Below are 144,179 nucleotides of genomic sequence, written 5' to 3' on the forward strand. Positions count from 1 at the left end.
CCTCCCTCCCTTGTGCCACTTTTCTTTGGGGCTCTTTTATATTCAAAGTTATTTTGAAAACGCAATTTAGTTTTTAAGGCAAATCTGCTTTGTAGAGTGTTTTAAAAAACTTTGTAAGAATGCTTTCTGATTTTTTTAAAATAAATCTACTGGAGCTTTATTTTGTATGAGCAAAGTTGGAACTGTATATTTAGGATCACTTTGGCATTCTGTAAGGATGTTGACAAGTCTTTGGGGCCAAGTCTGAGACTTCAGTACCAAGTCTTGAGTCCCAAGCCCCAAGTCTGAGTCCCTATTAAAAACAGAAAAAGAGAGGGGTAGGTGGGTTCTGAGTCTCAAGTCCAAGTCAAGGGGGGGGGACATGAGTCGAGTCACAGGTACAACTTGTCTGACTTGACAATGAGTCCAGCAACTTGAGACCCCATCCTTGGCATTCTGTAATCTAGCAATGACGAATCTGGTGTGGGTCTCTGTGGTTGTACAACCAATCTCCATTTGGTCTCAAATGGTTGTACAATGGATCTTGAAAGCAACACAAGACCAATCATACAAATGGAAGTCTGCCAAAGTGTAGAGAATACTTACCAGGCTGCCTTTCTGTCTTACAGAACCAGATACTGGTTTATAAAATTACCCTTGATTCTGTTATAATTCTTGTAGAATGTTTTTCAATTTGACATTAGCTTAGCAGGGACCACTGTAACCAGACCATCCATGTGCAGGAATTCTCATACCTGCTGAGCCAGATGGAAATGGTAAAAGCACTCATCCTTAGTGAGGCCACCTAAAACTCAGGTAGCAATGCTTATTCAGGAAGTATTTCCAAACTACACATGCATATAACAGCCCTTGGGGAGAAAAGGAAAGATTCTGTCCTATGGAGATTGTTAACAAGTGAGGCTTCTCCCCAAAACGTTATTGAGGGACTTCTCTTTTCCCCTAGAGAAATTAGGTGAAATGTTTCCCCAGTTTCTGGGGTGGAGAACTTGGAAAGCCCATTAACACACAAATTTAGATTTAATTCAGTGCTGTTTACTCCACTGTGATAGACTACCGCTCACAATAGTGTCAAGCTAAGGCTTTCTCCATTTGTTGTAAAAATACAGAATCGATTTACTTTCACAGGAACCAACTATTTTGGGTACCTGGAGAGAGAGAATTAATCACAACTCAATGCAGAAATGTGGATTTTCTAATATATAGGGTTTATTGAAAGATTTCTGCAGAAAAGGAGGTGACAGGAGTCTTTTTTTGACTCTAATCATGTCGGCTCAAAAATAGAAAAGGCTTACCTTTATAGGGTGTAAATCATAACAAACTTGAGAAATAAGATTGAGAGGTTTCTGTTTAAGGGATACTTTGACCAGCAATACTGTCCTGATGCAGTTTTGGCTAGGTTACAATAACATGTGATCTGCAGAGACACGTACATGTGTTAAAGTTACTGGTGGCACTTTCTCATAACCTTGTTAATACAATGTGTACTGTAGAAATATGAAAACAAGTTTGTTGCCAGAACATGGTTCATGCTAAATGTTACAGTTCTAGTTGTTATCATGTCATGTCCTTTGTTTCCCATTATCTGATCTCTAGACTACTAAAAACATCTGTGATTCTGACCTTGCATTTCCTGAGAAAGCTTTTATTGTTCTCATATCTAGCAGGTGTGTGTGGGGGGGAGGGGACTTCTTAAGTTAGCTATTTCACTTGAATGAAGCCTTGTTACACTAATATCTTGTAGCTTAAAGATTTAAAGAAAATAGTATATATAGAGTATAATGAGATATGTATATTAAAGGAAAAGAAGGGGAAATTTGATTTTACCCAGACAGTCATGCTACCTGAAAGAGTTTCTGATGGAATTGCTGAGGAATGACTCTAGAATATTTCTATTCAGGCTTCTCAGTGCCATTTGTCATTAATTGACAAATTGATAGAAAACGTATTTATTCCAGAAATTTTACAGCAGTTCTATTTAAGCTGGAGATTCTTTTAGTAGTGCATTTATTTATTTATTTTTCTGTGGGCTTCTAATATTTGTGTTCTGAACCTTTGGGACTAGAGGGCACCAAACCCTGGATCTATCAATGAAATCATGTCATCTTTTTAAAGAAGAAAAATCTGTTTTTCACAGTTTAAATGCCAAATCATCTAGTGGTTAGTTTTTCTGAGCTGAAAAATCCCACCATCGTCATCACCAAAATATAAAAAAGCACTCATTCCTTAAATATTGATGATTTTACCTCAGGAAATACATTAAGATGGTATTACTTTGATTTATGCAAGATATGCTATGACAAGGCATGTGATGGGATAAAGTGAGAGGAGGAAATAGAATCAAATTGTGGAACGCATAAATGAGGAAAGATAAATGGCTTTTTATGGGATTCAGAAAATGAGCTTTACATTCCTGGTTTGCTTGCTGCTGCAAGAGCCAGCTGTTTCTTTCAATGATAAAGCTTTATCACTCTCTAGATAGTTTATGTGTTGGGGTTCCCTGTGTTAGATGTGTGTCTGTGTTTTGAATTGTTCTAAGCTGAGAGACTGACATCTAAAAATCAGTAACTCAAAGCAAGAATGAATTTGTGCACTTTTCTTGGTTTTGGTTAGAGATGGGGACGAATATAAAAATGGATCAGTTTCCTGATGAATATAGCCGATTCGTCATATATTCATTGATCCATATTTGTAAAATTTTAAATGATTTCCTTTAAATTTGATTTCCTTCAAAATGGAGAGGTTTGTTCTCCTTGCAGTCCAGGGGACTCTCAAGAGCCTCCTCCAGCACCACAATTCAAAGGCATCAATTCTTCGGCGGTCAGCATCCCCTGTGCCAAAGAGGGCCTGTCTCAGGCCCACCCAAAACTGGCAGACTGTTCATTCCAGCTTCCTAGCTATTCTACAGCTTCAGTAGGTAGGCAGAACTTGGAACAAACTACAGGAGCTCAGCTCATCAGCGGCCCCATGGATTAACCACCTTTACATTAGTAGCTTCTTGGACCCTATTGATCTGTTGTTGCTGCTGCAGTTGTGCAACCTCAGTTGCTTCCTGGGGGCAAACTGAACTACCTTTGCGCTGAAGAAGACAAGAATCTTCTTTCCTTTTCCTTCCTTCCTTTTTCCTCTGCCTCCCCCCAAGCCTGTCCGGGCATTCCTGTGCCAAGAGGGCCACGCTGTGCCCCACCCAATGCCTGTCCTGCCATCCCATACCAACACGGTGCTCCAAGGTCTACTCAGGCTACTCCAAATGTGGCAAGAGGGCCATCTAACCCTTTTGGCTGGCACACCCAGAGCCAGTCCTGGCACCCCTGAACAAGCGAAGAGGACTGTCCAGCTCTCTTACTGAACAGTAAGAAAAATGAATAAATAGTTGTTCTTGTAAAACTAAAGTGTACTAAGTGTACTACAACAAAAGTGTAAAGTGTTGGGTGACACCCATAATGTGCCAATACAGAGGGTTGTCCGGCCATGTTGGCACACTCAAAGCCAGGCTCTGCCCCATCCAAGCCTGTCCAGGCATCACCCCATCTCCCGGCTTCAGACGGCAGAGCTTGTCCAGTTTTCCACCCGAGCATCTTTCTTTCTTTGAAGGTTGTCAGCAAATCTAGTTAGATGTTGGTTGAGAGGTGATTCTCCTAGGCCAGGTTCTGCCCCATCCAAAGCTTGTCCATGTCCGGGCATCCCCGGTGCCAAAGAGGGCCTGTCTCAGCCCCACCCAAAGTCTGTCCAGGCGTCATCCCATCGCCCCATTGCCCGGCTTCAGACGGCAGAGCTCATCTGGTTTTCAATGTGTACCAAGGGGGGTGGCCTGTCTAAGTCCCCCCAAACTTCCAAGGGCTATCTTTATCATATCCGGGTGGTCTCAGCATCCAAGTTGCAAGAAATCCCCAGCTTTCCAGTTCTAAATGAGCATCTTTGTATGAACAGATCGATTTGTCGATTCATCAAAGAATATTTGTATATTCGTATTCATTGATTTGTTAACCTTGACGAATAACAGATCAAAACAAATCACAATTTTTAAAATTCATCCCCATCTCTAGTTTTGGTCCATAAAGGTTCTCCTATAAGTTTTTTTAAAAAAAGAATTGGTTTGTTTATTATACAAGCATATACATCATTCCAGAGAAGACCTAGAAGTTATGTAGGACTTGTGTAATTTTTTTGTTTTGTTTTGTTTTTGGTCCTTAACTCTAAGGATTGGGTGGTATGAAAATTCTTCACCATACTGGAAACACTAGGTTAAACCTAAGAAGGTATAGTTACCAATTTTGGCTTGTTCATATTGGGACATTCAGAATGTAGAAGTGTTTGTGGTATGTGTTTTTTTTTAAGTAGTAAGGTTGAGTTTATATTAAGAAAACAAACAAGTAAACATATTTACAGAAATATGTAAAGTGAAATCAACAGATCTTTTTCAATCAAATAGAGAACTTTGATTGCTTAGTTTTTAAAAGTGTGGCTTTTAAACACCTATGTATTCAAATACCTATATGTTATGTTAAATTTTGGTTGTCACTTCACCTTTTCTGACAATTGCGTCATCTTTAACAGTTGCATGACAAGTAGGCAGGTACTGCACCTCCCTTTTCATCTCTTTTCACACTCCACTGTACATAACAGTAAAAACATGTACAATTGTTATGTGAAGTTGGTATATTAAAAAAGACAAATTCACAGAAAATGAGACAGAATATATTTACGAATGAAATATATGGCAAGAAGACACAGATCAAAATGAAACTAACCCATCTTTCCATAACTATCTACCCCTGTATGTCTCTATCATATATAGAAAGAGACAAGAAAGCATAACAATTTTGCTAGTAGGAATGCTTGAAGAACATGGCAGATTCCATTTCCTAAACAAACATACCTGGTTTGTCTATCCTGGATTTCATTTTGTCCTTCTATTTTCTTGGAGATGATGGTCCTTTTTTGAAGCTTGCAGTAAAATCCATAAAGTAGTAATATGAAGTGACACCTGACATACATATGAATGTGTGATGTATCAATGGCAACAGACAATAGCTGTTTGAAAAAGCAGCTAGAAAGTATAGCTCCTTCCAGGCAGAATATAAATAAACCCATACATGGCTACCCAAAGGGACACAATGGTACTCCATTCCTCCCAGGGACATTGTATCGTCAAGAAAATATGTTCGCCCTCGTGGGCTTAAAAGCGAAGTAAAGACAAGTCTGCCTATGAAGCCCTGTGCATGAACATGCAAGCTGACAGGAAACCTCTCCAGAAGTTTTGGTACAGTTCACATTCAGTTGATGACTGAACCATTTGGCTGAATAGCAAAGTAATAAAACCAGAAGTTTATGTGTGAGAAAATTTCAGACTTCACAGGCTGTCCATCTTTGTGATGCTTTGATCAACATTAAAAGGAGTAGATGTCAGATATGATTCAACTCCTGTACAGCATATAGTTTGACCTGTACTAAATTACTTTTTTCTTTCTCTGGTATGTTTTGGATCAAAGGCATGACCTGATCTTAACACTAAATGCTACATCCAAGCTCAACTACATAAAAACAGGATGATACATGAAAATTGTGCTGACTTTGCAGTAGTACTGGAGCGTATAGGTTCTTGGCAAGTATTTATGGTCATACTGTAAAGCAAAAGGGACCGAGGCGCGATAATCCAAGCCATGGCAATTATAAGAAAAATGATACTAGGAATTCATCATTAACAGGAATCAATAACAGCTTGCACAATTAGAGATTGAGCTCTTACTGAAACAATTACTCCATTTCTGAGAAATTTCTTAGGATATAATGGGAACCAGAAGCTCTATAAGTTTCACATTATCACCACTTAGAATGTATCACTATTTTAGAATGACTCTAATGAATTTGCATTTTGGATAACACGCTGGTAGTTAACAAGTTAGCTTTATGGAAATGTGGAGTGCAGCTCTGAACATGGGACATTGTAAGGCATTTTTAAACTATGTACTTTTTCTATCTTCCATTTGAAATTATAAAAGAAACACTACTGCCAAGGTCATTCTCTCTCTCTCACACACACACACACACACACACACACACACACACACACACACACACACACACACACACACACACACACACACACACACACACACACACACACACAGAGTGACTGAAGTGTTTAATGAACAAAGAGGTAGCTCTACCTTTTGTGTGCATTCTTTAAACTCCCTGCATTTTCAGCATTTTGAAGTTTACTGCTGGTTTCAGTGACAAACTTTTATAACTATTATCAGCTCCACCATAAAACACAATTTATGTACTCTTCTTTATTGGATCTATAAAAATACTTAGGAGATATGGGCAGAACTATCTTTCTGGTGTACTGTTTGGAACAGAACTTGAAAAAACATACTTTACAACACTTACTCAGACAAATAAAATGGGGAGATCCATGTTTCTGAGGGGCAAACTAGAAGTGAAAACTGAGCTATTGTAGATAGTTCTCTGCTCTCTTTAAAGTTTTTCAGATAGCATCTGGAAATGCACTGTATAGTGTTTGTGTGAGAAAATTAACCTTACTCAGTACTACTTGCTTCATTGGAAAATGTAGGAGTGCTGCTAAGAAATTAATTTGGAACACAGGTCCAAAGGATACATATGTGCACATCCTAATCTGTATGTACAAATAAAAAAATAAAAAACAATACAGTAATTTAAAAAGAAATAAAAAGCTAGAAGTGTTAGAGTAGAGCCATACAGATATTTGCCACAAGTATCAGAAACCTATCTTGCATATTATTCATATTTTCTCTCCAATCTACAGACTTCTGCTGTCTTTGAAAAACAGGAGTGGTTGGGCAACATTAATGCTGTTGCTTGCTCATATAATATAATTGTTAGATTTGTTCGGTTCCTAGACTGGCCAAATAACTATCCAGTCCTGAAAACTGGTTTGAAGCTGGACATTAGCAGTCACAAGTGTAGAATCTCTAGCCAACATGGTCTCACAAGTCCAGGTTTCTGCCTTTATCACAGTATAGCAAACAAGGATGATGCAATCATATGTGAAAAGCCCTACCTACTTCTTATTTTCTGCAACAGGAAGAAAAAGCAAGTGGGTTCTGGTGAACACAGAAAATTCCAGGATGCCAAAAGGCTGTCAAAACATCAACATAAGTCCTTTAAATATGCTTTCCACAACATTGCCCTGGGCAGAGGGGAGAATGTGTATTGTATCTGAGACCCACTTAATTCTTTTTGAAGCCTCAGCACTGGAATTCAACTTTGCACTGGGGTTATTTGATTTGTTTTCATTTCTAAAGCCTTCAGTCTGTAAGCTTGTAATCAAATATAATCAAATACCTCCATTCGTAAATGTATTAACCATTGCATGTGAAATATGCTTTCTAATAATCAGAAACCCAGAGACATTGCAGTGTTGATGGCTTAATGCTATCTACTGGTTTGACACCATTTATGGATTATTTTTCTTCTATAAAATATACCTGATAGAAAAATAAGAACCAAATTGCTGCTGTAAATAGATCTAATGAAACTATACTAGTACCAAGAGACACAAGATATGAGGCGGGGGGGGGGGAATGTAACTGGACTTCTTCGTTTCATTAATGCATCACATTGCTCTTCTACACTCTTAGGTCTAAGATACAGAGCATACAGGTGAGAGAATTCTTCAGCCGGCGGACGGGCGTTTTGTGCCCTGGAACGGCGTGGCTGGCTTTTGCCCCAACATCCCCGGATGACGCGAGAACATTTGGGGGCACGAGGGCATGTTGGGAGGGGGAGCTCGCTTATATATGGGAGCTCTCCCCGATGTTTGCCCTCTTTTCGTTGCGGGCACCCACCCGCCCTCCCTTGTGTTAGTGTGGCTTTAGTGGTCGCCTTTTGAGGGGCCGGATAGGAATTTTTGACCTTCAGCCTGATTGGCTTTTGGCTGAGGGGATTTTTCGCCTATCCCACACTACTGAAAGGGTTGTTGGCTTTTAGGTGGTTTTATTTGGTCACACTGGCGGGTAGTGCGGAAAAACAGGTGGTCTCGGCGAATCCCGTTTGTAAGTCAAACTAGCCAACAGCGTATCTGACCTCTCTGCTCTGCGGATTGTGCGATCACAGGGCCGGTGTGGGAAGATGTGTTGGGCCACTCCTGGATCAACAGTCATCAATTAAAGATGGCTCGAGGTCTAGGGGTGTTTGTTAGCGGCCGGCCAGGTTCTTGCTGTCATTACGGCAGCGGGAGCATGGGGGCCGGGGGCTCGCCCAATGGCAATCTTATGGGGTATTTTGATACCCCTGTTTCCTGTTTCCGCACTACAGCAGCCCCCCCCAACAGTTTTAAGAATTTGAATTTGGTTGAATTAATTAAATAAAGTATGGCCCGTTTAAATCCAAGCTGTTGTCTCGCGTATTTATTCCGGGGCTGGGGGGCAATTGGAAATATGCATCATAGGACTCAGTACACCATAATCAACATACTATCATTTTATGAATCAGCAGTTGTTCTGGCTTAAATCATGAAAACTGTTCAACATGTCTAGTTACAAAATTAGTCATTTACTTGGAAACACACATGGCACTCATAATGATAAGCTAAAGAACATAATGTATAATTTGATACACAGGCTGTCAGGAATGACTTGAAGCAATTTCCATTGAATTCAACATGGTTTTCTTCTCAGTAGACAGAGACATAAATTATGTATTGACTGATTTGGCAGAAGCTGATGGATAGTTCATATTTATGTAAACCCACAAGAAGTTTGAGGTTTAGAGGGTTCTTTTTAGCTTGTTTTGACTTTAAATAAATATTGTACAAATATCTTGTGCAATATTTAGAACGGATGTACTGTTTACTGCTAGCACTTCTGAAATTAACTTTGATTTAGTTTTATGTATTTTTGTGCTTTAACTGTCTTTTTTCTGGATAGTGATCACACCATATTTTAAAATATAAAAATTTGATTCAGGATCTAGCTTCAGTTGGACAATTTAACAATCTTGTATGACTTTTTAAAAGATTATTCGCTCTGACATGGTATCCGATCGCCATGTTGGGGACGCTTTGCCCTCCCGCTCGGAGGCTAGTGTCACATGTTGTGATACTGCTTTCTGAGGGAAGAGGACTAGGAGCTTTTAAGAAGGCTTAGTTGCTTCAGCAGTGCCCCTTTGCCTTTTGTTGGGCAACCCCTCCCACCCACCCTGGGTTTAAGAGTGAGATTAGCTGGCTGCCTTTTGAAGCTGGATGGGAATTTTTGGTCTGCATCCTGGTTGCAGGTGCATTTTTGCCCATCCCATTCTTAAGCAATGGGTGTGGTTTTTTTATGAATGTCCTTAATTTAATGTTAATTAAAGTCTTTACCAGTTGCAGCTGCGGGGAGTGCGATGGAAAAGTGGGGTGAGTTCATGACTGACATGTGGTAAAAATTTTAGGCCATCTCTCTGTCAGGTCAAGACAATTGACTATCAGGTGAGAGGTGGTTTTACATGTGATAACCTCCCCGCCAGCTGATCACTTAGGGTCACGAGGCTCAGTGGGTTTAGTTGATTGGGGGGTATCATATCAAAAAGCACCTGAATGTGTGCTGTACAGTGGACAGCATGATTCCGATTTAGGAGCTCACACTGCTCTAGGAAGCGTCTGGAGATCTAGGTGTATCCAAACAGTTAGGAATATCACACTACGCTAGCCCCCCTTGTATTTTGGGGGGATTTAACTTTAAATAGTCAATAAAAGTTGTGACCCAAGTTTTACCCAACAACTTGTGCCTCATCTCGTTATTTCTGGGCTGGGGGGGCAAGGTGTCAGTCTAATGTGTCAGTTCTTTGTTACCAACCAATTAACAGAGTTCTTTTTCATGCCTCTGGCTTTTCAGGCAAACCCTGCACTTCTGCCCCACCTCTACCTGTTTGCCTGCTTCCATTGTCAGCACTGACCTAGAGCAATTGCCATTGAATTCTTTTTAGTTCCAGCTAAGCTTGTGACCATAATGAATGCAGTCAGGATGGATATCTCCTAGCCCTGTGGTTAAAAAAAAATCAGCCCCTTTCCTTTTTCCCTTTTATACTTCTGTGCATAACTGAACATCATAAATGTAAGAAATACATCTTAATGTGCTTCTAGAGGTTTTCTTGCACTTTTTTTAAATTCTAGCTAGTGAAGGGGGTGGATTCTGAGAACTTATTCTGTTCTCCTACACTTTCTCTGATGCTTGTGGCTAATTTATACCTTGTGATCTGCTAATTAGAGAAGAGATTAAGGAAAATTCCAGTGTGTGTGTGTGTGTGTGTGTGTGTGTGTGTGTGTGTGTACACACACACACACACACACACACACACACACACTGGGGGGGTCTGATAGTCAGATAGACAGCTGGGGTATTGGACATCTTGGCCTCTTTTGGTTTCTTGTCAATGGCAACTTTATAATTTATTGACTTTAGATAACTTCCAGCTTAAGTCACTCTCTCCTTCTGTAAGGACATAGTTTATCTCTCTTCTGTTTTCTTCTGAAATGTATGGCTGACTCGAGGGTGATTCCATGCTGATTTTTAGCACACCTGGAGACACAGAAACCAGCTTCTGTACTCAAGTCTCTATTTTATCCTATTTGATTCTTCAAACAATGGACTTAATTGGTTGAGTGTGTTCAGTGATCTGTGCTAATGTTCTCCCTCTTGCCACCTTTGGAAAGAGAGGCAGCAGTGTCCCGCCCCATCAACTCTCTTCCCTGCACAGAGACATTCATGGGGGAGTAGAGAGAAAGAAGAGGGGAGGGTGACAGCATTGATAGCTTTGCCTTCTTTCTTACAATTGATGCCTACCTATCTATGTAGTGACTTTTGTCTAGTGATTTAGTTAACTTGGATAATGCTTGGCTAAACAATCTGCTGACCGCCAAAGAATTGATGCTTTTGAATTGTGGTGCTGGAGGAGACTGTTGAGAGTCTCCTAGACTGCAAAGAGAACAAACCTATCTATTTTGATGGAAATCAACTCTGAGTGCTCACTGGAAGGACAGATCCTGAGGCTGAGGCTCCAATATTTTGTCCATCTCATGAGAAGAGAAGACTCCCTGGAAAAGACGTTGATGCTGGGGAAGTGTGAAGGCAAGAGGAGAAAGGGACGTCAGAGGACGAGATAGTTGGACAGTGTCAGCAAAGCTACCAACATGAATTTGACCCAACTCCAGAAGGCAGTTGAAGACAGGAGGCCCTGGCGTGTTCTGGCCCATGGAGTCACAAAGAGTCAGACACGATTTAATGACTAAACAACAACAAAATCTTTGGTTTCCTGCTAGCCTACAAAAATGATGGTATAAAAATTGGTTTTGAATATCTAGCAAATTTTATATGCTTTAGTCAAATTAGCCCAAGTAATAAAATTGTATTTGATATATTTATTACATTTTTGCAGGAAAGCAGAGCTTTGAACATTGTAAAATGAAGCCATGACAAAATCAATTTCACAGTAATGAAAAAGGGGGGAAATGGTTACTGACATTTGATAAGTGTGTTAATTGATATCTGGCTTCCTGTAGCTAAAGTATCAAATGTCAATTAAAGGCACTTGTTTCAACAAACAAGATTTATTAATAAATAATTTCAAATTATTGTTGCACATCACATGTATATTATTATCAGAAATTGGATTAATTGTGCACTATGTTCCAAGAGCGAAAGCAAAAGTTCAGTGCAGAACAATGCAGGTCTAGTGTATCACACATTTACCTATTATTACAATTAGGTTTGAAATCAAAAACTTCAGACTGACATGCCTGCCAAGTTGCCTTCTTTGGATACTGAAATTTAGCGAAAAGGGATAAATGATAGTCCTTCAAACTGGGATGGGGATGTATTTGCTTACCCTGCTTCACTCAGGAAGGAAGATATGTAGTGCTGGAATCGTATATTGAGTGTCCCATTTGTGAATCCATTCTACAAATATAAGACAGCCGGTGTAGTGAAGTGATTAGAATGATGCATTAGAACTTAGAGGAGCTGGGTCAGTATGAAGGGATACAAACCCTGCTCAGACACAAATCTCGCAGGGTGCCCTTGGGTCAAGTACACCCTGTCAGCTTGACCTACCTCATAAGATTGTTTCTGAGGGGGAAAGGATAACTGTGTACACTGACTTGTGATTATAGGAGAAAAGGCAAAACAGACATTAAATAGATACAGCTAGCTCTACCAATAATAGCATTACTACTAATAATAAAGATATAGGTTGGAAAGTCTTCTAACCAGGACAGGATGGGTCAGACCCAATCTGTATATGCAGATATAGAGAATATATTGAGGTTGGGGCATCTTTCATACATCCCTAGTTTATAAGTAATTGCTGCTGGCACCTTGAAATCTACACTCAAATGAAAGCATCATGGGTATCTGTGGCTATGTCATCATCTTGGCCACCAACAGAGATTTCCAAAGACTCTTCAAAGACAGCCTTTATGTAGCACATTGCAGTACTCCAGGCTTGTTGCACTTGCACATGCCATCAAGAGATAGCCTGGTCTTCTCACAAATGTGTGAAGTTGTTGCTGATGCCTAAGATCTCCAAGTGATGGATACATTTAACAAATGTATTTCCAACTGCTGACAGTATATTTGTTTTCACATATCCCACACTAGAATGGCAAGCCACCATGATCTTGGGTGCATCATCTAACAATAACTCTTAGCATGACAAAAGATGGCATGTAGCTCTGTCCTTTGGCAGCTGAAAGCTCATTTGTTTTTCAAGTTATTCTTTCTCACAACTTCTATCTGTAAATGTGAAGAGTTGGGGCTTTAGCTATTTTTTGTTTTCTCTTCAGTGCTAATTGAGTGGTTCAGAGTGCATCATTAATTTTGACTCTTCGCTGTTTTTCCTCCATGGATTTTGAGACAATGATTTGAATGCTTACATGACTATCTTCCTTTTTGACCTATTGCTTGACAACAGCAGATGTGAAAAATGTGATTCTTAGCTTTCACTTCCCTGTACCATGGAATGTTTTAATCCATAGGAAAAAAAGAACTAGTTTCTATGTTACTTGTTGCTATAGGTGCCAATTCCGTGAAAAGTAAAGATTTAAAGTTTAATACATGCTTATTAATGCATGTGAGATAATGAATTTCCTGTGCCATTATCCAACTTAGTTTGATCGCTTCACTTATTATACTAACTAGACAGACAGCTACTTAAAAAAAGATGGTGTGATATTAATTTAAATTGTTTCAGACAAGGGTGAGATTGACAGTACATGAAGATAAATCCACTGGACATAAGGACAGCATATGCATGAAAAGAGTAACTAAATAATAAGATAACTTCATGAAGTGGCCCTCTTGAGTGGCATGCCACAAAGAGAGCTCCATGTCATCCTCCTCTCATGCACTCCCTTGGTGGCCCAAAACAGGTACAGTGGACCCTCTACTTACGGAATTAATCCGTATTGGAACAGTGGCTGCAGGTCAAAAAGTCTGTAGGTCGAGTCTCCATTGACCTACAATGCATTGAAAACCAATTAATCCTGTAACTGGCCGTTTTTGTTCCATTTTTGTTCCATTTTGGGTTTTTTCTGGTCTGTAGGTCAATTCTCAGGCTGCAAGTCGAACCTAAATTTTGCGGCCAGAGAAGTCTGTAACTCGAAAAGTCTGAAAGTCGAGCCGTCTGTAAGTCGAGGGTCCACTGTACATGATACTCTGGTGTTATGATCCTTGCAATAACCCAATAAAGCAGGAGGAAGTAACTTCAATTGTCTTGTATCCATTCCTCCCCAGCACTTACAATATGAGTAACAATCTAAAGAACTGGAAAACTGACAAATCAGGCTTGTTTGTGCCTAAGCAAGAACCACAATGAACTCCTAGAAAAACAAATCAATTTGTAATTTGTTTTTCTGGTTCATGCCTGGGGGGGGGACCTACCTGCTCCTGCCCCCTGCTGATAGGCAGACATATGCACAGGGGCATCAGGCCAGGTCCAGGAAAGGAAGTAGGACCTGCAGCTTCTGAGGATAGTGGCAGTGGTGGTGGAGAAGGGAGTGGTAGTGGCAGGACCAGGTAAGGAGGCAACAGGAGCAAAGGGGAGGTGGTTGGTAGCCATCACCTTTTGCTGAACAAAATGAAGTACCAAGAGGAAAATGTTTGGCACTTCATTTTGCTTCTGTGAAATAGGATCCTCAAACTGGATCCCAAAACAAACTACAAAACAGCCTGATTTTTTCTGGTTCATGGTTCAGTCCATGCTCATCTCTAACCTAAAGTCATTCATCCTCTGAGTATCAGCTGATAGTTCATTGCTTCATGCTTTTAGTTGAAGTGCTTTGGAGGTATAGAAGCAAGTTAATGCAGAATATAACATGGTTTAGAAGGATCTCTGTTTTAGACACAAATTAAACAAACATTAGTAATGTGTCTCTTCTCAAATCCCCTTGTATTTCTCCCTGTTATATCTCTTCAGGAATGGAGCACATCATAACATAAAACACTTTCTATTATTTTAATCTATTTTTGAAACTGTTTAAAGTGTACCCCTTTTCTTTCCCTCAAAGCCTCTTAATCAGAGTCTATATACACACTCCCATGGAGTGGCTCATTCTTGTCTGCAGTATCTCAATTCATTCTCTGATACGAGCAATGACTACCTGCAGGTCTAGAGATTGCTCTCTGTTGACAGCTTTCTCCTCCTCCTCCTCCTCCTCCCTTTGCAATGACCAGGAAAACCTCCAGTCAGTTGGAAAATTCTTGTCATTCTCAGAAGATATCATGTCAAGTGAATTTTTTCTGACTTGGGGCTGAAACCTGTGCAATGTTAAATAGGGCATAAGAAATTATAGAAGGCAATTGTGCTTTAGAATTGAATTAGCAGGTGCAGAAAGCCACTCTGAATTCTTCTCATGCGTATGAATGAGGGCCCCAGTCAGGAATAGGAAATAAAGCAAAACAAATGATGAATATTAATCATATATGCAAATCCCAATGTTATTTTTAACATGCATTTTAACATACTAAATGCTCTTCTACAGCTCAAATCCTGTGCGGATTTGTGTTGCTCAGTCACACACCTACGAATGAGACAGAGGTAAACCAGTTAGCAGGATAGTTATATCTAGAAAAACACAGCTTTTCTCCTCCATGGTATCAAAAGTATTTATAGTTACACCAATTTGTTGGAACTTTTGAGTTCAGTAGCTCTGGGGGCCCTTCTGATATCATACCAAATACATTCACCATCATCTCAGCATTATACCACTGAACTCACTTGGAATAACTGAACTCTAAAATGCTTGGATGTGGGCAATAGTTGCTATGGTAAGAGAGAATGATCTTTCTAGTTCATTTAGTGCCCTAGGCCCACTGCTGGCCAGCTGGAAAGTTGAATTGTCCCCCCACCTCAAAAATCCCACCTCCCTTCTTCATGGATTCTGATTCTGCTTGAATATTCAGTTCATCCATGTTAGTTCAACTGAAGCCTAAGGATAAGAAGAAAATTTGCCACTGCTGAGGGCTGTCTCAGGAATTCTCTATCCCATTTTCATCCCTGCTTGCTTCAAGATCTCAGCCCAAGACTATATCTCCAATAGTTTATTCATGGCATGTTTTCTTAATAATTTCATTAGGTTTTTTTTAAAAACAAACAAACAAACTCCTGTATGTTTGCAAAAGTAGATTTTTTTTTGCATGTGAAGCTGTGTGTACACGCATAGCAAGCACAACAGGACAAGATGATTGGTCCAAGATCCAAGCTGCCTATCCAGAGCTATTATCTATCTATATCTATCTATCTATCTATCTATCTATCTATCTATCTATCTATCTATCTATCTATCTATCTATCTATCTATCTATCTATCTATCTATCTATTTATTTATTTATTTATTTATTTAAACTGATAGGCACAACAATGTATCAGTTACCTCATTTTCCAATACTGCGTATTTTACAGGAATGTGCCAAAACTATGAGGAGAAATGTATCTATTTATTTTGAGAATAAGAATTAGTCCACCACCATGTGTTCGCTTGTGTCAAGAAGAATCTTTTTAAAGATTCTCATTTACTGAACAAGTATATCTCAAGTCAACATTTCTATTTTCAACAAAGATCAAAAACAACATTTTCCTACAGAAACAGCATGTTTATTAAAATGTGTACCATAGTTGTTTAACATGCAGCCCAGCATGCTGTTCAATATCTATATACTCAGGGAGCTGCAACTGCAACCTGACAAGACACATGACTTGACTCGCAACGGGCACCGTGTGACGTTACAATCATAGCAGATGCCACCAGAGTTCTCTTTGTGTAAATGATGAATAAGATAATGGCCGTAGGCATATAGCAATATCATTTATACGTTTTTCTTCACATTATTTTGAATTCACATTCCATATTTTGATACTGCTATACTCTTTGCCATCATTTCTGTCATACATCAGTGCAAAAAGAAAGCAATCCTTGTTCATTATGTATACATTGTGCCTAATATTGTCTGCTATGACTTGCTGTGAAACTCAAATAAATGTTTCCACACCACTTACTCTGAGATTCTTTTATCTGGACATTGGACCTGGAACTTTTGTAAGTACGACAAATGTCCAGTTATCTCAGTGAATTCCTCCTCCTTTGTCTCATAATTGCATAGCCAGGAAGAGGTTCACCTGTCTGGCTACACCTAAGTAAAACAAGGCCATGTCCACAAAGTCCCCAGATGCCACTGCCTGCAACACAGAGTTGGATTGACAACTGACCCATCACTTTGACAGTTTCTAGTCCTACACATTTGTGTGTAATCCACTTTAATAATCTTTCAGAAAATTAGAAAGGCATAGAGAGAAATTAGCAACCATACAGTATTAGGCGATAACCAAGGCTCAGTTAAAATGGACTCTCAGTTTGTAACCGTTAAACTCAGGTTCTTGGGTTGATTTGTTTGCCTTCCTAATCTCAATGACAGTTAAAATGTTAAAATAGGAAGTCCAAATAGATGTGTTTCTCCTCTAACAAATAAAATCATTTTAGCTCCTAAGTATGTTTCAGAAGCTGTAATATCAAATAAAATGAAGTTCCAAAGCCACACCTTTAAAGTTCAGCTTGAACTGTGATGAAACAGTTGGGGGAATCAGGGCTTTCAAAAGTAAATCTTTAGCTTCTCTTATTTAATGTTGGCGATGTGTCGACACTGTTCTTAGTGCGGTGCAAGATGCATAATGCAGTCAGCTGCTGCCCAAAGGCCTTTTTTCTTAACCTTCGGCACATTTCAGGATCCCTTTGGACACTGAATATATGAATAACATGTAGTAATGTTAGCTGGGATATAAGTAGAGAAAAGATACTGACCTACATTCTCTAGAGCAGTGGTCCCCAACCTTGGGCCTCCAGATGTTCTTGGACTTCAACTCCTAGAAATCCTGGTCAGCAGAGGTGCTGGTGAAGGCTTCTGGGAGTTGTAGTCCAAGAACATCTGGATGCCCAAGGTTGGGGACCACTGCTCTAGAGCATGAACAAACTGTCAGCTGCTTAAGGTTAGCAGCTGCCATACAGTTATGCACACTTGTCCATTAAAGAAGGTTTATGGGCTGGTTTTTTTTCCTAGAGCAGCTGTATGAGAAATCATTTTGGACTAAATCAAATACTAGCCTAATCAGGAGTGGGAAATTTCACATTCTTGTGCTTTTCTAAGCCAGAAGGCATGTTCTGTTGAGAGGAAGAGAAATATAGATTTCATTTTCCACTGCTGTCAAGGGCCATTGACGGGAACTGGATGCACTACAACAGCCAACCTCGATTCACTTAAAAGTAAACCAAATCCAAGGGCATAACTAAAATCAGATCAGCATACACATTGTAATTTTGCTGATATGTAATAAGGCATAACATACTATAAGTGCAGTAGATAGGTTAAATATAAATAAGTAAATATGACTAAATATGAATAAGGTTGAATGTATATATTCTTCAAATTATTTTGTTGAAATTATATTTAAAAAAAGAATAAAATATTTTTGTGGAAGGGATAAGAATGGCATACAATCTCTCCATCTCATGACACATTCATGAGCACATGAATAAAAGAGCACATATGAATGGTGTATCCTGAGGCTATGAGAGTGAAACCCAAAATACAGAATTGTCTGAGATTTCACATCAAAAATTCGAAATCTGGATAATGGGTCCCAAAGCCAGAGCCCTAACACCACAACCTGGCAGACCTAGACTTGTAGTATATCCACTGCTGCTAACTGGCTACTCTGATATGTCCTGATATTGTTATGCTGCAAATTTCTGCACATCTAGTAACGGGATGCAAAAATGCAGTGTCATAATATGAGAATATGTAGTAAAATGGACTGGGCATTTCAGAGATGAATACTGAAAAGAGACATGGGAAATGGGGGTTGGGATCTGCCCGAAACTTACTTAAGGGCCACAAAGTAGGATTAGCGTTTTCAAGCAAAGAACGTCTAGAAACAGCTTGATGATGCTGAAAATCACCAAGAAAAATCAATAAAGTAAAAGCTTTTCAAAGGATGATAATGACTGTGAACATACAAGTAAAATGGAAAGTTTGTGACAGAAGTGTCTTAGATTCATCTAAACGTTGAGTAGTTTCCAAACAGAGTAGGAAAAGAGTATGTTCAGCATTGCATTACTTAGACATAAGTAGATGAACATCCTTTTTTTCTGCTTCCTGACTCCTAACAGAGCACAGAAGAGATATAAAATTGAGACAAACCTCAGGGAGCAAGCAACTGATGAGAGCTAACAGGAGTTTGACATTGGAGAAATAGTAAGGAAAGGTAGTAATGAAAGGGATTACTGAGGAAGAAATGAAAGAAAAGGGAAAACAAGACAAAGGGAGAAAGTTATATATTAATCGACTTTCTCAGCATCCTGTGTTCAAGCTGAATTTCAAAAGAGAAGAGGCATTCGAGATCATATTGCAAATATATGCTGGCTCCTGGAGAGCACCAAAGAATTTCAGAAGAAATCAATCTATATTTGATATACTACAGCAAAACTTCTGAAGCTGAGTCTATCCTGCTTTGGGCACAGTGCAGTGAGACTGCAAAATTGTATTTTAGGCAGCATTAACAGAAGTACAGTATACACATTGACATCCTGGGTGTCAGTGAACTAAAATGGACAGGAATGGGTGAATTACATTCAGATGATTATCATATCTACTATTGTGGGCATGAATCCCGTAGAAGAAATGGAGTAGCCCTTATAGTCAACAAAAGAGTGGGAAAAGCTGTAATGGGATACCATCTCAAAAATGATAGAACAATTTCAATGCGAATCCAAGGTAGACCTTTCAACATCACAGTAATCCAAGTTTATGCAACAACTACCAATGCAGAAGAGGTTGAAATCGACCAATTATATGAAGACTTAAAACACCTTCTAGAACTGACACCAAAGAAAGATGTTCTTCTCATTATAGGGATTCCATTATATTGGAATGCTAAAGTAGGGAGTCAAGAGATAAAAGGAAAAACAGGGAAGTTTGGCTTTGGAGTTCAAAATGAAGCAGGGCAAAGGCTAATAGAGTTTTGTCAAGAGAACAAGTTGGTCATCACAAACGCTCTTTTCCAATAACACAAGAGGCCACTCTACACATGGACATCACCAGATGGGTGATATCGAACTCAGATTGATTATGTTCTCTGCAGCCGAAGATGGAGAAGCTCTATACAGTAAGCAAAAACAAGACCTGGAGCTGATTGTGGCTCTGATCATCAGCTTCTTATAGCAACATTCAAGCTTAAACTGAAGAGAGTAGGAAAAACCACTGGGCTAGTCAGGTATAATCTAAACCAAATCCCTTATGAATACACAGTGGAAGTGAAGAACAGATTGAAGGAACTAGATTTGGTGGACAGAGTGCCTGAAAAACATTGAATGGAGGCTGGTAACACTGTATAGGAGGCAGCAATGAAAACCATCCCAAAGAAAAGGAAATGCAAGAAGCAGAGAAGAAAAGGGAAACAAAATGCAAGGGAGTTAGGGAAAGCACAGAAAATGGAATGCAGACTTCCAAAGAATAGCAAGGAGAGACAAGAGGGCCTTGTTAAATGAGCAGTGCAAAGATATAGAGGAGAATAATAGAAAGGGGAAAAACCAGAGATCTGTTCAAGAAAACTGGAGATATTAAAGGAACCTTTTGTGCAAAGATGGACATGATAAAGGTGAAAAATGGTAGGGACCTCACAGAAACAGAAATCAAGAAGAGATGGCAAGACTACACAGAGGAATTATACCAGAAACATCTGGATATCCTGGACAACCCAGATAGTGTGGTTGCTGACCTTGAGCATCTATCAGATATACTTCAATTTGGATCCCTGCATTGAGCATTTGGTTGGATTCAATGGCCTTATAGGCCCCTTAAATCCATATTATCCTATGAGACTATGTGTCCATGAGTTTCAGTGTCATCTGTAGATTTCCTTTTTTTTTTTCTTTTTGGTAATGACATGGGACTTCAATGTTGTTTGAACTATTCCAATTTACTTGTTGTCTGATTATGTGCAAAACTGAGCATCTCAGCAGCAAGGTTTCTCTCAGTGTCACAAATCACTTTATTCCTGAAGATCATCCTTGTTGTCCCCCGAACTTTCTCCAGTTTGTTGGAATCCTTCATTAAGTGCAGTCTTCAGTTTTTCATGTACCCTGGTGGTAGAGATAACTAGTATTTTAAGCACCTATTGGCATAGTAAGCATAAATAAATAAATAAATAAATAAATAAATAAATAAATAAATAAATAAATAAATAAATAAATAAATAGACAGACAGACAGACAGACAGACAGACAGACAGACAGACAGACAGACAGATAGATAGATAGATAGATAGATAGATAGATAGATAGATAGATAGATAGATAGATAGATAGATAGATAGATAGATAGATAGATAGATAGATAGATAGATAGATAGATAGATAGATAGATAGATAGATAGATAGATTTTCTTACATCTGTCCTTGGAGATTGCACATGGAATTCCAACAGGAAGGTGAGGCCTAATCAGTACCAAACAAAGGGAGACAAGTACCTCATGAGCCTAAAATACCATTTTTACATTATCATTGCACTGTGCCCAAAGTAGGAGAGCCACTTTTATGGGGAAATAAAACTTTTGGGGAAGGTGGGAGACAAATTACTACCCCAGATGGGCTATTTCATGAAAGGATGATAAAAGGGTCAGCCCTGAAAGGATGGTTAAGTAATTTATTATGAGCAGAATCTCTACGTACAGAAAGGATCTTAGGGCCTAATCACACCTGCCAAAAGAACCCTTGACATACTGATTGCCCCCCCAGCCCCGGAATAAATACGCGAGACAACAGCTTGGATTTAAACGGGCCACACTTTATTTAATTAATTCAACCAAAATTCAAATTCTTAAAAACTGTTAGGGGGCCTGCTGTAGTGCGGAAACAGGAAACCAGGGGTATCAAAATACCCCAAAAGATTGCCATTGGGCGAGCCCCCGGCCCCCATGCTCCCGCTGTCTTACAGACAGCCAGAACCTGGTCGGCCGCTAACAAACACCCCTAGACCTCGAGCCATCTTTAATTGATGACTGTTGATCCAGGAATGGCCCAACGCGTCTTCCCACACCGGCCCCGTGATTGCACAATCGGCAGAGCCGAGAGGTCAGACACGCTGTTGGCTAGGTTGACTTACAAACAGGACTCACCGAGACCACCTGTTTTCCCGCACTACCCGCCAGTGTGACCAAATAAAACCACCTAAAAGCCAACAACCCTTTCAGTAGTGCGGGATAGGCGAAAAATCCCCTCAGCCAAAAGCCAATCAGGCTGAAGGTCAAAAATTCCTATCCGGCCCCTCAAAAGGCGACCACTATAGCCACACTAACATAAGGGAGGGCGGGCGGGTGCCCGAAACGGGAAGAGGGCGAACAACGGGGAGAGCTCGCTTAAATAGGCGAGCTCCCCCTCCCAACATGCCCACGTGTCCCCAATGTTCTCGCTTCATCCGGGGACGTTGGGGCAAAAGCCAGCCACGCCGTTCCGGGGCGCAAAATGCCCGTCCGGCGGCTGCTGAATTCTTTCTGTACCTCTGTTGTACTTACACATTTATTTTTGTGGTCATATGGTATATATTCTGGCACGAATATTCACATTGTATTCATGAAGGCTTTCATGGCCGGGATCTAATGGTTTTTGTGGGTTTTTCGGGCTCTTTGGCTGTGTTCTGAAGGTTGTTCTTCCTAACGTTTTGTCAGTCTCTGTGGCAACTTTCAGAACATGGCCAAAGAGCCTGAAAAACCCACAACAACCAATATTCACATTGTTTTTAACTGTATCAATTCATTTCTTTCTATTTGAACTGTTATAGCAGGCTACACTGCACTTTAATTTGTATCAATTCATTTTCTCTACTGTTTCTTGGGACAATCACCCCCCAAAGCTGGTATATCAATACAGTAATACAACACCATGTGGCTTCTTTCCTCCTCCTCCCCTTTTCCCTTCCCTCCTTCTTGCATATCTTTTCCCTTTTGCATCAGGAGGAAAAAGTGTGTTCTGAAAGACTTGCAAAGCATTGTGAAGAGCAGGGTTAAAGAAATGTAACACTCCTTCAAAGCAGGAAATCTGAAGCCCTCTTTCACCTGCAGGGGAAGGGGGAAGGCTGACTCCTTCTGAGCAATGTACCCTTTCTTTCTTTCTTTCTTTCTTTTCTTTTCTTTTTTGCCACAGCTGTAGCAGCAGCACCACTAGCACCAGCCAATCCTAATATTGATTCATCAACATACCTATTTAAAATAATAATAATAAAAATAATAGAAGCACATTGGCCATGAAGTAGCCACAGTGCTCAGAAACCTGAATCCTTTGTAAAGGAAATTAATCAACAACAGATTTAAAAGGCTGAAACTACAGTGGTGCCTCGCAAGACGAATGTAATTTGTTCTGCGAGTAGAGCTGTCTTGCGAAAAAATCATCTTGCGAAAAGCAATACATTCCTATGGGAACCTCGCAAGACAAATGAATTTTTTTTATCTTGCGAGGCATTGGTCTCGGAAAAAAAAAATCATCTTGCGAAGCACGGCCATAGAAGAGGCCATCTTGTGAGGCACCATAGCAATAAAAAAAACAGTCGTGTTGCAGTTTTTTCATCCTGCGAGGCGTTCATCTTGCGAGGCACACTGTATAAGGAATGAAATGATTCTTCTTTGGCACAAAATAAAACCATCCCAGTGAGAGGGAAATCACCTTGAAATAAACCACTACTCAGGAAAATGAGTTGATCTTGGCTGTGTGTTGTGTGCTTAGAAGTTTATGAAACATTCTAAAAATGACCATAATTTAATGTAACTGTGATTCTTTTGCCAGGTGTGATCAGGCCCTCAGTCTGTTAATTTGGAGATTTGGGGAGGTGCAAACCCAAAACAACTTTTTCCATACTCTAGGTATTTCCCAACAATAAACATCTCTGATCTGCCTCTCATTTCACAAATACAATACACAGATGGCACTCTGTGTTTTTCACTAAATTTAGATTTGTATTTTTGATTTCCATTTTCTTTTTGAAAATATGCTTATAACCTACACATGATTCAACATTAGGACTAGATTCCAGCCCAAATAAACTTTATAATTCCACTGTTTTCAATTAAAAATGTTTGCCTGCATGTTTAGTTCTCTTGCCAACATCTATTAAAACAAGTAACTGGCTTTGATTTTTACCGTTAGTAATTAAATCTAGAGCAATTCACATGAAAAGTGATGATCCATTTTCTTTTTCTGTGAAGCATTCATGAACTAACCTTACATGTGATGACAAGCAGAAATTTAACTGGTGCCTTTCTCAGGAAGTACATTCAGTTATCAGAATTTTGGTGTTCAATGTCTGCTTGAATGAAAATTTTAAAAGCTCAGGATTGGAGAGATTGCTGGTGAATGAGAATCTGAGCTATAACCAGAACTTTACTTGAATGCTAATGTCGTTCATTCTTCCTTATATCTGTCAGTTTGTTTCACCCAGATCTTGAGAGTAGGAATAAATAAATCTCTACACATGTGATTATTATTATTATTATTTATTTAATTTATATCCCGCCTATCTAGTCGTGGTGGACTACTCTAGGCTGCACACTACCCATTATTCAGATTTTATACAGAAAATTGCTAATATTCTTTCATTCTGAATACAAAATGGAAAGAAAAGAAAAAAATTCATAGATAATATTTCTTTCTTTTTCTTTCTTTCTTTTCTTTTTTTGTTCAGACCGATTCCTCCTGCCTTTTCACTTGGCAATATGTTGACATTTTCTTGAAAAGAAGGAAGTTAAGCCTCCTGGTTCATGACTTATTAGTCTGCTGGCTATGGCTTAGTAGTGTCAGTTAGAGCCAGGGATGACTTTTCTTCCCCCTTTTCTTTTCTAAGGAACCACGGGATGGAAGAAAACTGCATGATAAGACACACTGCAAAGAAAGAAAGAACACGTCTATTCAGAAAGGTCACTTCTTAGTTGTGAAAGCTGAACTGGGGTCATTGTGCTGGTGATCTGTCTCAGCAGGTGATCCCTGACGTACTGTGTTTGAAGGGCATGTAGCACCTTTGAGGGCACAAAGGGAAGACACTGGCTGTAATATTTTTTCTTAGTGTCTGTCAGCTCTGTCCATGGGGTGTGGTTAAGAGTAGAGACCTTAGACATGTCTTCCCTAATTCTTGAAGTCCCTTCAAAAAACGTCCTTCAGCTTGGATTCCAAGTGATGTGTGATGTGTGTCTCTTTGCCCTACAGTGGTGCCCTACAGCACCATTATTTTATATGATAAAATAAGAGGACAAGGGGCCTTCTCAGTTCAGAGACCATTAAAGCTTCAATTAAAATGGCTATGAAGAGGTCTTATTGAAAAGGAAGGACATGGCATATATTTGAAAATCATGGAAGGTGACAGTAACATAATTTGCATGTAAAAAAAATATCCACAGCATCTCTGAAACTGTGGACCATAGTTACCTGCCAGAATGTATACAGTACTAAGTAGATGGACAAATGGTTTGCCTTGCTGTGTGGCAATATTCCTACTTTAACTCAAAGTGTAAGCGCCAGCTGCATTTTGATAACAGAAACTGAAACAATGAACTGAAGTGACATCCAGAATGAAGACTAATATTGTGTTAACTGCCACCAAGTCACATCTTCTGGGTTCTAGTCTAATGATCAATCCACTGCACAGCCTTGGTTTCCAAATTGTAATGACTAAAGTTATGTTATCTGTATACATCATCTGCTGTCAAGGCACATGCAACTTATAGTTATTCTAATAGGGATTTTGAAATAAGATATTTAAACAGTGGTTTTACTACCCTGCATACTATCCCCTGAAGCCTTTCCATGGCTGAGTGGGGATTTGAAGCCAAGCCTCCTGAGTCCTAGTCAATTGATTTGTCCAGGCAGCACACTGAGTATCCTCAAAATTGCATCATAATAAAGATTAAAACTAACGTGAGAAAATAGGAACACTGAAAATATTGGTCTCATGGTCCTGACAGCTCCTGGGGATTTTCCTGCTGTCTTGGCAGGTGATTCTGTCCAGGCTTTGGTTGAACTCTGGCATGGGGAAATGGTCAGGGCTATTGACACAATTGCTCCTATATGTCCTCTCCCACAAAATGCAGCCAAACTAGCTTCTTGGTTGATTGACGAATTGTGGATGAGCTACTACTCTGAGCAGCAAACACAACCAAACGTAATAATAACATCTGTTGCACAGATGGCCACAAGAGAAGGATGCTGGCCACTCAATGATCCATTATGAAGATGTTGCACGGCACTTTGCAGAGAAAGCCTCCCAAATCTGCTCCAACATAGCATCTTAGAGGTCAATGATTCTAAGTGAGTTCTGTGGTATAACACTGACATAATGCTGAATGTATTAGTATGGATGTAACTTTGTTCCCTGCTTCTCCCGCTATAATGGATAAATTTCAGTTGGTTCAACCTGATGACATGGACAGGATCTTTGGGGAGGTGAAAGCTACTACATGTATTCTGGAACCTTGCCCTTCCGGGATTATAAAAGCAGTCAGAGGAGAACTGATTGAGTGAGTTAGGGGAGTGGTCAATACCTCTTTGAGACAAAGCAAGGCACCATAATGCCTAAAGGAGAAAGTAGTAAGATATTTTTAAAACAGCCTTCATTGAAACCCAGTGTATTGGATAATTATCAGGTCGTTTATTATATTCTATTTTTGGTCTCTGCTCCAGAGGTTCTTGGATGAAGCTCATTATCTAGTTCCATCTCAGTCTGGCTTCAGGCCTAGATACAGAACAGAAACAGCTTTGGTCACCTTGGTGGATGAGTAATGTCTGAGCTGAACATGGAGAGTTCTGCTGGACCTCTTGGTGGTTTTTGATATCATTGACCATGATCTACTGCTAGGGTACCTTTCTGGAATGGGTCTTGGATGTACTTCTTACAGTGGTTCTGATCCTTCCTGTAAAGCTCAATGCAGAAAGTGGTATTGGGGGTATCATGGTTAACACCCTGGCTATTGGTTTGTCATGTCCCAGAGGGCTCAGTCCTGTCCCTTATGTTATTTAACAGCTACGTGAAACTATTTAGGAAGGTTGTCCAAAGTTTGGGGGTTTTGTGCCATCAGTATGCTGATGACATCCAACTCTATCTCTCTTTTCCATTTGATTCCAAGGAAGCTGTTCTGTGCTTAGACTAATGTCTGTTGTCAGTAATGGACAGGAGGAGGACTGAAAAACTGAATATTAATCTAGATAAGACAGAGGTGTTCCTCGTCGGTCATAAGGCAAATCAGGGAATAGGGATTCAGACTGTACTGGGGGAGGGGGTTACACTCCCCTTCAAACATCAGGTCCACAGCTTGGTCATGCTCCTGGACATAACCCTAAGTTTGAATGCACAGATGACAGCAGTGGCCAGGACCGCTTTTGCACAATTAAATCTGGTATGCAAGCTGTGCCCATTCCTTGAGATTTCTGAACTGGCTATAGTGATACATGCATGAATTACATTCCACTTGGATCATTGCTCTTAGCTAACTTTTTAACTTCTCAACTTTTCTCAGGTAACCAGACTCATCATAATCATCCTTGTGAGGGGATTCTGTGTCTGGTTGTAAAAATGGAGAGGCAAAGAGGAAGTCACAAAAGCAGCAAAACCAGGGAGCTGGACAGGGGACAGATTGGATTTGTCTTCAGTGTTGAAGAGATTGTCACTCTCGAATTGGCCTCTTCAGCCACACTAGATGCTGTTCCAAGTCCTCCATACAGATCATGTCACCATAGTCTTTCGAGACTGAAGGATGCCTAGCAGCTACTGTTAGCACCCAATTTTGGTTCCAATTCTCCTGCAGGAAATAACAGATAAAGACAGTGCATTGATTCAGTCTATATGTAAGTCAAATTTATTTAAAAACATATCGCTGGGCCTCGTTCCTAAAAAGGTGGATCGGGAACCCTCATCATGCATTAGTAAAGCATATTATAAATTTCTTACAAAGGACAATAAAGCACAGCATCCCCCTGTTGGTCTCCTGAACCCTATGGGCGCCTGTTGGGTCATCCTATTGGCTGTGATAGATGTAAGAAAAATATCCAAATTGTATCCCAAGCACCCCTTTGGTTCTGTGGGTTAGTGGCTGCCAAGTTTGTAAATTTGTGCAACCCATTGTGCAGCTTATCTTTAAATATGTTAATGACAGATTATGAGCCATCTGAGTTACAGTATGTTACAGTCTTTGCCTGAAGCGCTGTGAAAAGGAGTTATTCTGAGTGAGTTGCCCTTGAATGGGGGGGGGGGTTCTCACAAAGCTGTGTCAGTTTAAAGTTGTTTCAGTTTAACAGCGGTGTGATAATGTAGGAATGTTTCTGTGAACGCCAAGTGGGAGGGGTCAGGAATGAGGATACAAAATACATTTGATGGGGGGCAAATATGATTTCCTACTATTTCCTTACTATAATGATATTCTATATGCATTTTTGTATCTGTACTTTATATGCATTCTCTATAGTCAATGTATTTTGTATCCTCATTTCATCTCAAAGTATTGAATCTCCTGGCCCTTCCTGCTTGGTGCTCACAGAAACATTCCTACATTATCACACAGCTTTGTGAGAACCACCCCATTCAAGACCAACTCACAGCGCTTCAGGCAAAGACTGTAAGTCATTAACATATTTAAAGATAAGCTGCACAATGGTTCACACATTCACAAACTTGGCAGCCACTAACCTTGGGATGAAATTTGGATATTTTTCTTGCATCTACCATGGCCAATAGGATGATCTAACAGGCACCTATAAGGTTCAGGAGACCAATAAGGGGATGCTGTGCTTATCGTATTTTGTGTAAGAATCTTACAAAATGCTGTACCACATGCATGATGGGGCCCCGATCTGCCTTTTAAGATGAGATCCAGCTATATGTTTAATAAAATTGACTCACATATAGTCTGATTGATGCACTGTCTTTATCTGTTATTCCCTGCCGGAGAACTGAAACCAACTGAAACCTAAAATTGGGTGCTAACACATTGACTATAGAAAATGCATGCATATAGAATATCATTATAGTAAGGAAATAGTAAGAAATCATATTTCAATTACAGGTACAAAGCATGACCACTTGTGTAAAATGCTGATTATGACTGCTAAGTACATGTGAATCAAATGTGAATCAAATAGCATGTGTTGTCTTAAATTGTAAAGTTCAAAACCTCATCCTTGCCCCCTTTTAACTACTTACAAATTTCACCTTTTATACGCTGCCACCAGAGAATTTTCCTCAATCTACCACATTTTAATAATGAGTCACAGCTGGCAATATTAACAAGATTTATTTATAGGATAACAGTTCAATCATACATGGAAATCAAAACTGGTCTTATTTTATTAATTCAATATATGTTCTTTTGATTTGAGATATGCTCAATTATTAACCACCCAAACTTTCCAAGACTTGTCCTATTCCTATCTCTTTCAATCTATCTCTCTATTTCTCTTCTCTCTAACACAACCACGGCCCTAACTGCCTTAAACTGTCATTAACTGTCTTTTTGTCTCCTTTTTTTTTTTCTTGGTTCCGCCCCTCCTGTCATGTCATAGGCTCCCACACCAGAGCTCTGACTTGACTGACAGGAGTGATCTGAGAGCTGTCCGTCACAGTAAGTAACTCTGAATAAACTTATTCACTATGACTCTGTAGTATTAGTCTGTGTCCAGGTATCAAATTAAACATCTGTTAAACAAGATTTTGTACCCAATTAATAAGAATAAAACTCCACAGGGAAAATAATGTAGGTTTTAATTGTGTCAGATGCTTTTATTTTGAAGAGGAGGGGAGTAATCTCTGAAATGGATTAGAGCTCTTCTTTTGTTCTTTCTTTAAATGAAAATAATTGCTTTAAAGCATCCTTGAACTATTTCACTCTTATGGCTTTCTTTGATGTGGATGCCATGTGTCAAATATATGGGAAATTTCTCTTAAACACAGGTTTTGTTTTTAGTCATGATTCCCCACCGTGCACTCTAGAACTGTCAGAGGTTTCTCCTACAGTAGTTTTCTGAAGTGTGCATGTACAGTTCAAGTGAACTTTCTCTGTCCTATAATCCTTAGTGTTATTACTTGGCAGTATGTAAATATCTTAATCCCAGCTTTTTAGTAATGCTGTCATAACTCAGTATCACAGCATCTTATGTCGCTTCTTTTTAGGTGTCATAGCCACCTCTCCCCACTTAAGAATTATGTTTCTATTTCATACGTTCCCTCCTATAATAAGGACACCGCTCTCAGGCTCTTAATGTGCTTTGCTTATCATATTTTTAATTTTGACAGTTCCTCTACAACAGCCTTTTGTGACCCAGTTTGCTGGCCTACAGAATCGTCATGTGAATAATCTCAAGATAAAGTTAAGGAGTATGCCTCAGAAAATGGTGAGTCCCTGTAAAATAAATTTGAACCTGATGACAGGAATTGAGCTTTTCAGTCAGCTAATAGGAAAATAAGACTTTAGTTGTTCAGCTCTCATTTTAAAAAGCTAATTGTTTGTAAGACAGAAGTGAGTGTAAAATGAAACACACAGAGACAGAGGAAGCATTTAGAGTTGACACAGTAAGGATTCACTATCATAAAAAGAAACATGGCAGGAGATCTGTAGTGGCTTTGCACATAGTTAAGCAAACTGAACTGGACTAGACAATGACATTGTATTATTAATGCTAGGGATGCAATACTCTGCTTGTTTTGTCCCCACAGATGAGGATGTACAATGATCTTTTCCTTTCTGGTGAGGATACCAAGACATTTCCTGGGGATTTTGAGAGGAGTTGTCCCTGTGGAAAGAATAACATTTTAATTTGTGCAAAATATTATCAACTTCTCATATAAAAGGGCGCAATTTGTGAATCGTGTGAAGCCCATACATTGCTCAAAGCAAGCACAACAGTTGCTTTATTTAAGAATGTGAGGACTAATGATGTTGTTGGCATCTTTCTTAACAGTCAACTAAGCCTTTTGCACTTATCATATTTTCGTGCACTCAGCTTCTCGGAGAGAAATGCTTAGGAGATATTTTAAACTGATTTACATATGCTTTGAGAGGGTAAAAACATCTCTTTGTGTCATTCTGGGCTGGAGGTAAAAAATCTCCCAAGATTTAGAAAGTCTTCATTAACATGCTGTGTTACGTTGAGACATCCTAAACTAATAGAAAGGAGTTTAGTAATTACTCTTTCTATCTTAATTGATACAAAGGTCTTGATGGCTTGGTCCATTTCCAACCAGCATACGACCCCAACCATGACAAAGATGCAAACTTCAGGCAGAGAGAGTTAAGTTTACTCACGCCTTGAAAACACCAGTTAGTAGGCAAAACATAGAAATTAATCAGGACGCTAGAAAACAACTCAAGGAACTATGGGAGAACATATCCCATAGGAAAAGGCATCACATGCTTGTGAGACACCACTTCAGTAAAACCTTCCTAATCTTGGAATATCAAGGGGGAAAGAACAATGATAAGTGCATGAGAAATACAACCCAATTCACTTTTGACGGCAACTGTCCAATTCACAATTCTTGAAGCTGAACACAGACTTGCATCCAATTTCCAACTGGAAATCTATACATTTTAAAACTTGCAATCTAATTTGTCAACTGAAAATCAGACATTTATTAAATGTGTACATTTAGAAAATACACACATAAATCTATACAAACATGTTCTAGCCACTGACAGAAAAACACATTTCAAAAAAGGACACAAACATTCAGACATTCAAAAAGGTACATATAGAAGTATGAAGCTGGGAATATCAACACTTGATGTTGCTTATTCACACAGCCCTAATGAAGATGGCTTTTATGTTAGGAAATAAACTCTGCCAATCTGAAGTATTTCTGATTTCTTAATTTCCATCGTTGTCCTGTACTATTTGTAATAACATGTACACCCACTGCTCCATATACCTGTATCCCACAGATTACAAATAACTGAAAGGAATTTAAAAAACATAGTTATTCACCAAAATCCTACTGATTATTTATGATAGCATGTGCATTGGCATATATCACTAGAAATGTGATTTTTCTACTAAAAATACCATAATTCTCCATTCTGAGAGGTCTGTTTACTTTGCAGGCACCTTATAACCATCTAAATGAGTTGCACCTAAAAGTCAGGCCTAAATTAGAAAGCTTTGGGACTTAGCTAGTCTTAGATCCACCCAAACATCCTGTTTCTGCAACTTGTACTATTGGGGAGCTTGGGAGGAACAAGGCCTAGCTAAAATTGAAAGTAAAGATGGGCACAAACTGCTGGTTTGGCAGTTGGAAACCCTCTAGTGTACTGTTTCTTCCAGGGGCATCACATTTAGGTGGTTGTAACGTGTCTGCGAAGAAATTAGAATTCCCAAATGAAAAAATGTGAAATTTATAGTACGGAAATTGCAAAGAACTAGAGATGGGCATGAACCTGAAAAATTGTGGTTTGTGTTGGTTTGTGGTCCTGTCAGGAGCTGGGCCTGCTGCCTCTGTGTATGCAGCTACATATCAGCTGAGCAGTGGGCACATGCAGAGGCAGCATCTGGCTCCAAATCTGGGCCCAGTGCCTCTGCATGTGTGCCCACCTATCAGCTGGGTGGAGCGCAAATGGGCCTGGATTCCCAGAGCCAGCTGCTACCTCTGCACATGCATCCTTGTGTCAGCTGGATGGGAGGGGCATGAGCAGAGGCAGAGGAAGGGAAGGCTCCTGGAAGGGAAGCCAGGCCCACTGTCTTTAAGGGTGGCTGTAGTGGTGGTGGTGGTGGTGGAGGAGGAGTTATGACCAGATAGGGAGGAGACAGGTGCAGCAGGAAGGGAGCAGGAGGGCATCCCGTTTTGCCACAGCAAAATGAAGCATCAAGCAGAAAAAAATTCAGTGCTTCATTTTGCTTTCACAAAATGGGATGCCCAAACCGAACCATGAACCAGGCCAGTTCATTGGTTTTTCTGGTTCATGGTCTGGTTTGTGTCCATCTCTTCAAAGAACCTGCCAGTTAATAAGTCCATGCTTGTACTCCTCATTAAGCACCAGACATGTCACCTGACGTGTAACAAGAAATACAAATAGCAATTCATTAACAAGTGGCAATTTGCAGCTATGATTTATGCCAATGAAACTTATCAACAACTAGTAGGATTACTGGTTAAATAACCTATGGATTCTGACCATTATTTGGTTAGAGTATTTGCACACTACCCTTCTTTTAAATATATCACAGGGTTGTTACTTACAAATTACAATAAAACACAACTGCAAAGTTAAAATGCAACACATGACACAATTTTTCTCAATTTCTCACAACCTGAGACCTATTTCAGCAGCAGAACAGATGACTCTATTACAGTATTTAATACACAGTGTCCTTTCCCATGAGATCTAAAAAACAATAATTTAATTCATGCCTGAGAGAGCACAAATATATTAACCTGGCATCTAAAGGACAACAATGTATTGTTAACATGCTGTGTCTTATTTCAGTAGTTACTGCTACCTACTACAAAAATAATATGCATTAGTCTTGTTTCTCTTTTGTTGCTAAACAACCTACCAAAGACCTCTCCCCATTAACTGAAATAGAACAGTGCTACATCTGTTGTTGAGTAGCATCAACACTGTGTGACTCATATTCTGCTGCTCTCGCTTTAACTCACTCATTGCACATTGGAAACCTTTCTGACCTTGGAGTCCCTGCTTTCTCGTAATTACCCAGATTGCTAGGATGATATTTTTCAGGAGTATATCTGTTTAGGAGAATGAAAACCACTTATGCATTAGTTATAATTTCTCTTTTAAAAGGTTACGTGCACAGGAGGGGCACGGTTGTGCCCTCGATCTGCGCAGCTGGTTTGCTCCCCTGCCTCTGGAAGAGGCAAGCAAATGGGCCTTGTGATTTGGGGCATGGGCCGACGGCGATATAAGGAGGCACTGGCCCGTTGCTTGCACTCTTTCGCTTTTGGCACCCACCCGCCCACCCTCTTTCTAGTGTGTTTTTTGGGTCGCCTTTTTGGGACCGGTTAGGAATTTTTGACCTCTATCCTGATTGGCTTTTGGATGGGGGGATTTTTCGCCTATCCCACACTGGAAAAGGGTTGTTGGCATTTGATGATGGTTTCATCCTCAGTCACACTGGTGGGTAGTGTGGGAATAACTGGTTGTCTCGGTGTGTCCCTTTTATAATTATGATAAAGCCAAGAGCGCGCCGGTCCTTACAGCTCTGCGGATTGTGTGATTACAGGGCCAGAGGCGGCTGATGCGCTGGGCCACTTTTGGACCGACAGTCATCAAATACAGATGGCTCGAGGTCCAGGGTGTTTAATTGAGGCCTGACAGGTTTCTCCGGTCGTTAAGACAGCTGGAACCTGGGGCCTGGGACTCGCCCATTGACTGATAAGGAATTATTGGATGCCATGCAGTTATTTCCCCGCACCACTGCAGGCCCCCTCAATTTTGGAATTGGCTTATTGGTTGAATTGGAATTGGTTTAATAAAGTGTGGCCCATATTTAAATCCAAAGAATTGTTGTCTTCATTTCGGGGCATGGGGGAGCAAATGTTTTATAATACAGACAGATTATTTGCAGAACTAGAGAACATGATAAAATTTGTATTCCCTTTGGCAAATGTGGGGATGGAGAATTTACAACAGGTTAAAGCCACCAAAGTGAGTGACTGACTCACTGTCTGATTACCTACCTACCTACCTACCTACCTACCTACCTACCTACCTACCTACCTACCTACCTACCAACCAACCAACCAACCAACCAACCAACCAACCAACCAACCAACCAACCAACCATAATTTTTCTGATTAATTCAGTGAAATTTGGATGTATGCTTCAGGCTTTGTTCTTTTTTATGTTACCTTCACTGTTCTTCATTGGAAAGTCTACTAAATCCATTAAAAATGTGCAAACATCCTTAAGCTAGAGTCAAAAGTGTTTCAATTCATAAGGTATATCTGCATTGGACTTCTTAGGAGTTAATTATCTTTGGCCTCCACACTCTACAGCAGTCAGCTAGTTTGTGTTGGTTTCTGTTGTCCATTTGCACTGGAAACTGAAACAGATGGACCTCATCTCTACAATCAGTTGGATGAGATCACAGTGAAGCATGTGGCATTGAGCAGGATTAGTTTAACAATGCTTTTCTATCAATATGAAGTGAATTCTGGACTTTTTCTTTTTTAAAAAGTTTTGATAAAGCCAAACCACCTTTTGGACTGTTGTTTTGTAGAATCAGATTCCTGGCACTAATCTTCCTCCTTCAGTTCAATGTTTAACTTGTGACAAAGGGGGAACAGTGTTGTGACTGCTGTGTAAATCAATAACTAGCAATTATAACACCTATACAAGACAAGCAGCTGGTAGCTACTGAAGAGACATGTGTTGGCACAAGGGTTTGGCGCTGCCACTACTAATTAGATCCCATAGTGACTGCATGTGCTGATCTTGCCGATCCATTTGATCAGGGGAGACTAGCATGGAGAAAGCCAGTTGCAAGCCTACAATTCAATATCTTTGTAAGAGATTAAGATTATGACTGATTACTTAGCTTTGCTTGGGTATTCACAGCAACATAATAACAGAACTGTAGTTGTGCACAAATGGCCTCTTAAAATTGTCCACACTGCAGGGAGAGGAAATTATGGAGGAAATTTCACCAAAATTATCCAAGAGAAGGAAAAAGCCTTCTACACTTTCTCAAAGTTGGGGCATCCATTAGTAAAGCTTTATAGCACAGCTTTTTTCATTTAACGGCTAAGGATTTCAGACACCCCCCCTTTCTTTTACACCTCTGAGTTCCTCTGCAGCTTTCCACTCTTCCTGACTTGGAAAATAATGGTGTCTTCTGGTTGTTCTGGGTTTTTCGGGCTCTTTGGCCGTGTTCTGAAGGTTGTTTTTCCTGACGTTTCGCCAGTCTCTGTGGCCGGCATCTTCAGAGGACAGCAACCTGTTTTCTCTTGGGCTTTAATTGGTGTGAGTGAGATTGATGAGGCAGGAAAGCTACCACACAGATTGTTCTACAGCGAATGGCACGAGCCTGCCCTCCTTTGACAGGGGACTGCATTTTTGTGGAATGTCAAATAGACATTATAAACATCAGGGTAGTTTCTGCTGATCCAAGCACGCCTGTATGCTTATGACTATACTTACTTTCATGTTTTCTTGTGTGGATATTCAGTCCCTGAATCCTGTTGCTTAGTATGGTAAATAACAACTATAGTAGGCTCACCAACGTAGGTGATATGTTAATGACCCATGACAATGTGTGGAGAAGGACTGCAGAAGTGGAATTTTCACTCACCCCCATTCCTTTATCCATCTAATGAGCCTATTCAGACCAGGGAGAAGTGAAACCAACATGGAGAATATATCAGGGGTCTCCTACCAACTCTCCTCAGACTAAAGAAGCTACTTGGATGAGAAGCAAAACGTTTCAACCTAATAAGAATGAAGTCCAGTTGCCACAACTCAACTTCCAGAGAACTTCACCTGGATGATTGAGAATCTTCACAGATATCTCAGGATCTATAATTTTTTTGCTCTACAGTATCTGAGTCATTACAGGTTATTTGCACATACTATATGTGATTATTTTTACTCAGGTGCAATCTTGCATCATAGATCTTCCATACATCTCTGCATTTGTTCAATGTGCCATTATTCTATACCTTTGCATTTATACTCACAATTTCATCCTTACGGGGGTTTGCATAACTGTCTGTCTGTAGCTATAGAAATTCAGCATTTCAAAATTAAAAAAGAAATACATTCAGTTGTGTAAGGCAGAAGTCCTGGTGAAGAGAAGTACAATTAATTCTTCCAGGACAAACGACAAGGACAAAGAAAATGAGTAAAAACAGAAACAAAAAATATTGGGAAACAGCTATCCTGATAATGTCCTTTGCTTTATAGTTATTAGTAAAGAGAGGGAATTCTGTATCCCATTTGACAAAATAATATTCATTGCTTGAATAGACTTTCTTCATAAAATACCAGATCTGTTGTTGGAACTTCAGTGGATGAGAAAGGCAGATGCAATTCACACCCAAAGTTCAATCTTCATCTCTGAAAATTGTCAGATTAAAAACTAATGCCTCCTGAGAAGGAAGCAACTAAAGACAACAATATTGAAAGCAACATACAAAGTTAATGGCTGGTGTGGGGTTGCTTTTTGAAACAGATGTTGACAAAAGAGACAGATTATACACCTTGACAGTAAGTTAGATGTAGATTTTTGTGCACCACATTTATAAGATAATCACTTCAACTATAAAACTTCCTATTTGCATATTTACCTATTTAAGGAGGAGTAGGATGGCCTCTAGTGGTACATATCTGAATAGGAGAAAACACTGTAAAACATCTAGAGACATCTAGATTTCAGATATAGAAGGAGAGATATATGGCTCCTAACTGTAGTTATCTTTTTAAAAAGCAAAACTAGAAAACAATCTCACTTTATTTTGTGAAAAGCTTGTTAATTGATTTATGTTTATATGTATGATACTTTCATGGCCCAGGCTATTTATTCAACAAAGAATTCTAATGAATTCCATAATTCCCATTAATGTGTATTCAATGCCAGTGAACAATTTATTCATTTCAGTTCTATCTCTAGTTTGCATAGCAGCTGTCCTGTTTTTTTTAACAGCATGAGATGCTAAGAGATATAATTTTATATCGGCACAAATCCCTTTTAAACACAGACAAAGGTATTTCTCCATTCTCTATTTTTTCCTACTAGTTATATTGTGAAACTTCGAATTGGAAAGAGATACTAAACAAAGCATACTTATGTTACAGAGGCTCCCGGGAACCCCCATTTAGATTATATATGTGTAAGGGTAAACCTTTGCATGTATATCAATGACTAAAGTTTCAAAAGAAGGCAATGTGTGAGGGGAGGTAACTGCATATTATTTAGTGGCCCAATGATAAAGAAGTTGGGATGTGAAACCCAGCCAATGGTCAACAGAGGTAGAGTTTCAAACCTCACACTCAGTGTTGTTTGGCAGTTGCTTGTTGAACTTACCCTTGAGAATCAGATAGGTGCAGATAATGGCTAAGAATGTTTGTGACTGTCATGTAGTGTCCATAATATTTTGGTACACAGCCTGAGGAAGACAGATTTATATTCCATGTTGCAGTCATCTTATAAAGGTTATCACTAGAGATGGGGACGACTCACCATTTTGGCGAGTCATCCTGCATCATGAGTCGTCAAAAGTTGACGACTCATGCAGCACGAAGTTGCCCCCATGAAGCAACGAACAATGAAGTTATTCGTCAATTTGTGGGGAGTGGTTAAAAAAACCCTAAATGAAGCCACAGCCACCATCTTTGCAAAGGGTAGCCAGTCTCCCTTTTCACACTCTGTGGCTGTGGACGCCAGATGGAGACCTCGACTGTGGTGATTATGGTAAGGGGGTGTCAGGGGTGGCTAAGGTAGGGAGAGGAAGGGTTCTGGGGAGTAGGCTGTGTGGGTCGGTGGCTGTGGGGGTGCGTGGTTGCCTATTGGCCCACCAATCAACTTATCGGTGCCTGGTAGGCAAAATGTTTTTTTAAAAAAATGTACAAAGAGGAATGAAAATGGGAAATATTCATTGATCCGTATTCATTGGGACTTAAAATTTGACAAATATTTATTTATTTATTTATTTATTTATTTATTTATTTATTTATTTATTTATTTATTTATTCGATTTATATCCCGCCCATCTGGTATATTCTACCATTAGATATGGATGAATATTTAATGAATCAGATACTTTAGTTGAAAAAGCCAATCTGTTTTTATATTCATCCCCATCTCTAGTTATCACCTATCCTCACCTTTGATTGTTCAGGATTTTCCAGGCTTTGGAGGAGACAAATATTCACAGTCAGACTTGGATTAGACAGGAAGTATATGCCAATAGCAACACCAATTTTATTTCACATCTCATTTATTCATCATTCTATGTTTGCACATTTTGTTTTGTTTTTAATTAATTCTTGCCAAACAGAGAAGTGGACAATGCCACTTATACTGTCAATTCTGTCAAGGCATATTTCCTCATTAGAAGATGCATTAATTTCTTAAGTCTTAGGTCTACAGTGTAGTTTCCACACTGACATAAATCATGTCGACTGCAATGGGACCTTTCCCCAGGTAAAGGTATACTTTTTTAATTGACTTTTTAGGTGGAAACTAATTGCAGATTTGTAGAATTTGGTGAGAAATATGTCATCATATCTAGTACATTTGCTCATCTGGCCCATGTTTTGTATTAATGAAGCAGTGTGATCTGCCTCCTCCTTTGTAAGGTGTGACAGATGACCTTCAAACTCTAGGGAAAATTGCCATGAAGAAAACAAAAAGTATCTACATTAGGCTTGAAAGCATTATTTGAGGGATGCAAAAGAAGCTGGTATCATTCCTCACTGTTGAATAGTTCGCACAGGTGTACAAAACTTTTAGGAAGTTTGAGGTAGAGGGAAAATTGCATGATATAGTCATTAAAGTTCAGCCACTACAAAAATTAAAGCTGGAAACAATCATAAAGATGTGAGCTGAAAGACTGGCTTTTTATGAGGAAAAAGGGTGTGAGTGACAGCTAAGCATAGTTAGCAAAAGGTAAGCAATTGTCTGACATTTTTGGATTAAAAAATGACATTATTTAATGGAAGAGTTATTGTGCCAATGCAATTAAATATTGCATTTCTGTTATAATATTTCTGTTACAGAAAACAATGTTTGAGAAAATGAACTAAAGTGGTTTTGTACATGGAAAGTCTTTGCAATCTCAAAAGATGTACAGTGGGGTCTCGACTTACGAACGGCTCGACATACGAACGTTTCGACTTACGAACTGCTCTCATAGGAATATATGGACTCGACTTACGAACTTAGATTCGAGTTACGAACTCTTTTTTTCCCTTTTTTTAAAAGCTAAGTCATCTTAGGTTAAAAGGAAAAAAGAAAAAAATCCCCCTCTAGTGGCAGAAGGCGGAATAGCAGCTTCCCATTAGTTTCTATGGACGAAAAGAGCAGATACGATTAAATGGTTTTCAATGCATTCCTATGGGAAATGCAGATTCGACTTAAGAACTTTTCAACCTGAGAACTGCCTTCCAATACGGATTAAGTTCGTAAGTCGAGACCCCACTGTACTTGACATCTGTGCATTGGGAATTGATAGTCAAGGACCAACAGACTAATTTTTGCAGTGCTTATGCCTCTGCTCCCCCAATGCTGCCACCCAAATTGCTGGAGTGGCTTTACAAAACTAGCTTTCTAAGTGAGGTAAGCACATCATGCACACCTTGCTTCTGGATACAGATGTGATTCTGTGAGGCTTCCGGAAGTGCTAGTAGTTCCAGAAACAAGATGCAAATAGATGGACTGTATAAATTCCCCACACACTTTTAAAGTAAGTACTGTAGGTAAGAGAAAAGGCTTACCATTGCCACTCTGATGATTTCAGCAGCAGTGGAAAGGGACATTATCCTTAATGGGTTCTGGGGAAGGGGAGATTACCCTCCCCGATCCACTCAATTTGTTCTCATCAAGTCTATCTGAAGGTTTGTGCTACTCAAGTCCAGTTAAAAACTCAATAAGTATAAGACATTTAAGAAACGGAGGGTGAAGGTGCCTATCAACAGGTAACAGTATCCCTTTTTTCTTTTCACAACTTTGTTGGAGATTTAGAGCACTGGGATGTCCAGGCAGTTGTGGGGCAGCAGGTTTGCCTTGGACAATGGTGGGAATCACTCTGAGGGAGGTGGAGGCAGGGCAATGGACTAACCTAGCTTGGGGGTCAGGAGGACTCTGGCCATGCCCCTGGATCACAGGGAGCCACAGAGTGTGTGGCTGTGCGGCTTCCAAGGGACTGCCATTTCCACGGGTTATCTCCTGGCTCATGTCAAGGGAGATGGTAGTTTACATCAGGTGACATTCAGATCTCCTGATGAACTGAATGCTAGGCCAGGAAACTGTTTCTGTAATCAATAAAGTTGTGGCCTTTTCTTTCCAGTCTATGTGTGGTGTGTTCTATTCCAAGGACTGTGCCTTCTTAGCTGTAGGCCAATAAAGAAATAAGTGTGGATATGATTTCTTTAAGTGTGTTTAAGTAATGATTCCAAGCTTCGAAGGGCTGAATCCACAAGATACCATTACTCCAGTACTGGTATGTGTGTACTCTCCAATAAATTTGAGTGGATTCGCAAAGGCTTTCATGGCCGGGATCTAATGGTTGTTGTGGGTTTTTTGGGCTCTTTGGCCATGTTCTGAAGGTTGTTCTTCCTAATGTTTCACCAGTCTCTGTGGCTGGCATCTTCAGAGGACAGCACCGGCATCTTCAGAGGACAGCACATGGCCAAAGAGCCCAAAAAACCCCACAACAACCAAATTTGAGTGGCCCTGATTCAGCAGTCAGTGGGCCTGAAGCTGTTTTATTTAGTCTGTGTCCCCCATGCTTTCTTTAAAAAAAGACTCATCATATCCTAACTGGTAAAAAAAAATTCACCCAGCAATCTTCACACGTTTTCTCAGAGATTAATAATTATTTTTAAAATCCTCTCTCACAAAAGTAACATGAGAAGAACCCTCTGTGTTATCTCTCACTTGCAAGAGAGGCTTGGAAAAAAAACTGCACTCCAGTGAAGAGCAGAATAGGAGCCTGCAACAGTGCTCCGTGTGCTATAGGCAGGCAAGTCTCTGGATGGATCAGATGCAGTATAAATCCTAGCAGTGAGCCTTCTGCGTTGGACTGGTTAGTAGGCGGACAATACATGCCTCCTACCTTGCAGCTTGCTAAATTCAACCCTATCAACTTCAAATCCTTTGAAAGGAAAGAGTCATCTGGGCTAAGAAGAAGGTATGGGCCCTGACAGATGGTAAACTAGATGTAGCCGATAGAGCCATGACAGTAATGAAACAGTATAAGTAAAGCTTATTATCTTCATTAATTTTCACTCAATTTCCACCATACTGAGAAGATATTAGTTTGTTAATATTGTCTGTCTGATTTAGAAGGATATGCATCCCTTGAGTGAAAGAAACTGAACCAGAAACAAACAAAGCCCCCCACTGATAGAACGCTACTATCACATTTTCTTGTTTCATGATTTTCCAAGTGATAAAAAGTTAATACTGTGTTAATGCCGTTCTTAAATGTTTTATAATTGCTATCCTAGTGTAAATTATTTGTTTTTATTATTGCTGATTTCACAGGCTCCTTGGCCTGTCAATTTGGGATCTTATAAAATGGTCTCCTGGGTTGTGCCAGAAGGATCAGATTACTAGCAATAAGTATAGCATGGAAATTAAAATGCATTTTACTAAATTCATTTTCATATGCCATCCTCATCCTCAAATTGCTTGCATGTTTAAGGAGTAAATATGACATTTATATACATATGTAAAGACTCCGACTTTGCAACTTTCTTTTCTTGGAAAAAAACTTTAGAGTAGAGGTAAGTAAATGTATTCCAGATTTTTTTCTCCATTTTATTTTCCCATAATGCTTTGGAAATGGCAGCAGCCTCAGGACACTGTGGAGGATAAATAAGAGGGGTCTGGCAGACAATATTGCCAAGAAATATTAAGAAAATTTCTTTTTTCTGTACACAGATTGGGCAAACTAAGATCACTGGCCACTTTTTATTAGGATCTTGTAATAGCCGTCTTCTGAAGAGCAATGTGGACACAGTTTTCAACTGCAAAAACACACAACACATGTTTCTTTTTCTGGACAAAATAAAGGTCATAAACCTGGATCAAAAATTAGTCACTCAATTCTTAAATTCTGGCTCAGTATGTTTTGTTATTCTTCACAGCTCAGGATGTACTGCAGAATCTTCTAAATGTTATGTTTTGAGGGGTCTTTGTAGACTGCACTGTCTCTACAGTGCTTACAATATAGCACCTTTTCTGTCAGTCTCACAGCACGTATGAGGGAGCACATAGTCGTGTCTGGCTCCAGAACAAGATGAAGCTAGTGTTGTGGCATAATTTGCTCTTCAGTTTCTCTACAGTTTCATTTCTCCATGAAAGAGGCTTTCATTTCTCTGCCTTTTGGTGATAATTTTGAGCTTGCCATATCAGGGCAAAGTAGCTGAGGGTGTTCCCTTTGTTTTGTTTTGTTTTTTCTTTTATTAGCCATTTCTTCATCTCTCTGCAGCTTCCTGGGCTGCCCCCACTACCTGATTTGAAATAGCTCTATGGAAAGAATTGATTTATAATATATTCCCTTGAGTTTTAATTGAAGTCCAGGTAGGGGGTTGCTGACTGCCACTGAGATGAATGCGTAATGAAAGGCAAGGCATGGACACAAAGGAGAATTTCCTTCTCTGAAATTCTTTTAAAAGAGAATTTCTTTTCTATTAAACTGAATGAGAATGGCCAAAATTCTCACGGGAGAAATTTTCTACACAGCACTAATACTAATACTGAATTCATTCTCTGCATGTTTCCAGAGACAAGGTGTGTCAGTCATTGCTGTAGCAATTCATTGGCTATGGAAACAGGGGGGAGACAGTTGCTTGCAGAATAAATTCAAAGAATTACGGCTGCACATTTTATCTCATACCTTGGTTTCTATAAGGGCACCAGGCTTACTTTAAAGAAAAAAAGAAAGCTGGGGACCTGGGGGTGTGACTTATGAAGAGAACAACTGTTTCTCATCTCTTTCATGGACAATCAATGTGAATCACCTGCTGACTTACAAGGTTGCCCTCCAAATCAGTGCTGAGGCTTCAAGCTTGGAAGTCTCAAGAAAAAGAGGTCTTTATACATCACAGGTGGACAAAGTGTGGTCCAGAGGGCACTTGCATCCAACAGGGGCATTTTTATTGTGCCCAAAGGTCCCTAAAGGATCTTTGCAGAGAAAAATGATTCCCAGGGGTCTCCAGCAGTAATGGTTTTCCCACTTTATTGGTGGGATTAGGTTGCATAAGTCACTTCCAGCCCTCACAATAAAAAGGAAACAAAACTGTTTCCTTTTCTAAAGAAAGAAACTGCTTTGTGAAGCCCAGGGGTGGGGTGGGGGGTACAAATTTGATCTTCAAGCTATCTAGCATGGTGCACATTCAAACAAACAAATGAATACATAGTGAGATTTGAGGTGAAGTAGGGGACCCTGGGAAAGGAGTACGACAAGGCTGTATATTGTCCCCCGGCTTATTTAATTTATATGCGGAATACATCATGCGGAAGGCTGGACTGGAGGAATCCCAAGCAGGAATTAAGATTGCCGGAAGAAATATCAACAACCTCAGATATGCAGATGATACCACTCTGATGGCAGAAAGTGAGGAGTAACTAAAGAACCTTGTAATGAGGGTGAAAGAGGAGAGTGCAAAAAACGGTCTGAAACTCAACATCAAAAAAACTAAGATCATGGCCACTGGTCCCATCACCTCCTGGGAAATAGAAGGGGAAGATATGGAGGCAGTGACAGATTTTACTTTCTTGGGCTCCATAATCACTGCAGATGGAGACAGCAGCCACGAAATTAAAAGACGCCTGCTTCTTGTGAGGAAAGCAATGAAAAATCTTGACAGCATCTTAAAAAGCAGAGACATCACCTTGCCAACAAAAGTCCAAATATTCAAAGCTATGGTTTTTCCTGTAGTGATGTATGGAAGTGAGAGCTGGACCATAAAGAAAGCAGACCACCGAAGAATTGATGCCTTTGAATTGTGGTGCTGGAGGAGACTCTTGAGAGTCCCCTGGACTGCAAGGAGAACAAACCTATCAATTCTAAAGGAAATCAACCCTGAGTGCTCACTGGAAGGACAGATCCTGAAGCTGAGGCTCCAGTACTTTGGCATCTCATGAGAAGAGAGGACTCCCTGGAAAAGACCTTAATGTTGGGAAAGTGTGAAGGCAAGAGGAGAAGGGGACGACAGAGGATGAGATGGTTGGACAGTGTCACCGAAGCGACCAACATGAATCTGACCCAACTCCGGGAGGCAGTGGAAGATAGGAGGGCCTGGCGTGCTGTGGTCCATGGGGTCACGAAGAGTCGGACACGACTAAACGACTAAACGAAACGAAACGAGGGGACCCTGAGCCCCGCCCATTCCACAGACATAAATGAAGAAATATAACTATTCCCAGCACTGAAAGGACCACAACGAAGGCCATGTTGCATTTGCACTTTGCCCACCCAGCCCAGAATAACAAGATGAAACATAATATATATGGGTTAAACTAGGGCCACAATTTTATTAACTTATTAACACTTGAACTTCCTGTTTTTACAAGGGGGCCTGCTATAGAGCAAAACAGGTCTGGAACCAATGCCAATCTTATTTGAGTGGTCCATACCTTTCCCCAGTGAAATCCTGGGCTGAAAAGTCATTTTTCTACAATACAGCATCCTCTTGGCCATATGTGCCAGAGGCCAGTCTCAAGCCGATCCTGTGGGCCCTAAGTGAACTGTGTCCCCTGGGGTCCCCTATTTTCCCCTCCCCTCAGCTAAACCTCTTTTATTACAATTCTGAGAGGAGGGTTGGATTGCACCCACTTGGTGTCTCCCCTTGCAACCACTTTTCTAAAACTTGAACCTTAATTGGTTTGGGACCCTTTTGGAGGATTAGAGGATCTTGGAGGCAGCTTCCAGTTGCCTCCGCTCTCCCTTCCTCCAGCTCCCCCTGGTCTCCCTCTGGGGCAAGTGGACAATGGTGGCAAAACTTACAGGGTTGTCAGTTACAATATCCCTGGGTGTTGAATTCCTAGCACACCAAGTGGGGTTGAACCACCGGCCCGCCCAAGAGTGGGAAGAGCTAGGCTGCTCTCCTTTCTGCACTAAGTGGCTGCTGTCAAACCTCTCTCCCAAAATTTGGGCAGGCAGGGGTCATATAACAAAGCCAAAGCCCATCATGCAGCACATCCCAACACAACATTCTTCTTGCAAAGAGGAGCAGGGAGAGAGGATGATGCAGACACAGGCAACCTTCTTAAAGAGTAGACTATGTCTAGATGGGCGGCATATAAATGTAATAAACAAACAAATAAATAAATAAATAAATAAATAAATAAATAAATAAATAAATAAATAAATAAATAAATAAATAAAAGGCTTGCCTTTAGCACTGCCTTCCCATTCTTGATATGATTCCATGCTCTTGTCTCTGCCAGATGAAAAGGGAAAGAAGCCCCACCCTAGCAGCTTCACGATGGTCTGGAGGGACATATTTGTTAAAGGCACAGACTCTTGGGGTTGGGAAGTGGAGTAGTGGGGTTCCTAACATGGTTGAGCATACAGGGGGTCAAAGCCAGTCGTTTAACAGCTAAGGATGTAAAATGGACGAATCAGTCAGTTTTTCCTTCTCCCAGCTTAATTAAAAAAAAAAAATCTCTCCATTCAAAATGTGAAGAAATCTGTCAGTTTTGTAAAATTCTCATCAAAACCAAATGGAAACAAAATTATCACCTGCCTCAGCTTTCCAGGCCATGTTTCTTGGAATCAAGAAAGAATGTCAATGAATGAAGAACCAGATGTAGCATCATTTCCATCACTTCTTGTCCTGCCCTCAGGAAATGTGGTTGGAAGGGATGCTGTATGGAAAACCTTATCATCCAATATAAATGGAGGTGACGTGGGTTTGTTTACAGCAAGAATCTGTAGGGAATCTATAGTTCTCTGGATATTAATGGAATACTACTCCCAAAAGCCCTGCTCCATTACTAAAGTCAGAAAAAGCTGACAGGACTGGAAGTCTGGCAATACCTAAGCAGCAAGAATTTCTACAGTCCTTTTTAAAATTCCCAGTGTGGTGCAGTGGATAGAGCAACAGACTAGGACTCTGGAGAAAAAGGTTTGAATCCTCGCTTGCCACTGCGAGAGTGAACCTGGTAAAACCACTCCTTAAATATCTCAGTTACCTCAAAAGCCCTATTAGGATCACCATAAATTGCTTCTGATTTGAAGGCAAAATTCACACACTTATATAAGGTGCCAAAAGGAAGGAAATAAGAGATTGAATTTGGGAAGCAAATGCAGCCATAGCCTCTCTCGTACTTTTAAACTAGTTGGAGAAAAGACTAAGCCCATCATCTGTAGTAGAAATTGCTTGTTTTTGAAAGTCAGAAGGATCGCCTCCCACATCCTCCCAAAATGAGGGCAAGCTTCCACATCTGTCCTCTGGCAACTGTCTTAGGGAGTCACTTGAGGAAAAAAAATCTTGTTTATAAAGGTTCCAGCAAGGAAATGAAATCCCACGCCTGTCGTGTTTCAATCCAGATCCCTACATTCCCCCATTGATTATAGCATTAAGCGACAAGTCTTCTATTACAAATTGCACAAGAGACGAAAGCCTATTGTATAGACCCACTTAGAGGAAATTACTTAAAAAGATCTTTACACTAACCCTCAATGCATCAAAATGTGTTCCCATTCAGTTTTGTTCAAAGTGCTTCCTTCCAAAGAACGGTGTGTGTGTGTGTGTGTGTGTGTGTGTGTGTGTGTGTGTGTGTGTGTGTGTGTGTGTGTGTGTCTCAATTTGTAATAATTATCAACTGATTTAAAGGTATTATTCCAAATACCTTCAACATTTTTTAAATAAAAGAAAAAATCCCATAGGGCACAAGAATAATGTAAATGCACTATAACAATGTATTCACTGAAAATCGTGCAAACTTTAGTTTACACTACAGCTCTACCCAAGGATTACATTTCAACAGTATGTTCACTAGCAGCCAAAGCTTACTTAAGATAGAAGCTGCAATATGTTTAGTGTTGATTATCTAAACTTTGTGTGTATAGCATTGCAGCCTAAAATCTGTGTACGTTCAAAACATGGCTTTTGAATATTATTTTGTATGATTTTGAAAGATGTAATCTATAAGAGAAATTGCCTAAAACATCCAAACAGAAGTAATCCCTTCTGTACTTGTTTGCATGTTACAGTTTAAATTAGGCAGGGGTGTAGTTATGACCCTCTAGATGTTATTGAATGGCAGCTCCTATCATCCTTCAGCATTAGCTTTGCTGGCTAGGAGTGTTGTAGTCCAACAAAATCAAAGGGTCTCTGTCCCTCTCTCCTGCTTAAAATGAAAAAAAAAACACACATTAAAAATGCCATCTGCACCGTGGTGGTACCTATTTATCTACTCACATTTACATGCTTTCGAACTGCTAGGTTGGCAGGAGCTGGGACAAGCGACAGGAGGTCACTCCGTCGTGTGGATTTGATCTTATGGCTGCTGGTCTTCTGACCTTGCAGCACAGAGGCTTCTGCGGCTTAACCCGCAGTGCCACCATGTCCCCATTACTAACAGTAGGGGCATTAAATTATTTCAGCATCAAGTTAAATCCGAGTGTTTTTATTATTACAACAGTACTGAGGCCCAATTCTTCATTATACTCATGTCTGCTATCATGTTTCCTCACTGTTGATCCATTCCATAATATGAGTGTAGTTTTGGTTCATACATGTATTTTTCTGATATTATTCTCTCTCCTTTTGACTAAAAGGAAAGGAATGTTGGCATGCAAACATTTAAAACCATGTAAAACCTGAGGCCATTTTGAGCCTGGTACTTCAGTCAAATAAAGCTTTAAAATGTTTTGTTTACTGTTTTGTTTCCACCTAGATAAAAATTATATGAAGAGGAGAAAATGCAGGCTTCTCTTTAGGGAGAATGCACACTGCTTTTCTAGCTTTTTAATGGCTTTTGAGGGGAGTGTTATTATTATCTTTTAGTTGACTGGCTGCAATCTGTCAAGAGCTAGGAGAACAGAGAGGAGTAAAGTAGAGAGATAGACAGAGAGATACACAAAGATCATTTGTGTCTACTATTCAGAATGACACTTCTTTACTTCAAAAGGATATCAGGAGAGGAGAGGAGAAGAACATTCTCATATAAACCCAATGAACCTTAGCTAAACTATGGGAATGGTATGGAGTGAAATGTATAAAGTGATTTGGATGCTCTTGTTCTGTAGAGGTCAACAGCAACACTCTCAAGACCATAGCCTCTGTAATGGATAGAGAAGCTTTGGATAAATCAAACTCTTAACCACTGACTGAATTCCCATTGGTTTCCTTTGGCCTATTCTGGATAGGACCATGATCAGCTCCAGATGTTTGGGGTTTTAGTGGTCAGAAGTGTCTGTGATTTTCCCACTTCCGACATGTTGTAATGAATGCTTGGTTCAAGCCAGGTATTCAAATAAGTTTTGAAATGTTTTATTGGGAGAATATGGTCTAAAAACAATACAGTGGTGCCTCGCACAACGATGTTAATTGGTTCCAAAAAAAAAAACACAAAACCATTCTGTGAAACATCGTTCTGTGAAACACCATTTCCCATAGGAATGCATTGAAAACTGGTTAATCCATTCCAATTGGAACGGATTGCTGTCCTTAAGCGAAAATCCCCATAGGAAACATCGTTGAGGGAAACGCGGTTCCCCAATTGAAATGCATTGAAGCTGACTCAATGCATTTGAATGGGCTTGCAAAGTCCCTTTTCGCTCCTGCAAAAGTGCCTTAAACTGTTTGAAAATTGTTTTAAATGCTTGCAATCGTTAGCCCACCTCCTGAAACCTATGCAAACTTAATTTGGTGTTGTTCTGAGGCGTCCTTAATTTTTGGTGATTTTTTGTTTTTTCTCTCATTGAACTCTATTGAACTGTCCATCCAATGCATTTCAATGAGAGAAAAAACAAAAAATCACCAAAAATTAACAAAGACTCAGAAGAACACCAAATTAAGTTTGCATAAGTTTCAGGAGGTGGGCTAACGATAGCAAGCATTTAAAACAATTTTCAAACAGTTTAAGGCACTTTTACAGGAGCAAGAAGGGACATCGGAAAGGGCTGTTTGATCTCCGTTTCCCTGCTTTTGAAGCTCTTTCCGATGTCCCTTTTCTCTCCTGTAAAAGTGCCTTAAACTGTTTGAAAATTGTTTTAAATGCTTGCAATCGTTAGCCACCTCCTGAAACCTATGCAAACTTAATTTGGTGTTGTTCTGAGGCGTCCTTAATTTTTGGTGATTTTTTGTTTTTTCTCTCATTGAACTCTATTGAACTGTCCATCCAATGCATTTCAATGAGAGAAAAAACAAAAAATCACCAAAAATTAACAGAGACTCAGAAGAACACCAAATTAAGTTTGCATAAGTTTCAGGAGGTGGGCTAACGATAGCAAGCATTTAAAACAATTTTCAAACAGTTTAAGGCACTTTTACAGGAGCAAGAAGGGACATCGGAAAGGGCTCTTTGATCTCCGTTTCCCTGCTTTTGAAGCTCTTTCCGATGTCCCTTTTCTCTCCTGTAAAAGTGCCTTAAACTGTTTGAAACCTGTTTTAAATGCTTGGCATCGATAGTCCAGCTTGTGAAACGCATGCAAACTTAATTTGGTGTTGTTCTGAAGCGTGCTTAATTTTTGGTGATTTTTTTTTTCTCCATTGAAAGCCATTGGACGGTCTGTCCAATGGCTTTCAATGGAGAAAACAAAAAATCACCAAAAATTAAGGACGCCTCAGAACAACACCAAATTAAGTTTGCATAGGTTTCAGGAGGTGGGCTAACGATAGCAAGCATTTAAAACACTTTTCAAACAGTTTAAGGCACTTTTACAGGAGCGAAAAGGGACATCGTTGTGCGAAAATTCCCCACAGGAAACATCGTTGTGTGAGGCGGCAAATTTTTCATGAAAAGCCATCATTGTGTGAATTCATCATTGTGTGAGGCACTCGTTGTGCGAGGCACCTCTGTAATAGAATAATGGAGTTGAAAAGGACCTACAAGGCCCTTGAGTCCAAACCCTTGATCAATGCATGAATCCACATTAATGATAATCAGTTGAGGTAAGTTATGATGGGTTACACCACTAGGCAGAAGTAATTGTGCAAGCAACTGCAGAAAAGGTTGTGCAAGCAATTACACAAACCTTACTGGATTATATCATTGTACTAATTCTGAAAATGTGTAACCACCGATCTACTAGCACCGTGACCTAATGTAACAGGTTGATATGCTTAGAAATTGTATCTTCAAGTTTCAGTTCTTGATGAATGCATTCTTGCCTGGGTATGTAACACAAATACTACTAAAGTATGTATGTAACACAAATACTACTCGCGAAGGCTTTCATGGCCGGAATCTAATGGTTGTTGTGGGTTTTTCAGGCTCTTTGGCTGTGTTCTGAAGGTTGTTCTTCCTAATGTTTCCCCAGTCTCTGTGGCCGGCATCTTCAGAGGACAGCACTCCGTGCTCCCTCTGAAGTGCTGTCCTCTGAAGATGCCGGCCACAGAGACTGGTGAAACGTTAGGAAGAACAACTTTCAGAACATGGCTGAAGAGCCCGAAAAACCCACAACAACCAACTCAGAAAACGACCAGAATTCTTTTCCATCCTTATTTGGGATGGGGACAACAAGAACATATTCCATTATCAAAAGGTGAATTTTGCGGTTGCCAGAATTACACAGATTAGCACTTGACTGAGTCATACATTCCCTGTTGACATTTAAGCTGCAATATTTTATTAACACTGCATATACTGAGTACACCCAGTAGAAAATAGTAAGACAGAGAATATTTACATATTTTAGAAACATTTTCCAGAAGATTTATTATCATAGAATCATAGAACAAGGAATGGGCCTATAAGGCCATCAAGTCCAATCCCTTGCTCAATCCAAATCGAAATATATTTGACAGACAGCTGTCTAATTTGCTCTTGAATGCCTTGAGTGCAGCAGCCTTCAGCACTTCCTGAGGTATCTGGTTCCATTTTCATACAGTTCTCACAGTAAGCATTTTTTTTCTCCTGGTATTCAATCAAAATTTGGCTTCCTGTAATTTAAGCCGATCCTTACATGGTCTGCACTTTTGGATGGTTGAGAACAGATCCTGCCACTCTTCTGTAGGACAATCTTTCAAATATTTGAAATATCATATATCTCTTCAGTCTTCTTTTCTCAAGGCTGAACATGCCCCATTATTTCTGTCTTTCTTCATAGCATTTGGTTTCACATTCCCTAATCATCCTTCTTACTCTCTTCTGAACTTGTTTCAGTTTGTTGGCATCCGTCTTAAAGTGTGGTGTCCAGAACTGGATACAGTACTCAAGATGAGGCCTAACCAGTGCTGAACAGAGGTGAACTAGTAGTTCATGGGATTTGGAAACTATATTTCTGTTAACGCAGCTTAAAATAGCATTGGCCTTTTTTGCAGCCATATTGCACTATTGGCTAATATTTAGCTTCTGATCTACAGCAATCCCAAGATTCTTCTCAGTCATAGTTATACTGAGCCATAGTTATACTGATTACAAGAGCCATCTTGTAATCATATGTTTGGGTTTTTACCCCCACAGATATATAACTTTGTACTTACCCCTGTTAAACTTCATTTTGTTGTTTTCAGCCCAGTACTAAGCCTATCAAGATTCTTCTGAATTTTGTATCTGAGGTTTCCCAATCAAAAATGAGATAAAATTAATCTGGCAGAATTCATTCTTGACAAATCTGTGTTGGCTTCAAGTATTACTGCATTGTTTTCAAGGCACTTGGAGAGTGACTGCTTTATAATCTAATCTATTTGAAGAAAGGGAAATATTAGCCCTCCTTCAGTTATTAGGCACTTCACTCATCCTCCATGATTCGAAGAAAATAACAGGCAGTAATTTCTTCTGTCATTTCTTCAGCCATTTCCTCCATTATTCTTGGATGCAGTTCATCCAGCCTTGGAGGTCTGAACCTGTTTAGAGCAATTAAGGGTAGAGATGAACAGGAACTGCACTTCAGTAGTTTGGCTCAGTTTGGCATGGTGCCCACATAGGTAAACCTCAAGCATCATGTGCTTCCCTCCCCCACTTTCTCTGCATGATCACCCACTTACTACTGGCTGCAGCACACTGCCATTTACCTCTGCAATCAGCCACTCACTGGCTGCAGCATGCTTCCTTCCTCTGCCTTCTCTATGCTATTATCCACTTAGACGAGAAGGCAGGGCAGGGAAGCCTGTGGCACTGCCAGTGAGTGAACACTTCCTATATACATTCTGTGACTCCACCTCCTTTTCTATTTTTTTTCTGGGCTTAAGTGTTTTTTTTTTTAACAATTGATATTCTTCAGTTGCTGTACTACAGTCATGGGAGTTATCCCACCAAGTTTCAGTTAACCCTATCAAATCATATTTACCATCATGAACTAAGATTTCCAGTTCTTCTTGTTTGTTTCCCATACTCCTGATACCGAAGTTTCTGTGGTGTAAGATCTGCTTTTCGCTTTACATTTTTGTTAAGATTATTATTGGTCCCATTAGTGCTGCTCAGTCTATTATTCTGATTGTGCTTAAGTCTTTGTCCATGTTTACCTCTGATCTAGTGTCTCCTTCCCCCTTCCAATTCAGTTTAAACCCCTCCTAATGAAGTTCTTCATGCTGTGACCAAACACATTTTCCCAGTCCTGGCATTTCCCATCTTCCAGTAGCCCATCTTCCACAAAACATAACCCTTGGTCCCAAAATCCAAATTCCTCATATTGGCATCAACCTTTTAGCCAGTTTACCTGGAGTATTTTCCTTTTTTATTCTGATCCCCCTCTGAGTACTGGTGGGGTGAATAAAAAGATCAGCTGGGCTCTAAAGTCCTTGAATTTACTTCCCAGAGCTTCAGAGTCTGATGTGATTACTTTGTAGCTCCTCTTGGCTGTATCATTTATTCCCACATGGATGAGAAGAAAGGGATATGCATCCGTGAGTTTTATGCAGAACGGCAATCCTTCCATCATATCCCTAATCCGTCCTCGAGGGGGACAACATACCTGGCAAGTACATGGATCTTCCTGGCATATTTCAGTTTCAGTCCCTGGCAGTAGGAAGTCTCCTCCTACAACTACTCTTCTCTTCTTCTTTTTGTAGCAATAATTCCACATATGCTTTGAAAAAGATGCAGACAATGTGTCATAGGATACTGTATAAAGAGATACCCCTATGGAAATACATTGTTTTGTTTGAATCTTAATGTACTTTGAAAAAAGCAGTTTTCCCTTTTTGTGCACATGTGTCCTATGCTGTCATTTATACAGTCCACACCATCATGAAGGATTGGGAGAATCTGGCGAAAGAAACAATTTTTTTTTTCATTCAGGTATTTTTTTTGAGTTGTAAAAGTAAATTATAGTTCAAACTGGAGCTGCCACCTAATACAAAATTCACAATTGGTCAATATCTACCTTTTAAGTTATTAAGCAAGCAGGTTTTTAGGTTAGTAATCAATCTGTGTACTGTTAAGTTCTCAGCATAGGTTCTTTTTTTCTTCACATTCCAATAACTAGGTTTAAACTAACAGGGAGCTAAAATGCTTCTTTCAGCTGTATCTTTAATTGGATACACATCTGAGAAGCTGCAAATAGGACAAACATAATAATACTTTTTTTAAAAAAAATGCAAAGGTAGATGTATTGGCCAGAAAAAACCTGAAAATCTGTATCAACATAATCACCAAGATATGTTGTTATTTTCAGTGACAGATTACCACTGATGAAATACTTCTTTTTTCAGTTTTGGGCTGCACATGACTTTGTCTCATTGCATGTGAACTGGGTGCACCCTGAAACTGAAAAAGGAAGTCTTTAATCAGCAGCAATCTATCACTGACAATGCCATAATTAGTGTTGAGTAGGTGGAGCTGCACAAAGGACTGTGGCCAATATCAAATTTTATACAAATTCAAAATTGATGTGAATTACATCATTGTCCTGCTTGTTATAGCAATTGTACTCACTACTGCTAGAAATGACAGTTTTTTTAAAAAAAACAAACATGCAGCTCCAAAATGTATAAATTGAGAGAGAGAGAGAGAGAGAGAGAGAGAGAGAGAGAGAAAATAGAAATATCACCTCACCATTCCCAATTCCAAGCCAATGGTTTCAGAAACAAAGTTTAATTTCAGCTCTAAAAAAACAGAAATCCATCCATTGTCAGAATATCAATAACAAACATTGCAGTTAATATTTTATTTTTCATTCTCTGTTATACTGGCACACTACTATTACTAGTGGCATGAAACTAAGAGAGAAATAAATCATCCCAGACTCACTATGTTATCAATGAAAATTTGCTATTGCAATTGAATTTGTTTTCACCAATTCATCAACTAATGTTTTAGCTGATTCCTATAACAATTAAACAGATAAAGCTGAATCCGAATGAAAACAAATAAATACAACTTGAAGGCAGAGCACAGGCTTATTGTAAATTTGTATTGTTGCATGGAAGTCAAGGTTCATGAAAGTGTAAAAAAAACTTCTGCTGCTAGAAGGAAAGCAAAATGCTGCGTAAATTAGAGGATAGGATGGAACAAGAGAGCATCATTAGTGTCGTGTCTCTGCAGTACAATGTTTCAGGCTCCATTTAGCACAATAGAAACCAGGATCCAAACAATCTAAAAGGGACTTTTGGACTCTGTGGTGCCATTTTGCCTTCACTTACTTAGTCATATCTCTTATTTCAGTTATTTGGAAGAAAACATCTGAAAGAAGGGGTTGAACCGAGCAGGTAATACACAACACACACGTTGCAAATTCAAAAACCAAAAACGTCACTACAGACAGAATCACACAGTATAAGCTGAAAGGCCTGCAACAAAGAACAGATCTGAAAGCAGTCCTATGTTTTTATATGAATAAAATTATAGGTTGGATCTGGAACTAAAGTGCAATCCTAATAGGCCAAGATGTCTGAGTTGACATTAGGCCAGTTGAAGCTGTGATGAATCCAAATCCCTACCAGTCCATGGATGTTCATAATTCCTCAAGACTATCCTCACCTTGGCCTAACTTCATGGCAGCACTGTGACTGTGTCTCTGGGAAAGGTTAGGATCCAGCATTACCTATCTCCTCCGTGTTTCCACTCTTTTTATTTTTGGCTTTTCTGCTGCTAGCAAAAGTATGGGTGGGTTTCAGGCCCAGCGTTTAAGAAGATTGCTGTCAAGGAAGATGAGGCCAGTGTCATAATTCATATATGGATGGAAGAGGGGCAGAGGACTGTAAGTTCTCCATGGTACACCTCCATCCTTTTTGGAATTTCTGGCACCCTCCCACTCCCTGCATTTGGTATAATCTCAGCTGATAACTTCCAGATTGAGTAGGTCATTTCCATTTCATGATGTTTGGCAGAATTGCCTTAATTTTAGGTTAATTTGCCTCTCTCTCTCTTTTTTTTTTTGAATATTATTAAGTTTTGGTTCAGGTTAATCTGGCCACAATTGGAAACATTTGGTATCCAATGGCAGGATTGTGCAATACGTCTGTCAAGGAAGAGGGTTGAGAAGCACCTAGAGGCACTTTGGTTATTGATGGTTCCTGAGTCTCGCAACTCTTGACCCTAAGACCCAGAGGCAGAATAGGGATCAACTTTGGTATCTATTGTTACCAGTCACTAAGAGTTGTGTTCTGGATGAAGGTAATTTGGGAAAGCTCTCCCTCCACCAACAATACTGATGATCATGTGTGTGATGATTTAAGCGTGTTATTAAACGAGGGAGCTTTTGCTGGAAGTGAGTATTCAGGCTGATTACCTGATTTAGAGGATAATTACTATATTTCCTCTTCCACATCTGGTTATAATAAATATGGACCCAATTAAATCCTTTTCATGTATCTTTCTTCTCCATTTTCTTCTGTCTGCAGTGCATTGTTGCCATCTAAGTGCCAGCAGAAAGGGAGGGTCTCCCTCCAGAAAAAACTTGTGCCTAATGACACAGACATTGCAGCCTTGGTTTACAGGAGCAGTGTTTGTCATACCTAGGAGTATATTCATTTAAATCCATGAGATATCAAGTAGTCTTGGGAAATCTGTCACACTTATTTCAGCACATCTTTTCTAAGCAAGACCAGGACTGTTTCAATATAAAGTATCTCTGCTGGAACTGACACTCTTTCCGGATACTAATTCCAGAGCAATGGTGAGGAAGAAGTATTAACAATATACACTACTCAGTGTTTATCATAGGAAGAGTTCTTAATGTGCCATACCATTTATTCATCCATCTTGACATTATCTGCATTAGACATGGCTATCTGTGGCACTTCCCTGTACTTCCCAGAAGCACTGGCCACCATAGCCAATGGTGAACTCTTATGGGAGTATAAATCCCAAAATGTCAGGGAGGGGAGCACAGTTGCCCACACTTTTCCTAGATCTTTCTTACCTGAAGATTTTATCCTCAGCCTATGGCCCTTAACTGATATATCTTCAAATTTTATCCATCACAAGACTGCGACTAAAATCCATTCTGAATCTCCCCTTCCTCCATGTGTCATGTGTACTAAAGCCAAATGAGTAATGTGACATTGCCTCATTTATATATCCCCTCATCTAGCATATAATAAGTAGTAAAGTTCAGTGTAGGCAAGAAAGCTCAGAACATGATGGCATCACATCATACATTTTGATTTACTGTCTTCGTCTGAATTGAACTCACAAAGCTGTAGACTGTCCAAGAGAGGAATTACAAGTGTCTAAAGTTCTCAAGATTGAGCTATTGAGATGAATCTTTTCAAGACAGAGCTATTGAGATGAATCATCTGTGAATTTGGTGCAGTCTTCACAAACCAAACGAAACAGTTTTCTGTGCTACTTTGTGTAATGTTCTGGAAACCTTTAACCAATAGGCTTACAAAAACATTAGCATAAAAAGGATAAAAGTTACAGCTCTTTAAGTTTATGGTCCCTAGAAACCAAGTGATAAGAGAACAGTGTTTAAACTCTTTCCATAATTCCCTTTTTCCATCTTGTTAAATATATGCCCAGAGTCTGATTGTTACTTTAATCAGGATGTTTCTGTATTAAAAATAATTGGCTGGAACAATACTATAACATTAGCCTTCGTACAATAAATAAAACCAATTTACTGAGGTAAGCTAAAAAGAAAATCAGATTTCAGCACCACTGAAGCACAATTACTATAATATTTTAAATGTTCTCAATGAAGATTTCCCATCATCTTTATTAATATTTTCTCTCAGCCTAAAACTGATGAAGTGCTGTATTTCACACTGGTGTTAAAGCAACACTTTTAATAGCAACTTCAGTAACAACGTCACATAAGCATCATATGCTTAGATAATGCTGTCCTAACATCTATCAGACAATGCTGTTCTCTTACAATTGGAAAGTGTCAAAATCTCAGTCCCTTTTAATGGCCGCATGACATGGAAGTAAGGACTCAGTTGAGTTTCTGTCAAATCAACCACTCTTTTCCTAGAGATTTTTTTTCAGGCCCTCCTAATGTATAGCCCTCCCCTCATGTGCCAGTAACACCTCTACTGGCAATACATTTGTTGTGCAGGAATCATGCATTTGGCCCCATGACCCCCTCAAATAAAGAAAGGAAGTCTTTAAAAAAATCAAGGAAGTCAATCGTTCTTGTATCCCTAAATTATGGGCTAAATTCAACTGCTACTCCCAGTGAGGGTAGATGCATTGAATGAAAGTGAACACATAGATAAGCCCTGATGATTCAATAGGTGTACTGTACAGTGGTGCCTCAACTTACGAACGTACCTACTTACAACCATTTCGAGTTACGACCAGATCCGTCCGCAAAATTTTGCTGCTTCTTCCGACTGGAGCTTCCACTTACAAACAGAAAAAGGCAGGGGAAAAGGTGGGAAATTCAAATTGCTAACTGTAGGTGGCAACGAGGCTGCTTCTTTGTAGCTCTTTCACCCCAGCAGTGTGCGTCGAAGGAGGCTTGGGACTGCCTCGCTTCTGCTTCTGAGTGAGCATGTGTGTGTGTGTTTCAGGGAGGCCTCGGGCTGCCTGGTAAGGTAAGGTGCTATTTTCTGCTTTTAAAAAAAACTGTTCTGGGTGTTTTTGCAGCATGGTGTTGGGCTGGGCAGGTTATGTTTCTGTGCTGTGATGGGTCTTATAGGGTTTTTGTGTGTGTGTGTGTGTTTTCCCCATTTCCGATAGGTCTTGGGGGTTAATTTTTTTTTTTGCTTCCCCCCCATTTCTGATGGGTCTTGGGGGGTTTGGTTGCTTTTTGGTTTTTTTGTTTCATTTCTGATGGATCTTGGGGGGGGTTGTTTTTTGGGTTTCCCCCACTTCCAATGGGTCTTGGGGGTTTGGTTGCCTTTTGGGGGTTATTTCCCAATTTCCAATGGGTCCTGCATGCTTCCCTTGTTTTTTCCTTTGTTTTCTTTGCATTTCCAACCTGCCCCCTTAGTTCTCTGTGCATTTCCGATCTGCTCTGTTTGTTTTTTGCGCATTTCCAATGGGTCTTCCATGCTTGATTGCCTTTCTCCCCCCCCCCTTCTGCTGGAAGGGATTAATCATGTTTCCAATGAGTCTTACAGTGATTTTTTGGGGGTGATTTTTTTTCTTTGGCCGGAATGGATTAATTGCATTTCAGTGCATTCCTATGGGAAATGGTGCTTTGACTTATGGCCATTTCAAGTTAGATCCATCTTCTGGAATGGATTATGGTTGATAAATCAAGGCACCACTGTATTTGGGACTAACAACTGAATTTAGTCCTGTGCACTTGATGTCTAAATTATCCTTTTATTTTAATGTTCTGCTTTTAATAAATTCCTTATATCTTGCTGTTTATGACCAGTATAATACATTTTTTCTCTGTGTGTATACAAAAGAATCATTGCCATTTTTTTCTTTTATTCAATCAAAAAGTAACTTGCATTATGTGGGAAGAGTGCAAAATCAACAATCTAAAGCCAGTGGTTGTTGTGGGTTTTTCGGGCTCTTTGGCCATGTTCTGAAGGTTGTTCTTCCTAACGTTTTGCCAGTCTCTCTGGCCAGCATCTTCAGAGGACAGCACTCTAAAGCTAGATCTCTACATGGGCAGATCCTCTAATATTCGACAAATGCAGATGTGCTCAAGAAGCATTTATAAAGCTGGCAACTTGATTGGCACACATATATTATAAGCAACTTAGTCATAGATGGAAACTATTTAAAGGATAATTAGAAATGCTACTTGAGAGACTGTGCTGTTTATCTACTAAGGTGTGGAGATTTTTAAAGATGTGTCACATTCTTAGCTCCATTTGATGATTACCTCTTGCTGGAAACATTTGAAGGGTTTATTTTATCTGCTTTCAATGTACTTTAGGTGTATCTTACAGGCTTGGTTTCAGCTATGATTTATGCTTACTGAAAACCACATATTTCAATGCACATAGTGTGTGTTAGGGCTATAGAAATATCATACTCTTCAACTTGATTTGAAGTATTTGTCTTACAAATCATAACCAATTCATTTTGAGATGACTTGTTGTTCATCTAATTTGATTTGTATCCAAATATTTTAAAGTGTTTGTGTTTCCAATTGTCTGAGCAGTGAAAAAATATGAAAATGTAGAAAATAAAGACTTCTGCCCTGGAATGGAGGGTGAAACTTGGTTCCATCAACTACTACTTAACTCTTAGTGTTCCCAACAGTTTTCTAGTTTTCTTCTTTCCTCCTTCTCTCTCCCCTTAATCCACAACATCCCCCAGGGAGTTGTGTCATGTACTCCTTGCCAAGCTCTCACCCTTCCATGAATCTATCCCACCAGTTTCCTCTGGATCCTCTGAAACAAAAACAGTGGTTTTGGATTTTTCACCTCCAAAGTACTGAAGTAAAATGGTGTTTGGGCAATCCCTTGTTTGATTTAAATTTTGCCTTAGGCTTCCCTGCTCAGATATGGATAGGTTTAGAGATGGGAAAATAATCCCTCCTTGAAACTATGTTTTTTTCAAGTAAGTTCCAAATCTGAGGCAATCTTCCCTGTGGTCATTTGATGCTGATTAGAGGGAGTGGGGAGAAAATGAGAGCAGACTTTTTAAATAGGATAATCTAAAAGTCTCTTAAAACACCTCAAGTACAATTTCAAATTGCTCTATCACCATTTTGTACTCTGCACAAACACAATTTATGACACCAACAAAGAGGGTTCAAGGACATACTTCAAACAAGGGAGGAGCCAAGAACAGTGTGTAGCCTTTATAATTAAAATTGTAAACCGCCCGGAGAGTGCTTGTAGCGCTATGGGGCGGTATATAAGTCCAATAAATAAATAAATAAAAAATAAATAAATAAACAGTTCAAGAATTTCAAACAGCAATCTAGGCATCGAGGGTACAGGAATTAGTAGACTCATTGTCTCCAATGACATGCCCTCCCAGCTGGGCTACTCAATGCTCACACAGCACTCAACTACAAATTTTTAGGCAGCAAAGGAAAGAGCTATGGGATTTGGCCCTGAGGTATTCCTGGAATGAAAGGCCTCCTCCACACAAGAAGACCCACACACACTCCTAAAGAGTCTCTTTCTGTTGATGAATCCTTCCGTGCAGCCAAGTACTTTACCTTGGAGGTTCAAACCAGATTCATGCCTTCAGCTTTCTGTGTTTCCATAGATTGTTTCCATGAGAGAGTCCCACTTCCTCCTGTGATTCAGCCCCTTCATCTTTATTATCCACAGGATCATGTTTTGGCTCCCCAAACATCCAGGGTCTGTGGGGTTGAGCGGTTCTTTTTCCCTGCTGGGTTCTGGAGTGCCAGAAAGACTTCTGGAAAAGGATATGATGCAAACTGAGTCTGGGAACTTGTGCACTTGTAGTGAAAGATTACAAGATTTATTCAAAACCAGAAACGCTTGATCCATTCCTTCTTCCCAAAATGAATAATCAATAGTATGATGATTATTTGTGTAATGTCTACAGAAGAGAGGGCAACTTGTGGTCCACTGAAGGTTGGTGGATTAGGGCCAACACAATCAATTATGAAATCATGCCATCAGCCTTAGCTAGCTTATCCACCGGTGAGGAATAATAGGAGTTGCAGTATAATAGCATCTACAGAGTCACATAATGGTTCATGCTCAGGAGTAGAAAACTCCTTAATGAAATGCAGTGACATCTGGATTACCCAAGATAAGCAGCAAATGACACCCTAATATGTAATTTGGGAAGCCTTGGTTCTCCAAAAAGTAGAACTGAGACATAAATGCAAAAATATGCTCAAGGAGAATTAAAAAGCATTTGAAGCATTAGGTGCCAGCCTAAAACTAGGGAGAAGTTCAGATCTTGTTTAAGGTGCTGCACTGGTTTTAATCAAGGACAGTGGAGACAAATCTAGGTGCCCAACTGAAATTGTAATTTTTACTGCTTCTATCTTTTCTCTTTCAAATAAGCAGCAATATAGATGGGAAAATAGTCTCTAAGGGAAGTTGGAGATTAAATGCAGGCCCAAACTTTTACAGAGGTGAACTTCAGGTGATTTATCTCAAAACCACAAAAGCAGTGGAGCTGAAGCATTCCCTCATTAGCTGTCCTATTATATTTGCAGCAGTGAACATCTGAACTGAAACATGTTGACTAAGAACCATGTTAGTTTCCTGCTTCACTGATTTTTAATATTGAGTGTGCCAGTTTAAAAATAATTTGAAGTAAAATATATAATAGGCCAAAGTGATAGCAACTGGCTTAAGCCCATCTTCCAGGAAGAAATATTTCAAAATGATATGTGCCACTTCAGAGCAAATTGCATTCTTATCTAAATCTCGTCATTTTAAGAGGGCCAACACAATCAATTATGAAATCAGTGAAGGGAACATTCAAACACAGAAAGAAAAGGAAGAAGTCCTGTGGCTTAGCAGGCAGTTAAATCAGTTTGAAAAAGACCATAATCTTTTTCAGGGATACTATATTTAGTCTGTTACTGAAACAATTTACCACCGACCGACCGACCGACCGACTGACTGACCGACCTATTAGTATGACTACTTACCTACATATTTACCCACCTCAATTGCATGTGCCCATGCATTACAATCCCCTGAATATCCAGGTAAAACTAGAAAATTATCTTCCCTAAGACCCTGGGCAGCCTCTGCAAGTCAGAGCTGACAATTCTGGGCTAGGTGGATCTATATTCTGTCTAAGTGGCTGAAAACCTCTTCAGTATATTTAAACCACACATGTAGGATGGAATCATCAACCACAATAGTAATATTTAATTTAATTTAAAGTTTTCTATGCCCCACTACTGGTTCTGAGGCTCCCTAGTGCTTCCTTTTGACCTGGGGAAGCCTTTGAGAGCCTAGGGAAAGGATAATGAAAGTTTGTAATATCCCAAATCCACTGCTGGATCATTGCAAGTGGTTCTAATCCCAATGATAGTGATTTAGCCAGGATCGTTTTTGGAACTTACAGGGAATGGGACAGGAAACTTTAAATTAAATTAAATGACATTATTATTTAATTGCTGGATAGCTCAATGGTTTAGGTATCTGGCTGTGGAGCCAAATTTTGGGAGTTCAATTCCCCACTGTGCCTCCTTGATATGGCCTGGACTCAATGATCCATAGAGTCCCTTCCTGCTCTGCAGTTCTAAGTTTATTGTTGTTGTATTGTTGTTGTTGCATGATTATGACATCATCCTAGTTGTGTGATATAAAGTTACACAAGAGGATTTCAGCCAGTATAAAGTAGCTTCCTGCCTGCTTTGTCCCTGCTTTTTTCAGAGTGGTTTGAGAAGGGTTCTTTGTTGTTGTTTAGTTGTTAAGTTGTGTCCAACTCTTCATGACTCCATGGACCAGAGCACGCCAGGCCCTCCTGTCTTCCACTGCCTCCCAGAGTTGGGTCAAATTCATGTTCGAAACTTTGATGACACCGTCCCACCATCTCATCCTCTGTCATCCCCTTCTCCTCTTGGTTTCACTCTTTCCCAACAGGGTCTTTTCCAGGGAGATTTCTCTTCTCATGAGATGGCCAAAGTATTGGAGCTCAGCTTCAGGATATGTCCTTCGGGTTCTTTAGGGCTTTCCAATGAATGTTGGACAGAATCAAAATTGGGAAACCTCCTGAGGACTGAGGAAACTAAATGTATGTGGTTCCAGAGGGTAAGATCCGAAGCTATTAATTCAAACTACTAGAAATGATACTGCAACTGAATATTAGGAAAAAAATCTGTGACAGTAAAAGCTCTGTGACAATGGAGTGGACTATCCTGGAAGGTGGTGAACTCCCCTGAATTAGAGATGTTTAAACAGAAGTTGGATGACCATCTGTCAAGGATTCTTTATTTATGCTTCATTAGGAAGTTAGATTCAATGGCTGAAATCCAGTAGCAAGTCACAACTAGAGAAGGTCCATCAAATGATAATACCAATATAAGCTCCAGTGGAATATGCCAGTTTTGAGTTACTAGTGGACTTCAAGCACTGACCTTTAGAGTTCCCTTCAATTATCCAGTTCAGTGACCCTGTGATTCTACTGTCAAAAATGTTTAATGAGATCTGATACAGTACTTACTGTACTAATCAATGGGTGACTTAACTCATTCTGTATGCAAACTGACTTTTGAAACAGAATTTAAACTGCAGCCATTCTGGCCACAACACCTGACTTAATTCTTCAATTTTGGACCTGTTGCTTTTTTGTACCACCAAACCTCAAATTCTGAACAACTCAAACACTGGAATAATCTTTATAGCATTTTGATTGGTTCCAGTAAAAGTACTGCACATGTAAATGTTAAATCCTGCCCCTTTTAAAAACTTTCATTACTGAAACAATCTACACAAGAGGTACATTTAATAAGGACGTGAAAAACCATAATTCCAATAATGGGCAATGAATCTTATAATCTGCGCTTCAGACTTAAATTTCTTTAAAAATCTTTAAACCTCTTTAAAAAATCATCATCATCATAAGCACCATCATCTTCATTATGGCTCTGGTGTGAAAACAGAAGCTCAAGCTTCTGGTGCAATAACTGTATTTTGTGAGGTAAAAAACTGTAATGAGTTATAATTTTCCCCCTCCTGAATATTGGTTGATTTGCAATCATCCTGTGAAAACGTAATAGCATTGGGTTTTTTAAAAGAACATTGAAAGTCTAAGAATGTTATGCTGTAATGCCTAAGGGAAAAGAAAAAAAATGCCACTGAAGACCCCATCTCCTTATCATAAACCCAGAGCAGAACAGATCCTATGGGAATGACAGTGTATTGAAAGAAATAAAAGCCAGTCGAGGTTCCCTTTTTCCCCCACAAGGCAGAAACATGTATAAAAACATGTCAATAATCAGGTGACAGTCTCAGGATAAACAAATCATTTGGTTTCCTTGTTGGACTGAAAATCACAGATCCAGTATTCTAAAGACAACATTGGCTTACTGTCAGCTCACACACGTGGTAATTATAAAAAAAAATCTATGCATATAAATTAGAGTATAGCCCTGAACACAATTGACTTTCTATTGGCTCAGGCTAACTGATATGATTTAAAGTGCTGCAACTATTTTGTACCCCAAATGAAATATAGAGGTTAAATGATCCAAAAATTATCTAAGATGAAAATGTGGTTTTTCTAAAGTTGAAAATAAACTCCCAATGTAGGTGAATAGTTGAACAAGCAATGGTTGGCATGATAAAATTATTTTCATCTCTGCCAATGCACCAATTTCAACATGATTTCCCTCTATAGAAAAGAAAGATAAGGATGAGAAAAATGTGCAGGTTAATTTTTCTTTCTCCTAGAAAATGTATCTGGTCCACCATTCTGTTCCCAAAATGTTCAAGTAGATCCTTACAGAAAGTCCATAGATGGGACATAAAGCAATAGCACCTGCCTTTTAATGTGTCCCATCACTGATATTTGGAGACAAACAGCTTCTGGCATGGAGGTAATATAGAAAGAGCTATAGCTACTAGGAATCATTACTAACCTTCTCCTTCATGGATTTTTCTAGTCACATTTTAAAGCTGTCCAAGTTGAAGCTAGTACTACTTACTGTGGTAACTACAGATGGGAATGACTCACAATTTTGGCAAGTTGTCCTGCTTCATGAGTCTTCAAAAGCTGACGACTTATGAAGCACGAAGCTGCCCCCATGAACCAAGTACAAACTTATTCATCGATTCATGGGGGGAGGTTACTTTAAAAAACCCTGACCTCCCACTGTGCTGCCATGCACTGTGCCCCCATACAGGTGCTGCCGCCCACCCCCCACCGTGCCATAAGGCAGGCTAAGGGAATCCAGGCTACCCTTTGTAAAGATGGTAGCTGCAGCTTCCCTATCCTAAATGAAGCCATAGCCACCATCTTTGCAAAGGGCAGCTAGTGTCCCTTTCTACAGGCCATGGCTGCAGAGGCCTGCTAGAGAAGGCGGTGGCTGCAATTATGGTGGGGGGCATCAGCAGGGGTGGTGGTGATGGCAGGGGTGTGGTGGCAGGGGGGCGGGGGAGCGGCTAAGGTAGAGAGAGGAAGGGGTGGGGGATAGGCTGTGGGGGTGGGTGGTTGTCTATCGGCCCGCCAATCAGGTGACTGGCAGACCGGTAGGCATAATGGGAAAGCAATAGGAAGAAAGTGATAGGGAATAGCCTTCTCTTAGAAACAAAGAGATAAGTAACAAGCTTATCTACAGTTGGCCAGCCGTTCCCTCTTTTATTATGAAAGACAAACAAATGGGGCAATATTTGTCCCTTCATATTTGTTGGGGTGTCTGGAACCCACAAATATGAAGGGATGAATAATTAGCAAATCAGCAATTTCTGACGAATATCACAATCCATTTTTTTTATTAGTCGCCATGTCTAATGTTAATCCAAAGCTTAGAAACAAAGAGGTAAGTAACAAGCTTATCTACAGTTGGTTACTTTTTCGATTGTAAGAGGGTTTATATAAGTAGCAAGAGTCTACCCATTGAATAAGAACACAAATCACTTTATTGGTTTAATGAGCAATGTTTTCTAGTTAATTTCCCCATTTATTTTTGAAAGGCATTTTAAAGTACTTTTAGAGGAATTCTGATAGAAATTCTGAACTTTTAAGCCCTTCTCTTACCAATACTAAGGGTTTCTTTTTCTTTTTCATTAAACAAGATAATGAGAAACACGGATAATGTAAACATGTCACATCTGGGATTCTAAGACATACCAAAAGTGATTTTTTTTCAAATACTTCAGCAAGTAATGTGGGTAAGTTCTTCTTCTTTAAAGGAACTTTACAAGAGCTGGTGGTAGCTGATTCCATAGTTTGGCCATAAGCCATGTGAAATAAATGTTTCCTTTTCCCTCCTATGAATCTGATTACATACACAAAATCCTGTAAACTGATCTTCTAGTACATGCCTTGAATTCATTGTATGGCCAGTACTCATGAACATTCTTGCTCCATGGATTTATATGTAGGACAGGGGTAAGTGAATAGGGAAGGGGCTCATCAGAAGAAAGAGTATAAAGGGAGTGGCTGTATGAGATTCAGCAAGTCCTTTTGGATTTCAACTCCTCTGGTGCTCAAAAATCCTACTGGCAAAAGCAGAGTGTATGGACTCCATGGGCTAAGTGTTATACTCCCAGAATGCAGTTACATAAGCTGGAGATTGCCCCACAGAAACCTTTGAACTTTCCTGCTGTTCAAAGGGTTTATAAATTCCCCCTTGTGTAACTGGCCGAAAAAAAAGCTCTCTGGATATTGGCCAGAAACCCTAACAGTATAATCAGTCATAAAAGCTATTGGGACTAGAAATCTAGAATTTCTGGAGGGTCAAAGAGTTCTCATCCATGAACTATAGGGAGAACAAAAGTTGTGCCATTTTAATCTTTTTTTTCCTAACCAACATTTGCAACTGACATTTATTACTAAGTCATAAGAAAATGTTTACTGGAAGATAAGAAGAGTCTCTGTAGTAGCCAAGATTAGGGTGAGGCTGAACATGACAGGAAGAAAAGGCAGTGCAAAGTGAGCTAAGGGAGAGAGAAAATATTTCAAAGAAGAGGAGATGAAATTGCAAAATAAAAGCATAGCTATGGACTACTGAACAAGAGTGATAATCTCCACAGGAGCTAAAGGATAAAGACTAGAATATAGAACATTTCACTTAAAAGAACAGGAGCTCAAATGCTTTAGTCCTAAATTCTCAATATACAATGAACCCATAAATGCACACATCTTGAAAACAGACATATGCAATTTAAATGTATATTATCTCCCCATCCTCTACCCAAGATGCTGTGATTTGTACATGCAAGTGAGAGACGCCACATAAAATACCTAATATTCATAATGGAAAACTGGCTAAATTACCTCCTAGGGATTTCATTCCCTGTTGTTGAAGGGAACAGAACAAGAATAAGAACAAAAAAGGAGTCAGTAGTCTTCTAGTTTTTAAAAAAACTCAAACTTTTTAATGATTGCCAATACCCTCAGCAAAAAGCCCCCAAATATATAAAAAAATCATAGACACTAGAACACAATCCACATTTTTCCTTTAAAACTATAAGAACTCTAATAATCATGAGAACACTGCCACTTAATATATATCATCAGCCCAATAATATATCATCTAGTGCAACTGCCAAAGAAATGTGGTTACAAAGCCCTTGATCCTCAGATGTGACAGCACTGACAATGATTTTTTTAAAAAAGAGAGAGAGAGAAGAACTAGAGAATGGTGATGTTCTCACAGTGCACCTGACAACGGAGCTGTCAGAGATGGAGCAGCACAGATCGGAGAAAAAGAGCAAAGGAGATACAGAAAAACGCTCCCATGATAGGCATTTCTATTGCACAGCAAATTGCTAAGCCTGACAGTGGCCACTACATTTCAACTCCTTGCTCCTCCAGTATAGCAGAGAGCAATTCAGAGAAGGCAGTCGTTTTGATAGGCCAAGACAAGTTCAATGTTGAGTGTAGCAGATCAGAATGCAAGGCTGGAGTGATAGTTGTGTAATGCTTTAAGAGTTTAGCTCTAAAGGTTTTGTGTACATCTTCTATCTTCCAGCATCAGAGTAACCCAGAGAAATGAGTAGTCCATTGACTAACCCTTTAAAAAGCCAATGGGTATACAAGTTTTTCATAGAAGTTAAGGCCACCCTTCATTCACCTACCTCTAATCACTTATTTCTGTCTACATCCCATGCTATGTAATGGTACCCTCCTAAAGCTTTCCGGATTCCTGACATCCATTTTCATACCATCTGGAAATCAGCCTTTTCACCAGAAGCAGGCAAGAAAGAGATAAGATTCATACAGTTAATGAACTTGAAGGATTATGTTTAATTTTTAAATGAAAGATAATATTTGCTTTAAAATTATTAACATTTGCTAATAGAGTTTTAATATTTTCCCTAATTTTTTGCTTCTTTTCCTACTTTTATACACTTTTATGAAACAGTGTACTTAATTTCAGTGGATATTACAAAATATGCAATTTTTACCCTATTTCCTTTGAGTGAGGTGTAATACTTGTCTACTCAAAAGCAGGCCTCACAGAGTTCAATAGGGATTATATCTAGTTAAGTCTATAAAAGACTTTATTTTCTTTACTCAAAACATTCAAAGGTCTTCCAGTATCTTCAAACTTCCACCAGCCTCATGATGCCTTTTCCAGAAATACTGCCCAATATGGGAACATTTTTTTCTTTGAATATGGTGAACATTCATCTACATTCATTTTAGGAAACAAACTGCATGTTAAATGCAATTCTAGACAGAATAAAATTGTAGAGAAACTACCAATTGGTGTATCAGCCTCTATTCATATTGTATAATGAAATATCTATTGTTCTTTTGTTCAAGAAATGAAATTACATTTGTTAAGTTTCTTCTATATGATGGCCAAGGTTTTGCCTTTTCTGCTCAGTTAAGGAAACTCAATGGGGGTAGGGTGACCACCCACACATCACCAAAAAGAAGAACATGCAACAGCAAAATGGAGGACAGCTCTTCAAATGGAGAACCTTACTCCCAAAAGCAGGACATATAACCACCCTAGGTCTCTCTCTCTGCGAATATTTCTCTCAGCAAATAATATGAAACATAGCTTACTTCTGTTTCCAACTCTACCTTTTTTTTCATATTTCTAATGCTGTCCTCTAAAAGTTTTGTTGTCCTCCAGTAACTACCTCAATATTTCATTCATGATGAATCTCACAGACCTAGGAATGCTGGATAATGCATAAAGACATAAACCAAAAGCAAATCAATGACAGAAAGGACAAACTGAAGAGAAGGCAAGGATCTGAATAAGGAAAAGGAAAGTAGAGATGACACTGAACATTTGATATTATAGTATTAAAATATTCTAAAAATGAACTTCAGAGTTCTGGAGAAAATAAGTGTTTCCTCCACTAATAAGGAAAATACAAACCTGGCATGGAAATAGCCTTAGGATTTTCCCAGAAATACTGAAACAGCATGGTAAAAATGGTAGTAGTCATTAGAAGCTTTGTAAGATAGGGGGAAAAAACCACTGTAGAATCACAAAACTTTTAAAGAGCATTGCATATACTGATGTGTGTGTGTGTGTGTGAGAGAGAGAGAGAGATAGAGAAAGAGAGAGACAGAGACAGAGACAGAGACAGAGAGAAAGAGTATATGAGTCTGATATGTGCATTTAAGAATGCCAAAGGCAGGTCCCTTATAAGCGGCAGCTCCATTATAAGTTTTCTGATCATTCACTTGCACGAAAGTAGTTTTAAAATAAATGTTAGTAAACAAAATGGTTTCCAGGGAATGGAGAATTCTATAAGATGCTCTTATTTCTGAGATTGGGCTCAGTGTTGTCTGTCCTTACAATCAACAAGATTTTACATTTCAGTATGTTGCTTCGGTGGACAAAATTGCTATTTATTGTTATGCTGCTTCAGAAAAGTTTGACTTTACCCAGGCAAACCTATATAAATCATAGTTCTTATGGAAACAATCTCACTTCCTTTGATGAATACGAAAGCATTAATAATTTTCTTTTACAGATGACCCAAGGTAAAAATATACCAGGTTCCACCAAGCAGTAATATCTGCAGAATAAAGCCTGAAGGTCTTAGATCATTGTTTGAAAGCTTTTCCTCTGAGTTTCTAAAAGCCTTTTTACAAATAGTTCCAAAAATTGATTCTGAATGATAGATTGGTTTAACAAAGGTGACACACTGCTTCTGAAGATGTATGAATTCACAGTACCGTGGGGGGGGGGGGGTGTTTATGTGGCTACTCTTCACTTTTTAAGTTGGCTTTATGTCTGAATAATATAAATGATCATAAAAAGAGGTAATCCAGATCAAACCAAAGGCCTATGTAGTCCAACATTCTGTTCACACGGAAACTTACCAGTTGCCTGTAGGAAGCCCACGAGCAGATGAGTGCAACTATACTCTTCATCCCAAATTCCCCAGTATTTGATAACATTAAAGAATAACATGTCTGACACTTGAGGTGATGTATATACTCAGCTCATCTCCTCCATGAATTTATTTAAATTCTTTTTAAAGGTGATCAGGTTGGTAGCCATCATTACGTGTTGAGGTAATGAATTCCACAGAATAATTAATGAGCTGTGTGAAATACTTTGTTTTATCTGCCCGGACTCTTCCACCATTCAACTTCAGTGGATAACCCTGTGGTTGTCATATGAATGAGGAAGGAAATTTTCTTCAAGATCAACTTTCTCCACACTATACATAAGTGGATATATTTTTTATCATTTCAGAAGGCTTTATTAAAAGCCTTTTGGAAATGCAAGTAAACAGTGCCTGTTGGAACTCCCCTGGCCACATGTACATTGATACTTTAGAAAGGACTATACATCTTAATGAGAATAGACTTACTTTTGCAGAATCCATGTTGACTTTTCTTCAGTCAGGCTTGTCCTCCTATATGCTTGACAGTTTTATCCTTAATCACACTTTCCACAGATTTGTCCCGAACAGATGTTAAACTAGCAGGCTTGTAGCTTTCTGGACCTCTTTTTAGTCATTAGCCCTTTATTTCACCTTGGGATGTTATGGGTAGCTCTTTTTCCACTTCAGGACTCTTACAGGTATCATGCCTTTCAGTAAACCTATAAGGACCTGATTCATTGGGGTTTCTTCCATTTTGGTATTACCATTCTGGCTTCTGATGTTGGAGGCAATTAATGCTTAGGCAAGGTGGCAAGGAAGCAATGAAAGTAGGTGAGAGAAAGATGGGGCTAGCAATGGCATTGGTTGACAGGGAAGAATTCAAGTAAGAGGTGGCAGTGAGGAGGGAAGGAAGGAGGCAGAGAGCTCATGGCTGGCAATGGCAAAGAAGGAGATAAGCAAGTGGTGGCAACAGGAATCAAGGAAAGGAAGAGAGCAAGAAAGATCAGGGTTGACAGAGATTATATTTTTACCAAAAAATAAGTATGTGAAATCTGTAGGACTAGGTAACCAGTCTTCCAGATCAATGATTCTCACTGATTTAAAGGGCTCCCCTATGGGAAGTCATAGAAGATTCCAAAAATGTAAAAACAAGTGACCAACCAATTTCACAATGTTACAATTTCATATTTAGAACACTCTGAAAATCCAATCTCCAGTAATCCTCATGGCTACTCTGTAAGGGTACCAGGATAATGTGCCACCAGTATAGTGCAGTGCAACCAAACTTCATAGATAAGAGACATTGATATTAACCAGAGCAGCATGTGGGGAGCACGGCTGGTGCCAGGCTTTTTTGCGCCCTAGGCAAGACTAACTACTTGCAGCCCCCCCACCAATTTTCAAAAACGGACAAATTGTAGGAAAAATAGAAAGTACAAAAGTTGAAATTGTGAAAATTGTATTTTAAAAAACTGAGAGAACAAGTAATAGAACAGTCTTCAATTTTCTTTCTCAAATACAAAACAGTTTTAGCACACAAATCATTTTGAATAATCCTAGGAATAGTAATGTCTCTTAAATGTTTCTATTTTTGCCACATCAAAATCTCATTTTGCATGCCTTTTCTTTTGCAAATTGTGTCACTGATTCCTTCAGGTCAATGGCTGATGCTTCGGCATATTCAATTGATATAGTTGCCAAACCAGCTAGTCTACTTTGCAGCATTGTTGAGCATAAATATGTGTTTATAAGCTTGAGCTTTGAGAAACTGCCTTCATCACTAGCCACTGACACTGGAAGTGTGAGAAGGATTCTTAGAGTAACAGAAACATTAGGCACATTATCCAGGAGTTTTTGTTGGACTATGAAGAGAAGTACTTCTTGTGGTGGCATAGACTTTGGAAGTCTTCGAGCTATTGCTATAAATTCACAGCACAGATCTTCAGCATCTCTCTTCAACAGATTGTATGGCCATGTCTAAGACAGCATAATAGAAACTAATTTTGAATTTCTGCTTTGGATCTTGTGATCCTCTTGTGCTTCATACTCAAACTGCCTTTTTGTTCTCCTTCTTCTAACTAGTTCTGTCTCAAAGTATTTCTAGTCCCTTTGTCATCTCAGTAGCATCCATCAAAACTTGTTGAAAACCTGCATCACACCTACAGCTCACAAGGTAATTCTTAGTCACTTGCAGTTGGCTTGTAGCTAAATTTAAATCATTTTCCTTATTTTGTAACATCTTGCTTGTAAGATTAATTTCAAAAAGAATGTTGTATCATGTAACAAGGGATACCACAAATTTGAACTTACAAATTGCATCAACAAGCGCCTTAGCTTCAATTTGAGAAGTATTTCCAGATAAATATTTTAGGCTTGTGTCATCAAAGATCTCTATTAAAGCATCATATATACTACCAAGATGATATATCAGGGGTTTTAAAGCATCAATCCAACTCTCCCATCTTGTTTGACTCAGTGGCTTAATAGTTATGCCTGATACACGGCTAGTTAGAATTTGCCAAGTCAATAATTATAGATGTGTTGAATCAAACTGAAGAAACCTGTTGCTTCCAGACAACAGTTAATGACATCATTGACTACCAAGTTTAAAGAGTATGCATTGCAGGGCATGAAAAAGGCACGTGGATTTACTTCTAGGACTTTCTTTTGTATGCCATTTTCTTTGCCGCCCATGTTACTCCCATTATCATAACTTTGATCACGCAGATCCTCAGTTGGTAATCCCATTTGCTCAAGCTGTCCAAGAAGAGTTTCTGTCATAAAGGCACCTGTAGTGTCCTTTAGTGGAACAAATCCCAAAAATTTTTCTTTTTTCATAACCTCAGGTTTGGATATCTCAGTATCTGATAGTGATCAAAAAGGGCTAAATATTCTACAAACTTCAAAAAAAATTCCATTTTTAGCACTATACAAATTTTCAGGAGTACCACAGAATGCCAAGTTTGGCATGCCAAGAAGTCTGACCAAAGCAATCAAGCATTCCAAGATTTTTTGTCAATATTGTTCTTCTTGCCTGATTTTCTGCTGGTTAATATCATCAACTGTTTTCCTTTATATAAGCACAATTCAAGTTCTCTCCAGGTCTGACAGTTTTCTAAATGGAGAGGATTTCTCTCATGTGAAGACAGAATTGCTCCAATGTTCTTCCAGTCTTTTGAACCTTGTCCTTGTAGCACTGATGCACTATTTACTTTGTTGAACAGCTTACAACAAAAACAAATACATTTTGGTATTTATCTTAAAATTTTAAAATATAAATATTCAGTTGCATTTTTTTTTCAAGAAACTAGTCTATATAAAACTGTGCCTCTCTCAGGTCAGTTCTGCACTCCTCTGAGTTCAGTTCTGTGCCCCTCTCATATCTGTGCTCTAGGCAGTCGCCTAGTTCGCCTAATGATAGCTCCATCCCTGGTGTGAAGCAACCTTCCAAATACAGGCAACCAAAGTACTTCATAGGAGTTATGTTCTGAATGGTTTTAAAAAAAAATCTCTGTGAAAGGCCCTTGTCATTTTGGCAACAAGTTTTATCATCAAGAGCAACTAGCATTCTGGGGAGCAGTTGTGTTGCCCAAGATGGTAGAATATAGCCAGCAAGTTCAACACTGATAACCTTGATAAAAATCAGCCTATAAAACAGTAGCAAAAGATTGAAAATAAGCCAGAAACAAGTTTCAGAGAGTCCCATAAAAAGACACTTACTCAGATTATAAAGCACTCTCTTGTAGTTATTAGACACATAAAACATTCTCTTTGTTTTTGGAAGGGCACTCTAATATAAGAAAATGTCATTATTCATTGTTTCATATACAGTAGTATAAAAGGCACCTTCTTTGATTGCTGTGGTAAAAATAATGGCACTCTGATAGAACTGCTGGTGCCATATTTCTGTTTCTGTGTCAGATAACCTTTATTGCATCATAGAATTACCAAGTTTATCCCAGCGTTTCAAAGTTGAGGTAGGGACTTTTATCACAAGACAAAGCTGCCTTGTGTTTATCCCTTTTTTTTAAAGAGTGGCAAAGAATGTAATGAAGACCTTCTTTTCAAGGTTTGTACCAGTTTTGATGGAATGGAATGCTCAATAGTGATTAAATCTAATTTTCTAATGCCTGTCTCGGAGGTGCAATGCACAACCAATGAATCTTCTATGGGGCTTCCAAGCCTCTTATTTTGAACCTCTCGGTTTCTTATTTGAGAAAATGTAAATTGCTCTTGCTCGCACAAAAATACTCTTTGTGCACAGGAACAAGCAAACCTCCCTGGGAATAGCCTACATCTCTCAAGCTGTGACCAATCATTTGGCTGTTGGAATGAAAAGATAATATAAAGTCTCAACTTGTTAGAAAAATGACAGTCTCAGCTCCACCAATATAAATTGCCAGCTACCGTGTTCTTATTTACCATGGCAAAAAGAAAAGAGAAAGAGAAAAGAAAGAAAAAGAAAAAGAAAAAAAGTAAATTCTTTCCCCCTTTTTTAACATTGTTTTTATGCCCAAAAGAATTGCTTGCTTTTATAAATGCATTATATAGTGCCCTGAGGCTACTTCTATTTGTACATTTACAGGTAGTCAGGAGACTACAAAGAGAAGCTGTGAAATTCTATCCTGGCTGAACTGTGAATGGCAATATCCTGTCATGCAAACAGAAGCACCCTGAGGGCACCAGTGAAATTGTGTGTGTATGTGTGTGGGCATTTGATGTAAAGAATAAAACACACATCACAGTCTCTCCCTTGGACTAATCACAAGGAGATTGTGTTGGGACTATTTATGAAAAAAGAGTGTTTTGTCCTGATGCATTCATTCCTTGTCCATTTTGTATATGCATTATTCAGCGATCTCACTCCTATGATGGTTTGCTCGCCTAAAATGTGTCCCATGCTACAAAAACTGTAACTTTATTTATTTGAAGAAAAATTAATGGTCATATACTTATGGATAGTATCCTAGAATATTGCTCCACTAATGCAATCGCTAGGGCTGCGGAATTCATGTATTTTTAATGTGTGTGGTATTTTTAACGATGAATATCAGAATTCTTCCTTTTGATAGTCTGACATGACTGACAGACAGACAGACAGACGTGTGCCTCACCTGGCTTAAGCTGAAAGGCTCCTGTGGCCTAATATAAGTCAACCTCCACCTAGCGTCTTGTTAAAAATGAAAGTTACCAGCAACAGCCTTATTGAACAGGCTGTTCAAAAAGGTAGGTGGAGCTAATCCATGTACGTAGCTTGTAGAACAGCCTAAACTTACAAAGATCCCCTTCTTTCCTCTTTGGCAGTTCTTACAGTCCCCAAACAAGGGACGTGGTGGCACTGCGGGCTAAACTGCAGAAGCCTGTGCTGCAGGGTCAGAAGACCAGAAGTTGTAAGATCAAATCCACGCGACAGAGTGAGCTTCTGTCGCTTTGTCCCATCTCCTCGCCAACCTAGCAGTTCGAAAGCATGCAAATGCGAGTAGATAAATAGGTACCACCTCGGTGGGAAGGTAAAACGGCGTTCCCTGGTCACGCTAGCCACGTGACAATGAAAACTGTCTTCGGACAAGCGCTGGCTCTACGGCTTGAAAAACGGGATGAGCACCGCCCCCTAGAGTCAGACACGACTGGACTAAAAATGTCAAGGGGAATCTTTACCTTTACCTTACAGTCCCCAAACAGTTGCATTCAAGAAAGCTTGCTGAGCGCTACATTTTATAGGTTTATATACCTTTATGAGAGACTTGCCATATAGAGTTTATTGTTTCAAATGTATCCTAAGCATTTGCTTTTCAGATGTTGACTTTAAAAGAAGCCCTCTGACAATTATACTAACCTTTAAGTCCCTTCCCCTAAGGCAGCCTCTCTGCTTGTTTTGGTTTCACTTAACTGTTACACGTCTACAGCATTTGTCAACAGTAGCCTTTATTTCCCGATAATCCCTTTCAAAGAGTAGCCATTTGTTGCTTCTAACCTTCGTGTCATAACAAGAACTACAAGATTGTCCATGCAAAATGCTGACTGGAAATATTTCATGTCCAAGAACTTGTTGTTTGTCTCATTCTCTGGAAAAGCGTTAAATGAATTGACCTGTACATGTTTCATTTGAATGGACCTGTGACAGTTGTGTTTGCAGCTCCCTTTCAAGCCTTGGCAGCACAGCTGCACATTTTCTGGCTGTGTAAGCCATATGGCATGGATGCATTTTTGTTTTCCTTCTGTTCTTAACTGTTTCCGTCAATCTCTCTGTCAGTGATCTTAAAATATCTCCAAGAAGTAGTAAATAGACTTTATGGGAACCTATTCAGCTTTATTTTCAAAGCTTTGGTCACAATACTCTGAAGTAAATATATATATATATTTGTTCTGAAATGGTGGATTTTTTTCCTTCCTGCCTTGTGATGTATATTTTCCTTACCTTGAAGAGAGGATCATAAAAGGCCACTTTTTTTCATGCACATAAACGCTTTGTTTGTTTCTTTGTTTCCTCTTGAAATCTCTCTTTGTCCATATACCAGGATGGTGCAGTAGTATAATTAAAACATTGAAATACTTTTGGCAATAGTCCTGTTCATAATTGAATTGGGCTGAACCCATGGCAAATGGGATAATTGTAGACTTCAGATCCTGAGGGAAGCAGATGACTGTTCTAACATGGAGAGCAATAGTCTGAAAAGGAGGACCTTTGGTATAGAGGCTGTCCCCGAAGTCCATAATCCTGAAAAAACATGGTTTCTAATCATACAAAGTGGCTTCACAAGTGGAGGGTGCTGTCAGCTTTGGACAACCACACTCCAAGTGAAGAAAACAATAGTGAATCACACAGGGCTAGCCTGTCCCCTTTTAACATAACATTCAAATTGATCCTAAACTGAAAAAAATTTAATAATGGTAGTGGAAACTCTAAATTTCACATTGCCACAAAGTAGCAACAAAAATGATAAAACAGAGTTAGCTTTCAGTCACTGGTCAAAGAATTTAAAAAAACAGCAACCCCATCTTAAAGTTTTCAACAGTGATTTAAAAGTTTTCCTTTTAATTGCTTTACTCCACCATCACATGAGCCACATAGTACAGTGGTTAAACAACAGTGGTGCAGCCAAACCTCTCCTCACAACCTGAGTTTGATCCCAACAGATTCTCACAGCCAGCTCAAGGTTGACACAGACGTCCATCCTTCTGAGGTTGATAAAAGGAGTACCCCCTAGCACTATGGGGCAGTATATAAGTTGAAACAACAACTTCTGAGTAGTGAACACTGTTTTTTAACTGCGAGCACTGGTTTTAAAATGTAAAACTACATTTGCATTTTAAAATTAATATTAAATTATATATTTAAAATATAAGAGCTACAATTCTGTTGCCAGACATTGCGCCACATAAGCTTGGTGACATCAGCAGCTAGAACCCAGTTTAATCATTATGCTGATCTAACATTGGTATATATTTTGGCATCAAATTGCTCGTAGGCTTTGGAATGCACTGCTCCAAGAGCCAGGTTGCCCCCCTCCCCCTTTTTCTTCTGTCATCAGGCAAAGACCCTCCTCTTCAGGCAAACTTTGAAGTTATAAGTATCTCAGGAATGCTTGTTTATTAATGTATATATCTTTAAATATTTTAACATTGTTTTTAATCTTAACGTATACTTGTTTTAATATGATATTTATATAGTATTTTTTAAACAGTTGCTTGTTTTATAATTTTAGTTGTTACGAACCACCTTGGGTTCCCTATGAGGAGAAAGGCAGCATATAAATAATAAAAAATAAAGAAACAAACACATAAGAAGTGTGAGTTTTTATTTTGTGTCATGTATCAAGACAAGAGACGTCTGTAACAGGATTCTGGATATAATTGTGAACCCAAAGGCATACATTACATTAGAGGAAGTGATTGGAGGGAAAAAATGAAAGAAATGGTAAAATATATAATAGTAGTTTCTGTGTGTGTGTGTGTGTGTGTGTGTGTGTGTGTGTGTGTGTGTGTGTGTGTGTGTGTGTGTGCGCGCGCGCACGCGCGCGCGTGTGTGCACATGTGTGCATGTGTGCGCGTACGTGCGTGTGGTTGCATGTGCGTGTGCACACAAAAGACACAAATGATTTTTTAGGGAGACTTATAAAAAATAAATCAGATTGATGTAGAAATGGGATTGAATGACCTTGTGCTGAAAAAAGTCAGTTTTACTCATCTGTATTTAAAATGTATAAATGGCCAATGGACCATACCTGAGCAAGGAAAAAAATGGACCACATTAAAGAATGATGACAATTGAATGTATTATTTTCAGGAAATGACACCAGAATGATCAAAGATATTATGGAAAATGCCTATCTTCTCTTATTTATGAAAGCATATTCTGGTTCTGCATATCATGCCGGTTTATTTTCATAATGTTATAATGTTTTGCATGACAGGTCTACCCATCTGTAAAGCAGCTTACAGTCATGTAGAGTTCAGCTGGCATCATTTATCATCTGTACTGTTGAAAAAAGAAGTCATACATGCATTCCATGAAAGTAATGGAAATTTTCTTGCCAGTCTCACACAGTGGTTCTGCAATTATGCTTCACTATTTTTCATTCAGGTGATTTGAGTTGACAGTACACGCAGAACTAGACTCTGTTTGATCATTACACCCAGATCTTGTGCTTTTACTTCCTTTCTGAAATGTGTGCTTGAGAGGAGAAAACTGTTCAGTTGTTCGAATTGAAAGTTGCGATATGATAACAATCAAGTGCCAAAATCTTGTTGCTTGGCACTTTTATAGGCCTATGGAATCAATGGGATTTGGTAAGTGAACTTCCCTATAATTTCCATTGATTCAAATGGGCCTATTCTAATTGCAACTTAGAGTTTGTCCACACTGAAATATATTTTTATTTTATTTATTTAATTTATTATTATATATAATAAAACTTTATGTTATTATAGTTAAAATATATGGAACCTGAGGACACTGTTTAGCAGTAGACATGGGGACGAATAAAAAAATGAATATTATATTTGTTAAAAATTACTGATTTGTTAAATATTTGTCCCTTTGTATTTGTGATTATAGAGACCCTGATGAATATGAATGGATGCATATTTGTCCATTTTTATTCAACCCCCATACATAGAGAGGCAAGGCTAGCCTTTCCTCTCTGCCTATGGCTTTCCTACTCTGATGATCAGGCCACCAATCAGCTGATTGGTGGGCACATAGGCAGCCTGGCAGCCCCACAGCCACCCAACCCCACAGCCTGGCCCCCACCCTCTTCCCCTCCCTACCTGAACTGCTGCCTCCATCTGCCACCACCCACTGCCACTGTCATCCGTTACCACCCACTGCAATGGCCTCCACAGCCATGGCCAGCTGAAAGGGACACTGGCTGCCCTTGCAAAGATGGTGGCTGCAGCTTCTCTTAGGCAGGGAAGTTGCAGCTACCATCTTTGCAAAGAGCAGCCTGGATTCCCTTAAGGCAGGCTATAGCAGCAGAGACCATCGCAGTGAGTGGTGATGGACTACGGCTGTGGAGGCCATTATGGTGCAGGCTGCTGCAGATGGCGGCGGCAGCTGCATGGACTGTGTCAGCCAAGGTAGGGAGGTGACAGGGGTATGGGGAAGGGGGGCAGGCTGTGGGGGTGGGAGTTCAGCTTTTTAAAGACAGCCTCCAGTGGTTAAAAAAAAAACCCTGATGAACTGATTTGTGGTTCATTGGTTCATGGGAAGGAGATTTGTGGTTCATGATTCATCAACTTTGACAGACCACGAACCAGGACAAACCACCATTTTGGTGGTTCATCCCCATCTCTATTTAGCACACACACACGAAGACTTGTCTGCTTGTGTTTCTACTTAGAATTATTCATCCTTTCCCTTTTAGAGTTGCCCTGCACCTTTCTGGCACAATCCTAGAACATGAAATCTTTTTGGCACAATTCAAAACTCAGCAGGCTAAGGGCCATGAGGAGCAGAACAGCCCAGGAGGCCTGCAGAGACTAGACTCACCATGACATGGTGACTGTGCAGCATCCTGAAGGCTGATGTCGACTTTACCACCACTGGTCAAGAGATCATCTTAGTGGTGATGGTGGTGGCAGTGGTGGTGGAGGCAGTGGCAGCAGCAGCAGCTATCAGTTCAGGAGCTAGTAGGAAAAGCTGAGCGGCTGCTCTGGCTCTGGTGCCACCACTAGCTTCCCACTTCCACTGATCAGCTGTCAAGTAGAGGGGACCAGCTGAGAAACGGGGAGCAGCGGAGAGTTGGACAAGCCTTTCCAGTGCCACATATGGCTTCCTGCCCTTATTGATTGGCTGGAAAGCAAAGAGGAGCAGCAGAAAGTCAGGGAGCCTCTCCAACACCGCAGCCAGCTTCTTTAGAGCCTTGAGGCTCCATTGTGGGTGGATGGATTGCTTAAAAGAGAGATTAAATAATCTGTGCTGAAGGTAAGGACCTTTTGAGCATGGGTGGGATCCTTTCAAATTTCTTGGTGTGGACAGGCCCTGAGTTTTTACATAGATGTTCAATGGAATTTATGGAGGAGTTGACTCACTAAAGTTCAAGCCCATGATGTCACCTACAGAAGACTTTTCAATATAAAGCCTTGCAGATATTTTCCCTATCCAGCCCCTATGAATGCCATTGGAGCAAATCCTAATTGAAGTGAAATCAGTGACTGCATCAAAACATTCTAGTTCCTATGAATAGCTGATTAATGGCAGCAGAAATTGATGGAACATTCAGTAGATGTAGAGGGCCTTCAGTAATATGGTTGAAAGTGGAGGATACTGAACGGAGATCCTTGATATATGAGTGGAGCTGTTACAGTCTTATTACAGATTACAATTTGATAGGGAAAATGAAGGCCATGAAGAAATTGCTGAGAGAGTCAGATACAGTTCAGAAGCTGCCAGTTTGTCATTCCCGCCAGGGACAGTAAACAAGTGAACTTGCTTATTTATGGGAATGTTTCTAAAGTGAATAATAATTAAAAAATTGGCAACACACTAGATGCTGCCTGAAATATCCTTATCTATGCTCACACAATAACAGCAGCTGTAATAAACTGGATCACCCATGGAAAACATACAAGCCCAATTCCACAAGTACTTAATAAAAATATGTATTTAAGTCATTTGGATTCGGTCCAGTATCCTAATGATTTTCCTCATATAAGTACAGAACTCTCTGTCACATGTACCAAACTAAATTTGATGTTCTTGCAACTTGACTTGGAAGTGTAGGGAAAGTGGTATTTCCCATTCTGTCTCAAAGAGCTGCTCCCATTAAGACAATTCACTTGGGGCTTCCTGACCCCCAGCATCTGGCTTTTATTCAGTACTTGTGATTTCATCACTATGTGTAATGTTAGAGCCACCTCTGTATAAGTATGCAAAGCCAAAATATTGACACTGTCACTAAAGGCAACATGTGGTGTGATTCTTTCTCCCTCCCCCAATACGTAAGGAGAGGCTTGGCCATCTAAATTTACAGATCAATCCAAATCAAGGGCAGAAATTGGAACCTGTCCCAAAGTGCAAAATTGGCCTCCAAACTCAACTGAGGGACCCAAGCACAGCCCTTGTCTTGACTATGTGCTGATCTTATATGTCTTTATCATGAACACTCTCTTTGTTGAAGGTGGGCCTGATGGAACTAATTTACACAGCACATTAGAAACAAAACCCATGGTTAACATGAAAGGTTAACATCGTAATGGACCACAGAGTTGCTGATGGACATGAGAAGACTAGGGTAGATGACTAAAAATGGTGGGGAGTTTTCCTGTATTAACACACTGATGGGTGTAAGGCCTGCACTTATTCACTGTTCTCATTAATGAGCTAGAAGGGATAAACAGCAGGTTAATGGCATTTGCATGTGATAGTAATTTATTAGGACAGATAAATCATACGTGGAGACCCAGGGAGATTAGAAAACAAGACACAAAATAACAGCATGGGGTTATCATTGAAAGACTGAAAATATCATGTTTGAAACAATAGGCTTTGTCATGACCTTCTGCACAGGGGATAATTTTACCCACCATGCACAGCTTGGAGTCCTGACATATAGCAGCATGCATAGTGCTGCAAAGAATTGACTAGAAATGGTGGCACGATAATGCTGAACAGCAGTCTGCAGTATAGCTGATAATTTTCTATTCTCTTGTATCTTCTTATACCTGTTTTTAACTCTCTCACACACAAACACACCAATCCGTGCACAATAGGCTAAAATCTTCTAGCATATCTTGGTATCAGAATTTAGCACATATCCTAAAAATGTTCAATCTTTTTAAAACTTTTGCTTAAGAATTATGGCATCTTTAGGTCAAAATAGTAAGGAAATACCACTTTCTCTCATAGTAAAGTAATCCTGAATCTTCTTTCATCCCCCCCCCCCAAACAAACATTTTTGCAGTAGAGCTGTATTGTGATTTTCTGTATATCTGACACTTCTGGTGACATTACAGCATGTACCCCAAACACATCATGCTACTCCCCAGACAACTTTTATGACTTTTGCATTGTAGAATGGAATCAATTTACCACTCCACATTCAGATTATGATGGAATCTGCTGTTGTTTAAATTTCATTCACATACACCCAACTATCTAGCTGTCAAGAGCAGCCTGTTGGGAATCTGGGACTTGCTACTACCAAGCAAGCTATTTTGCTGCTTGATTAGGTCTAGTGAAATTTACAAGCACAGAAGAACACTAAAACAGGATTTTGCTTTGCTCTTTCTGACTCTGCAAGTCTCACAATATGTAATATGTGTTACCACCACCAGACACTTGTAACACAACTGTCTCCCCTCAAACAAAGATCTCACCCTGAGCCCCTAAATCTGCTTCCAAATCACATTGCAGTCTATTGCTTTACAGGATATGATGTATAAATCCCAAGATGTCAGCCAAGATATTTTTACTTGCAGTAAGTCACAGAAGAGGTAGAAAGGGTGTTATAGAAACAGAAGAGAAACTCTGGGTGGGAGAAACATGATAGTATCATGAATCCTGATGGCTTCTATACGTTTCTGTGGAGGGAGTGGGATCTAAATACTTGAACAATACAGTAAAATCTACCAAGAAGTCAAACCTTCATCCAGACCAGATATTATTACAAAGTATTTTTTTCTAGCTTATCGTTATGCATGAACCAAACACACCCAGGTGTTTGCAGGTGCAAACTTCATAAATCTCAAAAAGGTCTCATGTTATACTTAGCAATGCCAGCTGGGATACTGTCCCTGTACACAGGGACAGTAAATAACCCAAAAGTATTTACACATAGGAGTCCCTTTTTTACCCATTAAGACCCATTGATGGTGGTATTAGCTGCTCAGATTCCCCAAAGAAACTGGAGGGAAAGATCAGGACCTACTATTTCAGCAAGTCCATGTTGGATAGTTCCATATATTTTTGACTATTCTACTAGAATGGTTGTTGAGAGCTATACAGTTCAGTGGCACAATTGTCAATATGTTCTTTAGAAAGAGCCAAAGGATGAGAAACTGGGAGTTCACCGTTTTGGAGAAGCTTGCTGGAGTGAAGGTTTTTGGCATATATTGTACCAAATGCTCCTTTCTTCATTCTTTCATTATATGATTTAGACAAAGTTAAAACAAAAATACTATATTGTTTTATTTTCCACAGGGTTATTGTCAAAATGTCAATATCAGTTATTTGCCATGAGTTATAGTTTATGTGTAATAATAATTATATGCCATCAAGGCCATTCTAAACTATGACAACCCTTTCCAGAATTTCCTAGGTACAGAGTACTCAAAATAGTTTACTATTCCCTTCTTCTGATTGTGCAGTTAGACTGTGCAGCTTACTTGTTTCTACACAGGAGGCACAGTGAGGGGTTGAATCCCACAATCTATCTCTCTATAGCCAGGTACTCCAGCTCATGGAACTGTCCAGTCAGCTGCATTTTATGCATACCCAAGAGATATATTAAAGAAAAGAAATACACTGAGACTTTTATTAATGTGAGAAATACCTACTAATTTCCTTGGCCTCCTCCTTTTTGGCTGCCTCCACTGAGACATCTCAGTGAGGAATTTGGCAGTCACACAAGATTCCTCATTTCCAGTTAAACATAAGGCAAGCCTCACTCCATACAGTTAAAGTGTTCCATAAGAATACATAAAAGCACAAATCATTGGTTGAATATTAGATCAGAAACAAACATCCATCCAAGGTTTAAAAATTACAGTTGTCAATGAAACAAAGGAGCTGGCACCTCCATTTTCCTTGCTTTATTCCATCATTACCTTCATTGCTTCATTTTGTGTAGACAATTGGCCTTGCAAATGAGAAGAACAATCTGAGCTTCGAATTAAACTCCTGTCTGTCCTTAAAGATGAGAAGAAGAATAGAGCAATTCCTCATCTTGTCTAGAAGGAGAATTTACATTTATATAAAGTATTTTTTGCTGCAGAGAACAGTTTAGAGGCTGAAAAGATGGGGGAGCAGACATTGTTAGAATTCCAGTGACTTATCTAAAGGCCTAGTCTCAAAATATATTTAAATTGGGGAATGCTTACAAAATGCTCTCCATTTATGTTTTCTCTCAGATTCGAGGTTTGCTGATTTTTTTTTAATGGAGCACAACGGACACATTAGTCATTCACTGCCTTTATTAATTAATGCATTTAGCATATCCCTTGGGATAACTACATTTCACATGGGCTTTGAGCCCTTCTGCACTGGTACTCATCATGCTGAAGGAAGGAAAACAGAAGAAGGTCAGGGGACCATGTCTCTCCTTTCCCCATGTATCTACTGCTTCTTCCTCCCATCAGTACCCAGATAAATGAAGGGAAGGGCCATCTTATTATGGGAGATGTGAAGAACTGATGGGGAGCCTTTGACAGAAAGTGTTTTATGATGGGTATGAAGTAGAGGTATCTTGGCTAAGTCCTCAGATAAGACTGGAAAAATTACCACTTCTTTTTGGTATGGTGTAAGACTGTATAATTACTGAATTAAAAGAAAAACAAAGCACGCTGGTTATATACCACCCCATTGCACTTAAAGCACTCTCTGGGCAGTTTACATTTTAATTATGCAGGCTACACATTGTCCTCTCCCCAGCAAGCTGGGTACTCAGTTTACCAACCATGGAAGGATGGAAGGCTGAGTGAACCTCAAGCTGTCTACCTGGCACTGAATCCGAGTCATGACAGAGTTTTGGCTGCAGTATAGCAGTCTAACCACTGTGCCACTGTTCTACTCCTTAAAAGGAGCGGAATTCTGAAAGCAGACCCACCCGTTTCTTTTTTTCCCAAAAGAACAGTCAATAACTTTTTTGCTCCAAAGGGCTATGCAGACTGAAATGTGAATCCAGATTTTATCCTTAGCAGCCCATTTATTGAAATTCGGAACTCTTCATTCATTTTATATCTTGCCTTTCTCCCAGCAATTTGACTAATGCAGAACCAATGCAGAATGCAAAAGGCATTATGAGCCAGAGCTTGTGTAGGAAGAGGGAAATGAATATCAAAGAACAACAGTGATAACATCCCAGATGACTAAAAATAGCACCTAAGATTTACTGGCTGAATTCCAGCAGTGTTAAGTTATGCCACATAAGACTGGTGACGTTATCAACCACCATGTTTTTTTTCTTGTTTCTTTCAAAATCAAAGTTTACAATCTCTGTCACCCTAGGAAGGTGCTGAGGATCTCTTGGGATGCTCCTTATCATGGGAAACTGTAAAATCATCCCCCAAACCAGGAAATTAAAGACTTTACACACACCCATCCCTTGACCCCTGATATCATCAATCTTAGGTGGCATACCTTGGGCAACATAATTTCAGACACTGGATATTTTCTGTCCTTATTGCCTCATTTTAGTATTGGCAGTCTCACAAGAAATTGAGAATTTCTCCCCAAATACAAACATGTTTTATTGTTAACATTATAAAATACACAAAGCAGCCCCCAAATTGTTTTAAAAATTGGTTTGTTGTGTAAAACAAACAAAACATTCCTGTTCAATTCCAGCATTCTCACAAATTCAGCTCTTTAGATTTCAACGTTTTGTAATGAAGATACGCTGCAAATGAAGAAACTGTTATTAAAATAAATACTGCACTATTAGGGAAAGTAATATTGCCCTTAGGGTATTACTACTATAGGCAAGCTTTGATAAGCCAACCAGCATAGGTATAAAGAATGGCAAAACATGTTTTTTTTTTCTGCACTGCTTTCTTTTCCTAATTGCTGCTATATAGTTAAGTAAATTGTTCCTGACTGTATGTTTTTTTGTTTTCTGTGGGGCTAAAGTGGAACTAACTGGCTGGATAGCTCAGCCTCTGGCTGTGGAGCCAGAGGCTGGGAATTTGATTCCCCACTGTGCCTCCTGGGAGAAGAGCCAGCCTGTGTGGCCTTGGGCAAGCTGCGCAGTCCCAGAAGAAGGGAACGGCAGACCACCTCTGAGTACTCTCTACCTATGAAAACCCTGGAAAGGGCTGCCATAAGTCAAATAGACGTGATGGCACACCATCATCATCATCGAAGTGAGACAACCTTGGTGTGCAATTGCATTCAACCCATCTCATCAATATATTATTTTTCACTTTTTTTAACTCAAAGACCCAAATCATAGCATATTTCCCCCCCCCCAAAGTGAAATGCAGCTGGAACAACAAACATCAACTCACAGAGTTGCTTAATGATGCATTGCGTTATGTATTTTAGATTTTCACTTATGAACTCGTTCCCATGTGCAATACCTATGTCAAGACAATAATGATGACCACTTCTGTAATTAATTTAATTTAAAATTTACTTGATCCTGACTTGATTCGTCTTCCTGGGGTAGTCCAGATTATAAATGAGAGACGAAGTCTCAGGATGTAGAAAGTAGAAACAAGCTCATTATTCTGTATTTCTTTAAATGAGTCGATAAGAAGCTCTGGCTCCATGTGTTTCAGTGAAGCTTTCTTCAGGAGCTGAGCATAAGACAAAGCCACACATTAGATATTGAATCATTCACTTTTTGTTTTTTTTAAAAATTATATATATACACCTGGCCTGGGACTCTCAACTTTATATAAATGCATGCATTTATACTAAGCACATTAGACATGATAAAATATATTAGACACTTACTGAGCTTCTTTATACTCTCTGCACCTTTCTTTGGTCTATATCAGCTCCAAGACTAATTGAAAGTGTTTGAAAGTGCAGGAACTAGGAGAGGAGGCATTTGTATACAGCTGTGCAGGGTGGCAAGATAACCAGCCCAGCAGTGTTATCATAATAAAGGGAGAAAGTCTATTTCGTTGTTTAACCGATGAGGTACTAGGATGTTCAATATCAGGATCCAGTCAATTTTGTATAAAAGGAAAAAGAAAACTTGTGGAATATTAAGAAAAAGAGACAGTTTGCAAGTGCTCCATCCCTATGATCACCAACATCAGCATCATTCATATATTCAACACATTCATTACTGTTTTGGAATAAAAATGTGGTGACAGAAGAAAGCAACAGCATGTGTCTAAATGGAAACAAAATGAGTGAGATGTAAATGTGTAAATGTTGAGAACACTGAATAAAAACTTGATCATTTGTCTTGCATACTGAAATATTTCACAGCATGGGGAGGGGTGTGGAGGTAGCAGCAATTATTTATAAAAATGGATAATTGTGGCCCTCTCCTTTACTCTCTGAATAATTTGTCAATCATCTTCTAGATATCCTTCAATCTCTGAAGCTTCTTTTTTTTCCAACAAACAACTTTCCAACTGTCTTTGAGGAGGTTTGTGTCATCTCTCTTTAACTGTAACTTTAAAAAGAAAAACAAAAATGCTTGAACAATGTTTAGCTCACAGAGGAAAATCTGTGTACTGCAAACTACTTAATTCTGTCTTGACAATTTTCAGCAGCATACAAAGAAAAGGGGTTTTACCAGATATTGAAATAATAATCATATTTTAACTGTTGCTTTTGTGAATGGTATGCACTCTCAACTAAGGGACGTGGTGGCGCTGCGGGCTAAACCACAGAAGCCTGTGCTGCAGGGTCAGAAGACCAAGCAGTCATAAGATCGAATCCACGCAACGGAGTGAGCTCCCGTCGCTTATCCCAGCTCCCACCAACCTAGCGGTTCGAAAGCATGCAAATGCAAGTAGATCAGTAGGGACCACCTCGGTGGGAAGGTAACAGCATTCCGTGTCTAAGTCGCACTGGCCATGTGACCACGGAAGATTGTCTTTGGACAAAACGCTGGCTCTATGTCTTGGAAACGGGGATGAGCACCGTCCCCTAGAGTCGAACACGACTGGACAAAAAAAATTGTCAAGGGGAACCTTTACCTTTACCTTTTATGCACTCTCAAAACCTGAATTTTATGGGACATTTCTCCTAAAACAAAATCTTTGTTTCTGTCCCCACTCATGATTTATGCAGATTTTTGGACTGATTTTTGCCAATTCTCCTCAATTTGTGGGTGTGTTCAGATTGTGCATAATGATAAGCTGGAATGTTGTAGCTGAGACATTGTGTTGATGCTCTCTGGCTAGTTATCCCACTGCAACCAAGAACAACTTAACAAATCATAGACTTTCTGTCCATGGCTTGGTTACAAGGGCATCAAAACTTGCAACTTGAATTGACTGCAAGTCAGAGAAATCAACATAGAGGGTAAGAATTCTGACTTCTTCTTCTGCCCAAATGCAGTCAGGGTGTGATGAAGCTAGCAGCTGTACTATCCCCCTGACACCTTTAAATTTAGTCTTGAACTATATCCCTGTTTACCTTTAGGGAGATGTAGCTATGTGAATTATATACCCATATATGTCACCTAAAAATATTGCTGCTTGTGGCCTGTCTTGAAATCCTAAGACAGCCACATTGCTCTTGGAACTGTTCTACTTATTTTGAGTATCTTGCTAGACCTTAAAAGATTTAACCCCAGAGTTGTGGAATTTCCCAGATCAAAATGGTCCTTCCATTGAGTTAATGTATCTTGGTTTCCTTTCAGTAGAACAGGTGAATGAGGTGTATATACCACTTGCCCTCCCGAAGTGATTGAGTCTCTAGATGTGAAAGCATAAGAGATGTTGTTATAAATTTACTGAATTTACCAGATAATTTTATCTTAAACTCTAATCACACAAGCTCCAAGCACTTTGCCTCTTCTTCTGCATTGTCAAAGTCCCCACTCCAAAGTTCCCACTGTTTTATCTATAAAGGACAGTGCAGGGCAAGTACCTTGTGAGAAATTTGATTTTTTCAGTTTGATCCAGGGCTAATGCAACCATAAAAACAGCATGAATAAGTTACTGGTGATAGGAAGAATGAACTGAATAATTTTGGGGGGAAATGCTTCCAAGATTCTTGCTTACAGTCTGTGTGTACCGAATCATTACCCATTGAAGAGGAGATCTAATTTTTCTTCCTGTGCCTTGCTCAAGTAGAAGGCAGGATTATCAGGTTCATTCTGATCAGCCAGCAACTATGGCAGGAGAAGAAAGTTTCTTTTGGCAGTTAGTCAACTGGCAAAACCAATGGCTTATCTTAACAATAGCAGCTGGATATCTCAGCAAGCAACCATTACTTGAGTCAGTCACCTAGTAATCAATTAGTAATTTTAGGATTAACTTCTGAGCCTCAGTTGCACTGCTTATATTGACTATATGCTGCAAATTTCCATCCTACTGCTGGGATTATAATAGGATGTCTACGGTGCATCAAACATGGGTCGTACTGGATGGGTCGTACTGGACTATAGATGAGATTCCGGGAGCACCTAATGTTAAGGAAGATATTTTATCAGCACATGAGTTTGGTTTTAGTGGATTGCCACAGCTAATTTCAGTCTACTTTGCACTTAAGAGATTCATAAATTCTTGCTTACTAATGCAGTGAATTTTCAGAAATGGGTATTTTGGGGAGTGTAAGGCAATATCCTGTCCCAGTCATTCTGTAATGCCTTTTTTAACCATCTTCTTTTGTTCATAGGTTGTTATCAGCACACTGAGCATGATATGTTGTTATTTGCAATTATTTTTTTAACAACAGAACACTCTTACAATATGCACTTCAGAGAGTGTTTTAACTGGAAAACTTGTCAGAGATAATTATAGGTTAAATACAATGGTGGAAAATAAATGCCTCAAAGATTTAAAGGTAAGCCATGACCCCCAAAGGAAATATAGCAATATAGCTCGAAACAACCACCATCAAAAGTACATAAGACATGAAGACCCCAGCCAAAGAGTCATCTCAAATTTGTTTGTTTCTATGCTAAAAGGATTGTTTGGAGATCTGAGAAAGCAAAAAGGTTTGCCTATCTTCTTGTTGTATAGAAAATGGTACATTATGTTCTTTTGTCTCTGGATTAGCCAGGTGAAAAGACAAGACCAAGGTGAGGCAGAAGGGGTCAGATCACTAATCAAGCTGGTAATGAAACCCTATAAAAGGTTCACTCTGACTTGGCACAGAGTCTCCATGGTGGGGGGGATGCTTTGCTCTCCTGCCCAGAGGACGGGATATGGCATTTATTTTAGAAGCCAATGGTATGCAGTCCTGTGGCTGATGGAATAGAGTGACTCTGAAGTCACCCAAGATCTTACATTATTGGGGTTTTTTTTCTGATTTTGGGAGCCCTATGGCTTTGGGTTGATGGATGAATTCTGCAGTCACAATTTGGTGTGACATCATGGCAGTAGTCCAAGTGGTTAATACGATCACATGAAAATCACAGAGGGTTATGAGACTGGTGAGAGCTTTTACACTGCGCTGTTTGAGATATAGCATTGTGTTCCAGGCTTGCCATTGTAAAGAATGAGCTGGCTGATGCCCTGTCCTGTCAACAGATCGACTGGCTCAAGACGTTGGCCTCAAAACCTCAGGCTCACCCAGAGATATTGCCTCAAGAAGTATGGAGCATTGGAGGAGTGAAGCCACAGGACAATCGGTTATCAATCGCTCCCAATACCAGGTGCACCTGGAGCTGCTTGTGAAGAACTTTTTGCCTTTTGCAGTGGAGAAGGCATGAGTAGTCAGTCCATGGCTTACAGCAGTTGACCATCTACAGCAGTACTGAGTTTACCTCCATCGCAAAAGTTTTGGCTCCCTGTACCATTAAGGGGAGAATGTCTGCTCTGGCCTTTTATGCCAAGGTGCACGGTTGCCCTGATCCAGATAGTGATTTCAGGGTCAGAAAAATGATTACATTGTTGGAGCAAATGAGAAGGCTAGGCATGTAGATAGGCACACCACTATGTCCCCCCCCCCAAATTCTTTTTCAGGTTTGGGGCAAGGTGTGTATTGACCAAGATGAGGTCAAATTATTCAAAGTAGCAACACTATGCGCAATTTTTGGGGCTTTTAGAATTAGTGAGTTGGTAAGGTAAAGGTAAAGGTAAAGGTAAAGGTTCCCCTTGACAATTTTTGTCCAGTCGTGTTTGACTCTAGGGGGCGGTGCTCATCCCCGTTTCCAAGCCATAGAGCCAGCGTTTGTCCGAAGACAATCTTCCATGGTCACATGGCCAGTGAGACTTAGAAACGGAACGCTGTTACCTTCCCACCGAAGTGGTCCCTATTTATCTACTTGCATTTGCATGCTTTCGAACCGCTAGGTTGGCGGGAGCTGGGACAAGCGACGGGCGCTCACTCCGTAGCGTGGATTCGATCTTATGACTGCTTGGTCTTCTGTCCCTGCAGCACAGGCTTCTGCGGTTTAGCCCGCAGCGCCACCGTGTCCCTAGTGAGTTGGTAAGAACATCCAAATCAGATAATTTGAGGATGATTTTGCAGATGGACGACATATAGGTCTCCAAAGACAGAGTTTTGTTTCATCTCCGCCGATCTAAGACCAATCAATCCGGAAAAAGCCAAGTTATCAGTTGGGCCGTTGTTCAGTAAGAGAGTTCTGCCCAGTTAAGGGCATTTCTGACTGTGGAGGGAAAAGGAATTTCAGCGGGGGATTTATTCCGCCATAAGGATGGCTCAGCCTTCAAGAGATACCATTTTTGGATTGTTACTTCCCATGGGCTTTAGGAAGCAGGCATTTTGGGTTGGAAATTTGGCACCCAAACAGCAGCAGCTTTATGTTATGGTGAGGAGCAGATAAGAAAGTGGGAAGGTGGTCCTCACACAGGTTCAAAACTTATGTATGTTCTCGCCCTCAATAGAGGTGGTGTTTTAAACTGATATGGTCAAAAATTGTGCCACGCTTGGTATGGAAAGCTGATTGCAATCCTAGATGCATTGACCATGCAAGGCATAGTATGAATTGTGAAGTGTGCTGAGGGCTGGACATGGTCAGTGATAAGGCATCCTGATATAAGAGGTCACCAGCAAGAACTGTACAGAAATGACAGATTTCATTTGTCTGATGTGGGTACAGGCCTATAGCTGAGGGACCTACAAGGGGGTCAAAAATTTTCAGCTTGGTTAGTGGGCTTTGGGCATATAAATAGCCCCAGGCCATGGCAGGTAGTGTGAAGAGAAGAGTTGGGGTGAGTTCATGGAGCACAAGTGGTGCAAAAATTATTTCATCTCTCAGGTAGAGTCAATGGGGCATCTGAGGTGGTTTTTTTTTTCATAAGGGGACCTCTCGGCCAACTCCCATCAATCACAGTGACAGACCATCTCTCCCCCCTTATTACAGCAATACACCCATAACAAAAAAACACCCTGATCACCATAATTACCCAATCTCCTGAAAAGGACAAAAAGCTGATCCCACAGCTACAAATACTCAACTATCCTATACCAGAATGCTGACAGAGTTCTAATTCCTGTTCTCTGAAGATGCCAGCCACAGAGACTAGTGAAACGTTCAGAAGAAAAACCTTCGGAACTTGGCCAAACAGCCCGAAAAACCTACAACAACCATTTTTGTTTTGTTTTGCTTTGCTTTTTTGCAAACTATTTCTGGTCCATTAATCTGATTGGCATGAGCTGACATTTGGTGGACTGATTTTTGGATAATCTCCCAACTTTTGGCCATGGTGGGAACTTCTTTTATATATATCTAACCTATTGTGAATTTCTTAGTTCACCAGAAATATAGATGGAAATATGCATACAGATGGTTACATTGTAGCATAGATAAAATAATATGTTGACTTAGTTATGATTTAATAATATTTACTGCTCCTTTGAGCATGGCCACAATTATGTCCCAGATACAACATATATTTGGCCACTTAACATCCTCCTGAAGTCTCAAAATCCACTTTCACTAAAGGTTTTCTTTTTAAGGATGTTGGAGGGCAGCACGCCCATCAATAATGTTATGTTATTACATATGATGTGATTTACACCTGAGTCTAATGACTTACAAAACATTTATGTTATTTTTTGGCAGTCTGAACAAATTAGCTCTGTTTTCCTGGCACAATTAGTTGTAAGCCCTTCATTTTCCTTCTGTTAAAAACTGAAGGACAAATCTGTGATAACAAAATCAAGCAGCTGAGTAGTCAACTAAGATTTCTCTTTGGAACCATTCATCATGTAAATGGTGTCTGCTTTGTTTTATGGAAATTTGAAAACAGCTTTCTGCATGATTGAGGCTTTTGTCAGGGAGACCCTCTTCAAAATGTGACAAATGTGCCTTATCTCTGTAAGATGCTGAAAAGACAGAAGTGATAAAACTTGCTATTTTAGTCCAAGAATGTACATGGATAACATTGAGAGGGGACGGAGCCCGAGCCTCAGAATAACTCCCCAGTCACATAGTCTGAGGAGATGAAAAATTATCTGAAGGTGTCAATCAAGCTTTACTTCAAAAGCATGGATTTTTTCCCTGTTTCTTTTAATGAATTAAATATATTCTACTGAATTAAGTATATACTGTTGAGACAATTTGTCTTAACAAAGGATATGTGGCTCTGTAAAGCTTGAACTCATTGAGGTTCTCATATTTCCACTTCAAAAGCTTGTTCAGTTTCATACAAACTTCCCTCTCCTCAAAATTTGCACATATATTTGTGTGCCCTTTTCAAATACCAGGTTGCCCACTTCCTGAGTGTCCAGTTAGCACCTGCACTGGGGGTCTGTACTTCCAACGTGACATGGGTGGTGGTCCTGCATGGTCATCAGGCATATGTAACTAAATCTGCTCCAGACCAATCTGGGGCACATCTTGTGAAGTAGACTAGGAATCACTTTTTTTTCCCTGTCAGGTCTACCCCACTTGCATTTAAATACTGGGGCCATTTGCTTGTAGCCCTTTTATCTCTGCCACAAAAAACTGACTCTCTAGCTATAAAGCATATTGGAATCATAGAATAGTGAAGTTGGAAGGGGCCTATAAGGCCATCAAGTCCAACCCCCTGCTTGATGCAGGAATACAAATCAAAGGATCTCTGCAAGGTCATTGTCTAAGTTTCTCTTGAATGTCTCCAGTGTTGGAGCACTCACCACATCTCGAGGTAATTGGTTCCACTTTCTTACTGCTCTAACAGGAAGGTTTTCCTGATATTCAGTCGAAGACTGGCTTCCTTTAACTTGAGCCCATTGTTACATGTCCTGCACTCTGGGATGATCAAGAACAGATCCTGCCCCTCTTCTGTATGACAGCCTTTCAGGTATTTGAAAAATGTTATCATATCACACCTTTGTCTTTTTTTCCCCTCAAGCATTCTCAAATATTGTTGTGCTTTCTAAACATGGCCAGTTCTTTCAGTCTTTCCTCACAGGACTTGGTTTTCAGCCCCCTGATCGTCCTTGTTGCCCTCCTCTGAACTTTTTCTAGTTTGTCAGCATTCTTCTTAAGTATGGGGTACAGAACTGAACACAATTCTCAAGGTGAGGCCTAACCAGTGCTGAATATATGGGAACTAGCACCTCAAAGGATTTGGAAACAATACTTCTATTAATGCATCCTAAAATACCACTTGCCTTTTTTATAGCCATATCACACTGTTGGCTCATGTTCAGCTTGTGAGCCACAACAATTCCAAGATCCTTCTCACTTGTAATATTGCTGAGCCAGGTATCCTCCATTTTGGAACTATGCATTTTGTTTATTTTTCCAAGGTGCAGTACTTTGCACTTATCCCTGTTGAATTTCATTCTGTTGTTTTCAGCCCAGTGCTCCAGCCTATCAAGATCATTTTGAATTTTTTTTCTGTCTTCCAGGATATTAGCTATTCCACCCTATTTTGTGTCATCCGCAGCTTTGACAAGTATTCCCTGCACTCCCTCATCCAAGTCATTAATATAAATGTTGAAGAGCACCGGACCCAGGACTGAGCCTTGGAGTACCCCACTTCTCACATTTGGAGAAGGAGCCGTTATAAATCACCCTCTGACAACAATTCTGTAGGCAATTGTGTATCCACCTGACACTTGATCTATCCAGCCCACACCTAGTTAGCTTGCTAATCAGGATATCATGGGGCACTGTGTCAAAAGCTTTACTAAAGTCAAGATATAATTTGTCTAAAACACTCCCTCTGTCTGTCAGGGAGGTTGCCCAATCAAAAAATGAGATCAGATTAGTTTGGCAGGATTTGTTCTTGACAAATCGTTGTTGGCTTCTAGTAATTACTGCATTGTTTTCTAGGTGCTTGCACAATGACCGCTTTATGATCTGTTCCAAAATTTTCCCTGGGATTGATGTCAGGCTGAGTGGCCTGTAATTCCCAGGTTCCTCTTGTTTGCCCTTTTTGAGAATAGGGACAGCGTTACCCTTCCTCCAGTCATCTGGCACCTCCCTCGTTTCCCATGATTTCAAGAAAATAATGGACAGCGGTTCTAAGAGTTCTTTGGCCAATTCTTTCAGTACTCTTGGATGCAGTTCATCCAAGATTTGAACTTGTTCAAAGTGGTAAGGTATTCCTTGAATATTCGTTTATGAATCTCCAGCTGCAATCCTATTCTCTTCACTTGCATTTCACAGTTGTCTAGAAGTTCATAGTCTGTCCTATGGGAAAAGACTGAGCTAAAATAGGAATTGAGCACCTCTGTTTTTTTTTTGTTGTTGTTGTCTGTTATCATTTTTCCATTTCCATTGAGCAGCTGTGCTCATCCGTTCATAGGGCTTCTGGACTTCAAACCTATGACAAGACTTTCAAGATGCACATGGCAATCATCCCTCTCTTGGGTGGGAAAAAAGCATCTGAAGCCCTAACTTCATAAGCCCTAACAGCACACAACCCACAGGGTAGAACATAGCAACTGCTTTGGATTCTTGGACATGGATAGATGGCTTATGGATAGATGGCAGGGTTCCCCCACAGCTGCTGTGAGAGTTGAATACCTATTGGAGAAGTGGCTCTGTAACTCCAACTTTGAGATACTCTTCTTCATTATGGGTATTTGAGTACTGTTTATGGAGCACTCCAGATTAGTAATGTGATGGCTATGGCTAAAAGGAATACCTATAGTTGGACCTTATAATTCTAGGGCATGTTGTTATGTCACCAGGTGAAATTTAGACAAACCAGAACAAGAAAGGAAAGGATTAGAGCTACTATTGGAATAGTCTGTGGATATGAGATTGTGCTCATTGAGAGCCATACAGGCATACCAAGCCATGAAACTTCCTGGCATTGGAACATTGTTGGGCTTCCCTGGTCAGCGCGTCCATGCATAGAGGCTGTGATCCAGATCCTCCAGCTGGTTTCTCCACTGTGGTCATCACCTCTCTGGGTCACCTGGGCAGGCCAAGGTGATGGCGGTGATGGTGATGGTGGGGGTGATGGTGATGGTGGCAATGGGGGCTGGTGAGCAAGGTAGTGGCAGTGGGAGGGCAGATATGGATCTGAACCACAATGAATCAGTTCATTTTCCATGTGGTTTGTGGTTAGCAAATCACATACCACAAACCAACACAAATTGCCATTTTTTCTGGTTCATGCTCATCTCTACTCACTGTTATGAGCTTAAATACATTTAATTGTTTTAAGCCACCTTTGGCCCTTTTTTAAGGAAAAAGGTGGGATTAAAATAGTAAATCAATAAATCAATTGTCTTTGAGGCTTATTGGTACCCAGAGCATTACTTGTCACCTCTCTGTTTTATACAAGGCTAGAAAGTGGGAAAATATTCTTATTACGAAGTTGGAGATCATTTTGACTTGTCCTGATTAACTTTGTCTCATCTTGAAATTAAGTGAAAGTAGATTCTAACAATCTTCTCAGTAAGCATTAAACATCTCAATGGTCTTGTTGGTGATGAGAAATCTCAGTAAATGTGAAAGTTACCATGATTAACAGTCTGCAAGACAGAATAAATATATCTGTGTTTCCCTAGACTTCATCGGAAATTTTATTTTTCCCTTGAGGTTACCATAAATGAAGTGGAGGTTCAGTGATGGAGTTATGAGTTATGGTTGGATGAGTTATCAGAGATAGTACTTCTGGCCTGAATTGAAAATAATGGTGAGCAAAACCTGCTCAGGTAATTTAATATTGATGCCTTTGGCTTTATTGAGAGCATCCTTCATCAGTCTGATAGCATCTCCAGATAAACCCCCTTAGTGCAAGTTGCCATTACCATAATTTTTGAACCTGTCTGCATTCTGAATTGACTTTGGCAAAATGAAATATTTTTCATTAACTAATATGACTTCTTCAAAAAGCAAACTGGGGAAAACCGAGGTCAGACAAAGTTAAATAAACACTTCAGGTATAAAATATGTCTAACTTTCTATCAAGAACATTTAAAATGTGCAATGCCATATTAGCTATATATACAGATGTCCTATACTTCAGACTGAAAGAAAATCAGAGTTAATTAGACATGAAAGAAGAAAAAGAAATGAAAAATAAAAATAAAAGAGAAGTTAAATGATCATCATAATTAGGCAGGTGAGCAACTAGATCCTTCTCTTTTTTCCTGTCCCTGTATCCTGCTTTATTCAAGATATTTCTTATCTGATGGCAAGCTCGGCAAGGCAAATGAAGATATATATACTTCACACTTTCTGCATTAAAGCTGTAGCAAAACTGCTTATTTGAAATGCTCTGCTGTTCTTTACAGAATCAGATGGGGTCAGGAAACCAGCTCAAAGCCAAATATAAATGATCTTTAAATTTTTCAATACCTTACAGCTCTGCAAACAATGGCTTATTCAAAAGAAGCCAAGAACTGATGTATCCACCTCCTCAAACACAAAGCTAAAGAGAAACCTCGGTCAAATAATTTTTGCACTGGGGAGAAAAGAAGCTTCAACTGACCAAGGGTGGTTTGTCTTCTGTATGTGCTTCATAGGATTTTAAAACAATTGCAAATCACATTAAGCATGCATGCCAGTCCATGCAGGATTGGATTCATTTGTGCATTCCCCTAACAGATGGTTGACACCATCAGCTTTGACAACATGAATCATTTGTTGGAAGGAATAGCTGCACCCTGGTAACTTCTCCTGACCCACCGGCAGCTGATTGGCACTGTCAAAATTGGCTGGCACTTCCCTGAACATCTATCAATATGTCTTCTCCTTAAAAACTCCCTTTCCCCTCTAATTTAGATTTTATAGTGAAATATAGGGCATTTGAAGATGGTGTCCATCTTCTAACGCACTGTCTAACCTCCAGAAGCAATGAAACTGGGCTGTGCCTTGCAAATCAGTTGTCAAGCAATGCTGATCGGGAAGGCAAATCCCCAGTACACAGAAAGGTCTTCGACCTACTTTGACTGACACAGATATGCTTGAATGACCCAATGGCAGGCTCTGCTAAGCAGGCAACCCCTGGGAATTGCCTGTGTCTGGGAGTGAAACGTCCATGAAGAATGTGCATGAATAAATGCTTCTATAGGCATCTACTTACATATTGCATTTCTTTTTCTTCGAACTGAGTCCTGTAACAATAAACTGTACTGTACTGTACTGTACTGAACTGAGTCAGTAACTGAAGTCCTGTTGATGCAACTTTGTGTGCACAGGACTGATGATGATATCAGTGGTGGCCTTTCTTCACCAATTAAAAGTTTACACCTCCCCCCCCCCAGCTAATATTCACTTGAATATTTTCCCATCTTGAACTATATTACTATTGTTGTTTTTATTTTATCTATGATTGTTAGCTGCCCAGATTAGATGGGCGGGGTATAAATTTAATAAATAAGTCCAAGGCTTTTCTTGATTGATTGATTGATTGATTGATTGATTGATTGATTGATTGATTGATTGATTGATTGATTGATTAACTAATGAGATCCATTCCAGTATTCATCTAGTGGATTAAACAGAGACTCGGGCTTTTTAACACCCTATATAAATTAATGAATAGAGTTTCTCTATAGTCTTGCATATAAACAAACAGTTGTTTCTGGCAAAATTGAATTCAACAAAACTTACTGTTTCCTCAAAACTCAAGTTCTATAAACTCAAGCCAAAATGCTTATGCAATCAACACTCAAATATATACTAGCTATGTTAATCATGCCACTGCCACATTGGAAGCTGATTAAGTATTGAACATTAAGAACACAAAAATCATGACTACAGAAGAACTCCTGTATTTTGTCATTTCTGATTACAGATTTGTGACAATTATGTGACTGAAGAGGTGCCTGGTTGATGTAGAATTCTGAGAGGCATTGCTGGGAGAAGATGGCATACAACATGATAGAACAGTGGTTCTCAACCTTGGGTTACTCAGGTGTTTTTGAACTGCAACTCCCAGAAATCCCAGCCAACACAGCTGGTGGTGAAGTCTTCTGGGAGTTGAAGTCCAAAAACACCTGAGTAACCCAAGGTTAAGAACCACTTAACATTAGCGAATAATGCAGGTCTTGATTTTGAAGGTGACATGTTCAGGACTCACAATTTTTCTTTCAGATGTGAAGATGTGAAAATACGGCTGGCATTTCAATTTGTAGTAGGGTCTAGTGTCTGTATCCATGTTGTATTGCCTGTTAAATATCAGGAGTTGTTTACAGATAGGATAAGGTGTCTGCAAGACAATACAGACACACCACTGAACTCCTGGAAGAGGGGAGCATTATTATCCAGGAGGGGCTGGAGTTCATTGATGAAACATGTCAATGACCTCCACAGGGACCTATAGGTTGCAACCAAGAGCAGTCTGTTATTCTCTTTGTTGGCTCTGTCTCATACTGTTGGACATAGTCCTGTTATGAATAAAATTGTGAACTATTGCACATGTTGATTAATGTGTTGCAAATTTCTAACCAATTAATAGGAAAGATTTGTAAATAATATACAAGGTCAATGAACTTATACAGGAAAACTATTCCTGTGGGCACGTTTTGGGTACATTTCTCTCTTATTATTAACATCAATAGCCTAAGGGCATGTATACTGAATATACTCAACTATAAATGTCATTCTTTTGATGATAATAAAAATAAATCTTTAGTAGCTCATTATTAGGAGAATGTCATTAGGAGAAATATGAGCATAATATTATTGAAGGGACAATTTTAAACAAGGATGTTAGGCAGAAAAGAATAAAAACAAGTCAAGCCAATTAAAAAGGTTAAATAAGGCAAATGTTCAAACTGTCAGGCCTTAATTAAAATAACATGAACAGAGTATTTATTAATACTGAAATAAATTAGAAAAGTACTGTTTTATTATAATGAGCAGATTTGTGGATTTTTGGAAAATATTTAATATATTGGCTTATATTTTTTTATTAAGCAACACTTTTTAAAATAGGCAAAAATTTGTAACGAAAAGAACTACTGTATCTGTAGTTTGGAAATTCCAGTGCCAATAGTTATACAAGCCAAGCTGAAACTGTCCAAATGTTTATCATGGCCCATCATCCATTTGGTGCCAGAGAATGCTGTTCTGTCCCTTCAGCGCTGTCTGGGGTCTGTACTGCAATGGATGCAGGAAAATGGGCTGAGGCTGAACTCAGACAAAACAGAGGTCCTGAGGGTGTGTGGACCTACTGTCAGCGGTTTGGTAAACTCCCTCTCATTGCTAAGATTGAGGTTCGGAGCTTGGGGATCCAGCGCTCACCATGGAAACTCAGGTGGCATCAGTGGTCCACACCGCCTATTCCCATCTTTGGCGGATTGCCCAGCTGCATTCCTTTCTTGACATTGGTGTACTCACCATCTTGGTCCGTGCGCTTGTAATCTCGAGATTAGATCACTGCAATGCGCTCTATTGAGATTAATGAGATTAACCTTTGAGATTAATGCGGAAACCCCAAATGGTGCAGAATGCAGTGGCCAGACTTCTTAGTGGGGTGAGGAAACATCAACATATTACTCCCATTCTGGCCGCATTGCATTGGCTGCCCATTCGATTCTGCATTGATTTCAAAGTTATAATGATTACATACAAAGCCCTAAATGGTTTAGGACCTCAATACTTGGCAGAATGCCTCCTCCCACCTAGATCTACTCGTATCACCCAATCTAGCCAGGAGAGGCAACTGAGGAGCCTAACGTCAAGGGAGGCCCGGAAAGAAAAAAAACAAGACTTTCTCGGCAGTGGCTCCGAGGCTCTGGAACACACTCCCTCCAAGATTCAGCTGGCCCCCTCGCTGGGCACTTTCAAAAACCAACTCAAGGCCTGGTTTACATAGATAGGCCTTCCCTCCGGGCACTACGTAACTTTCTCTTTTTCTCTATCTTTATCTACTTTGTTTTGTGTAAATGTTGTAAATTGTAATTTCATGTTTATTGTTTTTATTCTGCATTTTGTGAGCCACCCAGAGTAGACTACAATACATTTAAATGGGCGGCATATAAGCTCAATAAATATAAGCTATTTTTGCCCCTCTTTCCTGTTTGGTGTCAGTGAGTTGTAATGCTCTGTTGGTGCAGCAATGCAGTATCTCCCAGTTGTGTCACTGATGCACTTGCACTAAGAGAAATCCTTGTTACAAACAGCCAAGTTAATCTGCTGTTTGTAACAAACATGGATACCTCTTGCTTATGTTCTGGTGTCAATCCAGTTGTGTGAAGGGTTTGAGCCAAAGAGGATCTTAACATAGAGAAAAATAGCTGGTAAAAGACCCTATGGGCCCGAATCTTAAGATTTTTTTTTTATCATCTTGAGTATGGAGCCATTTCATGTGCTTCATGGAAATTCAAATTACCTTTTCTTCTTGAAGTGAAGCATTGGAAATAACAGCTCCCATGAACATTAGCATGGGGCATCTCTGAGCACAATCTGGCCCATAAATACATGGCTTACACAGTTTCTTATCAGCCAGTTCTCTTGATCAACTCCTGCCTTTTTCAAGTCTGTATTTGCATTCAAATGGAAGTTCTGGGAGATCTTTCAAAGCAAAGCAAAGTATGCTGCTTATATATCACCCCATAGCATTTAATGCACTGTCTGGGTAGTTGCAACTATGCAGACTACACATTGCCCCCCGGCGCTCTGGGTACTCATTTTACCAACCTTGGAAGGATAGAAGGATGAGTCAACCTTGAGCCAGCTACCTGGGATTGAACCCTGATCATGAACATAGTTTTGGCTGCAAGACAGCAGTTTAACCACTGCATCGTGAGGCTCTTTTTTCAACCTCTTTTGTAATATTAACCATGAGTGTTTGTTTGTTCATTTGTTTTAAAGCTTCTTCAAAAATCATTCACATGATCAGGACTTTAAGGATTGATTCTCGGCATTTCATATTATAAAGCTGGAGCCTTGCACGAATTTGTCATTTTATGATTGATCTGGTGAAGCGTACAGATTGGTAAATAAAAAAAAATATATAATGAAAATCCACAAGAGAAGAACCAAAACATTATTTTCAAAAAAGGCATATAAAATATCCCCCAAAACGACTCTCCAGTGAAAATTAGTCCTGCATTTAAAAACATTGTCGAAGGCTAATGGTTCCCAAATTGTTAGAAAATAGGGTGGAATTTTTTATTCTTTTTTCCTTATCGAGCTATTTCCTGTTAAAGAACAGCAGAGTTAAAATGCTATGCATTTTTTAAAAATCCACAGTTGCTACATTTGCACTGTTCAAAATGGAGAAGAAGAAATGACATTGGTAAATTGATACTTAGGAATAATTCCACCTTCTTATTTTAAAATAAGAAAGGTCTCCTTGTGGCATTTCTTTTATGGTTCTCATCAAGATGCTATTTCCTTTCTTAAATATTTTCCACAATCAGTTACTGCAGGCAGCGCATTACCAAGTTCCCACACTGTGCCTTGGGTGGGGTTTAAGGTGTGAGTTTGATGATAATATTCATCCTGAAATGCCACTGCCTACTGGGTACAGCTGTTATTATTTTAATAGAATGTATACTTAAAACTAAGGAAAGCCTTTTTAGAAGAGCTGCATTTATCAAACTTAATAGCCGGCGGTGGGTGACACAGGCCACATTTTAAAAATCCACTCTTGTCAAGAACTGACTTGAAATGAAACACCTCATGTTGTGATGTTTATTTTTCTTTATTTCTTTCTCGAAGTTGCTTAAGTTAAAGATCACATTTCTGCTATTTGTTTTGTTTTGTAAGGTTAATCAGTAATATCCAACAGTTCATTTTTACAATTGTGAAAGGAGAAATTTGGAATTTTATCACACTCTGTGTGATAAAAAAATGCCATTCATGGATGAACAGGAAAGAAACAGCCTTCATTGGCCTAAAACCCAGCTTCTGTTAATGCAATGGACCTTGCTTTCCCACCTCTCTACCTTCTTATTGCCTATGTTGCCTGAAAACATGCTCTGTTGATGTTTTCAGCCCTTCAGAGCAAGTTTTGAGGTTATGAGGAGTTATGATGGGAGAGGAAGTCATTATCCTCCCAGTTCTTTTTACAGAATCAGTTCCATTAGCAGATTTCAGCAGAATCTATTAGATTCTGGACCATAGAGAAGGCTGACCCCTGAAGAATTGATGCTTTTAAATTGTGGTGCTGGAGGAGACTCTTGAGAGTCCCCTGGTCTGCAAGGAGAACAAACCTATCCATTTTGAAGGAAATCAACCCTGAATTCTCACTGGAAGGACAGATCCTGAAGCTGAGGCTCCAATACTTTGGTCATCTCATGGGAAGATAAGACTCCCAGGAAAAGACCCTGATGTTGGGAAAATGTGAAGGGAAGAGGAGAAGGGAACAACAGAGGACAAGATGGTTGGACAGTCACTGTAGCTACCAATATGAATTTGACCCAACTCCGGGAGGCAGTGGAAGACAAGGAGGCCTGGCATGGTGTGGTCCATGGGGTCACGAAGAGTCACACATGACTTAACAACTAAACAACAACAATTGGATTCTGGCCTCAGATTGCTCAGTGGGTAAGAATAACTTGCCATTGAAATAACTGGGTAGACTTCTTAATGTTAGGGATATTTGTGGAGTATGTAAGAGATCATAGTGTCACAATGTTACATTTTGAATGCACACAGTGTTAAAATAATTAAGAGGATGTAGAAAAAGCAGCCTTGAAAAATCTACATTGTGTTTCTGAAATGAAGTTTGAACAGCAAAGTACTAGAAATTGCAAAAAGAATCAGACAGCTCTCCAGCCAAGTCTGTAAGCAAGGTCACTGTAGACTAACAAAATAATTTATTTCATGGCTGACAGTTGGGTGTAAACAACGGAGAGAACTGAAAGGGTATTGAGATAGTTGCTTTGAATTATGTAAAATGTTGTAAAGTATTAATGTGCCCAGCAGGTGGCATCTGCAGATCTAGTAACTTCCTTTGCCTCTGTTCTGATCTGTCCAGTGATTTAGTCTCAGAGCATTCTGCTGGCCTAGGAAGTATGAACCTCTGCTAGTCAAAATAACAACATCTATCATAATGGTGGCAGCTTGCCAGGTTCTGATTTATAGGAGCTGTATTTTGTGATGCCGGTAAAAACAATAGAAATGTTCATTATAAATCTTTGACTGTATATAAAACCTCTGGAAGTTATAACAATAGCCCAAGTCAGTTGTTTACAGTTGAAGGAAATGTAAACATCCAAGAGAAATATAAGTATAGAAAGGCAAAAGACTCATACAGGCAATACAAAGCATAACAACATGCTATGTCACACACACCGGATAGCAACAAAACTGAGAAAATGTTTATTGAAGATATGAGGCAAAATATCTCCCTCTCTGGAGGACTAACACTACATTACTTTGCTGGGTTTTTTTACTTTTTAAGGAAAACCTCCCTTTTTAGTCTGCTGCTTTGACCTTTCTCTCTGAATATCTCCCTCCCCCATCTATGAATGTAGGCAATAGTTCATTTTGCAAGGCTGCTGCTCGCTAGCTTAGACCAAACACATTCAGTCTTATATCAAAATGGCTGTTTTTCCATTTTAAGGAACTTTTTTTTTTTGAGAATCAATATTTCAGTCCCTGCAACCCTTAATTCTATCCAATTAGAATTAACAGAGCCAACCATTTTCTTTCAAGATAAGCAATGTTGTTATCTTTAATTTATGTGATCTGTTTTAAATCTGGGGATGTTTAGGATTGTCTATTTCTGAACAGGGTGGGTGGCTAAAACAGTTTTATTTTTTAAAAATCATAACTCAAGAAAACTATGTCCAAACTTCCCCAAATATAGCACAGAGCAAGAGCAGGCTATCTGCTATATATGTTCCAAATATGTTGCTGATCTGAAGCCAAGTTTAAAAGTTAGGATTTTTTGTTTGGTCTGCCCCCATTTTTTAGAACTACTTTGGAGAATGTTGATTTGCTTTGCCAGCTCAAGATGATTGTTGCACTCTCATACAGTGCTAATACCTTACGGAATTCTTAGGTTGAGCACAACTTGAGGTAAATCCATAAGAGGTTCTCCAAGTATGTGAATGTGCATGTATCTGTACTCTGTATTATTCACTCACTTTTTTTCAGCTGACTCAATGACTTTTTATTTTCTAAAACTTCCTCTGTAAGTTTCTACTGATTGAGTGACATTTATAGGCAGTGTCAGCCTTCTAATTCCAATAACAAGCTGCTCACACTTTTAGAAACAACTCCTAACACTGTTTTGAGGTTGCTAACAATGTCTTCCTCCCCTGGAGATGAAGTCAAAACAGTCAGCACTCAAGAGCAACACAGGTCAGAGCATCCTTTAGAAAAGTCAGCCTCAAAATCTATTAATTTGTTGATCCTTTAAGCCAACTCCACATCTGTAGTGCTTGACGATGTTAAAGCAACACAGAATGCTGGATTCCTTCTAGGCTTCTTGAAAACAGTCAAAATATTCTTGGGCATTTTATATTGTAAATCAATGTCTCCTACTCAAAAAGTATTGCTAAAAATAGTGACCAAAGGTTGACAAGGACTTCTAAAGAGTTTGAGGAACAGGGGTAGGAACACATTTTGTAGTTAACTAATGAGACGTTTTGTCAAGTTCCTGTTTCATTTCTGTCAGAAGCTGCTGCTGTACCCCCATCACACAAAAGAAAGCAATTAACAGATATTATCACCATAGTTGTTCAAAGAAATTTTATTGTGGTATCTTAATGAAAATTATTATTGTTGTTCAAAATGCGTCAACAGGGTTAACAGACTTTTCATGTTATCTCTGGTGCTGAACCAGGAAACACACAGGCATTGATTTTGTCCTATTTACTGAACACCAGATTTATGAAGTGTGTATCAGAGGGTTGTTTGAACAATAGACGAGCTGATATATTCCATCTGTAAATGCTTGTGAATAGGAGGTGTGATTATTTTCAGGAAACCTGACTATTTATTAAATGTATTAAACAGAAATATCCCTGTATACAGTGTGGTGAAAATATCAATATTAAGGTAATTGTTAGTAATAAGATACTACAGTTTCTGTGTTTGCATATGATAACTTACACAGTTTGAGGTTCTGAATGCTCAGGATGTTGGGAAGTCTTTGGGTCTAAAAGCAAAAGCAAAGCGTGCTTCTTATGTACCGCCCCATAGTGCTTCAAGCACTCTCTGGGTGGTTTACAAGTTAATTATGCAGGCTACACACTGCTCCCCCCCCCCCAGCAAGCTGGGTACTCATTTTACTGACCTTGGGAGGATAGAAGGCTGAGTCAACCTTAAGCTGGCTACCTGGGATTAAACCCCAGGTTGTGAGCACAGTTTTGGCTGCAGTACAGCAGTTTAACCACTGCACCACGAGGCTCTAAGTCCCAAGTCCAAGTTTTTGGTACGTAGTTCTGAGTCCTGAGTTCCAAGTCCAAGTCCCATTTTAAAATAAGCTTTTCCCCCAGAAAAAAAGTGAGGGACAGGTGGGTTCGGGGCACGAGTCAAGTACGAGTCATTGGGAGGGGGGGAAACACCCTGAGTTGAGTCTAAGTTGAGTCACCAGTGCAATTTAAGTCTGAGTTGACATAGAGCCCTGTGACTCGGGTTCCAATTTCTGCTGAATGCCACTGCTGGCCTAAAGCACAATATCACATGTTCATAAACTGGAGGTTCTCTAAAGAATTGAATCAGATACTGCAAATAGTTTTACTTGGCTTTTTCAGCATTTCGTAAAGCATTGTGTATGACAAATTTCTCCCTCTGGCAAAAAAAGGGGAACATTTTCAATAGTGTCTCTCTTTTTCTCCTGACGTGACATAGCATGAGTCCCATTGCCTTTTGTCATACTTGGTGTAAGCAGGGAAAGTCTATACTCTGTATAAGAACAGTCACTTATCAACTATACAATATCCCATTTTGCATTTTGTAAATTAATTATCTTTACTTTGCTCAGAAAACCAAACACTTTAAAAAATCATTTAAATTCTGCACAGCATTTTCACAGCAGGATACCTAGTTTATTATTTTTAAATGGCAGCATTGTTAGCAGTTTTTGCTTGTATAATGGCATTATAAGAAACTGACTTTTACTAAATTAAGATTCTCTTTCATATAATGAAGTAATATTAGTTATTCAAAATTTTGTAGCTTTTACTTCAGTTCTGTGCTGCATTTTGTTGTGTTTTACATAAATAATTGAATGTGTTTTGTCAGTGGCTAGTTCATTTGTCCATATTTTGAAAGAGTAATAAAACTAATTACTAGTTCTTATACAAAACCCCCTTTGTGAAATTTCCTCTGTACTTTCCAATAACACAGTTGCCTAGAACCACAACGGTTTTGTATTTGTGTGAAACATTTACAAAATAAGGGCAAGTTCTCCACTAAACTAATATGCATACATTATTAAAACAGGTCAGATGGAGATTGATTCCAGGTAAAGAAGAAACAGAAGGGTAGAAATATGGAAGACATACAGTAGTTCAATGAATGGGCTGCATGAATGACCTAATAGTGATGTTTTTAATGGACTATTTTATTTTATCTGTAAGAAAACAAACAAGCAAACAAATATTCCTGTTTCAATTCTCATAGCTTCCCAAAATATTTTCTTTCTTCTCTTTCCTGGGATTTTCTGGCCAGCAAAATTGTGCCCTGGGCAAATTTCATGGATAGTTTCTGGAAATTTTTATAGGGCAGTGAGCTACTGGATAACACAGTAGTTTAGGCATCTGACTGTGTGGAGCAGTTTGATACCCCCACTGTGCCTCCTTGACAGGGGCTGAATGTTACTATTCATAGGGTCCTTTCCAGCTCTGCAGTTGTAAGATGATGATGATGATGATGATGATGAGGTGTTAGGATTCCTCTGCAGAGCTATCAGTGTTCTGCACAAGATATCACTTTTCTCCCTGCAACCTGCACAGGTATCCTAGCATTGACTCTGTTCATCCTGGAGAGACGGCTTGCTGGGATGAAAACCCAATATTTGTTGTAAAGTGCTGGGGGTGAATGGAGAACAAATAATATTCACCATATTCTTATCATCTTCTAATAATCTCCAGAGGAATTATGGCAGATCCAGTTGGTAGTTTCAGTTAAAGTAAATTCACTGGATTAATTACTGAATGGTGAATCAATATTGATTTGGATAGAACTACCACTTAACTTCTAGCTTCTATTCACCACATGATTATTACAGAGGCCTTGCTCATATGTTCTCTTGGGGAGAGATGCTGTGTGAGCATGGCCCCAGTAGGATGAGAAACGTATTCTGAAGGTTCCTGCTAACACTGGGGCCTATCGGAGTAGAACCGATGGTGTAATGTGTCTTTACATTGTTTAATTGATGATGTTTATTCACATCCTGTTGTTCAACATAGTAAATTGCACTAGATTAGGCCTATTGAAACTGTTGGTTATTGAGTCAACTCTTTTATAAATTTCATAAATTCAAACTGGCTTAGTTGAAATTTACTACACTGAAGTAAGTCACAACTAGAGTAAGCCCATTTCTGTGGGTCCATGTCTTTCTTACCAGTCCTGCTCATTTATTTAATATTTCCCCCTACACTCAGTTCATGTGTGTGGCTAGAGTGAGAACTGATGGATAGCTTTAATGTACTTGATGATCCATAAGTTCCTTTATATTCTGCAGCTTCCTGTCCATGGAATCAATTTTTATCTCCTGCTTAATCAACATATTTTGATTCACATCAAGTTTTAATTCATATCATTTAAATATATGTGTCCTAATCTGTTTTTCAACATTCTGCATGTAAACATTGGATAATTAAGAATGAGCAATGGCTCAAGGTCTAGGGACTGTACACACCCATTGTTGAACTATTACTGAATGATAGAGAATCACATCAGTTCCCACAACTCTAATGTATTAGAGTTTTTTCTTACAAAAATTGTGTGGGTATTTTTGAAACAAAACAAAAACAAAAGTTACCCCCTTTATCCCTCTAATGGCCATTTAAAGAACAAACAAACATTAAACTATTTTGGAGGTCGTGGATACCTCACAACACAAGAAAATTGACCTACACCCCCAAAGAACAAAAAGGGTTTTCTGAGCCTCCCATTTTTTGTTCATGGGGCATGGGGTGGGTTCCGACATGTTAGGAGACTTCATTTGGTCACTGAGGGGTCATATTCAGCCAACCTAGTAGGTTTTGGACCAAGACTTAAGGGCCCTTGGTTTGAATTCCCATTCAGTCATGGAAACTCCTGGGGTGTGTGTTGGAACTGGGGAAAAACCACTCCTTTAATATCTCATATACCTTGAAAGCCCTGTTACGGTTACTAGAAGTACCTGATGTAACTTGATGGCACATGAATACATGGCCACATGTTGCCCTATAAACATTTAACTCTGTTTAATTACATTTTCAATTACATGTGAGACAAGATGTGGTATTATGAGCTAATTTAGCCAAGAGCAGAGTATCATTCAGGTTACATACTTGTTTCTATGTGAACTAGAGATGGGCACGAACCTCAGTTTAGCAGTTTGGCCCAGTTCAACCCAGCACCCACATAGGTGTTCCGTGGGTACTGCACACTTCCCTCTCCCACCTCCTCAGGCAATCACCCACTCAGAGGCAGCAGTGTGCTTCCTGTCTTCTCCAGCCCCCACCCACAGTGCTTCCTCTGAGTGGCCTGATTGCCTGAGGAGGCAGAAGAGTGAAGTGTACTGCTGCCAATGAGTGGGTGATCACCCAAGTAGGTGGGGAAAGAGAGTGTGAGGCACTCACAAAACATCTGGGTTCTGAACTGGGCTGAACTATGGTTCATGCCCATCTCTAATATGAACCTTTTCCTAGTATACATATCCTTGTTTGCTCTTTTGTCCCATGTAACCACATTAAAGAGCAACAAAGTTTCATGTTCCGATTTGTATACTGAACAGGAAACATTTTAATTTTTAAATCCTCTTATATTGACTGAGTGAAATTCTTTCCTATCCTTATTGTGCACTGGCAAACTATTCATATTATGGTTATGGTAAGGGAGAGAAAGAGGAAAAGATCTGCCAAATGAAGATTTGGGCCCAGGTTAAAAGCAAAAGAAGAAAGAAAGAAAGAAAGAAAGAAAGAAAGAAAGAAAGAAAGAAAGAAAGAAAGAAAGAAAGAAAGAAAGAAAGAAAGAAAGAAAGAAAGAAAGAAAGAAAGAAAGAAAGAAGAAGCAAAGCTTTTGTTTGTTTGTTTGTTCAGTCATTTAGGTGTGTCCGACTCTTCGTGACCCCATGGACCAGAGCATGCCAGGCCCTCCTATCTTCCACCGCCTCCCGGAGTTGTGTCAAATTCATGTTGGTTGCTTCGATGACACTGTCCAACCATCTCATCCTCGGTCGTCCCCTTCTCCTCTTGCCTTCACACTTTCCCAACATCAAAGTCTTTTCCAAGGAGTCTTCTCTTCTCATGAGATGGCCAAAGTACTGGAGCCTCAGCTTCAGGATCTGTCCTTCCAATGAGCACTCATGGTTGATTTCCTTCAGAATAGATAGGTTTGTTCTCTTTGCAGTCCAGGGGAGCCTCAAGAGTCTCCTCCAGCACCACAATTCAAAAGCATCAATTCTTTGGCAGTCAACCTTCTTTATGGTCCAGCTCTCACTTCCATACATTGCTACTGGAGGGGAAATGCCAGCCAAGTAATAGTGATGTCTCTGCTTTTTAAGAAGCTGTCTAGGTTTGTCATTCCTTTCCTCGCAAGAGGCAGGCGTCTTTTAATTTCATGGCTGCTGTCCCCATCTGCAGTGATCATGGAGGCCAGGAAAGTAAAATCTGTCACTGCCTCCATATCTTCCCCTTCTATTTCCCAGGAGGTGATGGGACCAGTGGCCATGATCTTAGTTTTTTTGATGTTGAGTTTCAGACCGTTTTTTGCACTCTCGTCTTTCACCCTCATTACAAGGTTCTTTAGTTCCTCCTCACTTTCCACCATCAGAGTGGTATCATCTGCATATCGGAGGTTGTTGATATTTCTTCCTGCAATCTTAATTCCAGCTTGCTGCTTATATACTGCCCCTTAGCACTTAAAACACACGCTGGGTGGTTTACAAGTTAATTAATCAGGCTACACATTCCCCTCCCCCATCCAGCAACCTGGTTAGTCATTTTAGGATTAAATAGGATAGAAGGTGAGCAGGCTACCCAGGATTCAACCCCAGGTCGTGAGCACAATTTTGGCTTCAGTACAGCACATTAAACACTGCACCAAGAGGCTCAAACCAGAGGTTAGCCTCTGGTTTATGGATTATGGTCATAATTCTTGGGTTAGCTACAGTTCCTTAGGTAATTTGCAGTTCCACATTATACAAGCACAACCAATATAACCCCTGTGTCCAAAATGGTTGGGCTTCTAAGGCCCAATGTACCAACTGCCCAGAATAGCAAAGGAGAAGAATGTGGATTAGATTGGCTGTCACTGTGAAATACAGACACAGGAATTTGAAGTTGTAGGAAGCTGATAGAATTTATTCTCCTCAGAGATGAAAGTAACCCAGTGTTTGGGGGAGGAAATAGCGCTGTTAAAATGATGCATCAAAAAATAATTTTAAAAGTTTATTCTGATAGCAAGTCTGTCTTGACTGCTTTCTCCACCTAGACAACTCATATGCACTCCAATACAACTCGGAATGGAAACAAGAACAAAATGTCTTTGTGGCTTTTAATGCATTTTCGTAAAATGCATTATGGAACTGTTTTAGAGTTGATATGTCACAGTAACATATTCCCTGTCCTATTCATTGCAAAGCTTTTAGGAATGCATGAATCTTAGTGAAGTGTGGACTGTGAGAAATAGATCTGGAAAGATTAACAGGAAGGAACAAAATTTCATCTCTAAACAGAGGTTTTAGTTAAGATTAAAATTTAGAATGTATACTCATTTCATGGTGCCACTATCAATTGCAAATGGATTTTTCTGAAGCATTGAAGCAGAAATGTAGTTGTTGGTAACTGAAAAGCATGACTTGTGTGTAATATGATAATTTTCTCTAGCTGGAGTCTATAGCCTTTCTTACTTTTTCCTGCATTTTGGAAGTGTTATCTAAGAATATAAGGAAAACATGCCGTATCAGATTAACATTTCATCTATTTCAGGATCCTGTTTCTGTTTCAGAGTTTTGCATTTCTGGTAAAATTCTCTTTTTCCTACACCAGGGGTCTCCAAACTAGAGACCATGGGCCACATCCAGCCTGCCTTGCTGTTTTATCTGGCCCATCCCCTTCAGCCCATGCATACGCATGGGGGGCGGAGCAGGGGGTCTGTGCAGGGGGGGTGCATCCATGTTGGTGGCCATGCATACGCAGCAGGGTAATGCAAACAGCTGTATTAACCAATGCAACTGTCATCTCATCAGATTGTTGTGACGACTTTCACAATGGGAACTTCACATGCATAAATATTGAATAGGATACTGGCCCATATATTTGTATATACATTTAAACAAACAGGAAGTGTTGCACTAAGTCAGAAAAGTATTTCAAATCTCTTATTCAATTCTTCAAACACATCTCCTCTATGAATGTTGGATATTGTGCTTCTATATCCACAAATCAAAACAACAGGAAATTTCATGATATTGCTGCACAATAGCCTGCCTGCATAACCAGTGGGGGAAAAAGATGCTAAGCTTTACATAGCAAAGGGCAGCCTGAATGTTGACAACACCCATGGTAGCAGTCAAGATGGTCTATAGGATACCCTCTTGTGCTCACTACCATTCACAAAGAAGCACCAAGCAATGAAAAAACTCCCAGAACCTGACTCCAAATTTGGTACTGATCCAAACCCTAGTTTAAAAGTCATGATTCTTTGTTTGGGCTTAGAATTGCCTTATAGATTGTTGTTTTGCTCTGTCAGTACAAGATCATTGCTACACTCTTATTCTGCAATAATATAGCTATATTCTGGCTCACATGTAAGTCCAGGAAGTGTGGACTTACATGTGAACCAGAACTTTACATGTGGATCAGAACTTTCACAGAGGATTTTTTAAGAACAAAGTTCTGTTAAGGGCAGAGTATGCAAGTGAACATGCAAACAGAAACATATTAGCTAGGCTTGTGTTATACAGCTCTGTGTGCACGATGCAAAGGTGAGGCAGTGGTCCTGAATGTTGTGGTATGGGAGAAGTGCTATTCACAAAGCACTTGCACAAACATGCTGTTCAATGCCAAATGGCACAATAATCATTGAGTGGGCCAACTTATGTAGGTATAACTATGTGAAGACAAACTGCATTTCAGTCATAGTGGAGCACCAATCCACACAAGCTCCATCTAATCAGCACAAAATTCTCAGACATTCTACTACTTTTGTTAGTTTTGGGAAACTTTGGATAGTTGTGATGGCAGTGTGGCATTTGGATAGATTTCTCCTTTTAAAGGCTATTTTTAAAAGTATATTGACTGGGTCAATATTGCCACTTGTAATGCAAATCAACTGAAAATGAAAGGACAAACAAAATTCGTGGCTTTTCAGTCTTCCTCCGTTGTATCCATTTTCATTACAACAATGAATTAAGCACATTGGACCCATAAGTTTCATTTCAAACTTGTTTGGCACAAATATAGTAAATGTACATCATTATATATATGGGACCTTGTTATAAAATAGGGATGTGCAGAGTCCCATCGACCCATACCATACCTGAATAAAGGGCAGACAGATTGGGTATGACATGCACGTTAAAATACACAGAGATGCCCTTTGAGTGAAATCAGTGAAGTATACTTGCCATTCAGTATATGCTTTGTAGCTGTGCTAAGAACACAGCTTAGTAAAAGGTGATCCATTACTTAAATGAAACCGCTGTGTGAAGTATTTGCTGCCATTTACCTCATGTCAAGGCTTATTCCTTGGTGCCTTGGCAGACACAGGAATACACACAAGAATGGAATAAATGACAACCAATGAATTAGTCATCACAGTGTTTTATGCACACAGCAATAAGGGATCATATATTCGCTGAGTGAAAAGAACAATCAAGGAGTTTATGCTTTTGCATAAACTATGAATCCTTACCACACTTGAAATCCTGCTGCTTTGCTCATACTGTGTGCATGATTTATTTTAAATAAACTTTAAAGACAGCAATATATGAAATAATATTTTGTAAGTACCTCCTAGAAAAAAATATAGGAGGGGTTTATCAAAATATAATCTAAGCACAGTATTTTTCTGTATTCACTCATTACAAAATGATATTTAAGCAATCTACATTGTTATAAATGTAAAAGAATGAAAGGCAGCACATACAAGTAAGTTGAAAAATGTGTAGAATTATTTTATGAAATAGCTTTTCAGGCCAGGATAAAACATTTTGGAAGAAGAATTTTCAGATAATGAAGTATTTAATCTGATATAAAAAGCAAATATACATGATCCAACTTATAAAAATGTCCTTCTAACAATAGAATGAGGCACAAGTGCTTCAGCCATTTTGCTACTCTATTTCGAAGGAAAGCAAAGTTCCCTGAGGCTCTGCAGAAGGTATCTGCCCCAATATGGTAGTCATATAACCTGACTAATGGAAGTCATACCACAAGGTGTTTTAGTCTGATCATTTATTTCTCGTTAAGTATGTTTCAGGACTGGTCCATGCTTTCTACCAAGGCTTTAAAGAAGCCAATTTAAATTCAAAGGAAAATGCAGATTGCTACCAGGAAGCACCACTGTCCTGGAGTTCACAGCAGTAAAGTTCTACAGGCTTTGCATGCTGCAATGTGGGTCATGAACCTCAGTTGCAATAAAGGCAGTAATTTAGCATGCTACCATAGGATTCTCACCCATGCTGCTTTTCCCAGAACAAGCAAACAATAAATGAGGTAGCAAAACAAAGTGCCAGTATAACTGGAAAAACTAAACAATACATGTACAAAGGCCATGGTGACTGAAGCTTCTTAATAACTGTTGAAAACCACAGCTGAGCTTTTAATATTGCAGCCCTAGCTTGAGGATCTAGCGAAAGTGGTGTAGTACTTCAGAAGTAAAGCAAATGCTTTGCATTTAAAAGGTTTTAGTTCAGCCACTCACATTTCCAGTACTGCAAACTGGGGGAGGGGGGAATCCACCAGGTAACGTTATTAATTTGACTTTGATTTGGCTACTGTTGGCTTTCCTAAAACTAAATTTTAATCCAGTCTCTCTGGTGGAGGCTTACTATGTTAATGCATTAGTGTGTTCACACATACCCCACAGCCAAGTAGAAAGCTTGAGTTTCAAAAGAAGAGAATGGAGTGGTATGCAAGGTAAATTTATTTATTTATTTAGTTATTTAGTTATTTATTTATTTATTTATTTATTTCCTTCCTTCCTTCCTTCCTTCCTTCCTTCCTGTATATACCATCCCGTTAGTGCAAGGCACTATTCTGGGTGGTTACAAACTAAAATCAACAACAATTAATAAAATGTGGAAATAGAATAAAATAGAAGAGAATTCCAATGAAAATGCCAAGATAAAATGATATTGTATAATCCATTGGAAAGGACAAAATATTAAACTGGCAAGAGTAATGGTTAAAAAAAATCATAAGAGGTTGCCATCAAACGCTTTTCTAAGGAGCTCTGTCTTTAGCAGTCACTTAATAATAGACAAGGGGAGCACTAGGTGTAGCTCAACCAGTAGTTGGCTCCAAAGTGAATGGGCCACTGCTGAGAAAGCCCAGTTTCTTGTTGATGATTTCCCGGCCTCCTTCAGTGTGGTCATCCAGAGGAGCACTGCTTGTACAGATCTGAAGGCACAGATGACCGAATCTGAATGTACATTACTTGGTGTTTTTTTTTCTCTAAACAATTGGGTGATAGTTGTTGTGGGTTTTTCGGGCTCTTTGGCCGTGTTCTGAACAACCTTCCTTAGGAAGAACAACCTTCAGAACACGGCCAAAGACCTGAAAAACCCACAACAACCATTAGATCCCGGCCGTGAAAGTCTTCGCGAATACAATTGGGTGATAAATTAAAAGCAACTGCTGCCTGGGGAGGAGTTTGAAACCAACATATATCCCATCCAGAGCCATTTGCAGACTGCATCAGAACTCACCTTAAGAAGCAGACCTGGCACAAGCAACTGCCATGAAACTTTGAAACTCTAATATATAACTTTTCTGAAATATCCACCAGATCTTGATACACAGCATGAGGAAGATAAATTATCATCGAAAGCTAGCTGTTTGCTGTATTTCTAATGGTCAAATAAATATATCACCTGCTCTTTTATAGATAATTATAGATAATTGGGAGACCACATGGCCTTTTTCTATTTTTTTCTGAATAAAATACTCATCTGATATACTATGTTCCTACAGCTTGCTGTTGTTGACCCATTTTCCAAAGGCTTTCTTTCTCCATTAAAGAGATTTTGCTTTTTCTGCCACATTATGATCTGCTTAGAATGTCTTTCTAGTTTCTTATCTTGAGGCAAGGAGAGTGGCCTTTCTAGAAATTATGAGATGTCCTCTCATCCTGGTCCATGCTATGTGCAAAATGGCTTGAACCATTCTGTCAGCAGAGGTGAAATGAGATGTTGAATCACTGTCCCTTCTCTATTCATTGTGCACATGTGGTAAGAGTAAGAAAGCACCCACTTCAGGGCACACAACAACAACAAAAGCCCAGACATGTGTAAAAAGAAAAGGTAATACTTCAAACTGGTTTGGACCGGTTTCGAAACCTTGAACCTTAACTGGATATTTATTTATTTATTTATTTATTTCATTTCTATCCCGCCTATCTGGTCAGATTCGACTACTCTAGGCGGCTTACAATCAGCAATAGTAAATATTAAAAACACTACAAATACACGAAGATAAAGATCATAGGAGTATAGAAGGAAAGAATCGTCAGGAATTAACTGCTGGAATTAACTGTTGGGAAGGCCTGCTTATACATAAATGTTTTTAGTTGTTTCTTAAAAGTGCCCAGCGAGGGGGCCGCACGAATCTCAGGAGGTAAGTTGTTCCATAGGCGAGGAGCCACCGCCGAGAAGGCCCGATTTCTGGTCTTTTCCTTCCGGGCCTCTCTCGGCGTCAGGCTCCTCAGCCTTACCTCCTGGCTTGCGCGAGTGACACAGGTAGATCTTGGTGGGAGGAGGCGTTCCGCCAGATATCGAGGTCCTAAACCGTTTAGGGCTTTATAAGTAAGCATCAGTACTTTGAAGTCGATGCGGAATCGGATGGGCAGCCAATGCAATGCGGCCAGAGTGGGGGAGATATGTTGGTATCTTCTCACTCCACTGAGTAGTCTGGCCGCAGCATTCTGCACCACCTGAAGTTTCTGCAGCAGCCTCAAAGGTAGCCCCACGTAGATACTGCACAATTATTACAAATGTTACCAAAGAAATAAAACTAACCATAATACACATTGCAGTAGAACTGCTGTGCTAATCATAAGATCATCTAAACCCACCTTTAAAAGCAGCAACAGAAAAAGTAAACATATTTTAAGTCTCTTTTAAATAATTTATGTGAGCAAACTATACCATTATTACAGCAGGCTGTTCAGCATAAATTAATTTGCTTTTCATCTGAGCAGATAGTTTGTTGTGTTCTGAATTTTTAAAAGCTTTCTTCAGCTGACAAAGAACGATGCCTTTCTGACAGTGAAAATGACTAAAAATGCTAGTGATACCTCCAGAGTTATTACTTGAGGATTTTTTAATTTGTTCCCTTCATAAATGTTTCATGGTTAACTTTAATTTCATTTTGTCTGAATCCACACAGAGACAGCCAGAGTTTCAAAAAATGCCCATGTCTGAGATGAAAATTAAAAAGAAAACTGTTTGCCTCTGTAGCTGGAATCAACTTTCTTTAGACTTTCAAAATGAAGTGAATTGTATTTTGAATATTCCAAATTTGCATTTTGCATTGTTGACACGGAAGTTTGCATCAGGCTACATGAAATGCATGGTGCAATAACTATTGTGCTTGCATTTGCCTATAGGAAATTAGCACACCCCAAATACAATTTAATGCTCTGATGTTGCATAAATTATTTAACAGATCCATAAAGAAAAAACTGTTTCTATAGAGAAGAGGCGGATGAAGCCTTCAATCAATCTTTATTTGCAAGATATTCTGATACTGTAGCAAACTATTAAAAGTTACTTTTTTGTTTTCAGATAAAGCCTAAGCTAAACAAAAGATCCATACCAGGAAAGCACAGGGTCAAAAAACAGTATTTTAGAAAATAAGTTTCTCCCACTATTTAAAGGTCAGCCATTCTGTGTGGAATAAAAGATGGAGAAAAGATATGTGCGGCTGCAATCCATTGAAGGCAATCCATTCATGAAACCAAATTTCATGTCTGCAAGTTGTGCTTTTCACTCAAAGATGTTCCTGGCACCTGTGTATATATTTCAGCCTGGAGGACAGGGGTTGTTGCTCACATTTTCAGATAATAATTACTTTTCTGCTTCATATGAAAGACCAAGTTGGTACAGAATACAGTTTTTAAACCAGGTGAGGAAATTTTTGCCTTCCAAAATGTTTTGTTTAAGGGTAAGAGATTATGGAAGGGACATGGTGGTGCTGTGGGCTAAACCGCAGAAGCCTGTGCTGCAGGATCAGAAGACCAAATAATCGTAAGATCGAATCCACGTGACAGAGCAAGCGCCCGTCGCTTGTCCCAGCTCCCGCCAACCTAGCGGTTCGAAAGCATGCAAATGCGAGTAGATTAATAGGGACCACCTCGGTAGGAAGGTAACAGCGTTCCTTGTCTAAGTCACACTGGCCATGTGACCATGGAAGACTGTCTTCGGACAAAACGCTGGCTCTATGACTTGGAAACGGGGATGAGCACCGCCCCCTAGAGCCGAACACGACTGGACAAAAATTGTCAAGGGGAACCTTTACCTTTACCTAAGAGATTATGGAAGATGTTGTTCAAAACATCTGAGGACCAAAAGGTCTCCTATTGCTGGGCTTCAAATGCAGCAAGAGGCATGTGTCAAGGAAAGTGATAATCCAGGAAGCATCCTTAGGAAACCTGACACATATTGATTAGTCCATCTTCTGTCTGGTGGGAAGACCAGCTGGTCACCATCCTTCTTGCTCTATATAAAGGAGGCAGGAAAAAAAGCATACCTGTCCCACTCAGGTGCAGTGGGTGTCTGTGTGTCTTCACATGAAGATCTCATTTCAGGTATCGTCAATAAAGGAAAAGTCTGTGTAAGCTACTGGCCACAAATATATCTTGTGATGATTCATTCTGCTAAGTTACAAGTTTTCAAAAATGTGCTTTCTTACATTTGAACTACCAAGGAACTTATTCATTGGATAACTCAGAATTTATTGCACTGGGCAGGATCCAAAGTGTTGTTTTATGAATATGCAAGGACTTGCTTTCACCTAGGGAAAAACTTTGCCCCTTGTCTTTGAATAGCAATATCCCATACAATACACTTTCAAAAAAAAAGCTCTTACATAAAATGACACACAGTTGCATCGGGATGAGTTATTTTAAAAACTTGTGTGAGACTCATTTCAGGCATTCAGACTGGAGTGGATTTTGGATCTTGATTAATAGAAGATTAGTACAAGGGCTTAAAATATTATGTCCTCCCACCCACATGCCCTCATTGATCATCTATAGTTTACATAGGATGGGAAAAGGTGGACAACACAGTGAAAATAAACTGAACACAATGAAGACATTCCTATTTAAATGCAAGATATATTTTACAAGGTTATAGATAAGGGTTAACGAGAGAGAAGAATCAAACAAGTAAATGATATTAGCTGCAAACCTTCTCAATTAAAATGAAATTATAACCCAATTAGAACAAAATTATAACCCAATTTCTGTTTCTCACTGAAGACAAACTTCTAGCTTGGTTCTGTGGTCTTTTCTTTTAGTGACACATTGTGTCTACTATTTCAGTGTGATGCAATATTCTCCTATACAGTAAATAAATAAAAACAAAATCAGAAGCATAATTTACATGGGAAATTGGGCATTATGAGGAAGTGTTCTGTCTATCTGACTTCTGATATAAGAAGGTGTATCTATCCCATTTGCTTCATACTCTTAACTTTGTACATGTAGACTCTTTACTAGAGAGTGTGGGTGAACTGTTTTCATCATATGAAATAGGGCACCCAAAGAAGCAAAGATTTACCAGCTGAGTGATAGCTCAGCTGGTCACTTTCCATGGAATTAGAGATCAAATGACACTTGTAGCAAGTTCAGTTGTTCAAATTTCATAAATTCAGAAGGTGCAAATTTGACTGAGAGTGAATATTTGTCAGAAAAGATGTTCATTCATTTGGAAAGAAATATGTGGTTCTGAGAATGTCGCATTGCATCCTCATCTAACTGACAGTTCTGGAAAAGCAAAACTTTTTAACAAAAAGTTTTCACTTTGAATATAAAAAGTTTCTTTCAGAAACCCTGTGGATAATTAAATCTATCTAAAGCATGCAAAGCTTTTTCCCCATTAAGATGGAAAAGGAATAATTGGAAAGATTTCTGTCAGTGTGAGATGTTTATGGTAATGCACGGTCATTTACAACCACACCACCTGCTGTTATCAACTTTCATGGTGTGTGTCTTATCCTAGATGTGTTTCAATGTTTGGCAGTTGCTAAAAAATACGGCACATCCTGGAAAAAAAGACCAATTCTGAGAAGACCGTGCTTCGTATTCTTAGATGTTCTACCTCAGGACATACATAATGCTTCAGAGGAAACAGTGTCCTGGTACAAATGCTGAGGAAGAAGAGCACATTTGCATTCAAGTTTGACTGGAGCTTCAGATATCCCTTTTCAAAGAAACTCTTTACTGAGCTATCTACCGATGATCAGATAGTGACGTTACTTAAGAGTCAGAGGTAAATCATGATGGTGATGTTTATCTGTTTTTAATATTTTTTATTAGCTGCTAATCAGGCACATATTTTTGAAAAAAAAAATATTTTGGCTAAAGGCCAATTGACTAACCAGCCAGGTGTCTGTTTGACAGATGATACCATTGAATAAGAATGATGTATTACAGATATGCATCTAACTCCTTTTCATAATCAATACTTTCCAGATACTTTACAGACTGTTTTGTGCAACAACTAAGAGGACAACAGATGTCCTTTTTCAGCATCCTCAGGGATAAACAGACCTTATAGTTTTGTCAAGACTTGTCCCCAACCTCAGAGTGACATTTGGACAGCTTCTAATGCCCTGTTTCCCCAAAATTAAGATTTAACCTGAAAATAAGCCCTAGTACAATTTTTCAGGATACTCGTAATATAACCCATACTCCAAAAATAAGTCCCAGTTAAGTGAAACCCCACCCTCGACCATTGTGCAGCATTGTAAAGCAACCAGAAGAAGATGACATGACTGTATTTGAATAAATGTAGATTGTTGTACATTGAAAAAAAAAAAAACATCCCCTGAAAATAAGCCCTAATGCATTTTTGGAGCAAACATTAATATGAGATTTTGTCTTATTTTCAGGGAAACATGGTAGCAGCCTGTCTTATTAGAATTATTTGCACCTTCTAGCATTGCAGTAAAAAATGAAAATCAAGGCAAGCCTAACAGCTTTTTTTTTAATTTGGAAAACTGAATAATCCTTTGAAAATGTGGGTGGGGGTGGGGGAGGGGAGGAGAGGAGAGAAAGCTTCCCCATAGTTCAAGTCTCTTGTGGACAGTTTGTCTAATTTTATCACGTGACTGGGGATTGCGAAACTCTAGAAACCAATTTTGATTTGTTTTTTTCCCCCAGTTGTAAGGAGCGGAGATGTAATCAGATGCTTTGACTACACTCTTGGGAACATGGACAGGCAGGCAAATCAGCTAACCATGTTTCTCACAAGAGCTTTCAAATCTATCTTCCCAATGATTGATCTCAGCCTTCCTGTCATTTCCTTTTCTCTTATTTTATCAGAATATACCCACACACACATACAGAAAGAGAGAGAAGCTGGAAGGATTCCCGATCAGATAGTTCATATCTTGTAAGCATCTTTTATTCAGCACTAAAAACTTCCCATAATCTACAATCAATATTTTCAAAGATATATACTTGACATATTCCTTGGTGTACCTCAGGATTTCATATTTTAACAAAAAGAAGATGAAATACTTTATTTTACATATGTCTTGTCCTGGTATGTAGTACATGTCACAAATTAATCTCTGTTATTTATTAAAATTTTAATAAGATACGGTATACAAAACCATAAAGTAGTTACAAATGAATCTTGATATTAAGGCTGAAAAAGTGCTGGAGAATTCATTGGCACAGCTACCCATGGGAATATTTACTAATTACCAAAAGGTGAATCCAACTATACTACGGCTCAAGTATTTCTAATTCTTGATTTTCCAGTTCTGTGACATTTCTAGATATTGATAATATTTGTGTAATGTTCAATTAGTCTGTGTCATGGAACAAATTTGCACGGGATGTGTGGGAGCCACACTCTTCCCACATTAACATTTCATATGTATTATCCAATTAAGCAAATTTGGGTCAAGAAATCTTATATTGAGATGCCTCTGTGAGGGAGAAATTGTATGAGCAAAACATATTGCAGTTAAACAAAATTTAAAAAGTAAGCCAAACTATTTGAGGAAGCAAGATCAAAAACCTTGAGTTGGCATTGGACTATTTTTTAATGGGACACATATTATTGCCATTCCAGCAATTTCATTTGATTCACACTGATTTCCACTGTCTATTCTAGTATTTGCATCAGAACACAGTCATTCTTCGGATAGCACACTTCTCTGAATTTTGCAATGATCTTTTGTGTGAAAATTAAGTAGAAAAATGTGTTATTAAATGAAGTTGCACACAGAAATAACTCTATTAAAGAAGACTGCAAGCGGAAATTCCTATGTTAGTAGAAATTGCATGCAATGATGTGTATGAAATAAATAGGAGAAACTGGATCCATACAATCTGACTCTCTCTCTCTCTATATATATATATATATATGCACGCAAATTCATATGGAAACTAGGTAAAACAGATTTACTGTATGTTTGAATTAATGCAAAACTGAGACTAAAACTCAGTAGAGTTGCTGACCTCTGCTTTTTCTTTTGCTCCATCCTTTGGTTGTTGTTTTTTTTTTAAAAGAAATGTATTCCTGCCTATATTTTATTTATATATTAAAAAATCACAAACAGAAAGCAATGGTAAACGTTCATTTTACATTATTCATGATTTCAGCAGAGCCATTTGGCATTATTAAAGTATAGTCATGTCCGATGAAAATACATGTGTTGTATTCTGGTCTGTTAAGACAACAGATATATAATAATTGACCACTGAGCTTCCAACTGTACAAATGATTTGGTTTTTAAAAAGAACACTTTTTTGAATTGCCATTACTGTTATCATCTACAAAATCTAATCTTGGGCTCCTGGACCTCTCTTCCTTTCTACACAGATTTATCCCAGAGTTTTCAAGGGAACTGTAGGGGAACAGAAGAGCTGGAACCAGCAGCCATTCTGTTGTATAATAGTATTAGAAAACATGCTGATGTATGGCAAGGCTGATGAAATTGATCCAAGTATATGCATACTTGAGAGCTTTAGTCATGACATTTTGAATCAGTGCCTGAATCTTAAATCTTCCACACATTCTGAATCACCTGGAAATCCTTAGCTATTAATCAAAGTCTAGAAAAAGTGAATACTTGGTCTAGCTAACCAAATAATGTTGCATTTTATTGATGCTACCCCTGTGACTGTAGATCTCCCAGACATCTGTGCAAATTTACAGATCCACTGTAAATTTTAAGCATTGCTAAAAAGCACTTGACAGTATATTGAATCTGTCAGCTTCAACCTTAAGAGACAAAAAAGATTGTATGCAGCCTTGAGTATTGTTGCTTCATGCTGTCATTCAGCCAGATGAAGCTTACTAGAAAATGAAATCAATGGTAAATAATCATACCATGTTATTCACTGTTTACATTTGCTCTGAATACCCAGTACAGGAATATCTACAATGCAAAAGAGATGAAGATTGTTGCTTATAAATAACATATGAAAAAGATGTGCCAACATCTTGAGATGTTTTCCTTATCACTTCATTTTTCCTTTTAATTTTTTGTCATCTATTTGGGACTTGCTGGATAGGTTAGTGGCTTAGATATCTGGTTGCAGAGCCAGAGGATGGGACTTAGATCCAGGGATGGCCTGCATTTTTGTGGCTGTTTCATGAAACATCATGCCTGCAGTCAGGGATAGGTTGTTTAATAACTGCAGAGCCAACTTTGAGATGTTTTGGTTCACCTGGCTTTATGAGGTTTTTGGCATTAAAAAAAAAACCCTCCAAAATCTTTAAAAAGCTATCTGTTCAAAGCTGGAATCATGACCTATCACAGAGAAGTGAACCTGTAGGAGAGGAATACATGCTATAATTTATTTATTCATAAAGTTACTGGGAGAAGCAAGGGACAGTCCATTAATCACTATGAATCACAAACTTTTTATTATTTAACAAACTTCTTGGTTTGTTCCCCTGCCCCCACTACCTGCCCCTCACCCCCTTCCCACTGCCACATCACCTCCCTACCTGGTCCTGTTGCTTCCTCCTCTACCATCTTGAGACACAGGAGGTCTGGAGTTGGGCCTGCAATCTCTGTACATGCCCTCACCTCTCAGCTGATAGGTGGGCACATGCCCAGAGGCATGAGGCCCAACTTTTGTAAGGGAAGCTCGGACGCTGTCTCTCAAGATAGCAGCAGCAGAGGACGATGACGTGGAGGTGACATGGTCAAGTAGGGAGATGATGGTACAGTTAGCAGGCTGTTAGGCTTTGAATGGGTGATTGTGTGTTGCCGGATTGCCTATTCGCAGCAATGAAGGAGGAGGCAGAAGGCGAGGTAGAGAGACAATGAGGACATTGGGAAGGCTACAAATGGGTGATCCAGCACTGTGGGGTGCAGGATCAAGGTCTCACAGTGCTGGGTCACCCATCTGTAATGATGGAGGAGGAGGAGGAGGAGAGAGGGCCAGGTAGGGATGTGATGCTGGCAGTGAGAAGGGTATAGGACCAGGCTGTGTGGATGGAGAGTATTCCCTCCCTCAAGGCACAAACATTTTTTTAAAAAAAGTGAACCAGTTCATGGTTCCTTTGTCTCCTTATCCCAAAATAATTATGCGAGACAAGTATTATGGGATAAATGTGGGCCACACTTTATTAAATAATCATTCTTGCCCTCTGTAAAAAGGGTGTCCTGCCATAGTATAGAATCAGGTTTAAGCACAGAGATCTCGATGGACCCCTTACAAGACAAATGGTCCAGCCCCTAGCCTGAAGTTCTCATGGTTGTGAGGACAGCAAGAACCTGGCTGGCCCAAATCTGACCACCCCCGGACCTCAAGCCACCTTCTGGTTGTTGATTGTTGGTCCTGGTGTGGTCCCAGTGCATCTCCCCCTCCCAAACACTGTAATTGCACAATCCACAGCACTGGGAGGCCAGATGAGCTATACATTACCTCTGATTGTGATGGGACTCACCGAAACCTGTTCTATCTGCACTACCCACCACAGCATAGGGACTAGCGACGCTAAGTCCCATGCCTGCCATCCAGCTTCATAAGCTCTAAAAGCAGCCCCCCTTGATGTCTTTAAGAAAGACATCTGAGTCTCTATCTGAGAGATGTACACCATCATTCCGAAAGATCTCAGGCCTCTCCACATGGATCTCCTGGTGACCAATCACCAATCCAAGGCCATTGCAAACAGCTCTGCATACTTCCCTGTTAACACACCTCCATGCCGTGTTAAACCACTGGGCATATTTCATTGCCATCCACACACTCCATACGATGACTGTAGACCATAAAATGCTCATAGCAGGGCATGCCACCGCTGCCATCCATGCATGCCGCCAGATGACTGTAGACCATTATAGCAGGGCATGCTGCCCTCAGCCATCTTAGATCCCATGTTACATCCACAATCAAAGCTTTTCCTCCATGACTGGCTAGATCATTACCACCCAAATGTATTAGCAACACATCTGAGTGATGTAGACCGAACGCAGCAACTCTGCAAAATTTGACCCCATTGGATTCCTTGGATCTCCTTCCAGGTTGTCTGGGCTCACGTTCCTAGAGATTACAGCCCCAGGCTGACCTGGCCACATATCAAGCTGCCCGGAACACATAACTGTGGCTGATAATCATGATGTGTTGCCTCTTTGCCATTCCACTGTACCTGCAATGACAAAACAGAGCCAGGCACCTGCCTAGACATGAGGGAGTGTCCAGATATATCTGTGAGAAGCCTTGGATAGGCTAATATAAATCAGAACCGTATTGTCCACTATCCTTACATCCTTCCATTGCAATGCAACTTTAGTCGCATCACCCTTTCCTGCAGCTACTACTTAGCTAATTCTCAATGCACCAAAACTGTCAACAATGACGCTGCCCTAAACAGCGCCGCCTTGTAATCATTCCTGCAGATGACGGCCCACTGTTTGCAAAATTTTCCAATAATACTGGAGATATGGGCACCCTTGTGTCTTTAACCTGACCTCTTTATTTTACCCCAACCTTCAATCATTTTCCATATATGGAAATTGGAGGTATAGTCCTGATACCCCTGAACCCTAGCATGAAAAGCTAACGCCAATATTTGACCCCGTATGGAACCTGGCACACGTCCCTTCCTGTGTAAGTATACGATGGACTGCTGTAAGTGCTCGATAACAGTTCTAAACCCACTTCTAAATTCCTGAAACTCTATATTCACTGCCGAGTACCCTTTCCATGTCCTCAGAGCCAAGGCCAAACCCATTGCTCCTACAGCATCATCCCACCAATGTGCCATTCCTCGGGCCAACACTTGACACACCCTTTGCCCTTAAAATGGATCCCAAAACCTAGGGAACCAACTGCATCTGTCTGGATCTGGAAGTCAGCCTTAAGAATCATTTCAGACCTCCAAAAGGAAATTCCATTAAACTCAACTAGAAACTGGCTCCAAACTTGTAGATCCTGTCTCATACCCCGTGTGACTCGTCCCATGAAAGGACGATGAAGACCCATCATTGCATCACATAACCTGTGACGGAACGCACCCTGCATGCAAAGTTCGGATACCTGACTATTTCCTTCAATTCTTTCAGCAACATCTTCCTTTTTTGTAATGTCAAGGCAATATTAGTCTTAAGGTTACTTAGACAATCTGGGCCCAATAGCCAGTCCCTCTGTTTTTTCTTCAGCTAAAGGGGGGGTCCAACTCCCTTGTTTTGCATCACGTTTTGCTAGCTCTGCCCTTATGCTGCGCTTCCATACATACTGCCTCGCTGAAAGAGGTGTAATGTACAGTGCACAACTCCTGAGTGATGCCATTGTTCATCGACTCTCCTGTGGGTATAACAAGTGATAGATGAGCCGAAACTCCCCTTGGTTCTTTATGGGCACCACACCTAGTGGTGAAACCCTCAGATTCTTCAGAGGAGCATTTGAAAAGGTCCTAACACTCTGCCTTTCTTAACCTTCTTCTCATCATCTTCCCAAACTATATTTCCATCCCTTTATTGATTTCAGGTTGTCATTTCAGTATGATGTACTGACAAGTAAGGGCAAAGCCCTACACCCACTGTTGAACTTGTCGGGGCTGGGTATGGAGACACCCATTTCCCAAATTGATTATTTGTACTGGGCCAAGACATGTTTGGTGCCCTGAACTCCTTTGTCTCATATGGGTTGTAAAGTGGTGAACTAACTTGTCCACTGCCAGGCCATGGCCACACAGGTAATATCAGAAGGTTGTCTGGTGCAACCACCAGCTCACCTGCTGTCATAGGCGTTGACACCCCATGCTCATCCTTGCCCCTCTGGGAACCAGCCTCCACTTCATCTGTTGTATCCTACCGGCTCCTGGCCACTGCCAGCAAACCAGCTGCCTCTGGCATCCATGACTCTCTCTCTTCGTCCTCAGACACATCTGACTCCCTCCTGGATGATCAGACACCTGCTGTTGAATGGCAACCTGCTGATCTGCTGACAGAAGTGGTGCCGGATCCTGCTCATCCCAGACAGCTGTTGATCTGCTGCTGCCTCTATGACTCCTGTCTGCCGAATCCTTGCTGCTGCAGCTGTCTCAACAATCTCCTACATCAGCGTCCCTTGTTCTTCCCCCTTGCTCTGGTGCTGAGGTGTCACTGCAGAGTCATCAGATTCTCTTCTGGATAGCTCCCACAGCCTGCTGATCGGCCTCTATACTTTAGGGTCTAAAACCTCAAAACAAGACATTAAAGTTTCTGCCATGACCTTGTGCTTAGCTCTCCTATGGCTCTTGTCTTCTCTTGCCTAATGGTGTGGTTGTGGCTCACTGGCACCCTTTGTGCCACTCTTTTAGCCGCAAAAGCTGAAATCTTATCCTGTAGCTGTTGACCAATAAATTAGGTCTCCTTGTCAGAGGATGACTCAGGAAGAGACACTGTTTGCTTCTTGGCAAGCTGTTTACCATTGGTCCATCTTGAAAGCCATCGTAACCATACAAAATCAGACCTAATGTGGGTCTGACCTACGCAAGGGGTTTATTCCAACTACCTACACTCGCTGTGAGCTTAAAAATATCAATTAGCTATATTATAGGACCCAATTAAGTGTCAGTCAAAATATTAATTAGTTATGTAGTAATGTAGAGAATTCTGCAAAAGCCCCTTTACCAAACCTTGTCATCGATTACCAGGGCTCAACCAAGCTCCTACACTATTCCCATCTTTGAAGGTCTTAAGCCTACCGGCCTTCTCTATATTAACTTATGTAATATACGATCTTAACGTATTATTAGCATCATTTCCTTATAGAATCCTTAATAATAATCTTTATTTTAATTAATTATTCATTTTTAATAAATTTAATTCATGATCATTTATTTATTTATTTATTTATTTATTTATTTATTTATTTATTTATTTATTTATTTATTTATTAAGAAAATATAAATAAATATGTAAAGAAAATAATGAGTGCAGTTTCTGCTCCAGTCTTTTATGATAAACAATAGAGTCAAATAATGAGTGCAGTTTCTGCTCCAGTCTTTTATGATAAACAATAGAGTCAAAGAAAATTGGGTTCTTTTGTTAAAAACAGCTCCTCAATTCCAGAGCTGAAAACCCAGGAATTCAAACTGTAGGAGGCGCTCATGATGCAACCCTCCACTTTCCAGCAATCGAGATCACCCAGGCTACACAGTTCAATTCAACCTGAGCGGTGTAGTTTCATTTTAATCTGTTGCCAGCAAGGAAGAGAACAGAAGTAGGGAGGAACACCAATTAAATAGCTTGCTTGTTCCCCCTTCCCCTCCAGGGACGCTCCAAGTGTCTCTCGTTATTCCAGCAAGGACGCAAATAGGACCTGCACTGCTGAAGGTAAGCTCAACAGCGGATCCAGCATTATTTTAAAAGCTTGGATGGGTTGTGGTTCATGGTTCATGGGTAGCCACAAACTACCAGTCTTGTGGTTCATGCTCATCTCTAAAAGCAAAAAAAAAAAAAAAAAAAAAAAAAAAGCAAAGTGTGCTGCTTATATACCGCCCCATAGTGCTTCAAGCACTCTCTGGGCGGTTTACAAGTTAATTATGCAGGCTACACATTGCCTCCCCAGCAAGCTGGGTACTCATTTTACCGACCTCGGAAGGATAGAAGGCTGAGTCAACCTTGAGCCACTACCTGAGATTGAACCCCAGGTCATGAGCACAATTTTGGCTGCAGTACAGCGGTTTAACCACTGCTCCACAAGGCTCTAAGTCCCAAGTCCAAGTTTTTGGTCTGAATTAAATTTGCTATCCCATTTAGAACAGATCTACTAAAAAAACCTGAATGTATAGAAGTATTGATTCACCATGTAACCCTTGATTCAGTGGTTCTGGGACTACCAACCAGCTCTAGGCTTTTGTTTCTTTAAAACATAAGCTGTTCCCTGAACACTCTGTAGAATACGTTAAAACAGAATGAGTGCCACGAACTTCTATTTCAATAAAGAAGAAGAATTTGAGTACTAGCACTGATGAAAGATTTCTATGATCAAAACCACTCGTTTGATTTTCATCAGAGTGAGTAGATGGCACGGCACATAAAACCAATATATGGAATTTCCCGTGTGCGGCAATAACCTCGTAACTCATAAGTGTGATTACATTTGATGCTTCAGTTGAAGGAGGAACCATCAGCAAAGGATGGTCTCTGCAGATGACAAAGGTCACATCAAACAGTAGTAGTTTGCTAAGCAGTGCCTACACTTGCCCATTCCTAAATATTGAAATGGCTGTCTCATATGATAAAATTGTCTCAAGCTTGTACCATGGAGTGTAAAATAGCTAGAAACTGGAATGTTACTTCAGAAAGCAAAATATGCCCGTGATATTTAAGAGTGCTGGAAAACCAACCCAATGTTGTTACTTGAAGCAATGCTGGATAATTCATTATTCAGACATAGTAAGAATTAGTAAGTAGTTATGTGGTGCATTGTGCTGCTTTCCCTGCATTATTTCTTGTGACTTAAAAAGTGACATAAGTAAGGCAATGACTTAATACTTAAGTGCCTGATTCTCCTGGCCTTTTCCTGTAGATGTACTCCCGTGTCAAGATATTTCCTCGAAGTAAGGCAGCAGCAGTATACATTGAAGCTATACCCTACAGAGGGCAATAAATTGTAAACACACTTAAGTAAATGACAACCAAAACTATTGGTGGCCAACAACACAGCCAGTCCATGCTATAATTCATTCTCATACTGCCATTGTCTGAACTACAGTTTAAGTAGCATACACATTTCAAATACTGCTTTTGATGAGTGAGAGATCAATGCATTACTTCTGCTTTGGAGAGGTGGAACCTTTTCAGCTGGATCCAAACTCTGACCAGGTCTGAGTGTAGTCAAGATTTTATGGAAGTCAGAGGAGGAATTCTGACTTCTAACATCCAATTTCAAACTGAACTAAAGATTCACACCATCCTTGCATTTATAGCTCAGTCCTATGTTCCTGTGCATTATGCACAATCAATAAGACTTACTTCAAGCTTCGTGGTTGTAGGAATGCAGCCATAAATGTTGTTACATACAAAAGCTAAGATTTTTTTTACACTCATACCTGTTTCTTTGCATGAGCACTGTAGTAAAATCATCCTGCAAAATCATCTTCTTCTAGTGCCTGTTATCTGTATCTTTCAATGCCGTGCAGGAATTTCTTAGTTCAAAGGCTTTGCAGGGTGGGCGGGGGGATTCTTTGAGCTTCCAGTTATACAAGGAATTTGTTCATACAGTCGTAAGTTCTAGAAAAGAAGTTACAGTGCAGGCAGTGCTAAAGCATACAAGGTACTAATGAGCTTTGTTCAAACAAAACAGTTCATTGAAGTTATTTAACGCTGCTTTCCTTAAGCATTGGGAGTTTCACACAACTGTAAGGCAGTAGTATAATTTGTCTCTCTTTTTTTTTAACTTTTCACATCAAATTGAAACATTAAGCACTTTGTTGAAGAGAATGGCACTAATTTATTTCCATCACATGTTCACATATTAAGGCTTTGTTTCTAATCCAAAACAAACAAATTAAAGGGGAAAGAGAAATTGTTTTATTTCCTAGGAACCATAAATTTTTATCCACCACAGCCCTAAGAGAGAGGCTTATGCTTGAGCTGAGATTTCCAAAGCTCATTTAATTTAGTTCTCATGCCCAAATCTACTTGTTTGCATTATGACTCTCCCAAAAGATAGAGTAAATTAACTACATTTATTTGTGATACAAGGAATATATGTTAAATTGAAACAACAGACATGCTAAAAAGGTGGATTTAAAAAATCTTACTAGCAAGCTAATTGCTGTCAACAGACGCAGTCTTAGCCATATACTTAATTAGAGTGAACATTTGGGGCTATATATTAACTCTAAACAGGTCTGACTTGAGTTGAGGCTTCATAATAGGAAAAAAATGACTACCACTTGCCATTCAATTCAAAATTCACTATGTCATTATACTTACAGTGCAAAGCAGTGGTGTATGAGTACTATCAGATCATCTTATTTGTTTCTGAATATTTGCTATACTGACAGAATTGATTCATCCTATACTGGTCTGGAAGTGAGCTGAACTGGTCTGTTCTTGAATTTGTGTTAGTGTTTACCTTTTTCTTTATGGGAAGGACAGTGAATGGGGAAAACAAAGATCTATGACATGGATGGCAATGCCATAAATTTTGGGATCTGATAGACATTCAGTTGGAAGACAAAGTTCAATAGGTTTTTCTTCTTCTTTACCCAGGAAGTCATAAATGCTGTTCCAATGCTGGAGGCATTCAAGAGAAAATTAGACAACATCTGACATATATACTTTGATCTGGAGTACTGCACTCACTGAGCAATAGGTTGGACCTCATGGCCTTATAGACCCTTCCAACTCTATTATTCTATGTTCATCAACGCCTACCCTTCTATCAATCCATTCTGCATCAGCCAGCAGCAAGTAATGAAGCATAAAAGTAACAAATGACCAGAGGGTGAAAAAGATAGTCCTAGCGCTACTTTCACCTATTCAATCAAAGCTTGAGTAAGAGAGTCAGCCATCTGTCACACACACTCAGTCCTATGCATAATGAAGACTCAGTGTAGCTAACTGAAAGAAAAGAAGTAAATTATAGAATAGTACCAGCCTATTAAGGAATGTAGCATCCTCCCCTTGTCATACTTGGAAATAATTGCTTGATTATACAGAAATATATGCAGTCCAGTAATTGGTGTTTCCAAGAGAGGCTTTGCTTTCCAGAGGATTCCAGCTGTCGGTCTCCTTCTACTTTGGTGTTTCCTTCTTTTTCTACACCAAAGGCTCCTGGTAGAACACACATTAGTAATTTGTAGGAGTTCGTGAATTGAACTGAGGGTAACCTGAACTGTACAGAAAGAGAGGAAAAAAATTCCCTACTTCACAGATTTGGACATTTCTCTCTGGAAGTAGCACACATTTCTAATTTGAAGTAAGCTCATGTTTACCTTCCAGTCACAAATCAAAGAGTAGCAAGGTATCAGGAGAAGGAAACAGATATTTTTTCCATTACTGGAGGAGTCCTGGTTCCAAATACGTACTAAGTATATCATATGTTTGATTCTTCTTCATCTTAATAATGTGCCAAATTCAGAAATTGGTTATCATAGAATCATAGAATAATGAAGTTGGAAGGGGCCTCCAAGGCCTTGCTCAATGCAGAAATAGAAATCTAAGCAGATCTGCCAGGTGGTTGTCTAAATTCCTCTTGAATGCCTCCACTTTTGGAGCATTCACCATTTCTTGAGGTATTTGGTCCCATTGCCATACTGCTCTAACAGTTAGGAAGTTTTTCATGGTATTCAACTGAAAACTGGAGCCTATTGTTGCGTGTCCTGAAATCTGGAATGATCCAATAACAGATACTGTCCCTCCCCTACTGTTGACAGGTTGCCCTATAAGCATTTTCTGTAACACATCCTTTTTCTCTTAGCAATGCTCTATTCCTTCCTATACAGTTACAACTGTTCTCAATCTGAAGATGTGCTGGAGTACAATTCCCATCATGAAGTATAGGAGAAACAGAAGTAGCCTAGCTTCCTGAGGGAGGGCATTCCACAACCAGAGGCAACCAAAGAGAATAATCTTTCTTGCATCCCTGCCAAACACACCTGTAAGGGCAATGGGACCAATAGAAAAGCCTCCTCTGATGATGGCTCGTATGGGGAGATTCAATCCTCCAGATAGCCAGAATGCAGGCTATAGAAGGGCTTTATAGCTCATAACCTGGACTGGTAGCCAATGAAGTTGTTGTAATGGGAGAGTTATATGCTTCCTGTAACTGGCCCTGTTCAGCACTCTGCTGCCATATTTTGGACCACCTGACTTTTCTGAATTGCCTTCAAAGGCAGTCCCACACAGAGCATATTAGAGTCGTTCAAGAAGGGTGTAAGATCCTTAGGTCACTAGGCCCCTTAGTCCTTTGTACAAATCATAAACATAGTAACATCCATACAAACAAAAAAAGTGGCTGCTTCCTATCATCCTGCATTTTTAACACCTCACACAGTTCAGAAATATGCAGAACAAAGAGCTTTGTTTTTGGAGACACTCCAGTAATGTAATGCCTATTGTATAATGTTATGCATATTGTACTGCATTCTTACACCATCCCAAAGTAAATGTTGATAGAATTTCTCGGTTATTTCAAAAGGTTGTGGGGGAAAGTTGAGTGTCATGGGGATGGTTATCTCTGAGGGAAACCACTCCACTGGTTTGCTACCTAATGGTCACCAGCACCACAGGGTGTAGTATAACTTTTCCTCACTGTAGCTCCTGTTGTAAGTATTCTGTCTCCATATAGCTGGTTAGTTCACTGACTCAGCTAGATTGGCAAAATGTTTCCCAAAGCCAGCTGAAAAGGGCACTTTCCTGGGGGGGCATACTTTGTGGGTTTATAACTCAGATATCTGAAACCCAGTCTTCACCAAACTTGGAGGGATCCCAATCTTCTGTGTGATTCTGATGTCTCCAGGTACGTAGGAAATTTTTCTGGTGGGCTCCTCTTTTTGGATTCATAAATCAGACGTTTGAAACTCAAACTTCGCCAAACTTGCATGGCTTGTAAAGGAGAGCCAGAGGAAGCTTCTTCGTGAACTTGCTGTCTCCAGGTACTGATGGGGAGCATTTTATAGGGGTTTAAAGTAAAAAAACAAAAACAAATTGACAAATTGTGTCACCAGAAAAAAAAACGTACATTTGTAATTTGTGATACATCAACCCTAGATGAATTGTGAATCAAAATGAATCACCATTCTTCTGATTTTTCTAGTTTCATTCCTGCCAGCCAACAAATGGGTTTGAGGGTGGAGGTGTCTAGCAACCAACAAGATTAAATTAAATAAAATAAGACCCTTTCTTAAGGAGAACAATCCAAAAGCTGGCAGAGGGCAGAGAGAAAATGCGGAAAGGACTCCATAGACATATCTATTACTTCGCTCCAATCTGCATACATACGATCTCATTTCATTTCGAAAGCTAAGGAGGGGCACGTCTGATTGGCATCTTGACAGGACACCACAAGGAAACACTTAGTAGGGATGGGGACTCAAATCACACGGCTCACTGTCCAGTCAGACTTAAGTAGCACTCAGGCTCAAATTGTTTTTCCCCCCAATAACTCGGACTGGACTCACAACTTGCACCCATTTTTCCAAGTTGCACGTTTGAGTCCCTATCCTTATCCCACAAGGGCTGCTTCTCCTGATACTCATCGGTAACTTCCAATTGAATTGGGACATTCCAGTTCAGAGCTATGTGATGAAACTTGGTGTCCATCCCGGTGCCCTTTTATTATATGGCTTAGACCAGACAAAAAACGCCAAACTGTTAAGCAGAGAATTGAGGATATTGAGCACCAATCAGATCTTTCCAGCCTACGCAACACTATGGCAAGGGCCTATATTAAAAATATTATAAAACCAGCTAATTATCGAACATCGCAGGAAGTAAAAGGGTTTAGGAGAGCTTTTACTCTGGCAAGGTGTGCCGCCCTCCCCTCTGCTATGCTTGAAGAGAAGTACACAAATGTTCCACTTGCTGAGAGGCTGTGTTCCTGCTCCCTTGGCAAGGTCAAGTCCATGGAACACACGTTTTTTCCACTGCCCGCATTATGCAGTAGCATGAAATCAGATTATCACCCCATTGATTGAAAACATCCCTGGCTGATCAGAGAAAACTAGACTTGAGTATCTCTCCTCAGACAAGGATAGTAAGATATCATACAAGGTAGCTGGGTTCTGTCTGGCAATTCTCAAATTTCAGAAATTTCCTCATACTTGACTGTGGTATTGGTACGGAGGGTTTTGAATTGCTTGTATGCTTGTTTTGTGTCTATGTTTGATGTTTTTATGTATTCCAGAGACTGTGTGTATCTGGGTTGTCCACTTCTCTGTATGATAGATCTAAGGACTGTAAAGAAAGAATTGATTGATGGAGTCCCTATCCTTTTGATGAATAACACTGTAAACCTGTAAAAAGCTGTGTGAAACTCACCAGAAGATGCAGGGAAGGCAGGCAAACAGTGAGGTAGCAATGAGAAGGGATGGTTTTCAAGATGGCAGGGGGTGGAGTGATGAGGAGAGGCAAGGCAAGGCAGGCAGGGCAGATGAAACCAAGCCTCAGTCCTCCCCAACACACCCCATGTTGAACCCACCCACCACTCCCTTATTTTTCCCTGGGAAAATAAGCTTATTTTTAATAGTGAATCAAATTTGGGGCCTGGGACTCGGAACTTCGATCCAAAGATTTTCCAAAATCCATGAAATTTAGGATATCTGGTTAGGGCTAGAAAAGAAACCTATCTGAAGGCTCATGCAAGGTTGTCAGAGATGATTATACTGTATTGCATGAACCAATGATCTGATTTACACAGGACAGGTTCCTACATTTCTATATTTGGGGAATATGTTTTTACTTTTAAAGTTTCCCACCCCTTTATTTGTATTTTCAAGAGGTATCAGTAATCGCAGCATACTTTCCTTCTAATTACATTCCTTCTTCTCCTACATCCTCAATGTATGGATGCACTTAAACTGGAGCCCCTTTCATCCAAGTTCTGCATTTCAATAGAAGTTATTCGTTTTGCAGAATTAGACTCTTTAGCTCATGTCAAGAAAGTATAGTCATAACACCATCACACAAAAATGCCTAAGAATTACATCAATGCATAGGTTTTTTCACACTTTTCTTCTTTGACTCATTCTTTGAATGCCAACTCTTGGAGAGTAAGTTATGGAAAGTATAAATAATCTTGTTATTTGTGTTAGTAGTTTTTCCCATTGTAAACAGGTGCAAATGACTTGTCCTCTGAATTTATTCGATTAGCTGAAGTGCTGCACGGTTTAGCAGTAAACCCTTTGTCATTGTGGATTTGAATGGTACAATATTTATGGGCTGTAGTCCATTAAGCTGCTCCCTCTGGTTTATAAGAAGTGTCAGTGGCAAGTGCAAAGCCATACATAATTTATCTAGTAAAACAGCACAAATAACACTCTACTTATCATAAAATCTTTCAGCTACAGACAACTAAGAAGGAAGCACATATCATGTATGTGTCTGTGTCTGTGTCTCTCTGTGTGTATGTGTTCCAAAAAAGGAAGAGAGTATAAAGACAGAGGCCTGCCAATGTTAGTATGATTATTTTTATTTTATTCTATTTGCAAAACCTGCCTTTTGCCTTCCTCTGACTGCACTATTTGTTGTTGATTTGATTTGTTAACTCTCCCAATTGAGAGTGTGGGCTGTAGTCAAGGCAATCAAATTAGTATTCTCATTCTGCCCTTTGAAGATGAAAGATGGCTTTTGTCTCCCAGGGCACCATCTCTAATGTAATCTGGAAAGTGTAATGTGATCAGAGGTCACGGGTAAATTAAGAGTTGTGGCATATTATTCAAACACATTCTGACTTCATGGAAAGAATTCACACTCCTGTTTACCTTCTTATAATTTAACTATAAACAGTATTTACTGTGACCTGTTTATTACTACCTTTAGAATTCCACAATACATCTTTGATTTTAAAAGTCAACTTTGGAAAAAAGCAAAACATACAAGAAAATAAACAGTTTTTAACACATAAAAAGCTTTCTCATTCTATTTTACTCTTGCTCTCTTTCTTCCTTGATAAACTAAAGCATCACATTAATTTTAACCAGACTTATACTTCTGTTTTAAAGCAAAAGAACTCATGGTTGATTTTACAACTTCCTTAATATTCCCTTCCTGGGATGCATAAAAACTTGATAAAATTAAAATATTTTGGATTAATTTTAGTATTTATTTATTTATTTGTTACCATATTTTTCTGTTTATAACATGTCCCATTTATAAGATGCCCCCCACTTTTCTAACCCCCAAATTAAGAAAATTTAGCTTCGAGGATTCAACCTCTGGGCTTAGAATGGTGAACATGTTGAGTCCCTGTTGAATCCGAGACTACAGGCTCCGCCTCCAAGGAGGTGTGTTCCAGTTGGTTTGTTCAGCATCAGCAGATGTCAGTCCCATAAGGCACACGACTGGAGGAAGCAAAGTCTCCTAACTTTAGGAAGCTAAGCCTCATGACTGAAGAAGCCTGTTTACAGAGGCAAGGTATGTGGCATTTTGTTCTCTCCTCAGTAAACATGGGGAGAAATATAAAAATGTATCAGGATATTTGTTAAATATCCCTGATTTGTCAGATATTCATCACTTCATATTCATTGGGGTCTAGAGACCCCAATGAATACGAAGCAACAAATCGAACCCTTTTATATTTGTCCCTTCATTCCCTATCTGCTTATGCCCCCACGGATCAGCTGTTCCTCAGGGGCATAAGCAGAGAGGGATTTTCTCTTCAGGTGAATTGCTACTCGAAGGGAATCCCACCCCCAAGCTTGGTTCCCCTTTCCTCCTCTTTATGCATGGCATAAAAGAGGAGGGAAGAGAACATGGAGATCCACCAGCCACTGTGGAATCATTTTGATCCCTGCTTTCCCCTTTCTTGCTAAGCCCAGGGGGGTTTAGCAAAAGGAGGGGAAAAGGGATCAAAACACTGCAGGATAGCTTTGATACAGTGGACCCTCTACTTATGGAATTAATTCGTATTGGAATGGTGGCTGCGGGTTGAAAAGTCTGTAGGTCGAGTCTCCATTGACCTACAATGCATTGCAAACCGATTAATCCCGTAACCGGCCGTTTTTGTTCCATTTTGGTTTTTTCTGGTCTGTAGGTCGATTCTCCGGCTGTAAGTCGAAGCTAAATTTTGCAGGCAGAGAAGTCTGTAACTCGAAAAGTCTGTAAGTCGAGCCATCTGTAAGTCGAGGGTCCACTGTACCTGCTTTCCCCCTCCTTTTGCTAAGCCCCACTGGGCTTATCAAGTGGAGGGGGGGAGGAAGGATCAAAGTGCTGCAGGACCGCTTTGATCCCTGCTTTCTCCGTCCAAAAGGAGGGAAAAATCAGGGATAAAAGCACTGCAGGATCCCTTTGATCCCTGCTTTCCCTCCTCTTGAGGGAAAAAAAGACCTGACCAATGATGAATTGATTCATTATTCCTTCGGTCACTGGTGGGAGCAATTCGTGGTTCAAGGAAGACAAAGTGCCATTTGCCGCATCATCCCCATCTTTATTCCTCAGTTATCTCATCTTAAAAACACCCCTCAGTTTTTAGTGTAATGATTTTAAGAAAAAGTAATGTCTTATACATGGAGTTAGCAAAGCAAGCGAAGCATGCTGCTTATATACCGCCCCACAGTGCTTCAAGCACTCTCTGGGCGGTTTACAAGTTAATTATGCAGGCTAATTGTCCCCCCCCCCCAGCAAGCTGGGTACTCATTTTGCTGACCTCGGAAGGATAGAAGGCTGAGTCAACCTTGAGCTGCTACGTGGGATTGAACCCCAGGTTGCAAGCACAGTTTTGGCTGCAGTACAGCGGTTTAACCACTGCGCCATGAGGCACAGTGACCCTTCCTGTCTGCAAGTAATTGCTACCTGATATCTATTTGAGGTGCCGAGGGCCAGCCAGTACTTGCTGAAAACAACACTCAGATGAACTTTTATGCAGGAAGAACTTGCACTCAGTTCTGTTTTGTAATATTAAAAGAAATATTTGGTTTTTTCCCTGTACAAATGAAAGAACAGTGATGAACCATCTGTCTTACTTTGCAGTGGGATTTTGCTCATACAGTTTGACTATGTATCATGTGGGCAGTGTAAGCAATAGCAATACTATTATCTAGATATATTTGCAACAAGAGCCAATCTGAGAACACAAATGGGAAATATAAAGAAAAATTAAGTTAAATGGATTAACGCAGACCAGATGACAGGTTCTAAGAATGACATTCAAAGCAGCAATAAAAATATTTTCAAATGCTATTAGCAGAAGAACAGAAATGAACCAAATATTAGTATAATTAGTTTTATGTTCCAGAAATAAATTACAAAACGAGTAATACAAGGTATTACCTTGCATGTTGGTTGCAACATACATTTGTGAAATGCATTGATAAGTTCATGCATTCATTTTAACCAAATGAAAGTCTCAATATTGTTTCAAGATTTTTCATCTATGTTTCTATTATAAAAGGCCTTCACAGTAATGGCTAATCAATTATTTAAAATGCACAGTCAAAGAAACCAAACGCAGAAGTGAGAGTCATCACCCATCATGGAAGATTGTCATACAATACTAACAACAGCAAATACTCTTCACTTGCATACATCCAATAAACAATGGGGTGCCTTTCACAGCTGTATTATTTTGATTGACAAAATCTTACCATGTATTCTTCTCCATTGCACTTCTGTACAGAGGCTTCAAACAGAGATGCAGATGTAACTGTAGGGAAAGGAGCAGTTTTTCAGGGACATGGTTTAGTCCTTTAAAGGTCAACACCAGTCCTATGAGCTGAGCCTGGAAGCAGACTTATAGATAATAGAGTTTGAATAGTATTAGTTATGGACGTTGTGTGATATATTTCCTGTTATTTAGAGGTGCAGAGGAGTGCATTTCTGATATTGCATGACTGTGCAACAGTCTGTGAGCCAGTCCTGCTAGGAGGGGCCAGTTGAAACAAAAACGTTTTCACTTTTAAATATGTTCTTCAACCAGGAGGACCTTATTTGATAGAGTGAATATAGACTGCATGGACTCACTCTGTGCCACACTTGGAGAAAGAAACAGAGGGAAAGGAGGAAGAAAATATATAGTAGACTTCTGAACAACATCATCATGTGCCGGCAAGTAAATTCTGACTTATGGGAACCCTCTTCAGGGTTTTTTAAGTGCAGAGTATTGAGAAGTGGTTTACCATTCTCTTCTTCTGGGGGCACCATGGGACTATGCAGCCTGCCCAAGGTCACACAGGCTGTCTTTTCTGGGATGTTTACATTGGTGAACTGAACTCACAACCTCTGGCTCTGCAGAGCTATAGTATACAGAATATATACAACTGTTTTCATGTAGAGTACATACAACTACAACCATATCTGATTGCTACACAGAACACATGGCTATATCCTAAAAATTCTGAAGGAAATCAACCCTGAGTGCTCACTAGAAGGACAAATCGTGAAGCTGAGGCTCCAATCCTTTGGCCATCTCATGAGAAGAGAGGACTCCCTGGAAAAGACCCTGATGTTGGGAAAAAGTGAAGGCAAGAGGAGAAGCAGATGACAGAGGATGAGATGGTTGGACAGTGTCATCGAAGCCACCAACATGAATTTGACACAACTCCAGGAGGCAGTGGAAGACAGGAGGGCCTGGCGTGCTCTGGTCCATGGGGTCACGAAGAGTTGGACATGACTACATGACTAAACAACAACAACAACAACAAAAAGTTGATTTGTGAGCACTAGGGAACTTATCATCCTGCCAGGTCATAAATGTAGATTAAGGTATTTTCTAGTTCTGTTGTTTGCATGGAAACTTCAGAAATAAGAAACTAGTCATCTTAATTTCTTACACACAAAAAATACATTTTCTGCTATTCATATTCAGCTCACACAGCCCATACTGACAAACAGAAAAAGCCATTTAATATTTACCTCTCCACAGGTCATTGGGCTCCTGGTTGCAGGAACCTTTTTGAATTTCCTGTTTGCTGATCAAAACATCTCCAAAACCAACACTGACAGGCTAGATTTTTGAGGTGGAATATGAGGTGATGCACCTTCTTTAGCTTTCACTCATCATGGAACGCTTCACATGCAATGAGAAGCAAAACAGAGCTAGCCAAGTGAGAACTCCTCTGCTTTTCCTCTCTGCTCCAGTGCTTCTTGTCTCAGGCAGTGAAAGTTATTCCCAGTCTTGCTCTATCAAGAAAAAAGTGATCAAATAATAAAAGGGAAGTTGTTAATCAAGTGACAGCTCAAAACCAAGCAGGAAGCCTAATGTTTTTCTCTTCGAATTTTTGTTTAATCAGATATTTGCTGAAAAGCTGATTTATTACCCACACTGGAGAAAAATACCTTCTATGTGTTTTGTCGAAATGTTTATTTTCCTGCAGGTCATGCATAGGTAAAGTCATTTATAAAATAAAGGAAGTATATATGAAATGCAAAAATAAGCCCTTGTCTTGATTTGTTCTTTATTCATATTAGAATATTGCACAATTTAAAATTATGGATGTGCATGAAATATAGATGATTTTTTATTATTATTATTATTATTATTATTATTATTATTATTATTATTATTATTATTATTATTATTATTATTATTATTATTATTATTATTATTATTATTATTATTATTATTATTATTATTATTATTAAAAATAAAATGCTAAAATGATTAGACCGTTTTAACCAGAAGTGGACTAACAGCATATCATGCTCATTTGCTAGATCTTCTTTCATCCATATGGTGGGGCATAAATTGCAGGGACATAAGTGCTGCATTGAAAAGACGTAGTGGTGCTGTGGGCTAAACCACAGAAGCCTGTGCTGCAAGGTCAGAGGACCAGCAGTCATAAGATTGAATCCACGTGACGGAGTGAGCACCCATCACTTGTCCCAGCTCCTGCCAACCCAGTGGTTCAAAAGCATGCAACTGCGAGTAGATTAATAGGGACCACCTCGGTGGGAAGGTAACAGCATTCTGTGTCTAAGTCACACTGGCCATGTGACCATGGAAGATTGTCTTCGGACAAAACGCTGGCTCTATGGCTTGGAAATGGGGATGAGCACCGCCCCCTAGAGTCGAACACGACTGGACAAAAATTGTCAAGGGGAACTTTTACCTTTACCTAAGTGCTGCATTGATTGAATTTCTCTACAGTCACAGAAAATGTATCCTGAATCCAAGTAGCTCTATTTTACTTTGTTATTCTTTGATCTTCGTACTTCACTTCAAATTCTCTTAAGTGATTTCCAGATAGGAGAGCTAGAGTCTTGCCTTAGTGGGAGACAATCTTCGGCATTTATTCATTCAGAAAGATCTGTTGTTTATGTATTAGTCCTGCCTC

At 39.6% G+C, this 144,179-nt stretch overlaps 2 long non-coding RNA genes across 2 annotated transcripts; one reads left to right on the forward strand and one right to left on the reverse strand.

The window, feature by feature from the left end:
• The first annotated feature begins 22,447 nt into the window (after positions 1-22,447).
• LOC140707591 (uncharacterized) lies at positions 22,448-75,859 on the forward strand. Its single transcript, XR_012087738.2, has 3 exons — positions 22,448-29,152; positions 29,824-29,921; positions 74,875-75,859. It is a non-coding gene; the product is annotated as an uncharacterized LOC140707591 (long non-coding RNA).
• A 7,133-nt stretch (positions 75,860-82,992) lies between these two features.
• LOC144583289 (uncharacterized) lies at positions 82,993-88,474 on the reverse strand. The gene is made up of 2 exons (XR_013537001.1): positions 87,727-88,474; positions 82,993-87,566 (listed from the first exon to the last, which is right to left on the reverse strand). It is a non-coding gene; the product is annotated as an uncharacterized LOC144583289 (long non-coding RNA).
• Positions 88,475-144,179: the final 55,705 nt, after the last annotated feature.

Source organism: Pogona vitticeps, chromosome 5 (genome assembly GCF_051106095.1).
Source record: "Pogona vitticeps strain Pit_001003342236 chromosome 5, PviZW2.1, whole genome shotgun sequence".
Lineage (NCBI taxonomy): Eukaryota > Metazoa > Chordata > Lepidosauria > Squamata > Agamidae > Pogona > Pogona vitticeps.